The following is a 119,940-nucleotide window of genomic DNA, read 5'->3' as shown; positions in this document are numbered from 1 at the left end:
GCTCGCAAACCTGCTGCACTTCAGTCAGGAAAAACAGGTAAGAATTTCATTCTGCGTTCCTTTTGCTAAGTTGACTTTATCACAGTTTCAGGAGACGTTTGTATTTTAATTAAGCATTTGATTTTTCCACTTTAAAAATCATTGCAGTTAAAATGGATTAAAAAAGAAAAAAAAAACATACAAAAGTGGAGATACCTGTAAAGTATATTGTGCTAATGGAGACCATGCAGAGCCAAAAGACACCAGTCTAACAAGCGGTCACCATTTTTTTGTTGTTTCCCTACAGTCATGGGGAGGCAGATCTGCCTGAATTGCATAAAACTGGTTGGTTAATTCCTCAGGATAACTTGGTTTTTGCAGCAGGGAACCAACCGTGTCTTATACCTGTGGCTCTTTGAGAGATGGTTTGTCCTGTGGTCTGGTAAACACTCCTGGAATGTGGTGCTGCTGCTTCCAGCGAGGCTCGTCCATGCTGTGCTGGGTAGGTGCTGTGTGTTCTCTATTGCACCATCTCTGGCTGTAAATGAACTTACTTTGGAGGAGGTGGTTGATGCCTGGTTTTGTCTGAGTGGCTGGACTCAAAGTGTTACGTACTCAATGGGCTGCCTGAACTTTTATGGGAACCTTGTGAAGTTGTTAAAGAAGGGGCTTTGTTAATTTTTGGCTGGGGGGTCTGTGATTATGACATGCTCTAGTTTGACAGTAAAGCCAAGCCAGACCTGTAAAAGCCTTTTTCAGGGGCACCACTCTGCTTCAGAAAATATTCTGTTTCTCTAGAAAACATTAATGTATTCAGTTAAACAAAAACAAAAAAAACCCTCTGCAGATAATTTTCCAGATAGGCAAAACTTAACAACCTTGCACGTAACTGCTGCTTTTGCAAGCTCCATTTTGAAAATACAGATTCATTGTCCCTTCTTCCTTCTTGAAGGTAACAAAATGTCTCTTGCCAGGTTTGCTTAAAAATGAAGTCAATATGCCTCCATCGCTGCTTTAGAAACCAAGCCACAAAGCCTGGGAATTAAAGATGTGCAAGGCAGGTGCTGCTTTGCTTTTGACTAAAGGCTTCTTACTGTTTTGGAAGAATTTTAGGAAAAGAAGTTTAGGGAAAATATTGAATACTTCAGGAACAAAGCTGCTGGGTAGGGAAAGTTGTCATGGGTTTGAATGTGATACTCTGATTGCAGACTGGTGCAGCCCAACAGTGGTGCCAAATTGCAGTTGGTGCCAAATTCTGGCGTTGGTTGCAGTGACGGAATAGTCACAACTCGGGTATTCATCCCAAACTCTCAGTGGCTCTCTGCTGGATTGTTCTAAAGTATCCCAAACCAGTCTTGCACATTTCAGGCTTGGGGGATTATGTTTTATTTCACCTGAAATTACTACTCTCTACATTTGAGCCGTCAGTTAAATCTAATGAGTTTGCAAGACAGAAGCTCCTTTTGGCAGTACCTCGTGTGCTGGGGAGTGCCTGGTGTGACTGCCCACAGTCAGATCCACGTGGAGGAGCCCCCTGAGCCCCCAGGGATGGGGAGCATGACACAAACACACTTTCCAGGTGGGTGATGGGAGTAAGCAGGGTCTGAGAAAACTTTGTAGAGAAGAACTTGTGCTTTATGAGAGCTGGTGAATCCTTCCCTCTAATTAAGTTTATGTGCCTTGCTTTGCTTCATGGTGAGATCTGTGGTGGTGGAGAGCCTTGGGTGACTTTTATCACCACAGATCCTGAAACCTCATGGCTTGGTTGCTGTTCTAGATAACTGACTTTACATTTCCCCCAACCTCCATTTGTCTCAAAACTGATTGTTCATAAACCAGACATCCTTTTATCTTTGTTGAGGCTGGGCATCCTCGCTGGCTGTGTTTGTGTGCTCCCACCTGGGCAGGATCCACTGTGAGGATCATCCATGGCAGCACAGCAATAGCAGGGAGTTATGCTGAATATGGCTACACTATTGCAGTGTTCTGGGTGAGACTGGAATCATCTGTGCACCAAGGAGGGAAATACAGATGTTTTCATGAGCTATAAAAACCACCAAGTGTGTGGAATTCCCACGTGGTGGTGCTTGGCTTTAAAAATGAAAGCGAGTTTATTGCAGCAATGAATGCAGAGTGTGTAAATATTTCCCAGTAGTTTTCAAAGCTGTTCCTTAAAACTGGAAGTGAAAGAGAACCACTTTGCTCTTTTTCCAGCTCGCAAATTCTACTGGCGTCACATTTCTTCTAGAAAGGAAACTGTTTTGAAAGAAATTCTCTGCCCTGACAAATGAGGGACCTCTTCCACATCCAGAGGAATAACTTACTGTCTCCCAGATACTAAGTTTGTCTTGTCTGGGTTTTTCTAGCTTCTGCAGAAGTTCAGATTGTTAAAAGGTCGTGTTCTTTTTCAGCTATCACATTTTTCCACCTGCCTTTGCCAGTCGCAGGCCAAGGCCTCTCCTGTGGGTCACTGCCCTGTGACAGACACACACACAAGTGTGTGACCATGCTGTGTGTGATACACCTGTCATGCCACTTTCTTATGGGAAGAGGTCAACACTTGTGCTGTGCCCTTAGGATTCAGAAATCCCAGCACCCTCAAACAGGGGCTCCTCTCGTGGTCTTGGTCACTTCTCAGAGCATCTGCTCCTCTGTCTCTGATTTTGGGGCAGACAATCTGAAGTACTCCTTTCGAAACTGTGCAGATTTAAGAGTGGTGACAATTTGTGAAGAACTACAGCCAGCTGCTATTTTGATTCATAATATATTCAGTATTCAGGTGTGAGAAGAGTAAGGTGATAGTGAGGAACATCAAGAGAAAGATGTGTTAGTGTAGTTATTTACATTAATTACTGTGTTTAAGACATTGGGATTAACTTCTGCTGGTAGTGGTTATCTTTCCAGGTGGGTCCTATGAAAGACAACCAGTTCCCTGAACCTGCTAGCCACTCCTCTTTGATAGAGCCCAGGACACCATTTGTCTTCTGGGCTACAAGTGCCCATGGGTGGCTCAAGGCCAGCCTCTGATCCAGCAGCTCTCTCTCCCCGGTCCTTCTCTGCAGTGCTGCTCTCAGTGAGCTCTTCCCCCAGCCTGTGCTGCTGGGATTGCCCAGGCCAGGAGCAGCCCCAGCCCTTGGTCTTGTTAAACTGCCTGAGATTCCCGTGGTCCCTCTTCTCAAGCTGGTCCAGGTCCCTCTGGATGCTCTCCTGTCCTTCAGATTGTCACCTGCATCACTCAGCTTGGTGTCATCTGCAACATGCTGGGGGGGCACTTGATCACCACCTTTGCCATTATTGTCACTGTGCCCTCGTTACCTTCTTCTCAAAAGCCATGAAAAAGGGTCAGATAAAATATAAATGGTACTTTCAATATTATTTTGTAATAAATAGCAATTAAACAGCCTAATTTTCTCTCTGGTCTCCTCCTCCCTACTCAAGGGGGTGCACAGCACAATGCAGTTCATTAGCTCAGAGGTGATTCTCAGGAATGTGCCAACATAAACATTCTACCAAGCAGTACATTCAGTTTGCCACCATTTCAAATATCAGAAATGAAAAGTCTGCAGCAGATTAAGCCCCTTCATGTGCTGTATGGAGAGATATAATCTAGAGGAAGGCCCTAAATGTCATACCCTCACTGAAATTGCTTTTTTTCTTTTTCCTTGTTTTTATTTTTTTTAGGGTAAGGCTGCCAGATGTGCTGCCCTAATTCTGAAAGGTGCACTGGTAGCACTGAATCTGTATGATTTGGTTTTGCTCATCAGCTTTGACAGGAGAAGATGCTGGTCAAATCTGAAACTCCTTCCAAACAAATTTCTCAGTCTTCAGATCACATCTATTCCCACACTGCAATAGTTCAGGATTTCTGACAAGTTAATCCCAAAACACTTTTCTAAGATTTCAGACATTCCCTACAAAGAACAACAGTATTATTTGAGCACTGAAACAGTGCCCTGTTCCTCCCAGGAGGAGAAATGGGAGGAGAAGGCAAGATTTCCAGCTCTGTGGCCATGGGAGCAGTTCACTGCATCCCTCAGTTGTATCATCCCTGACAGATTTTGAAAGTAAAACCAGTATTAATGAGTCTCAATCTACATTGGTGTCATGCATGGGCCTCTCCAATTTGTTCTTTTGTCTCTCACTTTCCAATATTCAGAGTTTTTTAATTGCTGTGGTGTCATTCCACAGCTGTTGAATCACTGAATTTAACAAAGAAAACTTCCTTTCAAAGGTAGCATCCATGCCATGAACCACAAGAAGGGTACTCAGATTTGTTTTGGTTTTCTTTTCATCTGATAAAAAGATATTGATAGTTTTACCTGCCCTGTTAGCAGGATGTTTGTGAGCGTAGATAATATGATAGATAATATGATAGATAATATACAAATACAAAATAATCCACTTTAGTGGTAGCTTGGAGCTGGTCCCAGAGGGGCTGATCACTTGCATACACGGAATTGACCACCTCAGAGCTGAGCAGGCATTGTCCAAAGCCTGTGAAACACTGACAGCCCTGGGGCATCCACCACCTCCAAACAAAGCCTGGTCAAGGTTTTGACCACCCTTTCAGTAAAAAAAAAAAAAAAAAAAAAAAAAAGCCTCCTAATACCCAGTCTAAATCTCCCCTAGTGCAGTTCTGAACCATTTCCACTGACATGTCAGTGTCCACAGTGAGCTAAGAACTATCAGTAAAAGGACCTAAGAACTATCAGTAAAAGATTTCTTGAACTGGAAAGGGCTTGCAGCTATCCAGAGATTTACCTGGACAAGGTAATTTAAGGGAATTGAAGCCCTAGAGATGAACTCGTACAATCTGCTCTGCAGCATCCCCAGCTTCTGAAGATGTCTAAAACTAATCAGCATTTCTACTTGTGCCCAAACACTCGATCCTGCATCCAAATAAGCTAGAATGGCCTGGAAAAACTGGTAAATGGTGGTGTGAGTGTCTAGAGAAACCTGATCATTGCAATGTTTGTGTAACAGCCTGAAAGTCAGGGAAAGGAGGATACAGGAACTGCGCTTCTTAACTTCTTGTTCAGTTCTGACTGCACAGAAACCAACTTTTTGCTTTCTGGGAAGTGACTTCTCCTGCTTATAATGTGTATATTGTTTGTGTTCTCAGCATTAACCTGTGAGCCATGCCAGGCCTCTGCTAAGGCAGTTACCAATTCTTGCTTGTAACACCAAGGCTGCCACTCGGCCAAAGCTTTCCATTCCAAATCCTGGAGAAACCACACAACACAAGGGTAGATTTCTGGAATATGACAAAGTGCACCTTGATCATGTCATGGAATGAATTTAGATTCAGAGACAGGCATTGCATCTGCAGGTACGGGGCTCTCGGGGTGATTCTTGTCTTTCTAGGGGCTTAGTGGTCAGTTTTACTGAGTTCCATGAAGATCCACATGCACAGCCCCCGTGCTGAGCAAACCTGCTGATATCATCAGTCCTTTGCTAGAGGCAGTAAAATTGCCAAGAACAAACATGCTGATCACCCTTCTCTGGAGGTCAGCCCTGCTGCTGTGCCGCTTGTTAAAGCTGAGGTAAGCCGTAAGCCAAAGGAATGCCTGGAAAGCTTTTCTTTCCCTCTCTCCCAAGCAGACTCATCAAACAGTTCCATTAATCCTGAGCTGGGATAATGAAGTACAAAACAAGGGAAGGAAGCTATTTTTGAGCAGTTCAGCAGCTGACCTTCAAGAGGACAGCACTGAAGCCAGCACATTCCCTCAATACCCTCTGCCAGCAGCAGAGCGTCGCTGCTGCCCCCCTGGAAGGGGTGAACCACGGGAACAAACACTGCCCTGGCCCAGTGTCCCTCACCAGGAGCTGAGCCCAAACCTGTCACACCCTGGTGTGACCCCAGCCCTGCCAGAAAACTCCATCACTGCTTTGCTGACCAGTCCCAGGCACCAAAGTGAACACTGAACAATCTTCATCCCAGCGCAAGCTATTGGGCAGCTGCTGGAGGAAAGCACTGGGAACAAGTCATAGCTCTTGGTTCAAAACACCTACATCAACTTCCAGGTGCTGTTAGAAAAATCCACTTTAATGGATGCCAATATAATGTGAATTAAACTTTATAGAATTACGGAATCATGGAATATCCTGAGTTGGAGGGGGCCCACAGGGGTCATCCAAGTCCAATTCCTGATGATTTGCACATGTTAACTGGTTAAAGAAAAGGTTCAGTATACTGCAAGCCTTGAAAATAAAGGAAAGCAACCTTTCCTACATCCAAACTAGAAACAAACAAATGACCATTATTAATGTGCTGAGGAAGAAGAAAACGTGACTCTCTCTGTGGACAGATAAAACATGCCTAGCTGGTCATTGCCATTTTTCATGAAATTAAAATAGGTAAATGGAATTAATAAATACAGAAGAGCAAAGTAAAAGATGTTTGCCTTCAGTCCATTCAAATTGAATCATACCCCCACCATGGACATGCATTAACTCAGCCAAAAACAGCTGTGAAAATGCTGGGACTGAGCCTGTGTAGAGCAGCCCCAACTGAACCAATACTTCATTAGTGCATGAGGTTGTGCTCACAAGGAATCCTGTCTTCAGCATCAAGCCTGCAATGGCGTTTTCCACACTGAAACAGAACCTCCTGCAAAAAAAATTGATTTCATTAAAATTCTTAGGGTAAGGTACAAGGAGAAGATTTCAAAACCAAGCTACAAAGGAAAATAAAAAATCTGCCTCCCTCCAAAACTTCTGCAAGAATCCAGTTTGTCACAGGTGTGCCCTCTGTGTTACTGCCCCAATTAGAGCCTTGGGGTAAATAAAACAACAATCTCGTGGGTTTTAATAGTATTTTGTCTCATGTTACCTGAAGATATCCGAATTTAGGATATTCATGTAATTCTGCCTGAAAAAAATTAGAACACAAGCAAAACTTTTACTGAGAGCTGCCTAGTGCTGGTTTGGATGTGTGACAACTCCTAAGATGCTTTACAGGAACGTTTATGAGAATGCAAGGAGCTCAGTGGCCAGCAGTCAGCGTTCCCTGCGCATTCCTGGAGTATCTGAACTGCAGCACTCACAGAGATTACAACACACAGTAAAAGGGTATTAGCCTGGAACAGGCTGGTCTATTTATTTATAGAAGCCAATTTTATTTAGCAGGAAAATATGGAATAAATCAATCAGCTCTAATATTAATGCAAGTTCTGATTTTCAGCACTAAAGCACCTTTTCAATAACGGAAATTCAGGGAAGAGTATTAATGGAAAAAAGTCTCCTTGGTTCATGTGCTCAGTTCTCTTTTCAATATTTTTGTCCACATCTTCTGCAGATTTCAGTGCTTCCTTTTCATTCTATTTGTTACTTGTTTTGACAGCTTGGACTGTGTACATTAAGAAAGGCAGCAAAATTTGGTGCCAAAACAGAGAGGTTACTTTACCTTGTAAACACAATGACAAGACATTGAGAGCAAGGCTGAATGTCATCAATGTACATAGCAAATACCTACAAGTCCATTGATTCCCCCTTTCATCCTGACAGGAATAATTACTGCTTAAAGCTCTCTACCTGAGGACCAATAATCTTTAGGAAAAAAAAATCAACAGAAATAATCACATCTTTCAAAATTGAAAAGAAATTAAACTCTACAACCTTTTCCCCACTTTGTCTGGCAAAACCTGTCAATAATAGAAGAGGAAGCAATAGTCTGATTAAAAGAGCAAAAGAAGCATTTTTTTCACACAGAGAAAAAATCTTCAGAGCAGCTTCCATGTAAATCACAGACAGTAGACACTGGAAGAATATGAAAGATGCAGGGGTTGAGTTTCAGGTTCACTGTAACTCTCTTTTACTGCAGCTCACAGAATTATTAAAGCAGACTCTCATCACGAAGCCCTTGTCAAATAATCCCTATCTGCAGGGAAAGTTTGAAATTATTTTTTTCAAAGAAAGCCTGAATACCATCTCCATTAACTGGGGCACCAAAACCTGAAATAAAAACAACTGAATAAATTATAGACACCATGTTATTTTTAACATCCCCATCATCTTTTACCTGCAAAAAAAAAAGAACCAAATTGGCAAGAGTTTTGGGACATTGGGGTTTCAATTCTTTCCTTTTTTCTGATCTTCACAGCTCCCCAAAATAACACAGAATGAGTTTAACCAGTTTAGTCTTGCTTTACTCACAGGGTCCAGGTGGAGCTGGAGCCTCCCCAGATGCAGCCAAGCAGAGCTGGGGGGTCTGACCCACTGTGGTGCTGCCCAGCCCTGCACAGCTCATTCCCCTGAATCTCATTCAGAGCCAGCTTTTCCAGGGAATTTGTTGTGAACTGTCATGCTGTCAATTCATCATTCCCAAACAATTCCTGTTTTTTACCCCAATGCAATCATTTGGTCTCTGCTGAGGGAAAAGGATTATCTGGAGCAGTTTGCCATTATCTTGGTAGGCTATTAGAGGAAAAACTGAAATGAAGTTGTAAAGCATAACGAGATAGAAAGCTTAACTTGGAGATTTCCTTGTTCTTTATGTCCTACTGTGTGTTTAATATTCAAAGAAAATGTTTTCTTCCTCATGAAGAAATAGAAGGGGAAAAAAAAGGCTTAGAAAAAATACTCATAAAGCAGAGAGGGCACTGAAATGAGATACTGAAAAAGGAATAGAGTTATTGGTTTTTTTCCAAGCACTTAAGTTTAAACTGTAATTAAACAGAAGGCTGGCTGGCAAGCCAATAAAGAGAAGTTGTAAAATAAATATTGCACAACAGGCATTTTGGCTACTGCTGCTACAACAGGGCTGCACATTGTCCTTTGGCAGGAGGATCCATGTGGGAAACCCAGGAGTGAACAATCCAAGCCCTGAAAACCCCCACATAAACGCAGAGCTTGTCAAGTTCCTCAGGGGAGGGGGAAAACTTTAACCATCGGGACAGTATTTGTTTTCTTTTACAGAGCCTCTGGTTAGTGCAGAGTTTATTTATACAAAGTCCAACACGTAAATGCCATGGGTTTTACACAAAATTGTAATAAAGAGGGTCACAAACCTGCCATGGTGCAATGCTGGGTAATGATTAACTGGAAAGCCAAAGTAAATTAATAAATTATTTGTTAGGCTAGGAAAATAATCCTCTTTTCAAGCAGAAAGGATGATGTATGAGCCCTCACAGACAGCAACAGAAACATCAGGCTGTCTGACAGCCGGGACTGTTCTCCTGCACATACTACAAGGAGCTAATGGTTTTCCAAAAATAAATGTTCACTGTGATCTTGAGTGACAAATATGTAGCTTTTGAGGGTGATAAAACTCCTCAGCTTTTCAGGGCTCTTCTCTTTGATTCAGTAATGACCTGCTTGTGCCTTTCAAAGGATAAAGATAGTGTAAAAATCAATACTGAGATACAGAAATTTTTGGTACCTTTCCCATTATTGATTCAAATCTTTTCAGAATTTAAGGCAATGAAACATTTATTCCTTTTTCAAGCTTCTTTTTTTTTTTTTCCCCTGAAAAATTCTTACTCCAGTTTTGCCATCCTGTCCTTACATTTACTGGCTTCACTTTGCTCCAGGCCCTCTGTGTTTCAAAGAGCCAGTGATGTGAGATACACACTGAGATTTCCCCTCCTTCTATTTGATCTATTTTTACCAGGTCTCCTGTAAAGGACTTAAGAGGCTGCTGTACCAGATCTGCATATTCACTGCTCTCATTCATCAGGGAACTCAGAGCTCCTGCCCCTCCTGGGGAGAAGGACTAAGCATGCAAATTGTTCAAAGCTGATTTTTTATTCTGGAAACACACACCTACTTCTTTCTCACTGAAGATGATGACAAAGTTAAAAAAACAGTTCAAATCCTTTTCTGAATGAAGACATTTCCCTGATCAGAGCTATTACATCCAGCACTTTGTCCTGGGTATTTTTTTTTTTTCATTTGCTGATCCTTAAAGAAAAAATGCACTGTCAGGGAAAATTAAAACCCTTTCCTGTCCTTCAGCTAAAAGATGAGAATAGCACAAGATGAAACATAACAAAAGAAATAACTAGATATCTTTTGATTTACAGATATTTATCTTAAATAATTATTAAATTATAAATAAGATAAACTCTTCCTTTATAGTCTTTTTAATGAGGTTTTTAAGCTATCAAATGGCATCAATAGTTTTGTTTAGTTGCAAAATCAAATTTCAACTAGAGATGCAGTAGCAGATAGCAACAAACAGATGCCTTTGCTTTAAACTCCAGCTTCATTCCACAGAAAGGATGCATCAGTGTTTCAGTGCTGGAGGAAAGGAGTTTACAAATTGCCAGGAAATCTTTGATGTACCTTGCAGAATTCCAAGTCATGGAATCATGGAGTGGTTTAGGTTGGAAGGGGCCTTAAAGGTCCTCCACTTCCAGCTCCCCTGCCCTGGCAGAGATGCCAGTCAGTATCCCGGGTTGCTCAGGGCTCCATCCAGCCTGGCCTTGGACACTTCCAGGGATGTGGCACCCACAGCTTCTCTGGGAAACCTGTGCCAGTGCCTCACCACCCTGACAGTGAACAATTTCTTCCTAACACCTGCTCTAAACCTGCCTTTTTTCACTTTAAAGCCCCTTTGTCTTGTTGTTGTGTCCCCATATAAAAAGTTCCTCCCCCTCCTTTTCATAGGCCCATTTAAGATACTGGGATGCCACTCTGAAGTCCCCCTGACCCTTGTCTTCTCCAGGCTGAAACCCTAATAACTTTATTCCTCTTAAAACCAAAGCAAAACTCTTCCTGAGTCGCATTTACTAAGAACACAACAAGAAAAAAATGTCCCCGAGCAAGTTAATAAAAGAATATGACTATTGTAACTATTGCCCAGTAAGTGCAGCATCTGTAGCACTGCTTGGGGCCCGTGCCTGGGCAGCAGCAGGGTGAATCCTGTGTGCACCATGGTGGTGGGAGGTCAGGCCAGGCAGGAAGGGTGACTGGGGTGAGGGATTGACAGCCGCTTCTTCTTCCTTTCAGGCACCAGAGCATCATCATCATCCTCCCGCCGCAGCAAAGGTGGAATGGGGAGCACACCCACCCTCACCAGGGACACCCCCGGCCTGCTGAAGCCTGTAGGGTCACCGGTGATGCCAGGCAGGGGGAAATGCCACCAGGGCCACCAAGTGCCACCAGGGCCAGCCCTGCTCAGCAGCTCCCCAGCCTCACCAGCCAGCGGTGACCCCAGGGCTGCCACGCAGCCAAGTCTTGCTCCAGGGGTGACTGCACAGGATTTTCTGGGAACAGAGCTACTAAAGCCTCCAGTGGATTCATCTCATCACCTCCACTCTCTGCACTTCATCGACTGTCCCGTGTGCCAGTACAACGTCTGCTGGCTCCCAAAGGTGGGGCATTCCCAGCAGCTGCCCGGGCACCCCCGGCCCCCCAGGCTGCAAGCAGGGTGTCAGAGAAGGGAAAGGGGCAAACCCTGCGCCAGGGCAGCGCTTCTTTGTCTTCACAACTTGATTCAGCCGTGACAGCTCCCAGGCCAAGGGGCTGATCCCTGCCAAGGGCCCCAGTGGGAGCTGTAACCACCGAGGCCATCGGGGATCCCCAGAATATCCCGTGACTCACGGGATTACATCGTTCCGCTGTGAAATTCCCTGCCCTGGGGGAGATACTGAACCTTCCTGCCAGAATCTGACCATGTATAATCTGGGCACTCTGGGGACTTGGAACAGCCACCACTGCACAGATCCAGAGGAGGACCAGACCTTCCACAAGAGCACCACTGCTTTTGACAAGACTGCAACCGTTGCAGCCACCACCCTGACCACCATTCCTCCCGCTGGTTCACTTTCAAGCCAGAGGGAAAAGGAAAAAAAACAGCAACAGGTACCACACAATCCATCACAGAGCCAGCACAGCCTAGGCTGGGAGCAGTCACCCCTGTTCTGAGGGGGAAAGGCCAGGCCAGAGCAGCCTGCACAGGCACTGAGGAGGAGGAGGAAGGGGACATAGCCCCTCATGGAAGGGGGGCAGAGTTTGGAGCTGCTGTGTGTCCAGCACCCACTGTAATGAATGAACGAGGCCAGATTTTGAGAAAAATGAAAAAGGCTCTCGTTTATTTAAAAACAAGCCAAAAGGAACAGAGGATCCAAGATAAGCCTGAACCCCTCACAACAGCTCAAAAATAGCAGTGTGCTACAAACACGCTGGGTTCTCTCCCTCACGAACTGACCCCAAAGCTCACAAACCAGAAAGAACCACGCCCAACTGAAAACCCCCCATTTTATAACACCCCCTTGGTCCAGGGTTGGTGGGTTTTGGATCCACGCACTGATTGATCGAATCTCCGTGCTCTGATTAATCCTTAGCGAGGTTCATTCTGGGCCAATCATTCCTTCAGGGTGTCGAATATTGGTTGGTGCCCTGCTCCAATCACTCCTCACTTCGTTTATCCCTTATCTCCACCAAGTCCTGGACGCCCTCCCCCTCCACAACAAGCAACTCTCCATTCTTCCCCAAAACTATTAGGACCAAACTTATAACACCCACCATGGCAAACCCACGGTGAAGCACACACAGAGCATCCACGGCACAGCCCACAGGACCTGGTGGAGATCAGCCACACCTACAGGCCCAGGTTCTGGAAGGAGGAGTGCCTTGGCCTCACGGCCGAGCTGTGCTGGACAAGGCTGTGGAGCTGAGGCACGTGGGGGGTGTCTGTGGAGGGAACATTAAACCCACACCCTTCCTGCGCCCGATGCCGAAGGTGCTGCAGATCCAGCCCAAGAAGGGCATCATTGTGGAGTCCATGAAGAATGAAGACTTCAAGTACATCCAAATGCTTGGAGAGCTGCACATGAGGCCAACAGGCACTGCCATCAATGGCTACAGGAACCTGGAACCACTGAACAATCACTGTCAGAAAATAAAATGTCAGAACAGAATGGGCAGTGTGAGCTGATGCACACAGATGAATTTATGGACGAGGTGCTCCATGAGGAAGGTGTATGTGATGTCATCCTGCCTCAGCTGCAGAAATGGCATGTTCTGGAAGGAGCTGAGCAGCTCCAGCCTCATGGTAGTGCTCTGGAAGGGGACAGGGATTGTCCCTGTGGGGCTCAATAAAGAAGGATGTGGTACACACATTATGGAGCAAAAAAGAAAAGGATCAATCCTGGTTTTTTTTCACCCATCTCTTTTTATAGGCTTTTTAAAGAGCATCCCCTGTCTATCCCCAGTTGGTCAGTAACAAGTTGTTATCCTGTATTGATTGGTCACTGAACCCCCGGGGTGTACATGCAAGAAAAGTTGTTTGTGAGAGATAGAAAAATGCAAAGTATCTAATGGTGCAAAAACAGTTTATACAGGTGGCTAGTGTTTATCACAGTCCTAGAGCTCTTTCTCAGGGAAAGCACATTGTTTTTCACTGCAGCAGAGCTCTGTTCTCTTCAAGAGCTGTCAGCTTTCTCATGGCTACAGTTTGTGTGCCTCTGGCTGCTGTTCCACCACCACAATGGATGATGCAGAATCTAGTGAGGAGGAGGAAGATGAAAAGCTGGAATGACTCCCATCTTCAGACCACTGCAGGAGAGGGTAGGGAGACATGGACAAACCCGGCAGATCTGCAGTGGTGCAGGGCAGGTGGAGCTGGAGCAGCTCTGCAGGAAGGCTCAGCTGCTCCCCAGAGAGCAGAGCCCCTCGCTGTGCTGGCAGAGGCATCGCAGCAGAAGCCTGAGATGGCACCAAAGCAGACCCCAGAGAGGCAGCACAGGCCAAGATCTGAATCTCCAGCACATCATCGTAGTCACAGACACGTTCCACTGTGACATTCCCTGCCCAGGGCAGGTACTGAACCTTCCTGCCTGAATCTGAGCATGTATAACCTGGGTGCTTTTGGGCACCTGGAACAGCCACCCCTGAGCGGATCCAGAGGAGGACCAAACTTCCACAGGTGGACCAGTCCTTCCACAGGAGCACTGCTTTCACCAACTGTTTAACTGGCCTGCGACCACCACCCTCACCCTCCTCAGCAGGGTGCAGGCTGTACTCTGACTTTGTGGTTTAAGCCAGCTTTTCTGCATCATTGCATTTATTGTAACTCCATTATATTGTAACACTGCCCTGAAATCTCTGTCCAGGTTTTTGCGTGGGTTCCGTTTCTCCCGCTGGTTTAGTTTCGAACCAGCACGTTTAGTTATGGGAAGGAGAAAAAAGATGTTCTTGGGCACTGCCAAACTGCTCCAACTACTGAAGAAAAGAAGGAGAAAACATCCTGTCTTGATCCCAATTCATAGTGCTGGGATGAACATTAGATTTGCTCATGGCCCAGTCAAAACCCAGGCATGTGCCCACATCCCCAAAACTTCCTCACTTATCCCCACTTTCTCTAGTGAAGCTGCAGTGCTTGAAACATGAGCAAAGAAGTTATTCAGATGTAAATTGGGTTACTCGTGAACAAAGAAGACCTGAGCAAACCCCAAAGACATTTAGGGACCCGATCAACAGCCCACTATAAAATATTTACCCCAAAGGAGTTACATAAACATCACTTGGGTGATTTTAAATGACTATCCAGGGCTTGGAATAGAAAGTTTCTTAGCAAAAGTTTTCTCTAACCAGCAGTTAAATTCTGGGGTTTTAGCTGCATTTGGGGTATTTTAGACAAACTTTGCTCATCAGCCCCATCAGGAGCAGCAGGAAGAGAATGAGGGTTATTTTGAAACCAAAATGATCATGCAAGGAAAAGCACACTGCCTCAAAACTTAATCTGGAGCTGATGGCTCATCACAGTTGGTAGGTAATAGATCTGTGACAGAATATAAATAATACAAGTCCCACTATGCAGTCTGGAAAGCACAATAATTGCCAGGAGTTTGTGTATTCATCCACCTACTCACATTTTGATTTCAGAATAAATTGCAAACTTCTTGCATTCTAATAAGGAACTGCTGTATTCACTTTCCTGTGCCCCCACCAGAAAAGAAAAATCAAACTACAATTTTCCATTGACTCATCATGTTACAGATCAAATCCTAAAAAGCAGAAAATACCATTTAATTTTAAAAGAAAGTCAAAAATAAAAATCCCCTATTTGACATATTACAACTGTATGAAGCCCTATAACTGTAAGATTTTCTTTCAGCACTTCACAAAGGGAGGCAATGGAAAAATAATAAACTTCGAGTAGAATAATCCTGACGTGCTCACACTACATCATAAAGAAAAGTTACATAAAGAGAAGATAATCCCTTGGTACCCAGCAGACCTTCTATCTGAGAGTTATCTTCCAAAGCCCACTTAGAGGACATAAACATGCTGCCAAGTCCAACAACACAAGCACTACATGATTCAAAAAATATATTTCCCTTCTCCTTGAAGCTTGAAAAGAGGTGAAAAGGAGAAACTATACAATACAAACATATGCACATAACCATACTTGCAACTGATACCTTTAATCCACAACTCTAAGCGCTGAGAAACCAGCATTAAAATAATTAAACTTAACAAGGGTAATCCCCTTAAGTGGAAAAGTGACCCCTAGGGAAGGAGAAAGTAGAAGAGCAAAACCTCGGTGGCTGAGAAAGCAGCTGTAGTCCCCTGGAGGAAGGGAATAAACCCTTTATCCTGCCTGTGTTCCTCGGGATATGCACCTGCCTCGTTTGGTAAATGCTCCATCCCTGGGGCGCTGGTGAGATCGCATGACTTTCCTCGGCAGTTAAAGGCTGGCAGGAACAGAAGAGCTGATGGCAGTGACAGACAGCCACCCATCCCCGAGGGATGAGCCATTTATTAATGGAGAGCTTTACCTTCCACCGCAGAACCACAGCTGTATCACCGAGACCTCCTGGGGGACAGCTGCAAATAATGACATACCACAGGCTGCAACTCATTTATCCATCACCCAGGAGTGCCACCAGGGCTTTTCCTAATGCCTGAAACAAAGGGCAGCAGGGTCTCCCATGGCCACAGGAATGAGCACTAATCAGGAGAAAATCATGTACGAGATGGAGGAGTTTGGAAGGGAACAGGGACGTTCATCTTTAATATTACACTGTACAGTAATGGCCAGGTAACACTGGATCCTGGCCATAGGGGGAACAAAGAGACACAGGCTGACAATTCTTCTGTTTTGTGACCTTTTCCAGACACATCCTTAATGATGGCATTTTGTCTCCGACTGGAGCTAACCCTGCAAAATCTGGTCTTCAGCTATTGCACTACCCCAAAGAAATTCCTCTTTACTTGACAACAATTCCTTTCTGGGGAGAGCAACAAGCAGCAGCTGCTGCAAAAGGCAGAGCCCTTCCCTTCTTATTTCTCAGAAACCATCAAAATTTCTTTATCTGCCAAGACAAACAGACAAAGTAGTAGAGAGAAAGACTAGGCCACATAAAAAAAAATATTTCTATTTGCCTTTCTTCCTGCCAATGGATCACAGAAAGGAAGATGAACAGATTTGGGATAAGAGGAGGAAAACGACCCCTTGGATGTGCAGCACACAGCCTGCCTTCTGCTGCAGCTGGGGCTTTGGGGCAGGGCAAGGGGAGAACAAGGGCTCTCTAGAGCAGAATGCACAGGGGCTACAGCCACCACTGTGGAGTCATTGATGGAAGGAGAGGAAACATGATAAAACCTGTCCTTTTGATATCAAAGTTACAGCTCCACTTTGGAGGGGTCAGGAGTGAGGGGGTTTGAGCACACGAGATGCAGAAGAGCTTCTCTCCCATTTTTTGTGAGGTGGTTCAGACTACAGAAGAAACATAACCCAGAGGAAAAGCAAATCTGTTGAACATTATGCACCAGTGCCTTGCTTGACAAGATATAGAAGGCAACCTCCAAAAATCCAGCTTCATTCTGCCAGAAAGCTGCAATTGGGAGTCAGTTAAGTGAGAACAGGGAAAATAAAGCTATGGCTCTGACAAGGAGGCAGAAGGGAGGAGGAAGTGAAATGGAAGTGCTGAAAGCACCACCTCCACTTTCAAGCCATTAATGACACCCAGCTGTTTTTCACCACTGAGAATATTACTTTCCTCTCTCTGAAAGTTAAGCTAATGCCTTCTATTAAACAGCAAAGAATTTGAAGTGACTAATACCCACTCCTGTGCAGAGAGGTTTTGGCATAGTGTTTTCATCCTTCTTCCTACTCTATCAGCAAAGCAGCAGAGAAAGCCATATTGAGTAGCTTTACACAATTAATGCAATTTGTGCCCTGGCATTTTCATTAAAATCCTTTTGCCAAGATTTAATTATAAAAGTTGGTGGTTTCCTTTTACGCACTGAAATAAATTTTAATTAAAACTTTTGTAGCGCTTTCAGTCCACTTCCTCCACACAATTTATTTGATAAATTTGATAAACCTGAGCAATTGCAGTACTCTGGATTTTTAAATTTGCTTTATTTTTGTCAAAGACCCTGGCAGGTTTCTAAACATCAGCTGGGCAAAGCTGACATGATGTGAATGGCTGAGTGGAAGCTGCCTGTGGCTGCCAGCCTGGCTAAGGACCTGGTCTTTGATCAGACTACACCTCTCTGTGTAGGTCCTTCTGTTTGAGAGTGAGCAAAAGAACCCTGGTGTGACCCCAGGTGAATTATTCAGTCCTATTGCAAGCCCAGAGTCTTGCTGCCTTTGAAGGTCCAAAATCATTCCTCAGAGATCCTGAAATCCTCCCAGAGCAGCAGCTTGTGGTGCACATTGGGCACGGGTTTAGGGCCAGCAGCTGACCCCACTGCTGTCAGGCTCATTTTGAGTCATTTAAACCGAGTGTGCCCAGAGGAGAGGAATGGAATGGAATGGAATGGAATGGAATGGAATGGAATGGAGGAAGGTGAGTGGATGGGATCCAGGGTGATGCCAGCCTGTTGCCCGACAGATCCAGCCACAGGGTACCGACACAAAGCCAGAGGTGTTTGCCCACCCACTGATGATGGTGTTAAACACTCCTCCATACTCATCCAAATAACCTACACAGGGATAAACTGTAAGGTCATCACACATCCTCTGCCAAAAAAGATGGCCCAGATTTCACTGGCAGCAAGAATCTGCTTGGGTATGTGATGCACGGGGGTAAGAGAGCAAGACTTAGTGTGCTGCCTGCACATGGCTGGCTTTATGAATAAACAAAGGACTTCTGTTCACCAAACTGCCAAGTGAGCTCCCTTAATTATAAGTGAATTGAGCTTTCTTGAGAAATTAACACAGTCAACAAGTGTCTTTTCTTAAATTATAAACAGATGGTACTTTTCAGCAAAGGCAAAATGTGATTAAGAAAGCTCCTCTGTTCAGAAAATACAATTTGTGCTTTAAACTTTTCATCAATCAAAGCCTTCAGATTCAAAGCAGAACTTACCATAAACATGTGGACATGTTTTGTTTTGTTTTGTTTTGTTTATATTGCAGTTTATAAATTGCACAGCTCTTTACTATTTCAAGTCACTTGTGTCATTAACTGAATGTTAACCCAGGTGGCACTAGCAAATTATGAAAATGTCAAAGAAGCAAAATGAATATAGGCTTGTTGAAAATGAACATAATAAGATAATAAATATCTATGCTAATGACTTCTGTGTAGGAAATATGCATTGCTAAATGATAAGCCCCACACACGGGGCCAGGAATGTAGTTATCTGACTGATCAAACAGTATTTTCATATTTAAGTCAGGACCACATTTCCTTAACATCTGCTCTGGTAAGAAAATGACAGTGGTGACAAATCTAGTTTTTGTTCTTTGGAAAATTTCCTCCATGTGGGATGCTACTCAAGCTGAATGTAAGGACCAAGGGGACTGAGGAATTGATTGATCTTACCTGTGCAAACACCCAAAATGAAGGGATTCTGTCACTGGGAGCTTTTGTAAACTCTCATCATTAATTATTTTCTTGCACGATTTCTAAGTTTGTCTTCACTGAAGAAAGATTAGTTTTGAATAGATTATTTGTTCTTATTTGTTTAAATTAGAAGCATTACGTGACTCGTCCTGAAAAATCAGCTGTTGAAATTGCTCTGATAACAGCCTGGTTTAGTTCAGGCCCAACATGCCGAGGGCAGCTCTGCAACAGCCTTTCTAAATGCAGAGAGACAAGACAGCAGTGGAGCAGTTTTGTGGTGCTGCTACAGAGGTTTTAGATCAGTGCCCACCCAATGCCCACAAAGCCAGTGAGAGCACAGCAGAGCCATCCTGTGAGGGGTGTGCAGGCACCAGGACAGCAACCCAGCCAAGCATCCTTGTGGCCATGGGCAGCACAGCTCTGCTGGCCGGGGGCTGCTGTGTGGGCCTGAGTGCAGCACTGAGCCTGGCAAAGAGAGGGAGTGCTTGAGTTTTTACAGTGCAGTGCATCAAACACTTTTTTTTTCACTCCCCAGTGCTGTTTTCCAGAAGCAGTACTCTACTCTTGACATGATGTAAGCCAGACCTGTCAAAAAACCCTTAAGATACTACCCTGAACCCCAGCAAACACTCAACTCTGCTTTGGCAGAACTCTCCTTTAGCTCATCCCTCTTTCTATCGGGCTGGAGCTATAAGGGTGTCCAGCAGAGAAGGGATACATGATAGAGGTGGAAAGAGAAGCACATGGTCTGAAAATGTGCTTGGAAACTAGGATGGTACCTAGCATCTGTGTGTGATTCCATATGCCCTAAGATTGCCACGCATTATGTCAATAGAGCAGCAGGGTGAGGGGACAGATGGAGAAACCCCAGCTCCTTGCTCCTGCTCTGAAACAGAAATGCTTTTACTGACACCGAGTCCAGACAGACCGATGGAGCAGATAAGCAAACCCAAAATAACAAACCAATAACTGCTAGCAGCCTTCTGAACATGTCTGTGTTGTTTACAGTGCCAGGAGAGAACAAGAGACAGGTACCTTGGAGGTGTGTCTGCAAAGGTCGTGGCTCAGTGCCATTTCAGTCCCACGCCTTACACTCTTCAAAACCTCTAACTTCAAAATAAAAGAGAAGCAAGAGATCCATGGATCTCACTTATATCCATGTTCTTCATTATGCAACATCAGTCATTTCAAAGTCCAGGCAGTGTCCAAAATGAAATACACCTTGAGAGAAAGTAATTACTAATTATACTTCAATGGCCATGGACTACTAGGTCTGCGTGTAACCTTGGTGCTGCAACTTCCTGACTTTTAGGTGGACATTCATAATATGAACAATCTTAAGGGAACAGGAATTACCACACCATTTATTTTTTAAAAATTTTATTATGAAAGACCTCAGAGTCTTTCCTCATAAGTGTTTAGTAGCACACGTTTGGTGCAAACTCGTCTGGCAGTGCTGATGTACAGTGTGTAAGCGAGCTGCCCGCATGCTGATGTTATCTTTGTTTCTATTGTAAGGCAGTACAGCTGTGACTCATGTTTCTGCATAAATATTTAAATCATGATTTCGACATTTTCATTTTGACAACGCTGTGCCAAATGCTGCTGTGATAGTTTCAACAGATTTTGAAAAGCAAGTGGGAATAACTGATTGGCTTTCTTTAATGAAGCTGTAATGAACTCCTCTAACAATTTCAGATATACCAAGGATATTCTGTAAACCAGTGTCATCCTGCTGTAATGACCTTTAACAATCCTGTTGCTTGTTATATTGATCCACTATTGTGTTACACTGTGTTCTGCACTGCTAAAATTCAGATATGTTTTTTTCTACCTTTCCTAAGTGCTTACCTCACCCACTGAATAATAAAACCCTACCTGCATATTCCAATGTACAGCGTAGCTCATCTGCACATCAGCTGTGACTCAGTATTTCACATCTCATGAATAAGCAAATCACCTATTTCAAGATTAGCAAATAAAATCTTTCAGCACAATTATGTTTCATTCAATTTAATCATTAATTATATTCACAAGAATTGGGCTTAGCATTGCTGAACATTGCTTAACATTTTGAAGTTTGACAAACCCTGCCTTGTGTGCAGCTCTTTTTGGTGTGATATCAGAAGTTAAACAAGAAATCTGGTAAGAGTCAAAGTAATGATGGCATGGTCCAAAATGTGTCGCTGGGCATGGCAGCTCCTGACTTGAGCTGGAAATTCATCAGTGAGCTGAAATCCAAAGCAAGACAAGGTGCCATTTGTTTTCTTCAAGGTTCATTTATTAGAGTCACAGGATAGAGGCACTTGAAGTGGTCTGCACTTTTTAGAGGACTAGAGTCCACATAAAAATACCTTGTGTTGGTGGTACATACCTATTTCCTGGTGGAGAGACTTAAAAATACATGTCTTGAAGTTTAGCTGAGAACATTATAGTGATCATCCTGTATTTTGATTCACAGTGACATGATTCTTGCATGTTCCAGATTCCCCCCTTTTCTTCTTTCTCCTTTAAAAAACCCCAAAAATGGAAAATATCTGATGCCTCCAGTGTTTCCACTGTGACATCTCTAAAAGCATTTTATTTTGTTAAAGCACTTTCTTCTGCTGAAGAGTCAGTTCTTCAGAATTGTACAACTGAAGAATCAATTGTCCTTGAGAAATCAGGCTTGACAAGCTGCAATGGTACATTCATTTCCCAAAAATGCTGTCCACAGAAGACGTGGAGTTAGAGTCTAGTTATAAGCTGATAGAGTTTGAAGCAGTTTACATAGTTTTTCAAGTAACCTTCCTTCATATTGGAGCAGCACCCAACTTTAGTGTTTGTGGAAGAATTGATTTTAATACTGAAATGTCAGGTAGGGAAGGATATTAATATTTGTGTTATGTATCCTCTCAACTGACTCCTGGTGTTGCAGAGTGGGAAGTAATAACAAAGGGATTTCTGTGCTCATAAAAGCTAAAGGCAAAGAGTTAATGCATCTGTACTAAACAATAAGCTCTGTGGCAATTTTTTTAGCAGTGGCTCCACCTGCAAGACAACCTATGCAAGAAGGAGGGATAGGACTGAAAGCTTAGCAAAAATAAGTAGCTGGAGTGATATACCCCCCACTCCTGCAGGTGTTTGTGGAGCAGCCAAGGAACTGTGGGGGCTGTTGAGCACGCTAACTCAGCCTCTTGCCAAAACAAACAGAACACAACTGCAACTGGCTGAAGTGGTGGGAGGGAAAATGCTTGCTCTAGATAGTGACAACTGATGGCCAGTGCCACCCTGTCTGTTTTCTAGTTGCACAAGAGCTAGGGAGTGTGTCAGGAGATCAGGAAGCTACAGCTGCTGGAGCCTCAGTTCTCAGCATGCTCCTGAAGAACTGAAAAGGAACCGTGTGCGAGATACCTCCAACTGGAGTGGGTGTACTTTGAAGGAAAGTCAGAGAAGGAACTCCTAGACCAGCAGCTCATAGATCTGAAGGAAAAAAACACTACAGAAAAAAAATTAATTACTCCCATACTGATGTCTTTCTGTTACAAAAACTTAATGAACCCATACTTTTAGGTTTTGCTAACTGCAATTTAACTGTCATGTCTTTGGAAACACATTATCCCATTGCCTTCTAGGCTCCTTTGAACCACCTGGTGGTGTAATTCCTCATGAAAAATAGGGTGTTAGATTAAAGCAATCAGAAATCTGAAAAAGAGTAATTTTACTTAAATTCCCACTGCAACTGCTTAAGAGAATGTCTCTCAGGAGTAAACCAAGCAAGATAACCAGCCCACACAGTCGGGCTGGCTCTTCCAAAGCAAATATGTACACAGGGTAGCCCAGCAAGACTGCCAGCTGAAGAATGTTGAAATACAGCAGTGGGTGACAGCTGGTTCATACAATCTGAACTGGTTTTGTCCAAATAAACCAGCACGGACTTTCCCCTAGCCTTTGTTCTGAGCTGGCTCAAGGCTTCAGCCTGTGCTGGGGCTGAGCCAGGGCTGATCTAACCAGCCCCACAGACAGACCAAGGCAGGAGGGCACCTCTGTCTGGGCCAACCCTCTGCTCAGAGCAGGGTCAGTGAGAGCAGGGCCGTGTCCCATCGGGTTTTGAATTTATCTGGCATGAGATCCTATCTTGCTGAGCAACCTGCTCCCCTGTGTGACCACTCTCAGAGTAAAACATCGTTTTGTTTTGTTTGAATGAGATTTCCTGTGCTCACTTGAGTCCTTTGTCTCTTGTTCTGTCACTGGGCACCACTGAGAAGGGTCTGGCTTTTAGTCCTTGCGTCAGGAATTTATATCCGAGCTCTCTCCAAGTTGAGTATGCCCAGGCATCTCAACTTCTCACCCATGACAAATGCTCTAACACCTCATCCATCTTTGTGGCCTGTCACAGGTCTCCCTCTGTTATGTCTGTGTCTCTCTAATCCTGGCAATCCCAGTGAAGAGTGCAGCACTCCAGGTATCACAGAATCATGCAGTGCTTTAGGCTGGAAGGGGTCTTAAAGATGATGTAGTTCCAGCTGCTCTGGCATGGCAGGGACAACTAGACCAGGTTGCTCAAAGCCCCATCCAACCTGGCATTGAACATTTCCGAGCTTCTGTGAACACATCCACAGCTTCTGTGGGCAACAGGGCTGAGTGCAGGATCCCCTCCCCTGACTGCTGCTCTGCCTGACCCAGCCCGGGGTGCTGTTTGCCTTCTTTGTCCAGTTGCTGGAAACAAGGCTTCCACTCGGTGTCCACCAGGAGCCCCCCGGACCTGTCCTGCAGAGCTGCTTCCCAGCAGGCAGGTCCCTGGCCTGTCCCAGTGCAGGCTTTGCCCCTCCTGGGGTGGGACTTGGCACTTGCCCTTGCAGAGCTCCCGTGAGCCCACTTCTCCAGCCTGCAGAGATCCCTCAGGACAAATCATTCCAGGAGCAATGCTCCTGTGCCACTTCTCAGCTTTAAAGGGCTGCCAGTCATTTGCCCATCTTCATCCCCACGACTGAAGTACTGCTTCCATAAATTCCAGTAATTTCTATATAATATATATAGTAATTATAAAAACATACATGTACACACAGCACTCATACTGGGCCCAGCTAGAGCTGATAATGGCACAGCATTCCAATAGCTGATACAGATCTGGGGCTCTTTAGATGGAAAGATTAGAGCTTGGATGCTGACGTGGATATTAAGAAGCTTGCTTACACTGCACAGAGTTCCAGTAACAGACATTATTTAGCTTTCACTGAAAAAAATATTTGTAGGCTTCTGAAACTAATTAAATTAATAAAATTCCAATCTCATAATATTCCAGCTTGATGAGTCATGAAATATGAGTACACTCTTGTGTGAGCAGCTAAGGGCAAGGGTGCAATTCTGTGTGAAAGGAAGACACTGGAGTCTCATGGGCAGAGGGAGAAGCCTGATATTGAGTTTGTGTGCTGATGTGAAACTTAGATGCATTTTTGTTTCCAGGATGTGTGTCGGTGTGTGTGTTTTGTTTCTGACACACACAACTGATTTCCATAAAGTAGACTAAGGATTTGTAAAGGCTACAGATGAAGGCCATGTCCTTGGATAATCATGGAGCACTGGATATGTAGGAGGGAGCTGGAAGCCACAAAGTGACAGAGTAAGAATCCAGCAGGTGCACTCCTTAAATGTACCCATCAGATATACCCCATGGTCCTTTTGTTGAACAACAGAAGCACCTTCTGCTCCCAGCTACCACCCCGAGCAATGTTTGCTATGTCCTGAACATTTCTCCCCACAGCTCACAAAGGCTTTTGAATCTGTAGCAATTGCCAATCAGACTATGGTGTAAGACCAAAACCTGTTTGGTGTATTGGGCCCTGCCCACCTTTGCATCAAACCTGTACTATGACCATGTTCCTTCCTATCATTTTACTTGTGTTTTCCTGCTTTTTCCTGAACATGGAGGGACTTGAGGAAATGCAATTTCTAATCCAGTCCTTGAGTCCTTGCATCACTGAAGCAGAATGCAGAACTGCATGTATATCACCTGTACATCTGAGCTACTTAAAGCATGTCTCAGAGTGGCTGCTTTACTGCTGCATATCAATCTGTGTATACTCATGCCTCATGTAAATATATTAGTGACAATGTGTCTGAAAGATGATGTGCAAGAATAAACTGACACCTTCCATCAATTAATTTATGGTACTTTAATACCAAGTTAATGCATTTCTCAATTAAGAATTTATAAACTGGTAATTCATAAAAAAAAAAAAATCACAGCTTCAGAAAAAGCTAACTTTAACAGTTTGTCCCCTCCCCGCCAACAAGCAGTTTACAGTATATTTCAACTATGTTGGTAGAAAGTTAACAGTGATGTGAAACTCTTAAAAAACATTTGCAACAGCAATTGAAAATAAAATAATGATTCTTACTCGGTGAAAAATTAATAGGAATTGTGTTTCCCAGTAAAAGATAAGTCAGAAAAGCAGCAAAAATTCCCTCTCCTACTTGTTAGGTACAAGCTTTCCCCCTGCCACATTTATCATGGGCAAAGGCAACACTTCAGCATTATTCGTTCCCAGGTCCAGCACTTCAGTGGTTTTGGCAAGACTCAGAGGTCACATTCAGAAGTCCAGAGTTTGAGGTGTGTGCTGCCCCTGCTCCCTGTGCTCCACTCCTCTTCCTTGGGGTACAGTGGGATCAGAAACAGCTCAGAGTAAAGGTAAGGAGTATGAGATTTTTTCTATGGGATCATGTTCTTTTTTTCACTCTTCACCTCTCCAATACAAACTGGAAACACCAGAAATTTTGGCTGTCACACTTCACATGTGAGTATTTACAGGAGAGACAGGATTTGAATGATGCTGTTATATTTTCACTTGTATACAAAATCCCTTCTCTCTGCTGAAGTTATACATGCAACCACAGGACAAAAAATGTTCCTTCTCTATCTTCTAAGTCACATTTTCAAAAGTCATTGCACTTGACAATAAAAAGGCAATTAATATGCATTTGATATTAAATATATTGTACAGACCTGAACTTCTGTGCAATTCATTGCTTCAGACATATAACATCCTTTTAAAAACTAAGCCTCTAATCAAAGAAAAATTTTGTTAAAGACAAAAATCTTTAAGAACAAATGCACACAAAAAACCTCTCCCTTTAACTCCTAGTGCATTTAAACACATCTTTGAAATTCTCTGTGTTGTTCCCACATTCAACCTTGGTGCCATTCCATACTGGTCTAACATCACTACACAAGAACACCTTCTCCTCGACCTAACCAATAAGGCTGGCATTTGGGATGCTGTTGGTACAAGCAGGAAAGCTGAAGATAAGATTATTACCTCACTCCTTTCATGTGGAAAACAAAAGATTTCAAAGTGGATGCGATTCAGCTGTCACCGTTGTCACTAAATTCCAGTGGCCCATTTCAGGTGCCAGTACTTACTCTACCGAGCCAGGGTTTTGGATTGTCCCAGCATATTTTGCAACATCTTGCAGTCAAAACTACAGACATGGAAACTGAAAGGGAGATTTTGGTCCCTGAGATATACTAAATGAAATCAAGAACTAAGCACTGATATTTCGTTTGGAGTGGACCCTCTTTAATGAAAACTAAGTTAGCTTCAACTTTCTAAAGTTTAGCAAATAGTCACTTAAGCAGGATGACAGGATATACGCAGTATTGGTCAAGAAAAGTGCACTGAACAGAGCAGTTTGAAAAGTTATCAGTTGCTGAGTTATCAAGCAGCTGTCCTGTCAATATCATGCCGCATCAAACTTGTCTTTCCAAGCTAGCACAAAACCACAGGATGAAACATGGCCTTAACCAAAACACCATTTTCTCTCATCTCTTTAAAGGTACAGCTACAGGATTTGGTGTCATAAGTACTTATGATGGGCCAAGTGACTCCATGTGCCAGAACCAAACCCAGCTTTTTAACCTTGCAACTGAATGTTTCAGCAATACTCTGTGGGGCACAGCAGCCAAACTCCTCATTGCCAAACCAGAGGCAATGTGTGCTATGGTAATCCATCTTGGGCTAGCGTTTAAAAGGTTTGTACCATGGAAGGTGTTTCACACCAGTGGCAACTACAATAAAACATCTTTGGCAACCATTGGCATATGAAAAGTAATTCACAGCAGCTGGAAGAATTGTAAGATGTTTATAAAGTTCCGTAGTGCATCATTAACATTCTGAAGTGTGTTGCATGAAGTACCAAATTCCTGAAAAGGACAGCTAAACATCTGCCATCATTACCTCAGAGACTGCAGGTTTTTTTCACACCACTTTTTCAGAACAAAGCTAGGGCTTGTGAAATTTCAGAGGATGATGTGAGATCGTCCACACAAAGGCTTCCAGTGCATTTGGAGCTGATTGGGGTAAGGGAACAGAGTAACGAAGGGCTGAAGACTGAATTTTCAGCGCACCACTGGGAAGTTATGCAGGGACTGGTGACAGATGGATTTGTGAACACATTGAACCACAAAAGTAGCATAATCACGTTGGTGATGGAATCTCTTCAGACAACAAAACAAACCGAAACAAAAAAATCAGCTGCATCCAGTGAGTCCACTAAGTAGCCTCATTTACCTTAAATAAAAAATGTGTGCATTAGGAATACAGAACTTATTGTAAAACATTAGTAACACTCTATAACACAGCTGAGCTATAAGAGGAATTCAGTAAAATCAACTTTTGTTTTCAACTACTGCAATTATAAATTAGATATGTCTTGTGACACCAGATAAGCCAGCTCTTAAGTGTGTGGGATGTGCACTGTAGGGGGAGCAGAGACCACACTACTAAGATGGGTAAATTTTTAACAAGTAGAAGGAATGAAAGAAGGTAATTTAAGTTTATTTTCTTCTACATATGAGTTCAACTTCCAGAAATATGGAAAATATTATTACAAGTATCTTGCAGAACTGCAAAGTGATCCCTTTATATAAATTACTATGCAATTTGGCAGTAACAATCAGAACAAAAGAAACTAAAAAGGAAAACCAGAATCTTACAAAAAAAAAAAAAACCAAAAACCCACGGGGTATTTAAGCAGGGCCAATATAGTTTTGCTGATCAGCACTGATGTCTTATTTTGTGAGAATAAAATCAAGTAACTTTATACTCCAGATGCCACATAAGACCCCATTTATAGCCAATCCCAACTATACCTCACTTGAGAGATGCCAATTTAAGCCCATAAAGGCATTTATTTAAATTTGAGTCTTATTAAGTATAGGATCATTTTCAGTTAACTCCTACCCATACCATAGAAAAAAAACAACAAAACTACAAAAAAACAAACCAAACCAAAAAACCAAAACCAAAAAACTACAGCTATGGAATATATTGAAATCTCTCTGATGTCCACTTCCAAAATGAGTGTGAAAAACTTTAAAAAATCTTAGCATAAGGATCCAGGTGTTATATGCACCTTGCTTCAATAGTGAAAAATACCATCCATTTCTCTCCAGGAGAGAAGAATGAAGATCATAAAACAAGGTACAAGTAACTGGCCTGATTTTGATGAAATGATGAAATGATATAATTAATAGGGTATTGTTCGGTCATCAGGTGCCACATAAAAAGGCAGCTTAGCAGTTCTGTAAACGGGGTTTTGTATGCTAGTGTTCTCCATTCTGGCACAGCAGATTTTTCCTTCACATTTCAGTAGCTGTGACATCATGGCCCTGCCCCAGAGAGACATCAGCACTGTCACCATACGAGACTTACTGCTGCTTCAGCACATGAAGGATGAGTTCAATCCTCCCTAAATCCAATCCTCAAACCTACTACTCTGATGTCTGCATTGGAGTTACAGTGTTTCAGTAAAATATAAAATGGAACAAATTAATGAAATGGAGTTTCTGCACTGAATTAGAAGGAAAGCCTGGTCAGCAAGTTCCAGCTTTTAAAAACAAAGGAATATTTACCAGAGCAAGTGTCTAAGGAGGAAGCAGCCGTGCTCCAATTGACAATGCAAATTCTGTATCTCATGTTCTACACTAACGACAGCTGGGCAAAACTACAACCTGCATGTAACATCACTGCTGCTGTTCCTTTTGAGACCTCACCATTTTTAAAACAAAGAACAGGAAACTTCTCCTCTTCCCAAGCTTGTAAATAGTGAAGCAATATATTCATATATAAAGTAATTATACTGGTATGTATTACAACTATATACACATAGTAACAGTAACCATATCAATAATTACTGTTATCTGAAAACAAGGTCAAAAATGGGTTCTAAAGGTCGCAGTGAGTTGAGATGAATATGTTTGTCTTGGGGGTCAGAAAGGCACTGACAAGCTTAAAGAAGGGAGAAAAAGAAATCTTTTCTTATGAGTTCCAGCAGTGCAAGTTTACTATGCAGGTTACTGATTAGTTGTTTTTAAAAAGCAATCCCAGAATTTAAGTTGCTCATTTATCATTGATTTTCCATATTATTTTAAGTACCCTCTGTGTGGTGAAGCACCTGACCTGGAATTTATATTCATTTACTTTGTTCAGCTTGTTAAAAATTTACCCACTTATTCACAGCTGGTTTTATTTTATTCTTCATAATATAGATATTTCTCACTCACAGATACATTCCAGAGTTAGTAAATAACTGAAAATCCATTTGTTCGTTTTGATTTTTGCCTAGCACCTGTTTAGCTTGATTTTAGTTCTCCTACAAGCTGCAACCATGTCTTCCATGCAAGGAAAATTACAGTTGAATAGTTAATTCAGGCTGAATGAATAGAAACAAAATACAAACACATCACCACAGGAGCATGCTAGAGTCCTCAACTGTCTGTTTAATTAACACCTCCTTGCCTATCCCTCCAAAACCAAAACAAAAAAAGAAAACTAAACAACCCCCAAACAGCTTACTAAGCAGCAACAATGCCTATACTGTAAAATAGTTTCTCTGCAATGAAATTCTGTGATAAAAGAATAAATGACATGATCAAACAAACTTCCTTTTCTTACTGTAAGAATATCTTAATGAAATGTCTTACTTCTGGCATAAGTAACTGTCATCTACATTAAGAGTTTTCTTTTAAAATAAATTGTATATTAACAGGTTGAAGATGCATCTTCATTGCATATGCACACAGTCCCTTCCCAGTTTTGCAGTTAAGACTTTTAGGGTCTCTTCTTTTTGGACTAAATTAATTCACTTATCCATCAAGAGCAAAGTACAAGAAGAATGTTTTATAGATTTAGCAGATGAAGATTTCTAACAATACTATAGTTTCAAGGGGTCCAGAAAAATCAAATGGGTGCATGAAGCCTTTCAGGGACAGAAGAAATAGTTTTCACTTAATTTAAACAAGGTCCTCAAAATAATTAAAAGCAGTGCAAGAAGAAATACAGGATAAAGGATGGAACCTTATTCTATCTGCCATGCACACTGTAAAGCAGGCAATATGTAACTCTGCTAGGCTGCTCCAACCTGTATCCCTTTTATAAACTCTGTGCAATCTGCACAGACAGACAAAGGAGAGTCCAGGTTTCATGTGCATCCAACAGCTACAAATTACATGGCACATGAGGATGGATTTGAGATGGCATTCCGTTGGTTCCCTTAGGCTCATTATGCCGGATTCACACCCTCAAACGTTTGTGTGCATGAACAACAAAAAGCATCAGTCATTTTTGCTAGAAACAGACAGATGGAATAAAAAAAAAAACCCAAAACTTAAAATAGTGCAGATAGTTTTTAAAGTGATCTAATTCAAATAATAACTAACCTGAGAGGAACTTTGCTCCAATTAACATTAGCATGCTACTCATAATAAAAATACTGAAAGGCAGACTAGAGAAGATACTACTGTCACCTGATGGCATCCAGGGAATGGTGTTTCCAGTCAAGCAAATCAAAAGAGAAATATATATATATAAATTGCAATATATGTGTTAAATATATATGAAAAGCAAAAAGTAACAAATGTAGTGACATTTACAGAAGAACTAAAAAAACATTATGCATTAACCCCATAATAATTCAAAACAGGTTCTCTCTGTAAGAGTTCAAGTCCAAATTCCACTGTCTAGGCTGAGCCCATTTCTAGTATTCTCCAATCCCAACCTACCCCTAAAGTATCAAAGAACTAAGGAAAATAACATTTTCCCCCAGGTGTTATACCAGAAAATCACTAAAGTAAGTTTTGATAGACATATCTCTTCACATAAACTGAAGAAAACATCTAGATTTATTTACTGCAAGGCAGAACTTTTTATCGTAGTAAGATAAGCATCAGGTTAGATGTACAGGTACTAAATCATAAAGGTCAATACTGAAGGGAATCATATTGCTCATGTTAATTCACCTGTTCCCCTTCCCAATAGCCTTGGCAGAATTGCTTGTAAACCACAGCGTTAAATAAAATATTTCTGCCAACATATAGGATGGCAAAAGGGAAATTTGAGCTTTCAGGAAGAAAGTGGCCACTTGCAGCTTGATGGCTCCAACTGTGGATTTTGGATTGTGGGGGGAGTTTAAATTTTGAGGATTCTTTACTTAGTATTTTTCATTTTAATAGTTTTTCCAATAAAAGGGAAATTAAATATATTTGATAAAGCCCATAAATGATGTGTTATATTATTACTCAGGACTAAAAACATATCCCAAAATAGTACTAAAATAAACATACAAATTCTAGATCACAGGAAGACTGCAGGGTTAATTTAATTCAAACATGACAGATGAGAAAGCCCTCTACTACAGAAGAAAATTCTTGTTCAGTCCCTCAAAAGTTTATTCATATTTTCTGTACGTAAACAATAGGTCTGTGTAATTATTTATGATAACTCCTTGCTCTTACCCTCTATGGGTCAAATAGATTTTAATATGGATATCAATCCCTCCTTCCTACAGCAAATAATGAAGGCAGATACAGCAAGCAAAACCACAGGATGGAACTTTTCTCCTTTGCAGCATGAGGTTATGGTATAAGAAGGTTTACAAAGTGCCTGTGCTCTAAGCATTGTGCTGTATCTCATCTTGCCAGTGAGATTTTTTTCTTTTGCAAACCAGTGCCATTCTGCAAAACCTGCAGCTATTCAGGAGGAAGACCCAGCTACCTATTTTTCTGCTTTGTTTCCACAGTGGATTTAAGGAATGACCTTTAAATCACTATAATAGTGCAGAGATGGTATGAACAGAAGAGGTCAACAAAAGCAAGATGAGCTCCCTAGGTTAACTGGCTAATTAATAACACTTGACCTGCATTAACTTTTGGTTTACCATTTGAAGGACCACCAGATGTCTCCCATCCCATGGACTTCATCACAGCTTTCTTCCACCTGGCATAGCGATATTCACTTTCTGCAATGAAGAAATCAGAAAACAAAAAAGCTTCTCAATGCATAGGAATGCAACCACCAATATGTAAGAACCAGATACAGCAATATGAGTTTTTCACTCTTTTGCACAGAATCATTTGTTTGCACAGAGAAAGTAGTACAAAATCCTTTTTTGAATACAAAAAACTCCACCCCAAACCCCAGAGTTATGCATAGTAGGAAGAAATAAAAGAAATTTTCCTCATGTTCACCAATAAGAAGATTTACAAGCAGGACAAAATTAAGCAATTGATATTTATGTAGAACCCCTTCAAATGCTGTCTTGAAGTAGGGATTTTAGAAGTAATTTTAATCAAAGTGGTAAGACAAAATTAGGTACCAAAAATTTAGAAATAATTGAAAAGACAAAAAAAGCATTTATCTTGCACAGGGATTAATTATGTCAAGTGCACACTTTCTCATCAGTTCTTAAGTGCTTGTACAGATGGAAAGATAGCCAGCTAAAAAGCAATAATTAATGTAGGCTTTTTAAAGCCAAAAGAAGAGTACCCCAAACCAGTCCTGTCAATATCTGTAAAAAAAAAAAAAGTTTGCAACTCAGATAACACAAAAAGGTTTTACCCTCTGGGTTTATCTGTGGTTCAAATCGTTCACATGTCACTGCTGTCAAATCTCCAGGATTCAGACTCCAAACTTCAACACCTTCTGCAGCTCCTGCTGCCATAGCAGCTCCTAAAGCTGTTGTTTCAGTCATTGATGGCTTTACTGAAGCAAAACACAGAGAAGGCCATAATGATTTTGAATGGAAGTCACCTTGATGACATCAGAACTAAAGATTGACTGATCTATCAAGATACAACAACAAAGCAAGCTACCCAGTTTGCTCTCAACAGCCACTACAAACCAATGTTTTCAGCATTAAAAAGAAAGCAGGAGCTGTAAATTCATCTTACCTACTGGAATACAGAGAATGTCTGATTGGAGTTGCATGAGGATTTTGTTATTGGTCATTCCTCCATCGACTTGTAACTGACTTAGTGGAATCCCACAGTCCTTGTTCATAGCATCTAGAATCTTAAATAAGAGCAATACATGTTACAATTCAATTGCACAGAAATGCTCTGATACCCTCTGAGTGTAAAACACTGATACTACAGCATTTGCTGAAGAGGGTTAAGTAGATCAATCCTCTCTCCTATTAAAAGGCAAAACAGGCACAATGACAACACAGTTCTGTTTAACACGCAGCACGTGCATTCTCTTCATTACAGAAATCCTAGTGTAGGACACCTTTCTCCTCAGGTGCTCTGGATGTATCCTATGAGCTGCTTATGTGGCCTGAGAGGAATTTTAAGAAAAGTTGATGAGAACATTTATCAAAGCTAACACAAAAAGCAGCAATAATAAATGGAGTCCTTCAGTTATCATCCTTTGTCCATACTTTCTCTAATTTGATGGATTCAAGAATTGAAGAATTTAAACATTTGAACAGGCAATCTGGAAGACTCTTCAATAACAACTGAAGAATGTTGAAATGTTTTGAAAGAGCAGCCTCTTCAAATATTTTCAACTGGTTGTTGAAAACAGAGAATTTAATATTCAACAAGACAGAGACCAAAAATAAACTGTGAGTGTAATTTTTAATAAAATGATGTTTCCTTCATTTGGGCACAGTTTCCAGTTGAAAAACATTGAAGTGTTTGCACGGGATAATTAACCAAGATGGAGTATTTAATTCACTGATACCTCTCAGTATGCTTTTAGAGGCTTTCTTAAAAACATAAGACTTGCCTCAAACCTAAGTTACAGGTACTACCATGGCATTACCCCACAAGCACCAATAAATACAGAATAGTGGTTTTTGTAGGGTTTTGTAAAAGCAGTCAGTTAAATGTCTCATTTACATTTTATAAGGCTAGTGCACAGGTTAGGCATTAACAAGTACAGTATGGTTTTCTCTCTGTAATCTTTTAGTGTATTCAAATAAATAAAAGAGGTGTGTTTTTCTCAGCTGTAAATGACAAAGCAACACAGACCACAAAAAAAGACTAAAACTACAGTGCATTCTGCCCTGTTTTGTAGCTCCCAAAGTACCCAGTAATACAATATTTATCAGGAATAGTCAACATGCTACCTAAAAAAGAACAAAAAAAAATTGCAGGTCTTGCAAGATAGTGAAAACTACATTGAGATGAATTATCTGGGAGATTCTCCCAGTTTCCAGAAAGTAAGCCAGCCAGGTCCCTTACCAGAAAAATCTTTAAAGGAACTAAAGGGACTGCCCAGGGTAAATAAAGGTTAAAAATTACAAGGTAGGAAGAGTAAGGGCAGTTTTCATTGTGGCAGCATTTTCCTATGGGCCTGCACTGTTCAATGCACTGGAAATAAATTGCAAACCAGGAATCTTGCACAAAGTTTGCTGGCAGTACTATACTAGTTCTTATTTCTTTCACATACATTAATTTCACATTTATCTAAGGTGATGGTATCTGCCTTTTTTACCATTCAGAACTTCAGCACCATTGGAGGCTCTGGGTTTGTTTACCACTGTGGAAGAGCATGTTGGATCAGCATGCACTCAGCAGAGATTAAAATAATAAAAAGAATGCTAGAAGCCAGGAAGGGATGAAGGAACAAAACAAATCATGGTCATGCTGCTGCTATCTCTATTGTACAGAGGTGGGATGAACAGCAAGGATCCCAGTATGCGGATTTTGCCTCATGACAGCATTGAACAGCTCCTAGAACTGAAAAATTGCTTATTTTTCCAAAATTCCTTCTGGAAGAAAAAATGTAACAAGTGTCATCTATCTGCATAAGGAAGAAGCTTTTGGATGACAAGATACCCAGAAGGAGTGAATGTCACAAACAGGCAAGAACTCCATTGAAAGTGACCTCCAATGAAAGGTCTTCCTGAAGACTTCCGTTTTCACTGGAATTGAAAGAACTTTGTTTTTGACAAGGCAGAACTAATGATGTATCTTTAGAAAAACATTAATGTATTTTACCTCTGTCAGTAGGATTTAATCTGTTCATTTAAGAGTGTCCAGTGCCTGATCAGGCACTCCTGTCATTGTGATAAAATCAGAGTGACTAAAGTACAGGGAAGTGTTAGGTCTGTTCAAACAGTGAACTTCACCCTCACTCAGTCTGACAGCTTTATTCCCCTCTCTCCTGCTTCCAGCCACATGCCCTGCCTTGCATTCTGACATTTGCTGAATGCCTCTGTGAGGCAGCTGAGGTCATTAATCCAGCAGAAAAATAGCCCAGCAAAAAAAAGGGATAATTTTCTGCTGGAACATTCACTGAGCTGTCACATGAGAGGGAATGGATGGGAGGATGGACAAGGAAAGAGGAGCAGACAACAAATCAGTTCAGTTGCCTGTAACTTTACCCTGACTTCTAGTGAAAGAATTAGGAAATTAGAATGCTACTTCCAATTTCCTTCACAGCCTTCTGAGGACTCAGAGGCTGTCAGCACAGCTTCAAAAGCAGAAGCCTGGGTGAAATCTCTGTCAGTCTTTTTCAATAAGTACTTCATTCTATATCACTACAGAAACAGCACACTGCTTCCCTCATCTTACATGGTTTGAGCAGGATGCTATTTTAAAAATCAGTAGGTTTAAATAACAGCAGTTTAATTCATATAATCAAATTAAGGCTTGAGTGTTATCCTGCAAGGTCGAGGGATTTAATTTCCTCCTGTACTTGCACAGAACCCAGGGACTGCAAACACAGGGAGGAGTAGACTGTGATATAAAGATTCAATGCTCATACTGTTATCACCCTCTTTGATTTGGCTGGGGGATTCATTTCCTCTGTAAGAATTTTGGTTGGCTACTACTGAATGCCAGCTGAGGCACTGAAGGATGGAACAGGTAGGAAGTGAAGCCAGCTTTCTCTTGGTATGTTTGCTACTATCTTGCCTTAACTCCTTTTTGTTCTTGTGCACCAAAAGTGACATAAGCCATCTCCATCACAGCACACCATAAAGAGTAGTTTCCTACACCAATGAAACTTTGTAGTTATGTCACTGGCCCTGCCACTCTAAACATTCTATGTTCTGCTCCTCAAAATATTCACAAAATATGTTCACCTTATTTTACATGCTGGTAAAAAGCAGCATTACCACTCCAAAAAAATGTACCACTCAATTTTACCTAAGTCCACAGGAGCAATTTTTCAACTTCAGCAACAAGATAAGAATAGCATCCAAGTACAATATAAAGCATATGACTAATCTTCATTAAATCTTTTAAATCTCCTCTTTTCCTGAAGAGCTACAGCTCCTGTTATCACACTAATTTACAATGAATTTAGGACCCAGTTTGCCTTTACCTCTCGTGTTTGAAAGCAGACTGCTTCTAGTGCAGCGAAGGCGATGTGGTTTTTATTTGTAAACTGAGTAAGGCCACAGATGATACTGTTGAAGAGAGAAAAAACCCAGTTAGGACACTCTTCTTTATCAGACATAATCCTATAATTCACACCTAGGTCCTCTTCAAATCTCATTCAGTTCTATTGTATGAAGACTACTTTTTTAATATTAAAAAGCTTGTTTTTTTAAAATCTAAACTCATTTTCCTGACAAGGTGCTTTCAAGGGTCCAATCAATACAGTTGTCATAAGTCATCCGTACACACACACAAACACAAATTCTAGTCCATCTTTAAGGAAAAAAAAAAAGGCTTGATTGAGGTTGATTTCTCTTTAAAAAATAATAGAAATTATCACTAAAATCTTACTGAATTCTGTAATATTTTCAGTTCTTCAGGAAAAGCCTATATGTGTCATTACTATTCTCTAAATGTTTGAAATTGTTTTCAGATCTAGTCTGATAATTAGTTGCTCCTGAACCTCCAAAGAGATTTTTGGGTATGGGAATTATGCTATATCTAACCATGAGTAAACTGAATTGTGCCAATATGCTCTGAACAGCAGAGCAAATAACCATCTTTTATTCTATTTCAACAGCTCAGGAGCAGCACAGTACTACAAGAAATACTGCTGGATACATGCAAGTTCAAAGATATTAAAGGACATTTTTTATTGTTACCCTTCCAAAGATCAGTTTTTAACCATTAAAAGTTAAGTATTCTGATATGAAAAACTGCAAAACCACCCAATTCAGAGATTTTTCTTTTTCTTTAAAGAAAAAGATACATACAAGAAGCATCTGAATTCTAAAGATGCAACTACTTGAAACCTTGGGAACAAGCTAGCCTTTAAGACTTCTTTTCCCACTGTAGGAAAGTTATTTTTTAATTATATTTGTTATGCTTCCATGACTGCTATGGCATGTTGTGATTCCAACAACAGTAAGCAAGCTCACAGCAGCAGAAAAGACAAATGAAAACCTATTGTTTGAACTATTACCAGATGGTGAAAGCTGAACTACAAGGAAATGGGCTGTAAAAAAAAGGAGTAGAAAAGAATTTTCAATAGACTGGAAAGAAAGCAGTATACAAGGGGAAGGAGGCAAAGTGGGAAGGAATTACATGGCTTGAAACTGAACTCAAAAACACTAATCAGCACAAAATTCTCCCTTAACTACTTTCGTTGCCTGACAGTTCACAGGAACGCAGACCTCTTCTTTTACTGTAGTGAGATAAAAACCCTTTCAAAACCAGAAATTGTTTTCCCTGCCCTGCTGCCCCACACTTGTTTTATTTTTGCTGGCTTTTTTTTTGTATAGCAGTTGATGTTTTGAACAGGTTAAATGTAGAACAGAAACACAGTAGCTCATGAAAATACCACAGACAATGATGTATCCATACACATCAAGGCAACGAAAGGAAAATTGTACATACCTGGAAGGAATATTTGTAAAATTATTAAATCCCCCTGCAAGTGCAGTGTTCAGTGAGATGAACACTTACCCCCTTGCACTGGGTTCCCAGTATGGTGCATACAGTCCTGAAAATGCTGGCACAAAGTAGCAGCCATAGGAAGTTCCCACATCTGCAGCCAGTTTTTCTAATGCACACACAAAACACTTACTTAGCTTTTCACAACTATACCAACACTTAAATAAAGCACTTAAAAGTGTTATTATTTAATTAAGAAAAATACTCAGGATATCTTGGGTAGCTACAAATTTAATCCAAGCATGTATACAACTAGAAAATACAACTAATGCTGGCACTCTGCTCCTTGTTAACAATTTTCCTTTTGCAGCAATATGAACAGAAGGTGGAGCACAAGGAGTTGTGGGAAATGCAAAATGAAAAATCAAAACTGAAACCCAAAACTGTGTACTCAATAGTCTGACCTAGATTTTGTCAGGTTTTCAAATGTTATCTATCATGTGGATAAAGAATGCAACCTTCAAAGCAGTCCAAAAGGTCACACTTTACTTGCATTTAAGCCAAGGCAAGCAAGTGAAACTGGATCAAGACCAAAGGGAGTTAAGAACTAAATTCCCATTAATTTCAAATGGATTTAGAGCTCCAAATTGTCAGCTTATGTATTTAAGCACAAGGCCAGCTAGGAGGAAATCTGAAGTTTCTTGATATGAGAATAATAACTGTGGATATATTAACTCCTCAATACCAAAATATTTGTAATTAAAAAAATATATTAAGACATTTAGAATGACAAAATAGATAATTGCTGATTAACAGTTCTTTCCTATAACAAGAAAGGAGCATTTTCCTTCTACTTTTGCAAATTCCTTCTGTTTGCATTGATCAGAGAAACATAGCAGCATAGGAAAGAAGTAGTAAAACATCTTCAAGAAGTCTTTCTAAAATGATTCTTTCACACAGACTCCGCTTAAATAAAGGAGTGAAGGCAGAAGGATAGACAAGTTCAGTGAAACAGGAAGAGATGATGAATCCCTCCATGACTTTAACAACACTGACAAAAATTAAAGGTCCTGAAACTCAAACCTCCCAAAGGTCTTGACAAATTTGTGAAGAGGTACTGTAGTCTCAACAAATGGCTAATTTATGTGATTTAGTTTATGGCTAATTTAGTTTATATTCTTCTGTATGATCTTCAAAGCTTTCTTTCAGAAAAACAGACTGATGCGCTAAGTTTTTGCTGAATCTTTGAAGTTTTATATTAAATTTTAATTTTAATTTTTCCCACATTTGAATAAGATATCAATTTATTAAAAATATGTAATTAATTTATTTTCAATCCTAAATCTCATTAAATCAGTCACTTTCAAATTTTTGCCTTTGCATGCCTCTGACATTTTTTATTTTCCAAATTTTGATATGTTCCTAGCTTTTATGTTACAATCCAGTTTGTTTCAGTTCATCTGAATGGGAAAACATCAGCTACACAAATGCTAAAGGATTACTGCATCCTCAGCTGAAACAGATTACCCTCCTCCACATCTCCTTAAGAGGCAACTTTGCAAACTGAGATCCCTAACTCAATGGATATGAAGCCTACTACATAAATATTAGATACACTTGCAGGGCCTCAGGTTCTCATGTTTATGACAAGAATGTGTAAGTTTAGGATCACATATATGCCGGTTTCTGTAATACAGACTTAAATACTCTTGGCTCTGGAAACTTCCATACTGTATAAAACCAGGAGATACTCTGTAAGTACAGTATCTTCCTGAATATCTGCTTACCAGGGAAACTACCAAAAAGTACAGATTACAACACAACAAAGCTGACAAAGCCTTTCCAAGACTCTGTTGACACGCTCTATGAAATATATGTACCAACAACAGTGAGCTCATAGATGCAAAGTAAATTTTTGTTGTGAATAAACACAGCACAATATATGGACCTTCCAGCTTTCCTTTACCTACATATTTTGAGGTTTCATTCACTGGTAGAGACATCATAACATTAGAAAACTTAAAAAACAGTACAGCTCCATACTCACCAACTTCCTGTGAACTCTTAGCAATACCCAGATTGTCCCTCAGCCAGCGAACAACAGCCCCAGCGATTGCAACAGATCCCTGAAGGAAACAAAATCACTCCTTTAGGAGACAGCAACCGTAGCTTTGTGCTGCTTTTCAAAAGCCTGGGGAGGAGAGCTCGCTGTGGCCTCCACCTGCAGGCTTACAGTCACAGCTCACAACCAAACCGCAAAGTCTCCTGGCATCTGGAAACTGCCATGTAAAAAGGGCAGCCTGATACACAGACCCGGGTAGAAAAGGTGCATGTTGTGTGCTTTTTTCCATAAGGGGAAGTTACAGAGACATTTCCTAAGTAGTCTTCTTGTCTTTCTAATTTATGTCTTCTGAATGTACAGTTATGAGGTTCAGGAGCCTCAGACTTCTTTTCCTGACACATTACTATTTTTACGTTTTGATTTAAAAAAAAAACAAGACTAATTATGTCTAGTCTAAATACATACACTCAGAAAGACAGAAAATTCAGGCACTTGTGCACTTGTGCATTTGCCAGCAAAATTGTTCTGTTGCCTCAGCAAATGGCCCTGAAGGGCTTCATCACATCACAGATGGATGGCATGGCTCCCATCTAACCCCAAAGCCAAGTCCAGTAGATTAAGTTTCAAGTAAAACAGTAGCAGCACTATATTTTCATTCCAAGCCACTGCTGGAAGGGGCAGGGGTGTTTTCTAAGCAGCTGGCTAGTACAAGATACCAGCTTGATTAAAGTAAAAGGCTGATTCCACGTTTTCTGTCTCTCTGCAGTGTCTCAACTAGCAGACTGTAGATGATTCTAGAATGGATATAGGACAAAGCACACTTAAGAGCTTCTGTTGAAGCCATGTTTTCAGACAATATCATTAAAGACTTGGAGGTGAAGAAGAAGCAAAGTGCAGGTGTTTCAGCATGCAGGAATTCAAATCACTCCCAAGACAGTTTCAGTTCTTGCTTTGAGAACACGGGTTAAAAATAAAACAAACCCCTCACACACCCACACAAAATAAAAATCCCAGAGTTTGTCAGGTCATGGCAAATGTAAGATTCACTTTCCTCAGGGAAGGAAAAGGAAATAAATGCAGCCTCCCACATTCTAATAAAGTGCCATAAGCCACAAACTGCTCTCGCAGTGAAGAAAATCCTGTGTTGTCTTTCACATGGAAAACACAGTCTGTCTACAAAAACTCAAAATCAGCATTCAGTGTATGTGATTTGAGAATAATTACTATAGTACAATAATTAGCACATTAATCAGCACAGATGGAAGAATAACAATTTTGTTGTTCTAAACAAAGCTTTGGTGCCAAATAGGTGCTCAGTTGATCTGTGTTTCAGAAGCAGAGCTTTAGAATAATGAACTCCAAAGTTTAAGCATAAATACAATTTTCTATGTAATTTGGATGCCCTTACACTTGTTTGGAGAACTGAGAAACTAAATTCTGTAAGTAGGCACCTATATGAAAGAGGTAAAAAAGCTAAATTATTAGAGGATTTTTCTCAGAAATTTGATTCACATTTTTAGAAGTTAGAAGTAAAATCCATTAGAACAAAATAAAAAAAAGCTGTAACTTTATTATGAGGTAATAACTGAAAGATTACTACTTTCTCTCCCATTTTTTAAACCTTACTTAGTATTACAAAATTTATGTTTTTTTATTTATAGTATTTATTAAAGATTTGAGAGACTGACTAACAGAAATAATGTTGTAGCCATCTAGCTCTGAAAGTATAAATGATTCAATGAAGAAATATTTTTTGTAAGATTTCATTATATAGATTGGAGACAGGAATAACCAAAACCACACAGAAGCCTTCAGGCACACAAGCATAACACAGAGCTAGTTTCATTTCTGCACAGCTGAAGACACCATAGAAATACCAGATAACAGAAGTAAATAAGAACATGTATCATTAAAAAAAGAAGAAAGTACTGAACTTACCTCTAGTGCATAAAAAGCAGGTTTGTCTTTGCCCATTTTGTAAGCTATTGTGGTTATAAGGCCATGCTCAGAAAACACAGACTAAATGGGGAAAGGGGAAAAAAAAGGTAAAGCATGAACAGATGCAGAAAATACTTAAATAAAAACATTCAAATTAAAATAAACAAGAAACCAAACCTTCAAATGAAACATGCAAAGTTTAAACAAAGTAAATTATCAGTAACTCTAAATAAACACCTAAGATAGAACACTCAGATTACTCAGATTACTTTGTTCCCACAAGCTGCTGCAGATCTTTCCATCTTCCTTATGGAAAAGAACTGGGGGTCTTTAGGGGGAGAGGTAAATGAGAAGGAAGCAACAGTTTTGTGCTATTTATTCGACTCCAGCTACAAAGAAATGATGACAGAAAATGAAGAGAAGAAATAAAACAGCCAAGACAAGGAAAAAGGCACATGGTTGAACAACATAACACTTAATCCTGTCTGGGTGACAACAAGAAACATATACAAGGGAAGAGCAAGAAACTTGTTAAGTTCTGTTTGGAAACTTAAGGAGGTAGGAAATGGAGTCTTACAGAAACACCTTGAAAAAAATGACTACTTTTATTCTTTCAGATTTCAGTACGTGCTTTTCCTTTTGTCTGGCAATATAATTGTTGTTAGTAAGTCTAAGAATGGCTAACATACAGTTGTGTTTCAGAACTTAAATACATTGTGAAAAACAAAAAAGCAAACAATTCAAAAATGCAACTGACCTTCTGACCTGTGTTGCACAGCAAGAAACAACCTGTTCCGTACCTAGCATGAAAGCAAAGCAAAGTTAAAACCAGAATGTTTAAAGAATAACCTGTTACTGCAATCCATGAGTCCCCTGTGAAGAGTCAGGACACCACTTTTTGACCCTTGAAGGTCTTCCTACCATTAACTGATGACAAAACTATCCTCAGAAAGTTGATTTGAATGCAGCCTGAAGCTGAAAAATCTAGTCACATGTCTTTCTCTCTCTCTCTCTCTATATTCTGTCTAACACTTGATCAAGGAGAGATATGGCTGAAAACTAAGTGTAAATTCCTCTTTGGTGGCAGTGTTTACCTACTTCAATTTAAGCTGATTATGAGATCAACTTTATAAAATAAATATTTCACAATATTAAAAGGGAAATTTTAAGAAACTTTGTTCCTGTCACAAAGAGGGTTTTCTTTAGACATATCCCATTCAAAAATTCCTAAAAATGGCATGTTTCCCATCTGAAGACCAAATCATATATGGGTGTGCATACACACTCAGACAAGAACACAGTTTGATATAAGGAGTACGAAACACTACAAACCCCTCCAACTTACTCTAAGAAATTATTCTCGAGAAAAATATTGCTTACCTTTTTAAACCCCTCAAAACTAATACCTGAGATAGCCTTCAGTTATATTTGGAAAAAGAAATAGTAAAGCAATAACAGAAATGAATTAAAACAAGATAGACTAATATGTAATCATACCTGTGAAACTCCCATACTTGAGTGTGTATGTGCCTACATGCTTAGTTAAGCACCTGGTTGTAAATGGAACAGTAAGTCATTTCAGCAGACAGCTTCTCCTCCAGGGATTTTTTTGATTATACCAGTTGCCTGATTTAACTGACCAGCTATTTTAAACAAAGGACACTAAGAGGCTGAGAAACAGGAAAAAGCAAACGTAAAATTCTCTACTCTGAGCTAGACATAAAAGCAAAACTAAGCACTGCAATTGAAATGGACAGCAAAGCTGTTCAAGTTGTTCAAGTCAATGCAATCTAACTCACTGAACTGTATTTGCTTAACCTTAGGTCACCATTTAAATGACACTGCAACTGTTTTAATCTGTGTTTAGAAAAATGTTAAAATGAAAACCCCACTGTCACATAGAGATTTTCCTCACAGTGACTGTGCTCCAAAATATACCTCACAAGCCATGTAACTTTAATATCTTTATTACTTTATATAAGAGTCAAGACATGGTTTACTTTGTGGGTCAACACACTCAAAAGGTAGATCTGTAATTACATGTCAATTATAAAAGAGTTTGGCAGTTGCTTGAAAGAGAACATAATGCTAAATTCAAAACAGAGCAGGGTGTTTATCTCATTACTTTCCTAATAACTTACGTGTTTTTTGCTTGTCCATCTTGAAAGCACATTTGCCCAACAAGAGCAGCATGCTGGTCACCCAAGCACTGCAAGTGAGAGATTTTTTCCTTTAGCAAATGTCCTCACATGAATTACATATTTGTCTATAATGTATTAGTAGCACACGGACAATTGAAAACAAGGAAAAACTTACAGAGAAAAGCTATGCTTTTTATTACTCTTCCCTCTGTAAGAATTGCAAATGAAATGTGTTGTGCTACTTATAGTGAGCAATTTATACAAATAGAAACTAAAATTTACTATCTTTACATGTTATTAGAAAAAGCTGAGAATTTGCCCAGCATTTCTGGATTATGCATTTAATTCTTTTATATATTTGAAGCAGAACTTGCTTCCATTTTGTAATGTTACTTATTTACTTAGAGATACCAAGTTTCCAACAAAAGTTCTCATTTGTATTTCCACAGTCAGACCTTAATAAAAATGGATCAAGCCAAATAGTGATTCATCTACAAAAGTCTACTTCCCGTTTAATCTGAAGTAAAAACCAAAAAACTTAATTCATAGCAGGATTCACTCATCCTTAAAGCTTCTTCCTGTGAAGCTATGTTCATGCAGTTCCAGGTTGTCACGCCAAAATCTACGTTGAGGCAGGACTTACCCCAGAAATTGGTACACCTGTCAAAGCTCCAGATTCCTGTTTTGCAAAAAGAGAAAGAAAAACTCAGTTAGCTCTCCATGACTAGAATTGAAGGCAATGAAAAAGAAGCTAAACGTCTAATGCTCAAAGGAAAACAAAGAAAGGTCATGAAAGCAACATGGCTCAGTTCAGGCGTACACTTTGTTTCAGCTTAAGGCAGCTCATGTCTAAACCACTAAGAAATGGAGAGCAGGAAGTTTTACAAATATACTTTATGTGACCTCAAAAGTTCCTAGCATAAATTTTCTTGAAATAATACTATCTAGAAAACCCAGTTCAGTGTAATCTGTGCAGTAAATGCCAAGTGTAAAATGCAAAAGTGCGAAATGGTAAAGTGATCAGGAAAAAAACATGGCTGTGGTGACATCCTAAGCAAAGGCAGATGCCTGATGTTAAGATACAGCATTTTAAGTCTCAAGTAGGCTTTCTTCCAAACACTACCAGAGTTTTTCAGTTATGTTCCTGTTACAGAATTATAAAATAATTTAAAATTGAAAAAGACCTCTTAGATTATCATGTCCAACTGTTAACCTAGCACTGCCAAGTCTATCGCTAATCCATGTCCATAAGTGTCACATCTATACATCTTTTAAGTACTTCCAGGGACGGTGACTCCACTACTTCTCTTGGCAGCCTGTTCCAATATTTGACAAGCTGTGAAGGTTCTTGTTTTATCACTTGTTACCTGGGAGAAGAGACTGACCCCCACCTGGCTACAACCTCCTGTCAGGCAGTTATAGAGTGGTAAGCTCCCCTTCTGAGCCTCCTTTTCTCCAGGCCAAACACCCCCAGCTCCCTCAGCTGCTCCTCATCAGACCTGTGCTCCAGACCCTTCCCCAGCTCTGCTGCCCTTCTCTGGACTCACTCCAGCCCCTCAATGCCTTTCCTGTAGTGAGAGGCCCAAAACTGGACACAGGATTTGAGCTGTGGCCTCACCAGTGCTGAGTACAGGGGACAATCCCTGCCCTGGTCCTGCTGTCACACTATTGCTGGTCCAGGCCAGGTGCCATTGGCCTCCCTGGATCATGTCCAGCTGCTGTTGACCAACATCTCCAGCTCCTTTTCCTCCAGGCACCTTTCCAGCCACTCTTCCCCCAGCCTGTAGCTCTGCCTGGGGTTGTTGTGACCCAGGGGCAGGACCTGGCATTTGTTGAACCTCACAGGATTGGTCTCAGCCCACTGCTCCAGCCTGTCCAGATCCCTCTGCAGAACCTTCCTGCCCTCCCAGCAGATCAATATTTCAGCCCAACTCAGTGTCATGTGCAAACTTAGTGAGGGTATCCTGAAAATTTTATTTAATTATTTAACTACTTCCTGACAATTTCTACTTGTTTCTTGAAATTGGTTTTTTGTGCAATTGTGAAAATGAATTTTCAGTAAAGCCATGCAAGTGTATTTCCAATCTGAATTAATTCACATTTTAATTACCTGCATTTAAGGTAACTGTGTTTATAAATGCACTAAAAAGCTCTACATGAATCTGATGTTTAGCTACCATAGAATTAATATTTTTAGAGAGAATGGACAGTTTTTGTCATTTAAAAAATGCTATAGCTAACATTTATTAGCCAGTAGCTGTATTTTTTAGCTCACTATAAAAATAAATATTCAACAGTGTGGAAATTAGGACAAACACATACATTGAGATCACATTTTAGAAATAATTTTGGCATGAACTCTGATTTTTTTATCTCAGATTTGGAAACACACAGCAAATTTATTGGCCTAGGAGTGCACTTTTTCTAATCCTTAAATAATGAAAATGCACAGCATCTGAGCAGAATGAGTAAGATATAGGTGGTCAGCCTAATGGAAGCCTCTACTCACCCGGCTAGGACAGATTTTCTACAGCCAGCAAAAGGAAGAAAAAGAAAAAAAAAATGGAAAGGGGAAGAGAAACAGAAGTTCACATTTAAAGTGATGAGCAATTCTGTTCTGGTGGTCAGGCAGTATCTTTTTCCATTTACCTTGCTCATTCATCTTAATACAACTCACTCTTATCCAACCTGCACATAAATAAACGTCAGCAATGACTTCTAGTGGCATTTCCATTAACACATTAGCAAAAATATTTCAGGGAAGTTAAGAGTTCTATTTAAAAAAATCCATCTTGTAACTTGTCTTCGCTACAAAATACATGTATTCTTATTTACAATAGCTCAAATTAATAGGAAAAAGAATGCAAAATCCCAACATCCAGTTTATCCAATCTTGAAGTTCATTAATTAGATGCCACTGTGTCAGAAGAATTGGTGCTGCATTAAAGTAATCAGATACTCAACTTCCTATGATATTATATAACAGTAGGTAACAACAGCTTACTAATCATAAACCAAACCATACTGGTCAAGAAAAAGCCATTAACCCTAAACTGTGGAATCTGTCAAATCCAAATGGATACAGTCATATTTTTACAAGATGAATTTCACACAAATATTGGGAAACATACCATCAGGCCATAAATCTCAGAGGAGCTTCGTACGTTTGGAAGTATTTCCATAGGAATTTCAAAGAACCTAAATACAACAAAAAATAATAAAAAATAATGCATATTATACAGTCAGTGCTAAATCAGAAAGCATTTTGCATTTATTTTCTTAAATAAGTTTAAGCATAAAGAAAAAAAAACTATGAAAGGAACTTTTGTTTCTAGGTTTTAATCTATATGTTTTTCCATCTATAATCTATATGTTACAGTGGACACTGAATTTTGGAGGCAAACAGCATATATTTCAATCTTTGAGGACCTATCCAACTCTTATACATAGAAATTCATGCCTCTTCTACCAATATCTTAATAATACACTTGTTAGTAAATTCAAATCTCAAATAGACACACTATCATTCCAGCTGTACAAATTTGATTAAGTAATAAAGACACAATTAAATCACAATATTCTGAGTAGGAAGGGACCCACAAGGATTGGCCCATACAGGGATTGAAACCACAACCTGGGCACAATTAGCATCATGCTCTAATCAACTCAGCTGAATTGTTTCCATGAACCAGGCCTCCACCTACAGAAAGATTCTGCTACTTTTATTTTATCCAGACCATTGTAAACTGGACATCTGGAGAACAATGAATCTTAGTTATTAATGTCAACAGCAAATAGAACAGTACCAGCTGATCTTAGTTTAGATAAGAGATTCTTACCTTGAAACGAGTTAGAAACTATTTAAATGATAGTATTACTGAAAAACTGAGCTTACTTGCAGAGGTCAGGATCCCATTCCAAGGAATGAATATTGAACAACATAGTTCTACTGGCATTGGTGACATCTGTACAGTGAATGCCTCCATTCTTTCCACCTGTCAAACTCTGAACAAAAAAATCACAGCATTTGTCAAGGAGAAGTAATGGCTTACTTCAACAAATTACAAAAAAAAAATCAAAAAGTTTTCACCTTGGGATTAGGAACTCTGGTATTTCTGCAACAACTAAACAGGCAGACCTAATACACCTCTGTAAAGTCCAAGATTTTTCTGAAAGTGTAAGCAAAGTTTTACAGCAAACTATAACGGTAAACTACACATAAGAATCAAGAAAAAAATATAATGGTACAGGGACAGTAAAAGTTCATCTTGCAAGGAACCTCACTGGAATTTCTTTAGTAGCTTTTATTGACATCATTGTGGCATAAGTAAGCAAAGAGCACCACATGCACGGAGCTTTACATGATATGGAAATTCACTGCAAGAAGAGTGATAATAAACTCACAAATACATACCCATATAAGCCATGAATCAATAGTCCCAAACATAGCTCTTCCATCCTCAACTGCTTGCTTAATCTCTTCCACATTATCCAAAAGCCACCGAAGTTTCACTGCACTGAAATAAGTGCTAAGTGGAAGACCGGTCTTAAACTGTAAAATTCAAAGAAATAATTTAAACACCATGCAAGTATCTTTTCATAAATACTGCAGTTATATGTAAAAATTGTGATAGTAAGGGAAAAAGAAAATACACAAAAGAGAAAAATTCCATGAACTTCTGTAATCATTTAAGTAAGTACTAAGTATACAACACACAAGTCTGAAAACATCGAAATCAAATGACCAGTGCAATAATAGATAAAGATCAAAGCTGATCTAAAGGCAGTTCAAAGATCATCTACGTGGAAAAAGTTGTTTGCAGAAGGCCTGTCTTATCTAGGATATCTCCATATGACTAGACAATAAGTAACAACAACAAAAATGGGCAGGACAACACAGGAAAGATGAAAATTGCATTCCACTAGAACTTGAAAATGAAGTAAGTTTATACACTTTTTGACATCCGTTTCCTGCCTGTAGGAAAACACATAATATAAAAAATAGATAATATTTATTCTATTAGTAAAGGACAACATTATTCAAACAACTGTGACACTTTTTTACAAATTTGTTATATATATGCTCACAAAAAAGATTATGTATTTGTTCTATATATGCTCACAAAAAAAGAATGAACTTGCTCTTTATGAATGATCTTCCTTGTTCTCAGATTGGATGCAATTAATTTCAACATTAAGGCACGAAAATGGATAATACATTTCATACCAATAAATTATTTCCCTTTTGTTTTTTCTACTTGATCTTAGTTTTTGTGTGTAATGTTTATTTTATATTGGCTAGATAGCACAGGATTAGGTCTCACTTCCATAGTGAGAAATTAAATAAGTCTTAAACATTTTTTTAAGGAAATTTATAAATTTCTAGTCTCAGATTGGTGTCTTGTGCTCATTTTTTATTATTTGACAAGCTCAGAAGGGACTAGAAACTACAAGTGACTATGTTAAGGAGAATTTTAAACACATATGTCCAAAACATTATACATTGTGGCAGGTACCATTTAAATGTTCTGGAATGTCTCCTACCTTGGAAAAAGTTTTGTTTTTTCCAGGAATTCTTTTAAGAAGATGTTCAACTGTTGACTGGGTTCTCAGGTCAAGCCACACTAAAATCATGAATAAAATTAATTGATCATGTGATTTAATACACAAAAAGTGACACGTTCAGCCTGCTTCTATGAAACTACAGCTCTTGCTAGTGAATTCCTGTCTATTTTTATCTTTTCACGTAGTTGAAAGAATATTGTATTGCCATTGTATTTTAAAGGCACTGTTGTAAGAATTAAAATGGTTAGATAAATTAATTTGATTTAGAAGAACAAATGATTTGGGAAAGAAGCAGGATTTTCCACAAGTAGGATATTTACTTTATCAGAATATAAGCAAGTGACTAATGCTACTTTGCAGCAGATGGCTGTGATTAAACTAAAAGCTTAAAACAAATAGGTTGATTATTTACTATTTCTATGTAAACTTTCCACTAAAAGACTATGTTGTAGTTATCAAGGTATAGCTGGGTTTAAGATAAAGCTGTTAACTACATTTATTTGACTATAGAAGAGTCCTGGTTTTACAGTCATACTGTGTCAAACTATATCTGGCACTTGACCTAAAAAAACAATTCTAGACAATTACCATTTTTCAGCTGACAATATCTGAAAAGCTAAGGTAAGTTAAAAATAAAACGCTGAGTATTAATAAGTATTCATTAAATCATCAATAATTAAACCTACTTAACATGACTTTCCTTAAAGTTGAATCACCAGCATCCTGAAAATTTCAAAGGAAGTGATTGGGTGCAAGTCAGAGCATTTTGTGCCAGGAACCCCTCAGGAACACAGTGGGGTTTTTTGAGAACCAATCAAGTGATTTATTAAGTAACAGTTTTTATGGAATGGCTTTTTTAAACTGCACCGGTATGCAAACACACATCTTACAACACAGATACCAAAAAAACCAAGAAATTGCTAGGCTAGGCCACAACCAGATTTGTACAGGAAACTACAAAAGCATTTTTTCCACAACATGATCATATTATGATATTACATATTCAGAAAGCATAGTTACCAATAGCATTATAAAGAGGTTCTCCAGTTGTCTTGTCCCAAACCACTGTTGTTTCTCTCTGATTGGTGACTCCAATGGCTTCAGGACAAAACAGAAAGTATCCTTTTCAGAAGGTTTGTTTTCCCCTTTTGGGGGGGTGAGGGAGGGAACGGAGAGGTGGAGAGGAGGGAGGAACAGGTAAGGAGAAGAGGAAAGTAAATGGGAAATAAAAAGCTTCCAATTTTTTCAAGGTATAATCTAGAAATATTACTTCTAAGAACTCATCTTTGCTGATTAACCTATATGCTCTAAACCTCTCTCTTTTTCAGCCACAAACTGAGACAGCAACAACACTGAAAGGGGAAAACACCTTTGCTAAATTAAAGTCTTAAACTTAATTTCAGAATTTCTTCATCACTTGTCTTTGTGATTTTACAAGATTAGGTTAAGTGTACTTTGTGGATTCTGCATTGCCAACACACACACTTATTTTCTCATTATTCCTCCCCAAAAAACTGCTTTCAAATACAATTTAACATTTTGTTTGAGGCTGGCACATGCTGTCACCTTTCTATTTATTAACTTAAAAACTATGGTGTTTGAATTGCCCAACCAGAGCATGTTCAAGCCCTCTACCCATAAGTACCTCTTATGTTAGCGATGTCTATGTTCAGTTCTTTCATTTTCTCACAGGTCCTTTCCACACATTCATAGACAGAGTTTAATATTTCCTTTGGATCTTGCTCCACCCATCTTTAACAAACAGTAAAAACCAGTTAATAAAAATGTACATAAAAATAAAAAATACTACTACTCTGAAAAACAAGCTGAGCATTTTAATACTAAGATAGCTACAAAACATGTTTTATGTATCTACAAAGAGTTTTGTTTTGTTTTGCTCTATACAGAGGGCATTGGCAGCAAATGGTAAGTCAGTTAGGAACAAACAAACAAACAAAACCTCAGAAAACAAAGGAAGATATTTCTACGACCAAACTGAAGACTGTGATTCAAATGTAAAAATTACCTGCTTTATTACCTTAAATGAGATGTTAAGTCTCATTTAAACCTTAGTTTTAAAATTCAACATTTAGACGTTAAATATGTAAATGAGTGCAAACACCAAGTACTTTTAGTTTCCGTAACTCAGGCACGTTCAGGACACCCAGTGGGAGCTATTTTATGCCATTTTTCTGGCCAGTCTTTTATAGCAGTTGCTGTGCTACTATGAATTATTAATCAGCTTCAATTTTGATGACTCATAGATAAAAAAATTCATAAGCTCTACCAAACTCTACACAAATGAAAAAAATAAATAAAAAATAATCATACCCTTCTTTAGGGAATTCTTGCTTTATCTCCACTTGATGGTGACTCAAGAGCTCTGCTGTTACTGCATTAAAAACCTGCAAATAAATTACAAAATTGAATTTTCTACAAACACAGAAGTTTAAACAATGGTAATTAACATTTATTCTTTTAATCAAATGCAGTGCTGTGACAACAGATAGTAATTTTCTATCATCAACCCCAATATCTATATAACAAGAATTCAGATATATACACTTTTAAAATTAAGGTAGGCAAAGATTATTTTGGCAAACTTTGCTGTCACTCTGCCAATTTTAACTGCTTTTTTCTTTCCTTAATGGGTTGGAAAAGACCCAGATTTTTTCTTGTGGCGGTTATAGAATATATAGGTTAAACTCCTGATGCATATTAGAATATTACTCAGTAAAATGCCCACTGTTGTTGATAATAGCATTTCTTTAGTTCTTGCTGTGCCACTCTATTGCCAGAGTTATCTGTGTGTTTTATTAGGTTAGCACACTTTTAGGAAAAGTGAAAATCTGTGATAAAACATAGAAGGGATCAAACTAAGGAACAAGAAAGTACCTAGGCAAACCCCGTTTTGTTTCAAAGCAAACTACAAGTACAGAGCTCATTAACAATCTGACAAGAAAAGAATGTCACTGCAGCAACACAACCCAACAAAAAAGAGAAGAACATGCAGAAAAGTAACTGAAATTTGGATACTCTACAATAAAAACCAGCAGAGTAGAGAATCACGAGGACTCTATCAATGGGTGCTCTTAAGGAATCACAAGTTAGAGGTTCTGCCCTGTAGTAGAATGGAGAATGCACAACAACCCTCATTAACCAGCAGGGGCCTGTTCCCAAAAGGAATCTCTGCTGGGGCAAGCCGAGGGACACCCGGTGAAACACTCAACTGAAGGGTACAGGGAGTGAGCCAGAGTGCCTGGCTGGGCACCGGTGGCAGTCCTGGGGGAAGGGCTCTTTCTCCCCAGCACCACGCAGAATCTTTTGTGTGAAGAACATTCTGGGACCTAGAAAGTAAAATCTAGCAGCAGGTTCAGGTGAACTGCAGAACATGTCAGTAGGACACCATCCTACCTTTTCATGGCAAGCAGAGCTGAGCCAGATTTAGAAACCACTTGCATGCTAAAGAAACAAAATTCAGTTATATCCATCCACCCTCTAGGATACAACTGAATCTTCTCTCTACTTGTTAATGCTCTCTTCTTATTCCACAAATTTTAGGAGCTTCTCTTAAAGTTTCTAATCCATAAACTCCTGGTATCACCTACGCAGTACAATTTACTCTGCAACTATTAGAGCAACTCTGACAAAAAGGAGACGAAGTTCTCATTCTCCAGTTTCTCCGGAACCTTAAAGAGTATCTTTAGAGTGAAACTTTGAAGTTTAGAAACATTTGATTTATATATTAGAACTGCAGAATAATTCAAGCTGCAAGGGACCTTGAGAGATCTCTAGTACACCTCCTGCTCAAAGCAGGATCAGCAAGGAGATCAGATCAGGTTGCTCAAGAACTTTTCTAAGCAAGTCTTGAAAACCTCCAAGGATGAAAACAGCACAAACTCTGGAAAACACTGGAAGCTCCATTGCCCAGAAAAGAAGTCTTAAAAAGGTACATGATCATTCTTTTCTGCTATCAGCTCAAAAGATTACACAGAAAGAGCACCACTGAATTATTTGTACTTTATTTACTTATCTGTGTTTCATTTACCAGCTCAGGCTTGACAGGAATCTATCCTATTAAAGAGAAAGCTCTGTCAGTACTACACATTTGGAAGCAACTTGCATAATGAGATATGGATCTCAAAATGCTACACAACATACTTAATGGAGAGGTTGTTTTGCGTGTATGCAGTAAGATTTCTTTACTTAAAATTGCCTTTCTGCCAAAAGCATATTCAAATTTACTAGGTTTTTCGAATAAAGACAGAGAGATAGAAGACTTTTTATTTAACCTTGTCCTAGTTTAGGGCAAATTTGGGAGAAAATCTGCAAAAGGAGGCCCCTCCAGAAAGCAAACCCACACAGCCCCTCCCTCCAACCGGTTCGGGAAGGATTCCTCGGAGAGAAGTGGAAAGAACCTGTTTATTTAACAGGCAAAGCACCCCCCAGCACACAGAATGAACAATACCAGATGATAACACTCCTTCACCACTCTGAAAAGGATGACAAATTCAGAAAGTCTCTCTTGGGGGGTGGTTGCTCTGTTGTCAGTCCCTCCGGCGCTGGAGATGGCTGCTACAAGCCACGAGGTGCAAGCTCTCGGTGTTTCCAGGTCCCAGTCCAGAGCAGGTTCGAGTAGTTCCAAAAAGGGGAGGGAAAGAAAAAAAGGGAAAAAAAAAGAAAAAAAGAAAAAAAGGAAAAAAACAGTCCAGGAAAAAAAAAAAAAAAAATTGGACTGCTTAGCTAAACTAGCTAATGAGCAGAAGCAGAAGCAAAAGCAAGAGCAAAGCAGGAGCAAAGCAGAAGCCAGAGCAAGAGCAAAGCAAAAAGCCCAGCAAAAAGCAAAAGCCGCACTATAAACTCCCTGTCTCTGTGTCCCGCCAGCCGTGGGGGAGCGGGCAGATAACAAAACCCAAAACAAAACATTCACTCTTCAGAGCCAGTCTTGAAGGCACAGAACATAATATCCAGCATAAACAGAACACACAAATGGGGATACAAGCATCATAACGTCACCCTAGGACATTCCACCCCTTATCCCCATATCATCAACATACCACACATCATGCATTTTATTCAAGTAAAACTTTCATCCATTACCCCCAAAAATTACAAGCTATACCCATCATGCCCTCATCGCATCCCCACACCGGACCACTGAATCCAGGCCCCATACCACAGAGCTGCAGGATTCCCCACTTTCATTTTACTCACTCAAAACTCCATCTTTCACTTGCTCAAACCTTCAACACCTACCCATTTCCTTCTCCATCTTTCACTTGCTTAGACCTTTCACACTTACACATTTCTTTCTATCTCATGTCTGTATGGTTTAATGTACAGACAATGGCAGTAACATCCAACAAACAGTAATATTTGCATATCATTCTCACCCCACAATCAGATCTCCCTGAGGTACACATCGTGTTGTTCCATCTCTCTGCATTATCCACCATGTGCAACCTGGTCCCTGAGCGAAGACAACCCCACGAATGGGTTTGTCTGTACTTGAGGCAGGATTGATCCACACGGTCTTCCCTAACAAACCCCTGACATGTACCACCGGGACTTTATCTCCATCTGTTATATTCAGGGACTCAGATTGGGCAGGACCTGCTCGGTTGGTGGAACCTCGGGTGTTAACTAACCAGGTGGCCTTTGCTAAATGCTGCTCCCAATTTTTGAAAGATCCCCCACCCAAGGCTTTCAACTGGGTTTTTAACAGTCCATTGTACCTCTCCACTTTGCCTGCAGCTGGTGCATGGTAGGGGATATGGTACACCCACTCAATGCCATGTTCTCTGGCCCAGGTGTTGACAAGGCTGTTCTTGAAATGAGTCCCGTTGTCTGACTCAATCCTCTCAGGGGTACCATGCCTCCAAAGGACCTGCTTTTCAAGGCCCAGGATGGTGTTACGGGCTGTAGCATGAGACACAGGGTAGGTTTCCAACCATCCTGTAGTGGCTTCTACCATGGTCAGCACGTAGCGCTTGCCTTGGCGTGTCTGGGGCAGTGTGATGTAGTCAATCTGCCAGGTCTCTCCATACTTATACTTGGACCACCGCCCACCATACCACAGGGGCTTCACTCGCTTGGCCTGTTTGATGGCAGCACACGTCTCACAGTCATGGATGACCTGTGAAATACTGTCCATGGATAAATCCACCCCTCGGTCTCGTGCCCACTTATAGGTGGCATCTCTACCCTGATGACCTGAGGCATCATGGGCCCATCGAGCTAGGAATAACTCTCCCTTATGTTCCCAATCTAGATCTATCTTGGACACTCCTATCTTTGAAGCCTGGTCTACCTGCTCATTGTTTTGGTGCTCCTCATTCGCTCTGCTCTTGGGGACATGGGCATCCACATGGCGGACCTTCACAGGTAGCCTCCCTACCCTGGTAGCGATGTCTTTCCACTCTTCAGCAGCCCAAATTGGTTTCCCTCTACGCTGCCAATTAGTCTTTTTCCACCTTTCCAGCCAACCCCACAGAGCATTGGCTACCATCCATGAGTCAGTGTAGAGGTAGAGCTTTGGCCACTTCTCTCTTTCAGCAATGTCCAGGGCCAGCTGTATAGCTTTGAGTTCTGCAAATTGGCTCGATCCACCTTCTCCTTCGATAGCTTGTGCAACCTGTCGTGTGGGGCTCCATACGGCTGCTTTCCACTTCCGATTCATTCCAACGATGCGACAGGACCCATCAGTGAAAAGAGCATAGCGTGTTTCCTCTGGGGGCAGTTGGTTATATGGTGGAGCTTCTTCAGCCCGTGTCACTGGTTCTTGTTCTTCGTCTGTGACACCAAAACTTTCACCTTCGGGCCAATTTGTAATTACCTCCAAAATCCCAGGGCGATTCAGCTTACCTATACGGGCGCGCTGTGTGATAAGAGCAATCCACTTGCTCCATGTAGCACTGGTGGCATGGTGGGTGGAAGGAACCTTCCCTTTGAACATCCATCCCAGCACCGGTAGTCGGGGTGCCAGGAGGAGTTGTGCTTCTATACCAATCACTTCTGAGGCAGCTTGGACTCCTTCATAGGCAGCCAAGATCTCTTTCTCTATTGGAGTGTAGTTAGATTCAGACCCTCTGTAGCTTCGACTCCAAAATCCCAGTGGTCGACCCCGAGTCTCCCCAGGCACCTTCTGCCAAAGACTCCAAGACAGACCATGGTTCCCGGCTGCAGAGTAGAGCATGTTTCTCACCTCTGGTCCTGTCCTGACCGGGCCAAGGGCTACTGCATGAGCAATCTCCTGCTTGATCTGGACAAAGGCTTGTTGCTGCTCAGGGCCCCAGTGGAAATTGTTCTTCTTCCGGGTGACCAGGTAAAGAGGGCTCACAATCTGACTGTACTCGGGAACGTGCATTCTCCAAAAGCCTATGGCACCTAAGAAAGCTTGTGCCTCCTTCTTATTGGTCGGTGGAGACATAGCTGTGATCTTGTTGATAACATCCATAGGAATCTGACGCCGACCATCTTGCCACTTTACTCCTAGGAACTGAATCTCACGAGCTGGTCCCTTTACTTTGCTCTTTTTGATGGCAAAACCAGCTCCCAGGAGGATTCGGATAATTTTCTCTCCTTTCTCAAACACTTCTGCAGCTGTGTTCCCCCATACAATGATGTCATCAATATATTGTAGATGTTCTGGAGCCTCACCCTTTTCTAGTGCAGTCTGGATCAGTCCATGGCAGATAGTAGGACTGTGCTTCCACCCCTGGGGCAGTCGGTTCCAGGTGTACTGCACTCCCCTCCACGTGAAGGCAAACTGAGGCCTGCATTCTGCTGCCAGAGGAATGGAGAAAAATGCATTGGCAATATCGATAGTGGCATACCACTTCGCTGCCTTGGACTCCAGCTCGTACTGGAGCTCTAATATGTCTGGCACGGCAGCACTCAGTGGTGGAGTCACTTCATTCAATGCACGGTAGTCCACCGTCAATCTCCATTCTCCTTCAGATTTACGCACAGGCCAAATAGGGCTATTAAAGGGTGAGTGGGTCTTGCTGACCACCCCTTGGCTCTCCAGCTCTCGGATCATCTTATGGATGGGAATCACAGCATCTCGAGTGGTTCTATACTGTCGACGATGCACTATGGAGGTGGCAATTGGTACCTGTTGCTCTTCTCCCTTTAGAAGTCCTACTGCACATGGATTCTCGGACAGTCCAGGCAAGGTGTTCAATTGCTGGACACCCTCTGTCGCTACAGCTGCTATCCCAAATGCCCACTTGAGTCCTTTTGGGTCTTTGAAATACCCACTTCGGAGATAATCTATGCCCAAAATACATGGGGCCTCTGGGCCAGTCACAATAGGGTGTTTCTTCCACTCATTTCCCGTCAGGCTCACATCAGCTTCCACCAAAGTGAAATCCTGTGATCCCCCTGTCACACCAGCAATAGAAACGGATTCTGTCCCCACATATCTTGATGGGATCAATGTGCACTGGGCACCAGTGTCAACCAAAGCCTTATACTCCTGTGGTTCAGATGTGCCAGGCCAACGAATCCACACAGTCCAGAAAACACGATTTTCCCTAGCCTCTACCTGGCTAGAGGCAGGGCCCCTCTAAGCCTGGCTGTCCTTCTTTCCTTGGACGTATGTCTTGGAAGTTCCTTCAAGGGGATCGGACATGTCATCATCATCATATCTGGCAGTTCGGCTATGGGCAACTGGAGCTGCTTTCCTTCTGGTGGGACTTCCTCTCTGAGCCCTGTCTTCCTTCAATTCACGCACCCGTTGGGCCAGAGCAGCAGTAGATCTTCCATCCCATCTCCTCATGTTTTCCCCGCAATCCCGCAGGAAGAACCACAGCTCAGTTCGTGGGGTGTATCTTCTCTCTCCATCTGGGGAACGTCTGTGTTGGGTACCAGAACCTCTGATCTGCACTGCCGAGATTTGGAGAAGGTCTTCTTTAATCTCATCTCTGAGCTTCTTATGATTCTCCTCTATCTTGTCCTCCAACTTCTGTAGACGTGTCTCCACCGCTGCGATTCTGGCGTGTGTTGGGCCATGTACAGCATCTGCATATGCTCGCAGCTTCCTGGCCATATCAAGCACGGTCTCATCCCTGTCATCCCGCTTCATTATGGCCAAAGCAGAAGCATATTCATGTGGCCCAAGTCGTACGAGTTTTCGCCACATCACAGATGTGCATGGTACCAAGTCTGGATTCCTAGTTGTTATGTCATCTGAGAAGATAATCTCTGCCACTGCCATTTCTCTCAGGCGTTGGATCCCTTGTTCTATAGTCTTCCACTGGGTTTGTTGCATATAGAGATCATCTGCACACAGGTACCTTTGTGCAACACTATCCAAGACCCGTGCCCAGAGGCTGTGAGGGTCAGCCCCCCTCATCATTCCTTGGTCGATGACGGGATCATGTGACAGGGATCCCAAATGCCTCGCCTCAGTGCCATCCAGAATTGTAGCCTCACCTGCAGCATCCCAAAGACGGACTAGCCAGCTAATTATGGATTCATCAGATCGTCGGGTGTAATCCTTCCTTAGGCCACGGAGGTCCTTCAGGGAAAAGGACTCAATATTGGCTTCCGACCTTGCGCCTGTTGCTCTGACTCCTGATTTTATGTCAGGAGGTGTTGAAGGTCCTTCTCCTGCATCATCATCATCATCCACTGGTCGATTGGTCTTGTCTGTGCACTTTCCACTTCTAGTGCTAGTAGCAACAGCCATTGGTTGAGGCTTATTGTCTGGTTTAGCTGCTGGCTTCGAGCCTGGGGTGTTGGCTGCAGCCTGGGTGACTGGGATAGCTGTTGATTTATCTCCCTGCCCCCCTGCCTCTGACTGCTGCCCTACAGTATCTAGCAGCGTGCGATAAGCATATGCCAGGGCCCAGCACACTGCAATGATCTTTTTCTCTTTAGGGTCATCCTGGTACTTCTCTCTCAGGTATTTCCCCACCTCAGCTGGGTCCTGAATGTGTTGATGGGGAAAGTCCCACACTATAGGGTCAGAGAATTCCTTCAGGATTTGGCCCATGTCCTCCCATTTCCCACCCCACTCAGGATTTTCCATGCCTGGGTCTACTCCTGGGTCAGGGGTTTCATCACCCCGTCTAGAAATCTCAGCCCTCATTCTAGAAAAGCTGCAGACCATATAGAGAAAGCTTACCAAATTAAATACCAGAAAGATGGTCTCTTTAACATTCAGAGGAAACTGAACATTCTTCAATAATGATGTAACAGATTCAGAGGAGAAGAAGGAAAGCAAAGGCTGAAAAGCCTCATTCTCTGCTCCTCCTTTAACAAACTGGATGCATAACCATAGCCATGAACCATTCATACCTGGAACAGACCCCAGCATGTTTATAAACTTCTTACAAATCATTGCCACCAAGCCCAGCAGGATAGCTATTCTAGTCACAGCCCCTCTGCTATAAAAACTACGTATTAGGGACAATACCAAAGCTATTTCTGGATAAGAAAATAAACCTAGGGACCATAGAGGTATTAAGATCTCAAAAAACCCTAGGGACCAGAAATGCATGCAAGCCCTCACCCCAAGAGACATTATGAATTCAAAAAACATGGCTATTAACTACTATATAACAACACAGAGTAATGGCAACCAAAATGCACTCAAAACAGGGTTTTTCCACTCTCTCACACTGCCCCACACGTTGGGCGCCAAATTTTGTCCTAGTTTAGGGCAAATTTGGGAGAAAATCTGCAAAAGGAGGCCCCTCCAGAAAGCAAACCCACACAGCCCCTCCCTCCAACCGGTTCGGGAAGGATTCCTCGGAGAGAAGTGGAAAGAACCTGTTTATTTAACAGGCAAAGCACCCCCCAGCACACAGAATGAACAATACCAGATGATAACACTCCTTCACCACTCTGAAAAGGATGACAAATTCAGAAAGTCTCTCTTGGGGGGTGGTTGCTCTGTTGTCAGTCCCTCCGGCGCTGGAGATGGCTGCTACAAGCCACGAGGTGCAAGCTCTCGGTGTTTCCAGGTCCCAGTCCAGAGCAGGTTCGAGTAGTTCCAAAAAGGGGAGGGAAAGAAAAAAAGGGAAAAAAAAAGAAAAAAAGAAAAAAAGGAAAAAAACAGTCCAGGAAAAAAAAAAAAAAAAAATTGGACTGCTTAGCTAAACTAGCTAATGAGCAGAAGCAGAAGCAAAAGCAAGAGCAAAGCAGGAGCAAAGCAGAAGCCAGAGCAAGAGCAAAGCAAAAAGCCCAGCAAAAAGCAAAAGCCGCACTATAAACTCCCTGTCTCTGTGTCCCGCCAGCCGTGGGGGAGCGGGCAGATAACAAAACCCAAAACAAAACATTCACTCTTCAGAGCCAGTCTTGAAGGCACAGAACATAATATCCAGCATAAACAGAACACACAAATGGGGATACAAGCATCATAACGTCACCCTAGGACAAACCTGTATGTTAATATGTTATGTCTCTGACATACGAGCAATGTTAAATATCATGTGGTAATCATCCACCACTAATCATTCAGTATTTCTTGAAACAAAAGGATTCCTACTGGTAGCAGGAAGCACAGATTCAATTAGACAAAGTCATCCAGTGAACGTGGAGTGTGTGGCTTGCAGACACAGCAATAAACGGTGACAGGAATACATTTTCAATGGAAGCAATAACCCTATGAATGCATAGATTTTTTTCATATCCATAGAGAAGAACTAGGCAAACACTTTGCTAATCCATCACAAACAAACCTGCAAGCTTCTGACATTCTCAACAAAAGCAACAGACACTCCCTATTATTCCGGGCAAGGGATTAAGAAGTTTCACTGGGAGCAATCCCTGTTTGAGGCCAGCTTGGACAGGGCCCTGCACACCCTGGTCCAGTGGAAGCTGTTCCTGCCCATGGTGGGGGGGTGGAACCAGGTAATCTTTAAGGTCCCTTCTGACCCAAATTATTCTATGATTCTATGACTTCTACACTGATAGACAGAATTCTGATATGTGGAAAGATGAATGAGTCACTAAATTTAAACCTACAAAATGATAAGTAACATAGGGAATAAATAGAATATATGGGACCTCAACACCTTCCTTTCCCACTCCCTCCAAAAAAACCACTACTGTTGTAAAAAAAATTCCCTATACAGTCCCTGTTTGACAGTGGAGAGATAGAAAAATAAGTGACATTAAGTACAAATAAGTTAGATAAGTCAATACATCCCTGTCAAAACAGGTTGAAGTGTATTTCTGCAATTTGTTAGGACTAGAGGCTTTCAATTCTTTCATATTCATTAAGAACTGATTCCAGTTTATGCTACTGATGTCTCAGTTGTGTGTGAGGGAAAGCCAAAGTCAGTTGTGCCCTAATTTTATCAGTAGTAGTAATGAAGATTGTCTAGGCTATTTGGACTTGTACAGCTGTCTTGGACAGAAATGAAAGTGAAAGCCACCGGACATGTACTGAATTCTCCAGTGAGAGAGTAAAGAAAAGGAATAAATAACATCCTCCCTGTACTCCCAACTGAGAATCACAGCTTGAGCCTTGAGTCTCAGGACGGCAGAGAAGAAAGGCCTACATAGGTGTCCTGCATGTGAAAAAGCAGAGAGGCACAGGGGCTGATCACTTCATTCAAGATTTTTATAGGGTCTTTAATATAATACATCACATCACATAAAGGGGTACAGTTACATATGATTGTGTATTACATTTATGTTTTGTTATCTTAGTGGAAAAGAATTCATATCAATGAGTTGTAACAATTGTCAAGGAATGAACAGAAACATGAGGCTTGTGGAAGTGATGGAAGAAGCTGCACAGCTGAAAAGACAATAATGAAAACAGATTTTAGAAGTAACTGTTCACATCTCTCAAGCTTTGTCATGTAACTCTGTCTGCAGAAGAGCTATTTCTGTTATTCTATGCTGTATCTTCACGAGTTTCTGTCAGGCAGGAACAGCCATGGCTCCACAGGCAAACAAGCTCAGAGCCGGAGTTCTGAAATTGCAGTGAAATCAACCCAGCTGGGGCAAGGATAAGAGGCAAACAATAACTCCCTCTCTAGTATTTAACTAGGAGTAGCACAGTCAGAATTTATGAATAACTGCAAGTTTAACAATTCTCCTAGAAATTACCTTTCTTGGAAGGCTTGTGATGAACAGATCTCCCTCACCATCTAGGAGGTGCTTACAATTATGGGATTTAAAAGTACACTGTATTTTAAGTGATAAGAGCTAGGGGGGAAACTGCATTTACAGTATTTTTAACCCTTCTTGCTAGTTATACAATCAAGTTTTTCCCAAAAGGTCATGTTACTTCAGAAGAGGGGTAAAATTAATTCCCCTCTGAAGGAAAGCTCAATGGGTAAGAATGTCTTCCTTACCTAAAATCAATTTTTGTTTATTAAAAAGAATGCTTGCAGTGTGATATAGCTTTATTTGATTGTTTCTTCTGGAGACAAAGTAAAGGAAAAAAATAAATATTTCACAGAGGTGGAAAAAAAATGTTCTGTGTCTGACTGACAAACGTATAACTTAAAGTACTGTGTACACACTTCACTGTGTCTTTCAATTCTTGCTGTTCCTGGATGAAATGACAGAAACACTATCCAGCAAATGCCTTTCAAGAGATCAAACAATGGTTCAGCTGGCCATTAGCTCCTGATCCTAAGACTTTTCACAAAAGAAGTTATAGTGTATTTTTATGATTCTTGAATAATACAAGTTGGAACACAAAAGATAGAAGTATTTGATGAAAATATTCAATGAAACATCATGGCCAGAATCCAGTCATCTGGGTACACTTATTTAGCCTATCCAATTTATGTTCCTGCTTGACATTTTTAATAAAATGAGCCCTAAACAATTGTCTCGTGAGCACTGTGCTCTCCCTGGTTCAACCCAACTTAACAGAAAAGTTACAATCTCAAAAATAATTGCAGTTCATTTCGTACAAGTAGTTAATAAAGGTAAAGATCCAAAATAGGGTTTGTGGAGGATAAAGCTACAGCATAAAACTGCCACTGTATGTGTGCTGTGCGAGAGGCAAGGCTAAAGGAGTGACAGTAACAGAAATGCACCTGGGTTCTGGTGCTTCTTTAGCCTCTATGCTCATAAAGCCTCCTCATTCACAAGCAGGAGCAACAGAACTTGTGTCTGCACATAGGATAATTTACTCTGAATCTCAGGAGGCCGCCTAGCCTAACTCACTGCTCAGGTAAGCCTGAATTTAAAACCAGGCTGTTCAAGGCCTTTTTCAGTCAGGCACTGAGTATCTGCAAAAAATGGAAATTTCACACACCTTCTCAGCCCCTGATCCAGAACCCTTATAGTGAAACATTGTTTCTTTACATCTATTGAATGATCCACTTGCTGCAGCTCATGTTCACTGCCCACTGTCTTCTCCTGTGCATGTCTGGGAAAAGGCTGGTTCTGTGTTCTCCCCAAACTGTGTTCAGATAGCTGAGGACACCCTTAAGCCTCTCTTGTGAAGAAAGAGCCCCAGATCTCCCAACCCTCCTTGCATGGCCTTGTGCTGCAGCACAGCGATTCCTCTGGCTGGATTAAATTCAGTTCTTCCAACTCTCATCCTCTGCAGGGTCCAACATCTTACCCACTGCTGCAGATGCTGCTTCCTAAGCGCTACACAGATGGCAACAATCACTTTCTGAACTTTTCTTAATGTGCACCACCACAAGGTTGCATTGCTCACATATACCAAACTTGATGTCCAGCAGGAGCGTGTCTTTTTTCACTAAGCAGCTTCTCAGCATTCTGTCTTGAGTGCTAAACTTTAACTGTATGAATATTCTGGCGGGCCCCTTCTCTGACTGGAATTTCAGTCAACTGGTCATCCCCATGTGAGAGAAGATCCCAACCCATCCCCATGGCTGTCCATGAAAATACTGTGGGGTGTCAGCCCTCGCTGCTGACTGTTATGGACACCACTGGTTAATCTGCCACCTGTAATTGCAAGTTTACCCTCTGGACTGCTGACACTACTCTTTGGACCAGACAGGTTTTCACCCAGGAGAACTCGTTAACCTGCTCAAAATCATATGTTTTCCACTTAAAAAGTCAGATAACAGTTGCACTGAACTACTGAATGCACAAGTGCAAAGTAAGCAGCAGGCTGATTTTGACTTGTGACTTGGTGAAGACAAAAACTGTTGGAAACACTACATTTAAAAAAAAAAGTAGAGACATCACCAAGAAATGTAACAAAAACAACTAAAAGCAAAAGACCAACAGAGCCAAGGAAATAATTTAGACACAGACAACAAAATATCCTGAATTAAAATATTTCAAGACAAAATCTCTGTTCCAACCGCAGCAATCCCTTTCCAGCAGAGAATTCTCCAGATATAGGTGGTGTCATCTGAATGACTGAGATGAGTTGTAGCAGATCTCTGCACATTTTACCCACTTCTCTCCCTCTCCCCTGTGCTCTGATTTAACTCAATGATCATGAACCTTATTTGCTCAAGCCCATGTAACTTTATTATCATAATGACATGATCACACTGCCAAGTTTAAGAAAATGCTGTATGTTGACATGAATTGAGAGACACTGAAATGGATACAAGAATTTAAAAGTGGCAGACACAATATACTTCTTGAAAAAATTGAAGCATGAATCCTCTTGTAGGCAAGCAAAATCTCCCCAACTGCATAAAAGCCATTGATGAATGTGTGCAGTGTAAGAAATTCCTCCTAAGAGGAACTTGTAAAAACACTTGCAAAAAAAGCTTAAATTTTACTTCTGTTAGTGCTATCCTTTTAGGATAAGAAAAAAAGTTAAACTTGGCATTTATATAAAAGTAGATAGAATTTATCTTAACGCATTTGCAGGGACCTTCTTCAAGTTTGTTCCCAAAAAGGACTCCTGACAGACATCCAAGACAGCCCACCGGTGTCATTTGTCAGTTTGGAGTTTCTCTCCACCCCCAGAACTGTGTTTTCTCATTTGATAATCACATGAAGGTCGTGATATTGAGTAATAATGGTAACATAGGTCAAGAAGATATTCTAGTCTCCTGCTTCATGAAGGAACATTTCACTTCCACATGGGGAAAGCATTAAGCATTAAAAAAAGGAAAACAGAAAGCAGCAAGGGCAAACCAAAACCCAAAACATTCATCTTCCCAATTCATGCTTTGCACATCTGACAACGTTTTACATCTCGTAAATATCTCTATTTCACTTCCGTGGAGGAAATTGTCACAGAGCTTTAATTAAGTCAAACTACCGTGACTTAACTGACTAGGGGACAGTACATTTGTAGAGATTTGCAAGCCAGAAGTATCTATAGTGAGTTTCACACATAACAACATTAATTACAGCCTATTGCATAATATAGAAATACCTAGATCCTTCAACTAGAGGGTCAAATACACGATTAATATATTAATTGTCCTACCCTTCTTATCTTCCTCTAGTGTTTAAACAAATCAGTGTTTCACAAGGCGTGCAGGTTCAGCCACCTGAATACCTACAGTGCACAAGATGCACTGACATTAGGGCTGGAGCTGCAGCAGTCACTCCGGCAGGCCCCGGGCAGGTTTTAGCGGGGAACACCGCGGAGTCACCGCATTGCTTCAACAGCGGCTAATCACAGTCACCGAACTCGCACGGATCTATTTCCCCAGCGCCTCTGGACCTTGTCCATCGGATTCCGTTCGGGGCGAGATACCCGACAGACTGAAAGCCTGACAGATTGCAAACGCAGCCCGCTCGGAGCAGCGGGATCCCGCAGTCCCCGGGAGCAGCGGCGAGAGCCGCCGGTGTCGGGCTCGCCCCGGGGCCGCTCCCCGCGGGACGGGCGCTGCCCCCGCGCCGCGGCGGGAACGCGACGGACGGGCAGCGGCGGATGCGGCAGCCCCGGGCCGAGCGGCGCCGCTTCTCCGGGAGACAGGAGGCTGCAGCCGGGCAGCGCAGCCCGGCCCCGCGGGCCCGCTCCCCTGCCCTTCCCCAAGGGCACGGCCGAGGCCCCCGCCGGGACGGAGGGGAGCGAAGGCGCGGCTCCCTTCAGGCCGCGGGGGCGCCGCCTGCCCCCGGTGCCGCCCCGACCGCCGCGCTGTGCTCACCAGGAAGCGGGTGGAGCTGGTGCCCTGATCGATGGCTCCCACCAGCGGCCCCAGCGGCGCGGCCATGGGGCCCCCTCAGCGCCCGCCGCGCTCCCGTAACGGCCGCGCCGGCGCCGCGCGGGCAGCTCGCGGCCGGCGGCGCGTGGCTGCCGGGGTGAAGCCGGCGCGGGGGGGGGCGGGGCGGGGGGCGCTGCCTCGCGCGTTGTCAGCCCGCAGCCAATCAGCGCCCGGGGCGCGGCGGGGGCGGAGAGCCGGGGGCGGGGCCCGGCTGGCGGAGGGGCGCGAGAGGGGCGCGTCACGTGACGAGAGGCGCGCGGCACGCCCCCCGCGTTGCCCCGCCCCAGGGCCCCTGAGGCGGCGCGCGCGGGCGGGCGGGCAGCGGCGGGAGGGGCGGCGGGAGAGCCCCGGGCTGCCGAGGGCAGCGGCGGGAGGGGCGGCGGGAGAGCCCCGGGGCTGCCGAGGGCAGCCGCGGCGGGGGAGCCCCGGGCTGCCGAGGGCAGCGGCGGCGGGAGAACCCCGGGCTGCCGAGGGCAGCGGCGGCGGGAGAGCCCCCGGGGCTGCCGAGGGCAGCGGCGGGAGGGGCGGCGGGAGAGCCCCCGGGGCTGCCGAGGGCAGCGGCGGCGGGGGAGCCCCGGGCTGCCGGGGGCAGCGGCGGCGGGGGAGCCCCGGGCTGCCGAGGGCAGCGGCGGCGGGGGAGCCGCGGGGCTGCCGAGGGCAGCGGCGGGAGGGGCGGCGGGAGAGCCCCCGGGGCTGCCGAGGGCAGCGGCGGCGGGGGAGCCGCGGGGCTGCCGAGGGCAGCGGCCGCCGGAGAGCCCCGGGCTGCTGAGGGCAGCGGGAACCCTTCGCGGGTCACTCGTGCCTTGAGGCGGCGTTCTTCGGAGCGAAACGTGTCTCGCTCGTTGTCGGGGAGAGGGAAAAGGAACCCCGCGCTGTCTGAGGCGGGACCCCGCTGGGCAGGTGCCGAGCCTGGGTAGCCCTGGGAATCTTTTGTTCAGAGCGAATGCTGCCGAGGAGCTGTGCGAGGCTCATGGATGATCGAGATATGTTCTACGTGTTTATGAAACGCCGCCGAAGCGGCTTCTTTTATCTTTTAAAGCTTCACCCTGCATCATGCAGAGATATTCATTGGCTTAAAAAAAAAATGGAATCTCGGTCCTCCTTCCTTACTGGTTATTAGTAACTTGTGGTTCCAGAAGAACCGCTGATGTTGTAAGAGCCGGGACGGAATTGCAAAAGCCAGCAATGCAGACTGAAGGGCCTGAAAAGTTACCAGTGACCCGCGGTGCCAGTAAACCGGCCCCACAGACACCATTAAAAAGATTTGCCTTTGCCATTAATTCACGTTACTAGTAGTTGTCCAAACTTGGGGTATTTTGCTGCAATTGCTCGGTGATAAGCAAAATTGGATTGCTGCCGCTTGGGAAAGCTTTGTGAGATCTCTTACCCAGCTCTTAATTTTTTTTTTTTGTTTGTTATTGCTTCAGCTGGCATGGAGGAGCCTTGGATGGGGCGTGAACAGCACTTACTGCTCATGTGTAATAGCAGGCGATTTCATTGCGGCCCTTATCCACAACGTCTGAAATGAGACAAATGCAGTCTTGTGGTGAGATTCACATCCACATTTTCAAGACTGACAGTAAAGTAGCACGTGGGCCACTTGCCAAATATTATCAAAGATTTTCTATTATTCTCAAATCTTATCGCCAAGACCGTTTTTTGTTTTGTTTTTTTTTTTCTTGGAACCTAGCTATAGCTTAGAGATCATCTTGCTCAAGAGGATGCTGCAACCCTTAGAGAAAGATCCACAGGGTTTGTCCTAGAAGGTCATAATGATCCCTCCTGGCTTTGCCAGAGATCCCCCATGTACTTCCCCCACTTCTCACAGGGAGCTTCTATTCTAAAGCCACTGCCAAGAACTGCAGTTCATAATTCAGGAAAACTTATCCAAGGCTACAGCTTCTCCATGTGGATTATGAATTCAAGGAATTAATCCCATGGGATCTTAGTTAAATCTGAATTAATTGGTTTAATTGCCAGGAAAAGTGTGGGGTTTGTGTTGTTTCTTTTTCCTCTTTTTAAAGCTGCAGTATTGCGTTCTGAGTGTATTTTAGCTTGAGATAGGATGTGACGATTTTCAGCAAAGGTTGAGGTCTCTGTAGCTCCAAGAAGGGAGGAAGCAATATCATGACAGACGTTTATGCAAAACATGAAATACCACTGTACTGTTAAGGATTACTGAGTTACAGAAATTCTCTGGCAGGTGCCATTTCCTTAGGTGTTCTTCAGCAGTGCCTGTGAATGTTTACAGACCAGGAACAGGAGGGGTGACAGCAATAACCTGTGATATTTCCTTAACCCTCAACAGACATGCAACAGGCAGAAGGGGGAAATAATTTAGTCCAAAACCACAACATTTTGACTCAGGGACAATAGTTTCTTCTCCCTAGCTCATTCAGCAGCGTGCTCTCACTTCCTTCACATTCCTATTCACTGTTTGACTGGAACATTTTTTCCTTGTAGTATTTATTATGCAATGCTATTTGCAGAGTAGGGCTGGAGGGTGCGATCCCAGGGAAGCCTGCAGGGGAAGGAAGGGTGGAGCTCTGGCCGTACCTTTATGGTGTGAGGCCAGAGGCTCAGCTGAGACACTCCTAAAGGAATTAGCCTCCTTTAAAGGAAGGAGTGTGGATATCCGTGTGCACTGATTTCTTCTGCTTCTGGCTCAGATCTCACTGAGGCAAGTCTGCACAATGCAGATCAAGTTGTTTGCTGTTCTGTTCTCCTGCTGAAGAACTTGCAAAATGAAAAAAAAAAGAAAATAAAGCTCAAGTGCTAGTTGAGAGCCTTGTATATATTATTCCTGACAGAAGGAGAGATTTTGGAATTTAGATATACTTGCTATAACAATTTCTAACCTGGTAGAAATAATGGAGGTTCTCATTGATTTTGGAGGACTTAATTATAAGAAAGTTGAATTCAGTTCCTCAAAATATAACATAAAGTTGCTGATTATTGTCAACTGCCCACACAATGCAGATTCCGGTAAATGCTGCTCTTTTTCCACATGCAGCTTTTTGACCTCTTGTTCTGTAAACTGAACTCAAATGGAAGGTTTTTCTATTTTTGAATACAGCCCCACTGCTTTTTTTAGAATATATTTTAAGGTAGTGGACACATTGGAAGACATTAATTAAGCACATAAATATTTGCGGTGCATTTTTCAGAGCCAACATAATTTAGTTCCTAAAGAACTAGTTTCAACGGGACATAAACCAAATTGTTTGCTTTTGGTTTGGGCTTTTTTAGTTTCAGTTTGATTTTTGTCTTTAATCTCAGCAGAGTTAAGTTGGCAATTACATTCTGCTCTTCTTGGCGGATTCTTCTTTCCTGACCTCGCGCTAAGGACAAAATGTGACTGTGTCAGGCTCCTCCAAGCATGTGATACAGTGTGAATTAAAGAGTGGATGCCAGACGTCCATGTCTTTCCCTTCTGCCTCTTAGTGACAGAGAGGGCTCGGCCGTCAAATCCTGCACTTCCTTACAGATGTGGGATGCTTGGGCTGCCCCGGGAGGGGCAGAAGGCACGTATTTGGAGCTAGGCTGGAACAGGTGGAGTTGTAAAGCGTCCAGGGCACCAGGGTGGCGAGTCACGCTGCCCCTTGCACCCTTTTGCCTACTGGGAAGATGAGTGGTATGTGCGAGGCTGCCTGTGCCTGCACAAGTGGATAAACTCCGTTGCTCTGGCGCAGGGAGCCAGCACAAACAGATTGTGACCTTGGCTGCCAGTGCCCTCGCATTTCCATAGGTCATCTGCAGCACCCTTTGCGTGCTGGAAACCTTCTGGAGATCCCGAGGAGGGCAGGATTGCAGACCTGTGCAAACCATTCTGTGTTCTGTCTCCTACGTTTATTTTGGCACATGCCAAACAGTACCCTGTCACCATTTGGCAAGAACCATTTTATTGTGAAGCCATGACTGCAGTGATGCAATGAATGTTTCACAGGATGTGTTTTACTTCTGACCTGGTATTAGACAATAGTTTTCCCTGAATGACATTTTATATTTAGAATCACTCTCACAGTGTTCAAACCCCCAGTAATCATTGTTGTAGTTGCTGTCATTCTGGTGGACAATAAAATAAATAAATAATAAAAATAAATTCACGTTTTGAAGACAGCTGAGTCCTTTGAAAAGCAGTTATTAAGCCAGTAAGTCTTTACAAGAGTCATGGAATCACACAATGGCTTAGGTTGGAAGGGATGTCAAAGATCATCTAGTTATAATTCCCCTGCCAATGACCAGGGACACGTTTCACTAGACCAGGTTGCTCAAAGCCCTATTATTCAAATCAAAATGGGGAAATCAGAAAAAGCACCCTACAAGAATTTTGTATAGATAAAAATAAGTGATTTTGGGAATGAAAATGAATGATTCAGAGAATTAAATACTCATTAGTGGTATAGTAGCTACTCCATGCTTCAAAATCCTTAACTGAGACACCTGGTCTTCTAGCTTCCATAAAAAATTATGGCAACTCACTGCAAAATTTGCTCCTGAAACTATACACTGCATTGAAAGGACACGTTAAATATGAGTTAGCTTTCTACTGCTTTCATAACAACTGTATTTTGCTAAGGTTTTTTTTTTAATCAAATGAGCTAATCTAATTAGTGCTCCATAAGATGATGATAGGGCCAATTCTCATAGGCTCGTTCTGTACTTTAGCCTTAAGTTAGCAGAGGCAAGGCAACTGCTGGTCATAAAGGACATCTTTTCACATCTTTTTTTTTTTTTTTTTTGCACTGCACAGTGGATATTTCCAAAAATAGGCTTTTGTGAAATTGCTGCTTACAATAATAGGATTGTATATTGCTCTAAATACTGATATTTGATAGTTTTGCCTCTACATCCTAGTTGGAAGTTGAAAATTTACTGGTATACACTCCAGACTCTGGTTTTCATACGTGGTGAAGATATTAAAACCAAGAAGCAGCAGTGGAACTACATGAAGACCCTGAGACTGGTGCTACAATGGGTTTAAATTCTGTTAATCCTGCACAAACCTGAGCTCTTGCATCATGCAGAAGAACTAAAGCAAAGAAATAAAATATAAAGTTTCAGGTGGGAGATGCCATATCTCTATTGGGAGTACAGAAGGACAGTTTTTATTAAAGTATACTGTCAAATATATATTCTGCTAAGGAAAATACATACTTAGTAAATAAAATATAACCAGTCGTTTTGGTTTTCTGTTTCAGTTTGGTGATGGCACACTGAATTACTGTGCAACACCCTCAGATAGGAATTGAGAATTCAGTACCAATTATTATAAAGCAATCTAGTCATCTACTCTAGCTAATGAGATGCCCTCAGGAACTGTACATTTGTCTATGAACATCAAAGGGTTTTTATGTATTTTCTGTATGAAACCTCTTGTGAAAATGTGATGCCTGTGGCATCGTTTTACAGATATGGAGGTGGGCCTAGAGCAGCTAAATTGCAGGCCAATGGTCACGTAGGAAGTGCTTAGCAGAGCAGAGGTAAAGCACAGCTTTCTCCGAGGTCCAAAGGCATTGCTTTCCTTGGCCACTGCCTTTCTCAGGAATCAGTAACTGCATTCCTGTTGCCCTCAGAGAGGTCAGGACTGAAGAAGCTGGTAATAACTGGCAGAGGCAGGATTCCAGAGGGTAAGGAGATCGAGCCTCACACAGATTCTAAAGGATGATGTTTTTACCACTACCATCCTGATCCTGGCCATGCAGTTTCTGCTTGTTGTGCAAGGGGTCTGGTTTTCACTGGATCCTTTCTTGAGTCCTCTGAGCTCATTAATATGGCAGAAAACATACCCAGACAAAATAAAAGTGGCTTGTTCTCTGCCAAGAAGCTGAATTGACTCACTTGCTGTAATGAGTGCCAGAGCTGGTGGAAAAGCAGAGCTTACCACAGCAAGGAGCATGGGAAAGGTTAAGAATAAGTCGGAGATGATGTGGAGGAGACTGGGGACAGCATGAAATATTCAGCAGCTGCAACCTCTTGGATTGCCTCAGCTGCTGACAGACCTTCAGCCTCCATATCATCAAATCAAATGTAAGCCATCTATGAGGAAATTCTGGAGATGTTAATGGCTGCATTATTGTCATGAAGACTAGACTGCACTGTCTGTTTTTGAGAATAACTTTAGTACATTGATCTTTTCAATTTTACATCACAAAACAAGTGTATCTCTCATATAGCTGACGAGAGAGCTCAGCTACACTGAGGTCTTCTGGAGATTCTTTATGCTCCACTTATACCAGAAGGCAAAATGGTGTTAGTTACCTGCAGGTGGAGTTCTGGGGGACTCACAGGTAATGTACAGACAGCTGCTGAGTGTTTGCTTGGCCCTGGGAAGAGAAAACCTAGGGGACATCTCACTGCTGCCTATAGCTTTACCTAGTGGGAGAGTATAGAGGAGATGGATCTCCTGGAATATCAGTGAGCATCTTGTTGTATGTAAATCACCCTCTTTCTCTATGCTTTTGTTATCGTTCATTTTCTTATCTCATTGCTGTTCCCAGTAAATCTTAACCTGTAATCTCTGCCTTTTGTCTCTCTTGCTGGAGTAGGGGAGGGGAGTGTCTTGTGGTTTTCTTTACAGTGGGAATACTAAATTGAGGAATAGTATTCCTAACCCATGACAGCTGGAAAATACACCTCATCAAGAATACTGAAATGAACACCAGCCTTGCTGAGCTTCATAAAAGATTCCTTGCTGTGTCTTATTGAGAATTGAACTGCCTTTGAAAAGAATCTGAGAGATATTGTGTATATTTCTTTACGTGGTTGCCAAAGCAGAACCTGAAAGCTGTGCTTGGAGAAAGAAAGTAACAGCCATACTCTAGAGAAGAAACTCTCAGATGTAATCCACTAAAATAAACTCCCAGCAAAGCACAGAGAGGAAGATAACCAAGCTATCAATGAACCTGCCCAAGAGAAAAAGGCTCTTTAGTGGTGGAGGATAACTGAGTTTGTGAGCTAAACTCAAAAGTATCCTGGGGAAAGTATGAGCAAACCGTGACATATCTGGTAGGTATCATTAAGGCAAAAGCCCTGTCACCCAAAGAGAAAGTGGATATGTGGACTGATCTTCGAAGACTGAATTTGACATTTTGACGATTTATTGTTTGCTTTCTGAGCATCGGCTGAGACCACATACTTTAAACAATATTTAGGAAAGCTGATCTAAGAATGCACTTTCCTGGTGCACTGGTGGAGGAGCATGATGCACAAAAAGAAGATGCTTTTCTGAAACAGTGAGCAGTTCAGCTCTTCTTGCTCCAGTCCTGGAAGGTGAGGATGTACTGCTGACCATACTGTCCTGATCCAGCACAGACACCAGGCCTGTGTCAGTCCTGCAAACCCGGGGTAATGCTGGGCTTAACACCTGCCTCTGTCAGACCCAGCTGGTTTGCAGCCAAACCTGCTGGGCAGGATGCTGGAGCAGAGGTGAAGATAAGGTGTCTTTCCCTGGGATGACCCTAAGGTAACACTTCAGTGGGAGTATTGCAGGCAAGCTGAGTGGTCAGGTTTGCATTCTGGACTCCAAAGCACACACTTGTGCAGCAGGAGGTATTTCTTACAGGCTTATATTTGCAGATGGCTCCACCTTTGCCGTCACTTATGGATATTTCAATAGGTCATTGTGGAGTTCTATACATGGTCAAATTATGTTGAATTTATACATTGTCTGCATGGTTTCCCAATAGCAGGTGCCAGTTTTTTCTTTAATGTACCTAAAAACATAGTTTCTGTCACCCTGGTTTTTTAAGACTTTGCTAAGCCTTCTGATGTTTGCATTTTTTGTAACAAACTTTTTTACACGCAATTCTGTAAATAACTTATGTTTGCATTCTTTCATGGAGGAGGAGAGAATTGATGGACTCTTGGTCTGTCCAGTGTCATTGGAGAGGTGGCACTGTCACCCTCCAATCCACTGTCACTTTTGGAAAATATAAATGTTAGAGTCAGAAAATAAAAGTCCCTCTTTTTTGTTCAGCTGGAGAGCAGCAGTGTCCGTGTCGTCTTTTCGTGTCGTATTGCGACAAGTTTCCATCCCAGGTTTCCTGAGGTGAGTTCCTGATAACTGCGGCACAGGGCCTTTGACATTTCAATCTACCTCTCGGTGGTTTGTTAACAGAATGTGTGTCAATCTTCGTATTGCAGCTCCTTGTTATCAGCTTCTAATTGCAGTAATGCTCTTGGCCCATTATCAGAAGAGCTTACTCATAGCATTTGGTTCTTTCCAGGTTAGAGTGCTCTTCTGCAGGGACAGAAGCTTCTTAGGGGCAGAGCTAGAGCTGGGGTGGAAACTGTTCCAGCTGCCTTATTTCTGAGTCATCCCTGTGAGTACATTAACTTCTAGAAGCTGCATTGATTCTTCCATGCAGTTTAATAAGATTCTAATGAATACAAAGGAATGATTGTCCATATATACTCCTTACTGAGGATATGAGGACAAAATATAATAGGGGCATAGATAAAATCATAAGGCTGCACATTCAGGTAAAGAATGTCAGTGTAGCACTGGTAAAATTCATCTATTTATTGCAGAAGTAGAAAAATTACCTTTGTAACAACATAAGTTTCCTGTTATTCCAAGATAAATTTATATCTAGCTGTTCATTCTGTATGAAATTTTATTTTTGGTATAATAATACAAAAGAAATTAAATTACAAACTTTAGCCTCTTTTATACATTTGTTCCTACAGAAAGTCAGCCTGAGGCAACACCCTGCTCAGTGTTTCATATGCTATGTATGTAGTTCATTCTTTCTGTTCTATGGAGAAATAATTATCTAGCTAACGAGCCAGCCGCTGCACAGTGAGTGCACCACAGCTAAATGCTTCAAAAAGACTTTAGGAAAATTCTTGCTCCCCCTGCAGTCAAAGGAAGCTTTTGCAGTGAATTTAAGAAGGCAAGGAGATGTGCCTGTCTCCTGTGGATGCCCTAAAATGGGCTTGATGTGTGTTTGCTTTGCTTTAGCACTGCTTACTTAAGAAAGAAACAAGATTAAAATTTTAACATAAACATTAGTTTCTTTCTGTTATCTTTGCTTACTTTCTTTTTTTTTGCTGTACTTTTATAATCAACGTGAAAATAGTGAGTGAACAGAAAAGACCTACATCCATGCTGTATTTTCTACAGACTTCTCAGATGATGGAGCCTGCAAGTCTGCTAAAACAAAAGAGAACTGAAGGCATTAGAAATCTTGGAGGCTTATGAAACATAGGGAAATACATTTCTATTTATTCACAATAAATGCATGATGTGAACTTTGAAAATAAATGGTATGTACACTAAATAATTACAGTTAATGCACATATAGATATATACATAGGTATAGATATAATACATGATTGAATAAATGTCTTTATATATATATATGTAATAAAAACAGAGATAAAGTTTTGTATAATGTAATAATTCCAGATATTACATTAAAATATCATTATACGTCAAATAGCATAAAGTAGTAAGTGGCTTTTCTAATACTCCAGTACTTCAATTATTTTCATAAAATAATTTAGGTTGGGAGCAAACTTAGAAAGTCCACCCACCACCCTCTTCTGAGGTTGAAAACACCATCTGTTTTTTGCCTAGACATTCAGTTAAACTATGCCTTAAGTTATCAGATGACACAACATCCAAAGAAAAGGGTTTTTTTTTTCCATAATCTTCTCCAAAAAGACTGATTCCTATTTTCTTTTTGCCTCTTCCTCTTTAAAATTTTGTAATAATTAGAAGCCTGATATAAACCACAGAGCTCTTCCGTGGCTGAAATGCTGTTTTCCTTATACACAGCAGCAGAAGGTTTAACTTCTTTGTAATTTTGACAGCTGAGATGGTGTATGTAAAACAAGTGGTCCCAGCTAACAAAGCACATTTCTCCTGGGAGCTTTGTGGGCAGGAGAGGGAGGATTTAAGAATGGCACACTATCTTTTTGCTGTGTGGAAAGCCCTCATCAGGTAAACTTTAAACAATCAGCCTCCCAAGGGAATCTGATACACAATCACTCACTACGGAAGAGGCTGTTGTGCAAGAAAGGTGAGAAGATGCTTTCCTTGAATGTGGTGTGGCCTTTCCACACATAGAGCAGCAGGTGAGTGGCTGCTCACAACTTTTCCCACAGTTGCTCTGCCCCTCAGTTGTTGGTTCAAGTTCCCAGGCTGTCTTGTTTCTAGGGAATTTCACCGGCTGTGAAAAGTTCATTCTGCACTTTCACGAGCAATGCTCAGTTAATTTACCTCAGAAGACAAAGAACGAGGAACTGGGCTGTGTTCTGCCATAGAAGCAGTTCAAAGGTGGAGTGTCCATTTCTTACCAAATCTTATAAATTAAGTCTTATCTCTTAATTCAAATCTTAACAGGCTCAAATGCTCCTTCTGACCTTTGTGCCTTTAAACATGCACAATGTCACCTGTAGCAGGCCTGTCCAATAATATTCTGTGGTTTTGGGCCTGAGGGCTAGAGAATTAGGGAATAAAAAAAAAGAAAACGAAAAGTAAAAGGATGATTCTTTCCAGTCTTCGGGTAAAACAAGTTCTCAATTCTCAAGTGGTTTCATAAGAATATATTTTTTAAAGGACAGGACAAAGCTCCTTCTCTCCTGCTCCACAAAGTTCCACTGTTCCTCATGTCAGGTTGATGTTTATTGCACTGAGAAACATTCCACCATGTAAGAGGTATGTCCTAATCATAAGTAATTGAATTAAACACTTAAAACAGCAAAAGGTGTTTGTTTCTCCTCTCCTCCCCTCCCCTGCCCTCCACAGCTGCCAGGGCTGTGAGTCAAGGTGGTTTGTCCTTTTCCCTGGGCTGCTCCAAGAACCCGCAGAGTTCATGAAGTATCCACCCATTGCTGTGCAGAGCTGCTCAGACCTGCTCAGTTCATCCCAGAGCTCACCTTGCTTGGCAGCAAAGCCAACAACTGAATGGCTAAAATTGCCTCCTCTGTCCTCTCCTTAACCACAACTGGAAGGCAGCAAGGCAGTGACCAAGCAGCTTTAGCTTGTGCTTCCCACTGAAGGTACAGCTGGGTCTGCAGAGAAGCTGTGGGATGTAACTGGGGAGATGTGCAGATGTGGTATCCAGAGTCCAGTCTTCTCTTTAGAATGACTTCAGTGATTCAAACACTTCAGTAAAATAAAAAGCCCAACCCTTCAGGATAGTCAGTAATTTGCCCTTTTTTCCTCTCCAGTCTGTGGGTGCTAAGCAGCCTGCTTTGACAGCAAGCAGCCTTAATCCTGAATTTTGCCAACGCATAATAATCAGAATAACAGTTCAAAGTACTGTTCTAGTGAAAGGCTAGATACAAATTTCCATGGGAATTGATTGCATCATGTATCACACATGGGTGAGTCAAGGATATTGTGAAATATTTCCCATTTACTGGTAATAGTAAATCCATAGCAAAATGTGAATTATGCTCTGTAAGTGCTCCTTATCATGGTATCTGGTATGTATAATTATTTTATGGACCTCTTCTATTATTTTACTTTGCCCTGTCTGACTTAGCACGAATGGCTCTTGAGTTTGATGACAATACAGATATCTGATAGGTCACTATAATTCTTAGGCTACAATTTCTGTGTTGTAAATAATGATGTTTGTGCAGCTTGATGTAGAGTGAGGTTAAAAAAAAAAAAGAAGAAGAAGTCACACAAATCCCAAACATCTCTAATTTCTGATGATTTATCTCATACTTCCCTTTACCTGTAGCTTTACCAAATCATTAAAGATGCCAACTCCCTAAGACGAAATAAAAGATAAACAATACAATGAAAAAGAAAAAAGGAAATAACCAATTTCGAAATTACAGTTTCACATTTTTTCAACATTTCTGTAATGCCCAGAAAGATGCAAACATTCCTTAATTCTGATTTAGGAGTAATCCACATTGTCCTGATCTAGAAGTTTCCTGCCTCTTACTGGTTCTCAGAAACTTCTCTGCTCTTTTGGGATTCTTGATGCCAGCATTCATACCTTTCGGTACGGAAATGCAATTATTTGGCCTGTGGCCACAGTCTTTGGTGTTTTGCTTAGTGGTTACTGAAATCACTTGAATTTTTTCACCTTTTGTGTAATCAAGTCCAAGAGATTGTCTTGTTTCCCTGGAAGTATAATGGAAACCCATGCTTGCTATTAAGTGATTTTACCAGTTGAGAAAATTAGTCATGTAATATTTATAGATCTCATTTAGGAAACAGAGGATTTTGGCAGTGTTGCCAATACAACCCAAATTCTCAGATACCAAATGTTGCTTTGAGGAAAAAAACTTGTTTTACCTTTACTTTCCATTTTCTTCCTTTGTGGTCATTCTGCTACCTCTTTGTCTGGTTTTCTATCCAGCTTTTGTCTGTTGTGTCATTGTGCTTACTGTCACACATATTTGTGTATCTCATTGTATTGTAGTCACACATCAAGACTCTTTTATGCTGCAGTAGCAGCAAACATTTGCAGGGAAATATTTATTGACTGTTGTACCAAATGCTGTATTTTCTGCCTCCTTCCTATTCAGGATCACAGTCCAGCTGAGGCAGGAAGGCACCTGTGAAGATCATCTGGTCCAGATTTCTGCCCAAAGACGAGTCTGTGAGAGCAGGTTGCTCAGGATGGTGTCCATGAGGTTTTGAGTATCCAAGGCTGGAGCAGAGTGGAAGGATCAGCTCTCTTAAACTGTGGACAATGCTCTGCCTAATACAGCACAAGATAATATTGGCCTTCTTTCTACAGTGACACATTGCTGGCTCATAATTTAAATGCTCTTATTTCTAAATCTTTGTATTGTTTCTGTTGCAGTCTTCCTGAATATCTATATATATATATATCCCATAAATCCTCTAAATACCACACCAAATATACACTTTTCATTAACTCCCTGAGTTCCACATTAAAGTAAATATGTTTGTCTTCTTCAGAAACCACACTGTCAATTTTTCTGAAACTGTTTTCCTCTTATTCATGTAACTAAATAATCCTTCCCTACCAGTCTTCCTTGCAAAATCTCACTTGCAGCCTCCATCTGAAAAAGCTTCCCTGGTTCTCCATGCCTGTCTGATTGCTCAATTTCATGTTTTTCTGTCCTTTTCCTGTAACTATCTCTTTCAAAGAATCAACTCAGTGACCCTTTGCTTTCAATCTTCTTTTCAGAAAGTTTTCCATTAAAATATTCCTCCCTCTCACTTCCTTTGGCAGGTCTTATGCCCCTGGATAATGCTCAACAGCAGCAAACTGTGCTGAACATCATTTCTTAGCAGATGGAACTAGTGATTTGTCCACACTTGATCCAGACCCTCACATTTTCTGCTTTTCCTGTTTTTCTTTACTCATGGCATGGTTGCCCGGGATTACCTAACTCAAAAAAAACCCCTGTGGGCAGTGCTGGCTTCTGGTTTGCATGGACCAAAGTGCAGGAGGGTTTTCTGTCATTATTTTGTTAAAAGTAATAAACAGATCAATTGCTTATTCTGTTGCTACTTTCTGACAAAATTTTCAAATGAATATTACTGACACAGAATTTAGAATAACTGTAAAAGTTGACTGATGGGAAGATGAAAGAGTAAGAGAGTGAGGAATGGAGAAATCAGAGCCAAATTAAGAGCCAGTACATGAGGGGAAAAAAAACTCATGAAAATCCCCAAAAACCCCCAAAACCCCAATTATAATGGATTGGCTGTACCTAGAAATTACAGACATGTGCCAATGCACCTAAAGAAACCAGACTGCTGTCACACTTCTTGGATTTCTGCTTTTTTTTCTTTTTTCTTTTTTTTTTTTTTTTTTTTTTTTTTGTGGTGTTTTGATACACTAACAAAAAAATTGCCTTAAAAATTCCCTTCTTAATAGCCTGATTGTCTTCAATTTTATTGTTACACAGATGTGTAGTAAAACAAAACCTAAAAAAGAAAGCCCTTATCTACTGCTCAGTCCTGTTTTATAGATAACAGCTCTTTGCTCTTTGCTGATTTTAAAGCCTGACCACTAGTGTGTAGATGTCACTGAACCAAGAAGTACATTATCAGCTGGATGCATGATTTATTTTTAACAAAGACCCAATGCAAGCACTGGAATTAGGATATGTATCATATGACAGGATTTTGCACAGGTCGGCAGTCCTTCAGGCAATCTTTATTGTTCTTGGAAATGACATTTGAAACCTTTATAATATAATTAACCAGTTCTTCCTTAGGAATATCCTGCTTTATCCTAGAGGGCATGTGTAGCCTCGGTGGGAATCTGGCAGAAAGCCAGGAAGAACACTGCAAATACTGTAGTGCACTTGTCCTGCAGAGATGAATAGTCTTCCTTGTCCTCAAGGTGCAGCCAGGTGAAAGAACAAGCTCCTCCTCTCATCAGCTGGGATTTGCTGAGGCTTAGAGTTTATTAGATCCAGAGACCTGCTGAGAAGGGAATCATGAGCTCACCCAGAGGCAAGAAAGCAGAAAAAGATTCTTGTGAAAAGAAAGTCAAGCTCTGTCAAAATTGGTAAAAAGACTTCAGCTCTGCTGCCCTCTCCCTAGGATGGTGTGGGCTGCTGGAATCTCTGCATGTGTGAAAGACACTGCATGTGTAAAAAGACTCCTTCAATAAAAGGTGGAGGCAGCAAAAATATTTCCTTCCCAACCTACAGGTTAGTTCTATCAGTAGTCCAATGGTTTCCAAAGGTTTAACACTTTTTTTTTATATAGGTAGGATGCTATTAGTTTCTACTTAATTGAGCATATGTGAGTAATCATTTCAGACTTGTGAAGCCAGGAATGCAGTGTAACATCCCTGTGGGTTTCCTATGGTAGGAAGTGATCTGACATAGTCAGGAACTCAAGCCCTTTTTTATTCTGCAGGAGATGCCTTGGGCTCAGGGATTTGGGGTAGCTGTTTTATTTGTGTGATACCTGAAACACTAATTTTCATCATTTCTATTTGCTATGCTGAAATTCACATAAATCATTTCAGCAATGTAAAATAAAGATAATAAAATTTTTATTTTACATTGCTGAAATGATTTATGTGAATTTAGAGCATTTAAAGAAGTTTTCAATGTATGAAAACCATTAAATAAATCTAAAACTGAGATAAACCACGAAACCTTCAGTGTATAAGGATATATTTTGAAAATTTAAATACTTACAGAGGAATGATACATCTTGAGCAAAAATCACCCTTCTCCCCCCAAAAATGTAATTGCTAAACTTCCTGTCTAAAAATCGACTTTTGAAGGAATGATGAGGCTTACCATAACAGAAATTCTGTGAAAGGATCAGAACTAATGTGTGCATCCTGGGAAGCTTAAACAATGACCTCAGAAGACTGTCTAACAAGATCTGGAAGGTGCAAACGTGAGAGTTATAGGTGCTGATAAGGCTTTTTGCTGAGCTGGGTGGTGAGCTGGGGAGCAATATGCCTCATTGCTTGAGGAGTGGTTGTGGTTTGCCCTCTCCACAGTGTGCTGGGTGTCAGGTTCCTCTCTGCTGCTGCCTGAAGTGCATCAGACCCTGGGGTATTTCAGTCAGCAGCACAGAGCCAGCCATGCACAGTATCTGTGGTGTGCATCAGGATTTCAGTAACTATGCTCCATGTATCTGCACACTGTAGACCACCTTTTATGCACGTTGGTATTTGAGGGTGTTAAAAAGTAGGTGGCATTTAGATGTAGATATTCTTGGTTGGTTTAAAACCATCCACTTCTAAGTCCTCATGGTACTAGTTAGGAGACCAAAAAAAAAAAAAAAAGATAAGAGAATAAAACAATGAGAAGTTTTTGGCTTCTGGCCAGACACAGACAATGGAAAGAGAGCAGCTCGCCCAGCCTGCTGCCTTCTGATGCCTTACAGGATGATTCACGCTCTGCAGGGTTTAAAGGCTTATGTGCCCATGTGTGGCTAGGCATGGAAACCTCAGGACAGTCTCTGCCATCAGTGGGATCGCTTGTACAATAATGTACTTTGTTCAGGATACATCAGTGACCATTTGTGACCATTAAAACAAAAGGATATGGGCAGAACAGTTTGATTACTAAAGGTAAATAAGGGGTTACGAATGAAGGGACATTGAGACTGAAGGGAAAGATTTCTGAACTGTGGCAAGATCAATCTCCCAGTTAGTGTAAATTAGTGTGAGAAGAAAAGAACATGAACTGAAAAGACTTCACTAATTGGCTACTTGTTACTACAAAAGACCAGTGCTGGGAGCATAATGGAGATCAGCTTCAATATGCTATATCCAGTACTGTTATCTCTTCTCAAAGAAAACTCCCCTTGGCCTTGGAGATTTTATCAGAGGGTGCAATGTTCTTGCTTATAATTTTCTCATATCAAAGGCCTTGCTTTTGTTTCCTTAATTTGTACATAGATTGAACCTGTAGCAATGTCTGCATGTAACTAAATATTTATGTGATCCACAGAAGACAAAAGGAATTTAACACAGGAATAAATCATACATTTAATGGACTAGAAGGAGCATGAAAAGCAGCAAATGTTCCCTATTATTACCCTATTTGTACTTGAATTACAAATGCCTCTGTAGTTAAAGAAAAGATTTAGTGCTCACTGTTTTTGTGATGAAACAATTGCTTCATTTTGAAGTATCATACTCTGGGTGCAGGCCTTGATGGATAGAACTACATGTAGGTGCTGTGCTCCTTGAGTACCCGAGTTAAGGCTCTGGGCCCCAAAGACAGCCAGACTTCTCATTGCTTCATGGGCAATCACTAGCCACGGACAGCTGGGAACAGCAAACATGGGTGGGCACCAAGACTCCTTCACCTTTTCTAGAATGGGAAGGCTCTCTATGTATCCATGGTCTTTTTTTCCTCCTTGGAAATGCATGGCCAAGAGAACGATGTCACAACCACTTTTTTTCCACACAGCAAGTAAAGGGCTGCAGTAATTCATCCAGGAGACTCCCTTTGGCCTGAGGTATCTCAAAACCAGACTTGCCTGGCACTCATTTGTAAGGTGGGAATCCTCACATTTTACCTAGAAAATTCTACTGATGTATTTTCTACTACCACAATGAAGGAAGAGGAAAAATAACTGTGTATGATGAAGGTTCTTCCCTGTTTTAAGACTGCTGATTTACTCAAATAATTGATTATACTGGTGCAAGGAATGCATTGAAAACTGGGTTCTCAGTTCAAATCAACCTAAACTTCCACATACACTGGAAAGCTTGAAATATATCTGATTTTGCTGCTGTAAGGGATATAAATAATTCATTATTGTTTTTATGAGTGAGTACTGGATAACATGCTTATCTCCTTCCCATAAAATCTTTCCTTCCAAAGATCAAAAGGTTTGAAAATGTCTCCTTTGTCCTATTGCACAAATAGGACCTACTTATAAGCTAGGTCATAATCTTAAGGTGGTGTCTTTAACCTTTTAAATTTCAAAATTTGTGGGTAAAGGTACAGACATACCAAATAAGAATAGAACTAAACCAGTTTGATAACCAGAGAGAGCTTACTGTGTGCATACCTGCCTGAGTATATGTACAGGCAAATTGATTTATTTTATGCACTTATTCCTACTGTTAAATTTAACAAAAAGCTATGGAATATTGTCTTATCAAAAGATCCCAATTTATAATTTCTAGAATATAAACATTTCACCTGGAAATGACAGGCAGCTGCCTTTGCACTCTGACCAAACAGGCCCAGCCTAAGCAGAGGCCATCCAAAGCAGAGTGAGGGCAAAAAACTGGCACATTTGTCTTGAAGATAAACTCTTGAACTGAAATAAAAAACTAAGGATCAGAACTACTTAGGATCAAAATTAAAGCAATTTCCTCAAGGAAATTCCTTATGAGTAGAATAATGTGATAGAGAAGGAAACATGGTAATTTACTTGAAATGTTTTTCTTTTTTTTTTTTTTCTTTGGGCGGGAGAGGGGGGAGTGGATAGGGATACACAGTCTTGGTATATTGGGTTTGCTGTAGTGAATTACACTGATAAAAATAATTTGGCATGGGTTTGCTGTAGTGAATTACACTGATAAAAATAATTTGGCATGGCCTCACCATCTGAGCTACATTTACAGATGAAGAGACTGACTGAAAGATTCCCTAAGGTGCTGAAGCTTTCTTCTCTCTCACATCTGTTTCACTGGGCATGGGAGGCACAGCCCACGTGGGGATCTCTGCAAAAGGGGTCAGGTGCTGGGTGTGCTGTACCCAGCTCATTCAGATCTGGATCTGGCCCTCAGAGTGCTGCACTCAGAGCAGTTTATAAGCAACATGGCAAAAATTCATACAGGACAGTGCTTGAAAACTCTTCCAAGATCAAGAGTGAATGTGGAATAAGTGGGTGTCCTGACAGCCTAGACTGTCAGGATGTTAATGTGCAATTTCAGTGACAAGAAATTACAGTTTTATATCTCACTTCCGTAGGTACACAAAGCTACTGTGCAGAAATGCAGACAATGTTTGAGTTCTTCTAGAAAACTGAAAACATTCCACTGGCATGACAAAAGAGGTCACTCATTTTATGCAAATCTGTGTGCCTGAAGATAAGTCTTAAATCCATACTTAGATAAATCTATGATCGTAGATTGATTTTACAGTGCTTCTGGATAGCTGTGCTATTCTGGCAGTAGAAGCACTTTAAAATATCTGTCCGTTTGTATCTTCCTGGTTTTGCATGGATTTAGATTATTAAAAAAAATATTTTGAAAATTCTCTGAGGATCTTTACAGAAATGCTTTTTTATACTACCAAAGTTTCTTCCCAATAGTCTAACTAGAAATAATGAGCTTTGGTGAATATGGAGCTCTCTAGATCTACAGAAGAGGTAAAACCCCACAGAGATTTATTTCTTGCTTTCCTCGATGCATTTCATCCAGGTAAGGAAACATGGAAAAAAAGCGTAGTGCCAGTATAAATGTGACAAGGCCTGAGATTGGTCCATAGTACAAATGAGAGATCAGAGAAAAAATTACAATAATGTTAATATTAATATTAATGTTAAGCATAAAAGAGTTGGTCTGTTACGACAGTAGCTTTGTTTCCACAGCATCTTGGTTTGAAAAGACAGGTGTCTGCTAAGGAAGGCAGGAGCCTCCCCTGAACTGGAAGCTGCAAACCCCCTCCCTCTGAATTGTTATAAATTTGAAATTAAGGGGAGCTCTCAGGCAAAGACATAGGAGCAGGAATAACAGTTCTTTATTATGGAAGAAAATTAAAAAATAATAATAAACAATGCAGTGATACAAAACAACACTGACAGAGTTTAGAATACAACCTGACACCCTGTTGGTCAGAGTGTTGGTAGCAGTCCGATTGGAATGGTGGCTGCAGTCCTCCTGGAGAGGCAGGTGTGGTTCTGCTGGAGCAGGGATCCTGTAGAAGGGTGTACTCTTCCTCTGAAGATCCAGTGGAAAAGACAGCTCTTCTGGGAAACCAGTGGAAAGGCTGTTCCCAAAATCTCAGATTATATCCAGTCAGGAATGCTTGGTTCCTCCCTCGGGGCAGAGCATCTCACAACGGGATAATGTAATTTTTATCAGCCATGCAGTGACATTCAACAGCCCATTAATAGAAGTTATCTCCCCAGAGGGAGGATTGGTTTGTGGAAGAGATAAAGAAAACTGCCCAATTAACAGAAGATAACTGCCACACCCCTAACAGATGGCAAATAAAATACATATTGCCTTGCAATCTAGGACGCGCAGGGAGAACTTTTACGGCAAAGATATCTGATGAGACTTGCATTAAACTGCCAGTGTTGTCCAGTTTTTGTGCTGTTTAGATGCTGTTGATCCCAGCATGGCATATGACTGGGTGCAATATCACTTGTTAAACTGCTGTATGAATCAGCTACAAATGTGTAAGTGAACACAGAATGACACTTGTACCTTTTTCATGCCTATGCCTAAGAAGATTTTGGAAGAAGTCTTTGATATTAGCCCAAATCATATGTTGCATCCTAGTGAATATTTAGGAAAATGACATTAACAGAAGTATTGTTTCTGGCTGGCAGAGTTGGAGGCTTCTGAGAAAAACACATGGTACTGAATGAGGAAGCTAGAATTCACTGAGAATTAAAATATCTCTCTAATATATTTCTCTTATTATTGCAATGTATGGATGTATAATGATGCATTTTAAAGAAAATTCTGTCTATCCTATTGGGATCAATTCACAGTCCAGTTATGTGTTTCAAACAGTATTTTCTCCTGCCCTTAAAGAATACTTCAACACCAATCTCAAAGCCATATTCACTGTTCTCACACCTCAGACTTGGTGGATGAATTCCTGCTTGCCCCAGGTATTTTCATCCACTGCCCCTCCCAAGAAAAACTTCCTGGGTATGGTACTGAGTGCTAAAACAGACAAGGCCTAAACTTTCAGGTCTTTCTTTTGTCCTGACAAGTGTTGTCAAGTTTGCCAAAGCAAAACCTGAGAAAGCAGCTGTACTGTGCTGCTTGGTGGAAAATTATAGGTACAAGGGTCTGCAGACAACAAAGCAGGCCTGCTGTGCAATGCATTTCTGCTTTGGCATCTCACTCTTCCAACCTCTTTGGTCTGACAGTCTTGAGCTGTCAAGATATCTCACCATGTCAGCTGAAAGGAGAGTAATGGCTGGAATGGGGCTCACTGTGAGCTGCCAACAGATGAACAGTTTCTCTAAGATTGTTCCGAGCGTTTGACTCACCAGGGCTTTTTCTTCTTACAACAGTCCATCTGCCTGGACTGAGAGTGTTGCAATCAGCTATTTTAACAGTACACAGTTTCACAATGAAGTTTCATTTGGACATAAAAGAGGAAGCAAGTTCAGCGTGTTGCAGTTCAGTCAGTTATAAAACCCCCTCATCTCCCTAAGGGACTTTCTTTCTATACTTCTGTGCTATAGAGGATTAGAAGTAAAACAGATGTTATCTTAGAAGTGTAATTAAAAAGGAAATAAAAACAGAACGTTGCATTTTGGGGTAGGACAGACTCAAAAGGAAGCTTCAAACTAGTTAGAAGACATCAATTTTTCTGTACCTGGTCAGCTGCTGTATCTTTGGAGGTAAGAACTAAAATATACTGCACGTTATATAGATGTATGAAAATGTTACTTGCTAGTCAAAGTGGCTTGGTTCTGTTTGTGTGGCAGCACAGATGATAGCTGGTCGAATGAGAATGCACTTTTTCTGTTTTGAATGCACATGTGTTTGCAGAGTCTCAGCTTCTGCCCACAGACCCTTTCTGCTGCCTTAAGAAGTGATGAGAACATTTCTAAGGTGCCATCTTCACAACCATGACCAACTGTGGTTGCAAGGAGACTTCAAAATGAAAAACTTTTTCCTATGATACTTCTAAAGACTTTCATAAAGTCAGACTAAACAGGTTTTTCAGAATATTTCTAAAGTGAGCCTTACTAGCTGTGTTCCTTTTATCATAATTAAGATATTGTTATTAAAATTTCTGTGCATGTTACTGTACTAAGTAATGTCCTCCAAGTGGAGTACTCTATTTGTAGATTATAAATAAAAATAGGCACCAAAATATATTAATATGGCCATCATATTTTAAAAAAAAGTTAATAAGAAAGATGAGACTTCTCTGAGAACATGATGATGTTAAAAATTATAAACAAAGAAACACATTTTTCCAATTCTCAGTGAATTTCCTGGTTTGCTGCAAATTCACAGCTCGACAAGGGTGTACATGAACATCATGCTTCCTCTCCCCTCTTTTTTATGGTTACAACAAACGTGACTAAGATTTCAATGCCTTTTTGTGGACCATTTCCTTCATTCCTTCTGGGAAACACCTTCAGCCTTTTCCGTCTTTCTTGTTTTACCATTTATTCTTTCCTTTTCTAGAAAGTGTATTCTCTTCTGTAAGAGTTCATGTGGATTTTATTGTCTCTTTACTTCAAATGCTTAGATTCAAAGTGTTGCAGTACACGTAGTTCAGTCAGAACAGCTAACAACTCATTAAAATTAACACAGACATCCAGAGACATGAAATGATTTCCACCCCAGGAAGAAAATGATAAAAGCACAGGGTAGAAATATTATGTAGTCAAGTCTTCCTTATGAATGTGGAGCCCGATTCTTTCCTGCCTCAGATTTCATGCTGTGGGGATGTGATGTAAAATGCTATCCAACCAGATTGATGGAGTCCTAAACCAGCTTTGTATAGACACAGATGATGAAGAAAAGTATGGAAAATGATGAACCAGGTTTGGTCTGTATGATGTTTCAAGGAACTTGAGCTGGATGGAAAACAAACTTGGGTGGAAAACTTTGAGAGCTCAAGAAGCTATATTTACCACCTCAGTTTTCATAGTATTTTTATGGAAGTATGTCCCTCCTAACTCAACTTAGAGATACAGCAGCACTCAAAAATATACTGAGAACTTATTTGTTTCTAAATTAAAGAAGCTGAATGCTCCTGAAACTGATTGCCATCCATTTCGCATGATCAAAATTGGTAGGCATTTGTATAACAAGAGCATTCAACAGTATAGTAGACTTCTTGGGGAAGATGTCTCCTCTCTTGCTTTCTTTAGCCTGTCCTTCCAGCAGATTCCCTCATACTCCTGATATACAAGATTATTATTCTTTCAAACCTCCTTGTTCTCCTTGAACTGGCCCACGCTCCCCCATGGCTGAGGTACTCCAGCTTTTCTGCATCTCTTTAACTGCTGATGTGTGAATAAAGAAGATGAACAGGGCTTATGTTTTCTCCTTTGGGAAGAAGAAAAGATCAGAGTCAAGAGAGACATGGGGAGGGGACAAGAGTGGTTTGGCTCACAGTGGCTGCTTGAAGAGCCTCTTGGTGCTTCTCCTGGGCCCAGATCTTCCAGAGCAGCAGCAGCAGGGAGAGCAAGTGACAAATGTAGTGGGCAGCATTTGGATGCTTGTGCAAAACCACCCTCTGGCTATTCATATTCTCCTCTGCTGTGGGCAAAGTGAGCCACTCCTACATCAAACAGCAGCCAGTGCTATTGCAGAATTATAGTCAGAGAGAAGCATAAATTGGAAAGGACCTCGAAATATCATCTGGTCCAACGTTTCATGGGAGAGGAAGCCTAGATGAGATTAGGTAGAACCTTGTCCAATCCCACCTTGAAAACATCTAGTGAGGGGACTCCACCATGTCTCTGGTGAGGTTATTCCAGTAGTTGATTGTTCTCACTGTAAAAAATTTCCTTCTCTTCCCCCTTATCCCTGGGAGCATTGGGGACATGGTTTAGCAGTGAACATGGTGGTGCTGGGTTAATGGTTGGACTTAATGATCTTAAAGGCCTTTTCCAACCTATGTGATTCTGTGATTCTATTCCAATGTGACTTGTGCTCATTGCCACTTGTCTTCTCCATGGGGCTGCTTGTGAAGAGAGAGCCTCTGTCTTCTTTGCAGCTGCAGACACTGGAATACTTTGATGAGCTGTCCCCTTCCCCACGTCTTCTTTTCTCCAGGGAGAAGAGTCCTAACTCCTTCAAACTCTCTTCACAAAGCAGCTTTTCCAGCCCTTTGATCATCTTCTTGGCCCTCCACTGGGCTGTCTCTAGTCTGTCCACATCTTGTTTGAATTTTTTGGGACCAGAACTGGATACTCCAGGGGCAACCTGACAAATGCTGAGTGGGAAGATCCTGTCTCTATCTCAGGCAGCTGTGCCCCCGTGGGTGCAGCCCAGGATCTGATTCTCCTCATTGCTGCAGCCCTGCTCTGCTGGCTCAGGGTCCCCTTGTTGTACACCAGGGCCCCCAGGTCCCTCTCAGCAAGGCTCTCCAGGCACACAGATCCTGTGCTGGGCTCCTTGGTTGTGTCATCCAGCGCAGGAGCTGCCACTTGCTTTTGTTATCCTGATGCTGTTCCTGCTGGCCCACCTTCCAGCCTGTGCAGGTCCCCCTGTAAAATGTGTCCATCTCACCACACAATTTGGTGTCATTAGCATTACCTTTACCCAAGCCAAATGAGGTTCAGACACCAAAGATCTGTAGGTTTCAGGCATTAAGGAGAGGCTCTACTTACCCCTGTGCACAGCTCATTTTACTGCACTCTTCACTGTCCTGGTTTCCCCACACTGGCTGGGCTGAGGCTTCCTGGGAGCTGTTCCACACTAGCCCCAGGGGAAGGTGAGATATGGGTCCTGCAATGCTTGTAAGCTTGCTCTACAGACTATCCTGCTTGCCAGGGCTCTTGCATGTGTGTCTGGCAATCTGAGGTGGATCCCACACTTCACTGAGGGGATCTGTCCGTATCTTCACAAACTGGAAAAATGTCTCTTAAAATAGGGGAAAAATACTACCGACAGATCCATAGGATTTGAGTTCCCTCAAGACAGGGAGACTGTCATCTGGGATCCCATCCAGTAAATCAGCTAGAACTCTGTGATAAGAGTCGAGCTCCAGTCCCCAGCAGCACAACTGTAATGCTATTCAGAGCCCTGGTCAGGGATCTGAAAGCCAGACATATCCAACACAAGCTTGTCTCTTCTGAGTTTCCATCCTCTCCTTTTGCAATGCAGAAGAATGCTCCTTTCCCCACTGAGCTGTGATCCCAGTGGGCACGATGTTCTTTCCATTCTCTCTAGCAACTTTTCGTCCTGCTGAGGTTTTTGAACAGGACACAATTTATCCTATCTCTGTGCACGCTTCTCAGGCTTTCCGTAACTGTTTTGCTTTTCCTGAGCCAAGAACTCCCATTCTGTTTTCCTGCTCTCAGACTGTAATTTGAGTTCTTTATGCAAACATTGGCACTGTCTACAAGCATTACAACCTAGCAAATTTGCTGCCACACACTGGAAATACCCCTGGATTCTCCATATGACCTTAAACATTCATCCTGCCTTCAGGCTTTTCTTCTGCTGAAGAACTGAACAAAAACCTTGAGCAAGACATAGGAGTTTTTAAGATAATCTGACTGTAATAAAGACTGTATCAGATAGAAAAGACAGTGCAAACCAGGCTGTCTTCTCCCTCTATCTACACTAGGCTTAGACAGAGTGTAGTCAGTGCCCATTGCCAGGGCAGTAGCAACACAAGGAAAATTCTTTTTGTTCACCTTACACGCAAAATGTGTCAGATCAGAATTGTAAAAGGGACTGGTTTTCCTTGTGCAACAAAAAGTTACGCAATTATTTCCAGGCAGATGCAAGTGAAATCTGGATTTAAGGAGCATGAAACCCAAATATTGAAAGACATCAGATATAATCTCTGTGCCCTTGGAATCCTGGTGTGTGTGTGCCTGTGGCATGGAGAAGGGATTAAGAGAAGAGGCACGAGAAAGCAGAATTAATGAATACTGCAATCCTTATCAGATTTAAAATGCAAAAATTAAAGGTGGCACAGTTGTATGACAGTTGGAATGATGGGATAATAACTCGTCAGAGGTATATCTTACATTAAGTACTAGGACAGGAAACACCAGAGATACATGCACCTCCCTTCTGCGTTCATGCTCTCAGCACTCCTATCAAAACTTCTCTCAGATTTCCTTGCAGAGCTGGGAAGAGCCAGATTAGTGTGGCAGCCTTTGCCAGCTTCAGAGGGCAATCTTGTAACTCATTCAGCAGAACACCCACAACTCTGAGCACAATGAGACCCTAATATTTTTGAATTTGCCAATTCTTTTGTTTCCGCTCCTGTCTCAGTGTGCTCCAACACTTCTAAAATAAGCACAGCAGAATGCAGTGCAAAGAAATGAAACCAACAGTTTCATTTCCTTCAATGTAGCACCTTATGGCAGAAGCAACTCACATCTGGGGAGCAGGAAAGACCACAGTGTCACATGCTGCCTGAACACAACCGCCTTTGCCTGTGTTGGTCGAGCAGTGCACAGGCTGTATGTTACATTTCCACTCATTTCTCCAAATCCGCCTTAAAAATAACAAATGAAAAAAATACAAATGAATGCATAACAGTTCCAGATTCCAGCTAGCCACAGTTAGTGGTGACTTTGACTTTGAATAAAGACGTCTGGGCCATGGATGGTGGAGGGAAGGGAACAGCCTCGGCAAAAGGGGGGAACAGAAGCAGAAGAGAGAGTAGATAACCTGAGCAGCTCGAACATCGGGCTAAGATTTCTATGGGGGCACCTTAATTACAGCTAAAAGCCAAAGCAAGACAACAGCAGCATACCACAAGAACTGCCAAGCCCCAAACATGATTTTCCCCCTTCTGTGTAAATAGGTCACTTCTAATTAGATGTTACTGCCTGTGGGAAATCTCACACAACTGGCAGCAACAGAGAGAATCCAGGGTCACCAAAGCAAGTGTTTGGACACATCTAAATTCCCATTAATCTTTCTGCCTGAGGGAAGGTTATTTTCTCTTCACCTTTCTCTTCAACCTTCTTCATGGTGTGGAAGTGATCCCCTCCCCCCAAGGAAAGTCTTTTCTCACATTATCTCCTCCCTAACATTTATGCAAAGTCTATCTCCATGCTTAGACAGGATTTAGCCAACAATTATTAGTGCAGCATTTTGCGTTAGCAACTGTGACACATGAAAAGTTTACTAAGAAATGAGAGTCCCTTCACTCTTGGAAAAGACTATTTGTAGTATATAAAGAAAAAAATATTTTAATATTTTAAATTTTAATTTATTTTTACTTTAAATCTACTTTCTCTTTGCTGGACCTGACAATTTCTTTGGAACATATTTTCCATTGATTGTATCCTTGACATCTTTTGAAAAAAAAGAGACAGAGGTGGATTTAAAACATTTTTTTTTGGTAGTGGAGCTGCCAAAGCTTGGGCAGAACATTTACTGATGTGCAGCATGTGTGTCCTTGCTGGTAAATCCTGTCTTTAATTACTAACATTTCTGTGCAGCTTTTGGGTCTGAGCTGCCTGCTCAGAGAGTGGAGAGAGTTAGTGACTGCTGGAACCCAACTGTGCCTTTGCAGAAATGCAATGAAAACTGATTCCAGAGCTGTGGTATGGCTAATCCTACAGTGGAAGAGTGAGCTGGAGTACTTCTGAAATGTGCACTTTCCCATGCATTGCACTGAAATCTGTCTCCTCAAAAGTGCACTGCAGATATCTGTGTCTAGGATCTAGTTTAAGATCCTTTTATAGCAACTGGAGAGTGATAAGCAAATCTAGGACACAATTCATTTCATTTTGATTTAGGTGTCTAAACCAGGCCAGATAAATCATGCCTCCAAAATGTTTTGCTTTTTTCACTGATATTTTCATGTATAAAAGGCAGAGACAATTAATTCCATCCTGATTGCAATGCAGAAGTGCAAAGTGCAAATTTAATGGTCTGAGATTTTTTAATGAAAAAGGAACCACACCTACAGTTGTTGATTAGTCTGGAACAGGAGGGGTGATACTCTCAATATGAATCTCAAAGCATCATAGTTCAGAGGCAGCTGACAAACCACACACAACAAAAGTTGCTTCAAATCATATGAGGGAAAGGGGGAAACACCTGGCTTCTTGAAAGCATATGAAAAAAAGGGGGAAATCTCTGGCTTCTTAATCAACTCCAGGGCAAAACTAGATGCATTTTAGTGTAAGCTATTACAGCAGCCTTTCCACAACAAAAGACTTCTTGTCCCTCTCTCCACAACTCACTTCCATTGGATGCATTGGATGTGCCACACGTTGTGTTATGCAAGATACGCTTTGGTGAGATTCAGCACAACAGGGACACTAGCTGGTCACTGCACTCACTGACTGCCCTGTAAGGCAGAGACACTCCTGTTCACCTCCAAACTGGAGACATCTCTGTGCAGCTAGTAACAGACTGGCGAGTGCAATCGCAGCTCAGGGAGTTTAAAATTAACTTTTTGTAATTAACTTCTTCTTATCATTTTTGTGTCTGCTGGTGGTTCCTTTCCCTTGGACAAGGATGCTGTCGGAAGGTTACCTTCACAGAATCACCTACCTTTGGGAAGACCTGAACCCTGCGCTCTACGAGAGTTTGCCTGATGAAGGGGTGTATGAAATGAGGTCCATTAATTATTCTTCCACAGGCGAAGCACAAGCAAAAAGCCTCCTTCAGAGATGCAGATCCGCTGGCAAGTGCATTTCCTCAGTCTGCTCTAGAGGTAGCAAGCACAGCAGAAGGCAGAAGGATAATCTCCCGCAACCTGCGCAGCACCCAACACCCACAGGGCAGCCGCCTCCAGCTACGCGCGCCTGTGAGGAGCTGACAAAAAAAGTCACCTACCTGGTTCCACCTTCCTGCAAGAGCATTTGCAAGAACTACAACGATTTGCATATAGCTGGGGACTACGTGGTGCCAATTAGCTCGGTCACCACAGATTTTGCCTGTGACAGCGGCATCGGCCCCTTCTTGGAGTCCTCAGAGATCCCTCCCGCCATGGAGTCGGTGAAGGCTCCCCCAGTGAGTGACCCCGTCCGCAGGCCGGGCCAGGGCCACTCCTCGTGCTGGCGTTTGGCCAGCCTGGGGCCCCACCAGCAGCCCCTCTCCGACTCCGCCCTGAACGACTACCTGGAGCAGAAGCTGGTGGAACTGTACAAGCAGTACATCATGGACAGCACGGTGAACAGGGCGTCCCCCACCCAGATCCTGGCCTCAGAGCTGATCATGACCAACGTGGATCAAATCAGCATGCAGATATCACGGGAGAGGAACATGGAGACTGTCAAGGCCAAAGACATTGTCATTAGCCGCTTCTTACAAATAGCCAGTGGGAAGATTTCCTCAGAAATGAGCACGCCTACTCTGCATATTTCCCAATATAGTCACATTAATGCTTAGTGCTTGAATGTTAGAAAGCGTTTATGTTCTTCAAAGTCAGTTTTTGGTTTAAGATACTTTCTGCTTAATAAAAATGCATTTACCATCCTCCACTTAAATAAAACCTTTCAGTACATATTAAATAAGTAAAACTACCTGTACTCCTGTGCTGTGCAGCTCCTATTGTGGACCAGTAAGTTACTTTTTTTTCTTTTAGGTTTTTTTAACGAACCTCAGACATTAAAAAAGTTTCACAGAAAAAATTACTTAAAGCATATGAAACTCTCCCAGGTGCTCAGGTGTTCACTTTCTGCCCCACATACTTGATGTATCATTCCAAATTTCCTGTCTCTGGCATCTGCCATCCTACCTCTGGGCCTGCGCTAGCACAGGCTTACACTCATGTGAAAACCAGCAAGCACAGTGCTGGCACAGCTACAGGAATAAAGAATTTAGGATGCCATCCAGTTCACCTCCCTGCCCTTAAGGGCTTTACCTCAGGACATCCCTCACAGATGGTTTTACAATTTGTTCTTAAAGATATGAAGGGATAGACAGTTAACAGCTCTTTCTATGCTAACCCTAATTATTTAATTAGTGTCTTCCTGTTCAAGAGTTACCATCCCTTTTTGTGGAGCACAAGCCCTGTTTCCAGAGACAGCATCCTCCGGAGTGTGTGTGTAAACCCCTGTGCTTTGCACTGACTTGATCCCCCACAATGAGCACTGGGAACCTGTGACCACAGACAGACATCACCTTGGCCAGGGGCTTATTTACACACCTGACACCATGGAGAGGTCGTGTGGGGACACCAGTAGTAAAAAAGGGAGAAGAGGAAGGAAAATTTACCTTTGTTATAAGAATTGCACGTTAAAGGAAAAGGGCTACTCCAAAGCCCACTGGATTAATGTGAACAGTGCCCCGGAATGCAGAAGAAAAGCTGAAATGGAGCATTTGACACCGTGACTGAACGCTTCTTTTGTTAGGATTGTTGTATCAAGTTTATTTGAACTTGATGCATTTCCAATACAAGGTCCTATTTTGTAAAATTTCAGCAAGTCTTAACGAAGAAGAAAAAAAACAATAACCAGAGCTGCCTAATGGCAAGGGTTGGTACCTATTCTGAGTGTTCATAACGTATACTGACAATGCCAATCCATCATTGGTTGAAGTTCTGAGTATCAGTATAATATAAATAGTAATTTATTCTAAATATTCATAAAATTATTTCATGTTATTGTTTCCACAGTGCTGTTTTGGCCTTTGTGTGCTTTCCCCCCTGATTTATTTATTTATGTTTTTTATTTAAGGAAGGTTTTTATGTATATTTCAAAACAAATGTAAGGTGATAAACATGTCAGTTTATTCTGTTGCTGCTGTTTTTCCAGAGATTACTGGGATAGCCCAGCATATTTTCCTGCATGTGCATGTATTAAAAAAAAAGTTGCCATGAGAACCTGTGATGCTCAAATCCAAAGGGTATACCTCTGTTGCCATAACAGCCTACCCAAATACTATTATTCAGCAATTCAAGACAGATAATTTCTGTCATGCAATATTTCTAGACTGTGATCAAATGCTATTTACAAATATTTTTAAAAAGGGCTATTTTTAGGGGAAAATAACAATCATGGTAATGCATAGGCACACATACATTCTGCATGCAACATCCATTACCAACAAGCTGGAAAAATGACTTCCAGAGGAGAGCAAAAGCAGGAAATGTAACAGCTTTTATATCCTACAGATACAGATTCAGGCTTTTCAAAACGTGAGGCTTTTGTTCATGCCTATTGACATTCACATCACTGAGCTTCAGTTGTAAAAGATGTAGTGGAAAGCAACTTGCAGAGTTGAATGCGTAAATCAATACCCTCGCTGAAAGATCTGACTCCTTCATCAGAGGACACAATCGATTCTTGAGCTCAGCCCTCCCCTCTCCACAGACCTCATCCTGCACAAACAGAGCAGCATTTTATCGCCTCCTACTCAGAAATCCCAGTCTCCATTTCCCCCCCAGACACCTGGGCAGCACCTGGTCACCATGTCCTCTTTCTCAGAAGCGGAGCACCAAAGAGGGAGGACAGCTGGAGAACAGGGGCCAAGAGCTCTGCCCAAACCCGGGAGGAAACCTCCCACAGCTGCTGTGTCAGGGGCTGCAGCCAGAGCCAGAGCCAGGGGCAGCGCTCAGAGAACAGCAGGGGAGAAGAACAACAACCCCTAAATGTACTCATGGTACATGTACTTCATGCCTATGCAAGGCATGTTTGATATTTATCAATCCACTACAAACCACTCCATTCTCAGGCAGCTTTCTTCTGAGCAAATCACTTACTGCAGTCATGCTGACTTTCAAGGATGGATCTTATTTCCTGTTGTCAGGCTGGCACTACTAACTTTATTTTATTTTATAAAATGGTCATAATCATTGCAGAAGCTGATTTATTCTGGAAAGACAGCATCAGCCACTTCTTCCCCACATACACTTATTTTCTTTTCTCTACCTAAATATAAATGCCCATTTCACTTTGAGCCCTGTGGTGTGCCTGTTTCTCACATGAATTACATACCAGCCACGTGCCATTGTCTGAAGCAGCTCTTGGATTTCAGACAGTTTCTACATAAACAACTATTTCTTCTTTTCCACTATACTCAGATGAAAGTGCATTTGTATCTCTGTCCTTCTCCCATTTAAACCTAATCTTGCTCTGCACAGGTGCCTCTCTAGGTGTGCCTGCTTCCTGCTGAAAGCACTAGGATAGCAATTAGGCTGCTATTACCATGACTCAGGTTGTTATCTAAAGCGATTATCGTTTTCTCTCTCCTTCTCTCTCTCTCCCCCACCTCCTCTTCTGCCTCAGGGTCAAGCATTTAAAGAGAGAGATCCCAATTTTTTAGTAGCTCTCTTAAATAACTAATTTTTAGTCAGGGGCACATAATTTCTTGACATGATCTTGTCAAAATGCTGATAGGAACCCCCGTGTCTGGGGAATGTGTGTTGGGGAGGAGAGTTTGAATTCTGCCCTCACAATACATCCTAACAGTATGGCTATTTTAATATAACATAATTTAAGAAGGCAAAGAAAATTGTGATGAATATTTCAGTAACTCTTTGGGTGACATTTTGACCAACCATCAAGAAACTGTGCTCAGAAGGCTAGTTTATAGCCCCCTTTAGCACACTCCAGCAGCTTCCTTAGGCATTTTTGCAGAACATATTGCTCATTGCTGACAACATGATTATAGCAGCTAGGAATTTTATTGTTTATAGATGTTGTGGCTGTGCCTCCAAGAGTCTGAGCTCATCACTGTGGCAGATGAACATTACCTGTGGACTCCAGGAAGGCTGGATCTGTAGTGTGACAAGAAAAACCCTTGGCAGAGGAAGAAAAGAGAGGGAAAAGGAGTTTGCCAATTTTGTTGGAAACTGTAGGTCCTGCCTTTGATTTTAACCCCTTTGCTGGCTCTGATTTCTTGTCTCTACCAAGAAACACTGGAGGGAAGAAAAATGGCTATTACGTGAAGACTAGGCTTTGTGTTGCATGTGAAAGGGAGCATTTCATGCTCTGGTTGCAAGGTTCAGATGAAGGCAAAAAGCCAAGCATCTAAAACTGAAATAAATGAAGTTTTACAGTGCTGACTCCAGCCAGGCATATTGCTGGTATTTCACCTTGGGGAAGCTGGGACCTCCCAGCACCCCAAGGTTCATATCATTCCCCTTCTACTGTCCTTTCAAAGATTGAAGCAGTGGGGATCTATTTAGGAATATTCCCTGATCTTCTTCCTACCACAGGGTTCTCTCTGACACAGGACCTGCTGGGATGTAACCAGCTGCCAGTATAAATGGCTTGGGCAGGAGAGGGTAAAAGGGACTGCAGGCTTTGTTACCTTGATTATCAGAATTGCTGTAACATATCTTGCTGGTATGGACAGTAGGGGCTGGGAGATGTCCCTTGTTCTCCCAGATTCAGGAGGGATAATGATCAATTTATGGAGATCAATCACCACGTTGCAGTGACATCTCACTGCATTCTTTACACCAATACTGACATATGGAAGGACTGCTCCCTTTTTGGTATCTGGTGAAGTTACTAACTTGCCACACACCTCATTAAATTCAACCTGTGTGTCTTGGACAGCTGGTGTGTGTCTGCTTGGCACCTCTCTGCTCGCAGCAACCCCCTCTCTGACAGACTCACGCAGTGGCTGTGGACAATGCTCAGAAGGGACATGAATTCCTCCACCTGCATTAATTACATAGAGCGTGAGCATGACAGCAGCTTAAATCCATGTATTGGCATCCAAATTGACAGGGCTGGTCTCTAGCTGGTGGAGCCATGCCAGCTAACATGGACTGAGACCTGCTCACCAATCTGTGCTGTGCTGGGTAAAACCATCACCGTTTTGGAAGAGCATTTGCAGTTTAGAAATACGTAGCAGAATATGACTAACATGTAAAGGAACAGAAGTTTAGGTCAAACCAGAATTATTCTGTGCACTGCAGTGTTACTTCTGCTTCTGCTGCACTGGGAAGAGCTGGTTTGCTGCCTCTCAGGCATCTCTGCTGACAGGATTAGGATGGCTTTTCGGAACATTGGGCAGGTTTTCTAAGGGCTGAAGGGAGCAATGCTCCCGAGGCTCATTCTCAGACCTTCTTACATCTCTTTCAGGATAAATGTTGAATGAACTACCTTGCTCGAAGTGGAAATCCCCTCTAGGAGTATTAGCAGTGCCTCATTTTGTTAACGTCTGGTTGCTATGAACTCTGTGCTGCTGTCCTTCGCAATGCTACGCTCCTGCTTTAGCTTTCCACAAGGCTGGTCACTGAAGGTCCTGCATTTCTGCCATGTCAAAACCTCCAGGACTGCCCCAGCATTTCCCTCCATCCTCCTGCCACACAACCCTACGTTTGGTGGTTTTGCAAGCTGTGCTGCTGTGCTCTCTAACCTCCCTTGCCCCTATAATCCCCCCTCAGAAGACGATCCTGGCTCCCCTGATCACCAGAACAACCAGTCTGATGGCAGAGTCAGATACTGAACACCTGCAGGGAACCACTGGCAAAGGGAGATGGAGAGACAAAGGCTGGTGATGGTGATGGTCTGATGATGGCCTGAGTTCCTGTGGGAGAAGCGAGGGACTCCTGTGAAGGTGGAGGAAGCCCTTGGAGAGCTGAGTTTGTGAAACATGCTGGGAGATGGTGGGCAGCTGAGGAAAGAGGTTTCACAATCTTCCCAGTGAAGACAAGCCCGAGGGATGGCAGCATTTCCAGCCACTCCCTGCACGGAAGGAGTGCCTCTGTACTTTAAAGACTGCAATCTCCCCAGCTCCACCCATGGCATCGCTCAAGCATAAAGACTTGTGAGATCCCACTTGGGGTTTTGTTCCTTCCCTCTGCGGCCACACCTGGGCAGGATACACCAGGGGCCTCTGGCCACAGCAGTGCCCCCCAGCTCTGCTGGACAGACGAGTTCCAGCTGCACTCCTGCTCCTGGGGGTGACACTGGGGCCCGGGGGCTGCAGCAGCTGCTGATGCTGCTGCTGGAGCAGTGGCACTCCACAACCCTCCTCCAGACCCCGCCCTGGCTGCCTCAGCTCTGACCTATTTTCCTGCTTTACTGAACCTTGCTTGCTAAACGCAAAGCGGGATAGGAAACCTTTCTTAAGAACAGGCAATGGGAATGGGAAAGACAGGAATTACAGAGTCAGGCCATGCAGTGGCTTTTTTTACAAATTAATTTTTCTGTAGCCAGAGCTAGACTATAAGAATAAAATCATAGCTGACAGAGCTGACTTCAGGATTTTCATTGATGCAATTTCTAATGTTCATATTTACACACAGGCTCCCTTGCCTGAAAAAGGATCCTGTTTGGAGGGAAGAGATGGAACAGGATAGAAACCAACCAGTAATAATTTGATCAGTACCATTTTAACACAGGTGATATATTCCTATGCATTTCTACATTGAAATCATATCGAAAGAAAAAAAGAGAGATCTTAACAAAGGTAGGGTCACCAATTTTAAGAAAGAGAGGTTAGAGGTTTTCAGCTGCAGCACTTTTAAACCAATAAATCTCAAGGTTTAGGTGGCCTATTTAGCAAAAGCTGGCCAAAGTGTCACTTCAGAAGCCCAGTGCTTGACTAAAGTACATTCAAAGCCATAAAAGTATGCATCTCAAATTGCTATTAAGACATTCAATTTTATATAAAGCTTCAAGGTTCATTATAGACAGATGTGACATTTGGATTGGGTGCAATGGTCGAAAGAAATTTATTAGTAGAAAAAAGAACTAGTTAATTATTTTTAATTCACAGAGCTAATTTTTGCTTCAAATTATGTTCTTCAAACCCATAGCATCAAATATATGATTTTTAACTCCAATCAGGCTGCCAGCTCTTCGTATACAATTTGCTGTATCATCTTATCTGAGCAACTCTGAGCACTGAATTTAATTTCCTTTCCTCTGGTCTTGCTATTTTCTTCTTCTGTTACTTTGTCCTTTGAATGCATCCCTTCTGTCCAGGTGACTTTGGCATAAGGGTGGCACAGGGACATTACACAACTGAATCAATGGTGATGTACAGATGAGATCTAAGGTAGCTTTCTTCCCCTTCATCCGACTTTTAGTTCAGGCCTTGACCAGCTAAACTTAGATAAGAAGCTAGAGGTTCAGTCATTGGAAAAGCTATTAAAATGAATTGTTTACAACAGCATAAGCTTTTTAAAACAAAAAGTTTCTTATTTCTATTAGCCTACCACCTATTGCAAAAAAAAAAAAAAAAAAAAATTAATAAAAAAATCCAGACTGAACAAAGAGTCCAGAGCCCTCCTGTGGAAAACAGAAGGGTGTCTAATAGAATCACGTTCATTAAACCAATCTGAAATTATTAAAATGATAGATTCATCCCTTTGTAAAATAATATATTGCCTTTCAGTCAGGAACATGATTATTTACTAATTATCATATTTCTAAGGTACTTGTGAAATGATCAATTAATCTGATGTCAGCTGTCATTGCAGGCACTATAAAGGTTATTGAACCATTGAGGCATAGAAATATGCAATTGAAGATCAAAGGCAGTAGTAAGAAGATAAACCAGTTTGAGATTGCATTTTGTTTGCATTTTGTTTTGTTGTCATGCACTGTGAAATGAAGTTCACCAGTGATTTGTTTCCTTATTCTGCTCACGTGAACAAAAGCATATGTGAAAATACCATTAATTTTATTTTTATCTAAAATCTCTGATCCTTGACTGTTAGATGTGATTATTTTAAAAAACAGTAAAGCAAAAGAAGAGGAAAAAAGTACAATCTTTCAAATACAAATTCAAAAAAACCATTTAAAAGCCAAGTTTTGTTATAGGCAAGTTGTATCATCTTGGCTCCAATTAAATAGCACTTTTCTTTGCAAGTCATGACCTCAATGGACTAAGTCATTAAATAAAGTGTTAGTCAGTTTAAGTGAGGTACCAGATGCAAACCTTTAATACAAAGAAGGAAAATTTATCCAAAATATATGAACAGTAACTTCAGTGATGTGACTAGGAGAGAAGCTTTCTGTGAGATGCACCAAGTTAGATTGATGTTTTCACAATGAGACATTCCAATCTCATAATCTTGGAGGTAGTGTGTTTCCATGCATGATTGTTATTGCTATTATTGTTTATTTATTTGTCTTGCTTTTGATAGACAGAATAAGGAAAGGCTGTAAGGAGATATAACACTTCATTTTTACTCATGTTTGATGATATGAAGGCAGGATAGCTGTGGGAACCCAGGACATCCCTCTGGGTGCCCTGGATGGCCAGAGCCGCTGGCAGGGGGCTCTGAGACCCTGGCAGCAGCCAAAGACACACGTGGGGTTTGATCTTAGCCCGTGGAGCAAATTACCACCTCTGTATGAAGAATTACAAGCCACACACACAAGTTTAGGTGTTGTAGTAGAAGTAGTCACAAAGTGAAAGGAAGGATTTTTGAGTGCTGTACAGGGGGGGTTTAAGCCTTGTACGCAGGGGTCCAAGTTTTGTACATGGGGGTCAGGGGTTCTAAGATGGAGGGATTTGGGTGTGCCCTGTCCTCTTTCTTTCTCCTTCCCAGCCTCCATGTCTTTGGTGATGTTGGCACTCACAGATTGGTTTAGAGTAGAAAGTCACCATTCAATATAGATAGCAGGCATTGGGGAAAAGTATAAACATGTAACACGGAATGTGTGATATAAAAGATGGCAGCAGCCCCTGGGAGGGCAGTGTGCCTTTGTCTGACCTGCTGAACGGGCCACAGCAGCTCAGGAGAAGAATCTTTTAGATAACCAATAATAAACTACCTTGAGACCAGACAACAGAGGACTGCTGAGTCTTTCCTTGAAGGCACGGGTTGGAGCAGAGACTTTTCCATCTTTTGGGGTCACCCCAATCCGGGGCTGGAAACCCGACAGATAGCAGTGGAGGAATTAAGAGAGAAGAATGATGTTCTCCAAACAAGGAAATAGTAAAACAATTTTTTGTGCAAGGGTGGGGAAGGCAGGACTGAATTAGTCAAGGATGTTGTAGTGCTTGAGAATGCAGAAGCTGAGAACTTGGACAAGAGCCATCTGTGCCTGTTGATGGACACAGCAACAGATTTGTATTTGGCATGCAGAATAAACTTAAGGTAAAAGGACAGATGAGGACATAGTTATTGTGAAACCAAATAGAATTAAAGGTTTTTTTTTTAAATTGTTGTTTAGGCAGAATAGAATAAAACGTCTTTGTACTCTGAAGGTAAAGATAAAAAAAGAATTCAGGAGAAATGCAAAAGAAATTATACTGGGGACGTGAAGATATGGAGACAATCAGAGGAGATTAAATTTAAGAAGGAGGGCAAAATCGTCCAAGAAAAATAAGGGCATGAAAAGATAAAGTGTAATGGAATCAAAAGGTTAAAATGTAATTTTAATTTGGCATGCTCAACAGTTCTTTTATCAAGAAAAATAAAGGAGGGGGAAATAGGAAAAAGTGTGATGTCAGGTTAAAGATGTGAAAGGATTCAGAGCTGTGGTCAACAGAGTTGCAAAAGTCATCTGTCTAGGAAGACTTAGGAGTCATGGCTGAAACAGAGAAAAATCAACAATTATGCTCATAGGAAAAAGGAAAAGGAATAGAAAGGAGATATCTTAAGATGAAAAAATGTCATTGAACTGCAAGGACTGAGTGGTCATATAAAAGTTTGCAGTACTGTTGGCTAGGGACAAGTGGGAAAGAAGCAGAGGAAATTACAAGATTGGTAAGACACAAACAGTGTCTGATCTCACAAAAGAGATCAGAAGAGGCCAGTGTTTGGTGCAAACAGCCCTGGAGAGCTGGCTGGGGCTGCCCCGTGTGTGGTGAAATGTACAGCACCGGGCTTGTGCCAACACCTCCCACAGGAACTGGAGGTTGAGACTGGATAAGAAAAAATGTGTAAGTAGAATGAAATTGGGGAAAAAGACTCATGGGTTCAGATCACAGGTATTCGGAGGTATGAGGAGAGAAAACCTTAAAAAAATTGCATTTAGATGAGAAGTAAGAGAGCAAAGAAAGAGAGAACAGAAGTGATGAATAACAGAGAAACCTGAGACTCGCAGGAAGTGCTTTGATCCAGGATGCACAATGACAATTTGCAAGGAAAGGCAGTTACTTGAGTGCTGGAATAAATCAGCCAAGACTCCATTTTCTTCATGCAGAAAGCCAATTCTTCATTCACAAAGCTCATATTTATTGGAAATATTAGAAGGCACTGTGTTAAACCTAATTGGTCAGCAATGCAGTGAAACTCAACTCATTGGTCAGAAAGGGCTCCTGTATATGTCTATCAAATTTTCTGTCTAGATACGTTTACATTTTTCCTTTGTGGATTCCCATGGGACAAATCTTATTGTTTACACAGGTCCATTTGTTTTTCATCCTCAGGACAGATTGTTGTGTTAAACAACTCCTCATTCTCAAAACAGCTTCACAAGGGAACCTGGAAGTTTCTTGTTAGCTGCACTTTGAAGAATGGACTCTGACCAGCTCGGTGTGAGTTGTCAGCTGAAATTCAGGCTGTGCCCACTGATTTACCACATCAATGGAGTCAGGGAGCATTGATTTCTCATCCTAATTGGAGGCTTTCCATAAGTTAGAAGGACATCAGATCACTCAGAAAAATTCTGGATTGGATTAGGCAAGTTTAGGTGATCTGAAACATCTCCGGGCCACACAAGCTTTTTGTGCAGCATCTTTCCTAGAAATAAACAAATTAAGAGTCAAAATTTATAGGTTGGATGCAGAGTTTAGGTTTACTTTTCCCCCTGATCCTTCCATGCAAAGTAAAGTAATTCCCCTAGCAGTGTCTGAGCTGTGCCAGGAGCAGATGCTTCCCCTTGGGGCTCTCCAGCTTCAACAGCACCTTTAACTAGGTGAGCCCACTCATCACTCTCAGTGATACAGGCATGCAAGGCTGGGATAAATGAAAGTGGTTAAGTTATCTGGTGTCTGGGGGTCACAAAACTGTCCTAAGCACTGATCTCTTCTCTCTGGTGACCTGTTTCAGTATTTTAACCTCTTCTGCTTCCTTTTCATTGCATTCGGTATCACTGCAGAGTAAACCTTCACCTACTCCACCTGTGAGTAAAAAAATTCCTGAATTTGCATCAAAAAGCTAGCTTTGAGTCAAGTGTTAATTCAGTGTGCAACTGTTGCAATGGTGGATGTATCATTGCACACAAGACAAAGTGACTGAGTTCTGACTGAGCTAAACAACCATTAAAAAGCATGCAAAAGCAAACCAGACAAAAGTTATTTATCTTTTCCTTTTTATGAATGACTGAAGAACCACTGAGCGTTTAGTCAGCGGAAGATTTAAGTTTGAGCAAAGAAAAAGGAGAAGAGTTTTCATCAGAGTGTTTATAACAGTTTGGTTTTATCCAGTTTTGGGGGATTTCTTTACTTAATCTTTTCGCTTTTGGGCCTGGGGAACACATTGGACAAAGGGTATTAATATTAGGAAGAAGCAGAGTTTTTTGTCTGCTTTTCAGAAATGAAAAAAATATATTTAAAGGATTTTAGCATTACTACATGCAACAGCCACAACTGAGTTTAAGAACCAAATGACTAATTCTGAGGAAATATGTAAATAATCTTCCTCACATTAACAGTCTGATTCAATATGGTGGTAATATTTAGGGTAGTGAAATTATATCTCAATGCATAGCTAAAAATGTATGAGTGCATGATTCAAACAATTTGGTTTTAAATCCTTTTTGTAAGGTTTAGGCCATAATGCATTTAGGAGCATGTTAGCAAAACTGACATGTGCAGTGGTAATGTTAGTCCAGAGCCCCTGTAATTGAAACACATTGCACAACAGGGTTTTAAAAGAGGAATATTTTTTTGGCTTAGACATGTCCTGATTGTAAGATCCAACTCAGAGCAATTTCCTTCTGGAGCTTTAATCTCACATCACAGTTTTAAAACAAGTCTCTTGTCCTCCCCAAAAGCTGTGTGAATTTAACATCCCTTTCTCTTATGCACAAGATCATAAAGTGGAGTAGTGGGCATGCTGCTATGATTTATTTATCAACTAAAGTGCAAGTTTGACTAGGGCTAAGAAATAAAAGTTTGGAAATGTGCAGTGAAATGAACATAGGGCTGGAGCCATGGGAACATGTCTTAGCCTCTGGTGTGGTCATTCAAGGATTGCAGCCAGCTGATTGAAAAAAGTAATTTTTTTTTAATAGGAAAAAATTATGAAGGAGAGTTTGAAACTGGATGTGATCATACTCAGAATTTTCTTATCTCTTGGAGTCTGCTGAGAGTCTGAAACAACTGCTCTGAGCAAGGAAGCCAAGTATAAGCCATTTTCAAAAGTTTTTGATGTGAAGAACAGAAAAGGAGAGGAAGAAAACGTCCAGCAGAATTGCTCTGCTGCTGTTCCAAAGCCAGGGAATCCAGCCCTGCTTCAGAGCTGCAGATGCTCTGTGGGAGCTCAGATGGCGCCTCCCTCAGCTGCCCTGGTCCACGTTTAAATGTCTTCGTCCTTGTACCCATTTCGTTTCCCCCCAGCAGGGGCTGAGTGGGTCACGGTGGCTCGGATTTCACACCAGCAGAGGCATTTGGAGCAGCAGGGGCTCAGTGGGTCCCGGTGGCTCGGATTTCAGCACCAGCAGAGGCATTTGGAGCAGCACGGGCTCAGTGGGTCCCGGTGGCTCGGATTTCACACCAGCAGAGGCATTTGGAGCAGCACGGGCTCAGTGGGTCACTGTGGCTCGGATTTCAGCACCAGCAGAGGCATTTGGAGCAGCACGGGCTCAGTGTGTCACTGTGGCTCGGATTTCACACCAGCAGAGGCATTTGGAGCAGCAGGGGCTCAGTGGGTCACTGTGGCTCGGATTCCAGCACCAGCAGAGGCATTTGGAGCAGCACGGGCTCAGTGGGTCACTGTGGCTCGGATTTCACACCAGCAGAGGCATTTGGAGCAGCAGGGGCTCAGTGGGTCACTGTGGCTCGGATTTCACACCAGCAGAGGCATTTGGAGCAGCACGGGCTCAGTGGGTCACGGTGGCTCGGATTTCACACCAGCAGAGGCATTTGGAGCAGCAGGGGCTCAGTGGGTCACTGTGGCTCGGATTTCACACCAGCAGAGGCATTTGGAGCAGCAGGGGCTCAGTGGGTCACTGTGGCTCGGATTTCACACCAGCAGAGGCATTTGGAGCAGCACGGGCTCAGTGGCTGGGCTGCAGTGGCAGGCGAGGTGTGAACAGGGATGACTTGGTTGAATGCAAGGCTGGGGAAATGGAGGCAAGAAAAAAGGTGCTCGTTATGTTTTGGACAATATCTCTGCTCCACTTCAAGATGGGAAAACTGAGCCTGTGCCATCTGATTACCTGCCAGATACTAGCTCAACCCTGGATAATTTTTCAGGAGCCTTTCCTGTGGCTGTATTTTGAGGGGAGGAATTCTAGCAGCTCTTAATTCTAGTTCAAATATTAGTGCCAGGCAGCCCGTGGTGAGGAAAGATCTCACTATTTCTTTGCCAGGGTTCCACAGTGGCAGGGGCTGTGGCCAGTGAATTGCAAGAGGCTGGTGAAAGGTGCATCATCACCCTGACATGCAGTGCACGTGTGGCTTATGTTAAAATGCCATCGATTCTCAAAGCAGTCTTAGCTGGCAGACAGATTTTGGAGGCTTTCTGAGGGGTTGACACACAGTCTTACTGATGCCTGAAGCTTTCAGCCTCCAGGTATTTCCAAAATCAGACCTCCCTGAACCCCTGGTTAATGTAGCAATGCTACCCTGAGGATTGAAGTGGCTGCAAATCAGAAGATTGGTACCCCAAGGAAGCAAAAATTCAGAAGAAACAGAGGCATTTGGATACTTTCCAGAAACAGGAAATAAAAATATTTTTAAGGGATTTTAGAAGATTTAGGATTTCATTATCTACTTTTCTGTTGAAGGTGGTAAAACATTAAAAATGCCACAGGTGTAGTCCACAACAGGGCCAAAGGAGGTTAAATCAATCTTCAAACTCACACTAAGGATGGTTAATTTTTATTTGTGAGCTGTGAAAGTGACAGTCTTTATTAATTCCTTGAACTTTACAAACAGAAGGTGAGAACAAGGGAAGAAAGGAAGACTCATTTGTTGTATTTCTTTTTTTCTGATGCAAAAATTAATGTTCATCACCTCACTTTAATGAGTCACTGAGACAAAAGCATCTCATTTGCTCTGCACATCAGGACACAGTTATTCTATCATCTCCATCACACCCTAACAAGGAGTAAAAATCATATCCCCTTTTTTGGAGTTGTCTGGATATTTTACTGTGCATAAGCATAATAACTGTTATTTTCTGTCATTTTCCAGCATTTTCATGTTCTTAAAAATAGGCAATTGAGCTCCCTCATCCCTGCTGAAAGTGCAAGCCCAGAAATAGTCCCTGGAGTCAGTGACTGATAGAAACTGAGTGAACACAGAACATGTAAGAGGATGCTACACGAGGGCAGTAAAACATGTATACAATGGTCACAGAAAAACTCTCTCATCTATGAGCTTTGTAGCACTGCGGGGTGCAAGAAATATTCCAGCATCAGGGTGAGCTGGGATTCAGGTGGGTGAGAGGCATAAATAAATGAGTGAGAAGAGAACTGGCTGTCATGACCTTGCCCTTGGCTCTTCTGCAGCTGCAGGAGAGCTGGCAAAGCCCAGGTTTGACTGAGGTCTGGGTTACTCTCTACCTGCAGAACAAGTTTACAGGGACTGAAAATGGGAAGTGTGAATTATCACCTCCTTGCCCCGCTGACCAGCAGTACCACCCCCATCAGACAAGAGCTCTCCTGGCAGCACTTCATGCCAGCCCCACGTGGATGAGGAGGAGCAGGATGCCCCGGGTCAGGCTGTGGTGTGTGAAAGGTGGGAGATGCAGTTGAGCACGTTCCAACTGCACTGCAGCGGTGAGGCAGCACCAGGGTGGGAGTTCTGGTTTAATTTTTGGTTCAATGTGTGATAGAGAGGCTCTGGGATTTTTTGGGTGTGCACTGCCTACAGCAGCAATCGCTCAATGCACCTTTAGATCTTGCAGTAATTGGTGAGCACAGGCTCCTTTACAAGAGAAGTGATTTCTACATTTTATCTAAGTGCACTATTAGTCATCTGCCATTGCTGATATATTTGACTTATTTGTTGTCTAATGTTTGAGGTGAATACTATTTAAGATTTACTGTGTAATTTCCACTATGCCAATGTAAAACATATAGTTTGTTGCCATCAGCTTGGAAAAAAAAATTACCTCTTGATGCAAAAAGGGTGTCAAGATCTGAAACTCCTCAGTGACAAATGACAGAGGCACCAAATATACCTCGTTCCTGTATATCACTTCTTTGATGATGATGTGCTTTTTATATAACAATGTGGGTTTCTTTCCTGTCCCCAGAATACCCTTGGAACTGAGTAGTGCTGTCCCAGCAATGTTACTATGCTGACAAAAAGATTTTAATTTTTAGACAGTTATAAAATATATGAATGCAGGCATAATGTTTGAGTTGTATAATGTAATACCAGGAATAGCTCACCAGTCATCTTAATCAGGTCATAATTCACTCAAAATCTCCATAATTTGCAGTACACCTTGTCTAAATGGAGGTCAGGGAAGGTAAGATACTGGTAAGGTCAGTAATCAGTGCTGATACTTGGTAGATAGGAAAACAATTGTGAACTGTATAAAGTTTGAAATGTTTTTCTTGTGAGGCTGCAACAATCTTGGGCTCTTTTTCAGTTTGTAGGAATTCTCGTCCACTTACAGTCATGAATGCTTTCTGATTGGAACAGATCCACAGATTAAAGGAAGAGCTGCCTTCAAATCATTAACTTTCCAGTCTTTTGGAGCTAATAGGGTTGATATAAAATCACCATTATCAAACCTTCTAAAATCTGATAAGAACTCTAAAATGACATTGCACCACATCTGTTCCATTCAGCTACGCCCATTTAAAATAATTACAACAGAAAATCCTCATTGCTGAGAAAACTCTGGACAGCTGGAGTCTTCCCTTTAACCTACATGAAACTAACAGGCATCACATCTTTCTTGTTAGCAATTCTGCTCAACATTTCTCCTGCCAGCCAGTGCAATCTAAATCACTTGGTTGCCTGAAGTAAGGTCAGGGACATTTAAAAGATGAACAATTACTCTGAGTGTTTTTTAACAACATGAATATATTAGGTAAGTGAAAAAAATTATTATTCACCACAAGCATAGTTACAGAACTTTCTTGGAAATTTGCTATATTCCTGAATAACAAGAGTCTAAATTATTCCCATCATTAGAAGGATGCTTTCAAACATTGTAAACATCAAGAAAACTTTTAGATTAAAGATCTAAGCAAAAACTTGTAGCTGAAAACTTAGCTCATCAATAATTCAAAGTAGTTCTGGGAAATGTAATCTATTTCTTGGCAAAGCTTTATCTTAACCTGTGGCTGTGTGGGTTTTGATTGCTCTTCTGTGCCACAAGGTGTCATTGTTTTACCATTATCAGTTTTAAAAATCCACGCCGCAGGAAAATCTGCAAAAAATTTCCTTCGCCTGGCATTTTAAGAACTTGGAAAGAGACACAGATAATTATCTAGGTTTTAGTTGCTTGAGAAATGTAGAAAATAGCAACCTGTCAAAGACTAAATGAGAAGGATCTCTTTGACACCTACTAATGTACCAACCAGCAGGCCTTCAAGGTCTTCAAGCTTGTTGGTTTTTCCCTTCCTAATACGGAAGGATTTTGCGTCCCGTTTGATCCCCTTCCCTCAGCAGGAGGTAAGGAACTCTAGCTGTGTTTGGAAGGCTGGGAGGATTGGGAGGATGGCCGTGCCATTCGGGCAAAGCCAGGTTTCTGCGTCCCCAGGCAAAGGGCAGGGTCCCTCCTGCTGCAGCCCCTGCTGTGGGGGGATAGAATAGAGATGGTATAGAAAGTAATCTTACCCCTAAAGGAGTTGCAGCTGGGCCAATAATCAAAAATGAGGAGAAGGCCCAACTTCAACAGGCCATGGCTGTAACTAATGAGAACCACTAGAAGTGGGTTGGCTTGTTAAGAGGACACACACTGAAGCAGGAAGGGAACTGGAGTTAGTCAGTTCCCTGGTGAGAGAGGAAGGATGTGCTCAGAGGAGCTGCTCACCAGAAAACACTGAATAGGTACGAAACTTTTGTAAGAAAGAGATAATAGTATAAAATTCCTGTTAAATATAAGCATATATGACAACACCCTGCCTGCTCCTTGCCCTGGGAAGGCTGCCCCACTGCTTGCTAGATCGTGGACTGATTTGGGTTGGAAGGGACTTTAAGGGGCATCTAGTCCAACCCCTCTGCCATGAGCTGGTCACCTTCCACCAGGCCAGGCTGCTCACAGCCCCACCAAACAGCCTCCAATGTTTCCAGGGGTGGAGCTTCTATTATTCTATTACCCTCTGGGGTGACCTGTTCCAGTGCCTCGTTACCCTCACCTTGAAATAATTATTCCCAACATCTCATCCGAACCTCTTTGCATTTAAAGCCATGGCCCCTTGTCCTTGTAAAGTTCCTCTTTGTCTCTCTTGTAGCTGTTTTTAGGGTACTGAAAGGGGCTCTAAGGTCTCTCAGGAGCCTTGTCCTCTCCAGGCTGCACAGCCCCAGCTCCCAGCCTGTGCAGCTGTGCTGGTACTGCCAAAGCAGAGCCCTGTGTGACACTGAGCCTGTCACACAGACAGCAGGCAGGACTGCCAAGGAGAAATTCCACTGTTAAGCACATCCAGGGAGAGAATGGACTCGAGCATTGGTGCTAGTAAACCCCAGGAACACTTATGCATTCAGGAGATTTTCCAGATAGATGCCTAGTTGCCAAAACATGGCTGAATTTCGCAGGGAAAGCCTGGGGGAAAGCAGGTATCCATCGCTTTTACAGGGCTTGCCCGGGGTACTGCTGGGAGTTGGCTGCTCAGTCAGGATCTCTCTGTTCTGAATGGGAACCAGCAGGGAGCTGCTCAGCCCCTGAGCTGTTTGCTCTGTGCTCAGGGCAGCCAGAAACACTGTCTCCAAAGAGGTCATGATGCAAAAACCTTGAGAAAAGATTGGTGGTGAGAGAGAGGCAAAAGGAGGGAGTCAGATGGGCTGGCTCACAAGTACAGCAGGAGAGCTCCAACATCCAGCTGCAAGACTGGAAGAAGTGCCGGGAAAGAGGATGTAACAGGAGAGTTGTAAAGGAATGTTGTGCACTGAATGAGGAGCTATTACATGGAATTTTTTGCCCAGGTACTTATGACCTTGGGGAGGACATTTGAGGTTCCCACCATGGGATGGTTTAATAGGAAAGGTTGATGGGTCAATAGGGACCTGTTGGTGTATTACACAGGCATTCAATGTTGAGACAAAGACTGTGAGTTAAGAAGTCCAGATACAGCCATCTTGTGTGTATCCCTAAGTTATAAATCTAGCAACACGTTGCTTAAATAAAATAAAATAAATTTATATACCCAGATATCCTAGGCATTAAATCATATCACTGTGAACTGAAAATGGAGGTTTAAGGTAGTGAGTAGGTATTTCATTTTGTAATTGGTCTTGGAAATCTCAGTGGACCTTCCAAAACTTCAAAACCATTGGGAATGTTTCTTCATCCTGGAATGAAGATTACTGACAGAATGGCATGTGAAAAGTTTCCAGGAAATTGCTGTCTAAATCATTACCTTCTCTGTGCACAAAGAGTGACACTCTGAAGAGTGTTGAAGTGTGGAAAAGAGGGAGTTTATCCACAGGAGTTTGCTGGATGTCAGAAAGACATTAGGCTGTGTAATTGCCTCAGTCAGTTTGCTGTAGGGAGAGGAAATTATGGCTCTGTTGCATCAACTTTTCTTCTGAATTATAGCACTGGTTGGTTAGAGATACATTTTTTGAGCAGCCAGATAGCTGTCATTCTGTATTGATACCAAAAGAGTAGTAAAAAAGCACAGACATTATTCTCTCTGGGCCTTCTGCTTTTCTTTTCTTACCAATGAATGTACCAAACACATCTTTTTGTCTTTGATTTAACTCACAAAACAAGTCCCACTTTTTGTGCAGTATCTCTTACAGAAGTTCCTGCAGGTGTTGGCAGCAGAGGTGAGCAGCGTGGCATCCTCTGCCCTGTGTGCTGTTCTCTCACCTCACCCTGCTTCCAGCTCACACTGCTGCACATCTCCCCTGGTAGCTTTCTCTGTGTTTACCTTTTTCTCCCTGCTTTTATTTCTGCTTTCATCAGGCTTCCCTAGCAAACATCTGCATTCTTTTAAGCATCTAAACTGAAAATCAGTCTTCACAGAACGAGTGTTAAATCCTGTGCTGTCACTCAGAGCATGACTTGTGTCACTGGGACAGAAGGTCTTTATGATCTTTATAGGGAACACCTTTAGGACCTTTATGCACTGTATAAAATCTTTCCCCAGGCTGCCAAGGGTACTTATCACCTTTGCTAATAATTCCACAAATGTCACCGTGTTAATGATCTCTTTCCAGCTCAAACTGTAAGCCATGGATGTCTGTTTCTCTTGAGAGAGATAACTTGTGGATAAACTGCACCTCAAACCAAATGGAAAATAATAAATACTAATAACATTTCTGACGGAAAAGGCTTTCCACAGAAGGGCTCAAAATGTCATGTAACAGTTACAAAGATAATGTTTCATCCATCATAAAAAACTCCCATCAAACCAGGAGCTTTTACTGTGCACTTTATTTGTTGGTCCTAGGAAGAGGTGAGGCTTCAGCCTTCTCTTTTCCCTCCTTGTGTGCCAGTGCAGGTGCAGCAGTGGAGGCTCTGGTCACCACTTGCAGCTGTGGCTGTGATGGCATTTGGGGATTTCTGGAGCTGGACCCCAATCTGCTGCTGGCCAAAGGTCTCAGCGTGGCCCTTCTTCCTCTGCTGCCCTGGGAGAAACAGCTCAAGGGCCCCAGTGCTGCTTCAGCCTCACTGAAAACATGTCTCTGGCCTCCAGAGCAGCAAGGCAAAGAAATGCCCTGATTCCTTTATTGGGCTTGACAAGAAAATTTTCATAAAAGCTTTTTGCTTTTGCTGGATTTTCAGCAGCTGATCAGGAGCTGCCTATGAAGGCACAGCTTGGGCCTTGGACACCTTCCAGGCAGGGGGTTACCATGAACCCCCTTTGTGTGTCCTGCTTGGTGCACCGTGGGGTATGTGTGGAATCACTGAGAACACTCAAGCTGTCATGAATCAAAGAAAAAGACAAAAATCAAAGTATTTGTCTTTTCAGAGTCCTTCCAGGCTAAACAGATTATCCCCCTGCGACTCCCTAGTAAAAACACTCAGTGCTTGGTCAGGTATTGCTCCTGAAATAGATATTCATGCAGAATAACCACTGACCATAGCAAAGGAGCCACAGTGGCATGATGACAGAAGTGTCAGCCAGAGTGCCCAATTCTGGCACTCCCTTTGTCACATCATGCCAAACAGTAGAATGGAGCTGTGTGGATGCTGAATGCAGAAGCAGGTAAAATCAAAATTATCTTCAGCATGGGGAAGAGAGAATCAGTGAGATTAGAGGGGACCTTCCTTATAGCCAAGTTTTACACTCACCAGGTTAACCTGCATTTCCAGCTCCAAACCAGACTGTAGTGATTAAGTGGACAGGTGAGACAAGGGTATGAATTTCCTCTGTGGAAAAATTAAGAGAAAGATGATGTGATCCCATAGAACATCTAGTCTCAGTATTAACAGGTACTGAAGACTGTGTAAGAAACAGGTTTCTAGTGACCAAATTATTTTCTATTCTTTCCCACTCTCATTATGTTAATCAAGGATACGGGTGCTCATCTACCAATTAATGTTCAAAGGCACTTCTTTCCTATTTTTGCCTTTGAAATTCTTCCCTCATGGTACCGAACACATTTCCAGCAGTCTGTCATATTCAGCATTTATCACATACCCATAATCCCTATTTCTCCAGCTTCTGTGCTGAAAAACATTAGCCCTATATTTCAGAAAAATTAATAACCACAGGGACACATTTCAGCTTAGCAGAAGCTCAGGATTGTCTTGGTTTCCCACAGCAACCATAGGAATGCTGGAAGAAAATAGGTCAAATGAAAACATTATTCCATGACAAAATCAGAGGCAGAGTTATCATAGTGTCATTTCTGAAAGCTTGTTGCACTATTGTTAAAATGATGTGCATTACACACCAATTCCTCTAAATTATTCTCATTTAAAAAAGGAAAAGATTATCCTGTAGGAATGTTTGACCTATTTTGATAGAGACCAAAATTAATGGGTCAAAGAAAAGCAACACTTTCACCTTTGTGTGGCATTCTAGTGATACATTTTCTAGAAACTTATGAATAGAACTAATTCTGTGTTTCCTGTTTGGGATATTGTTATAATGATTATAAATTTGACAGCTACAACAATCTATAGTGCAGATAACAACAAAATAATTATCTTAGATCGACAAGAATCTAATTTTGGCTGCCTTTCTTTTACAGTTGCATTGGTTAGTAACGTGTGAATACATCACAATTTGGTTCTGCTTTTTGTGCTGCTATTTGTTATTTCATGCCAGAAGCATTTGGGAGAGTCTGTGATACTCCAGAGTATTACTGTGTACAACACAGAGAGCAGAGAAGACTGTAAGATGGTTCTGATCCTTCCACAAAGACAATCTGTTCTTCACAAAGGATGAACGAAACATGCTAGCAAATGAGGTGAATCTCTGAGAAAGTATGAAGCAATACAAACAGGGTTTAAATAGATCACATACTTGCATAGAAAGTAAAGTAGGATTGAATTTATAAACACATTTAGTTAATAAATAGAGAGAAAATCCCAAATTTTCAATCAAGTGGATCAAGTCTGAGAAAATATATGCATTTAACATCATCACCTTATTTTGAGTAGGAATTGATTGCAGTGAGGAAAGTAAATGTTCCTCTTGATAAGCAGACAAATTGAATTTCAGAGCATAAATGCCATCTTTATAAGCTCAGGAGAGCACACCATTTCTCTGAATATGATATATTGCTTGGTTTTCCTCAAAACACTTTCTACGGGAGAACAGATTTCTGTGCTTGCTGGACTGAGTAGTGTGAAATGTTGATGAATGGTAGGGGTTTTGGGTGGTTGGTTGGGGCTTTTTGCTTTTTTTTTTTTCTTTTTTCCCCCCACCTGGAAGGCAACATAGCACCCAAGTTTTCTATTTCTGGTTCCATGCATTGTGGAACCAAGCTAAAGGTTACCTCTTTCTTCTGCTGGTTCTGTTCCAAATCCCTGCACAATGAAATGCAGCATTGAAATGTTTAATTTGTTCATTTTGGTTTGGCTAAATGATATCTCCACCCTTATACTTTTCTGTCCCCTGATCACAAACGCTAATTTCTCTCTACAGACTTATTCCTCTTCCCCTTTCACCAGGTCCTGGCTTAAAACCTATTTCCCACCAGGGAGCAGTCTGGACTGAGTGGTCTTCTCTTGTGGCACTGATCAGCTTGTGCCACCAGACGTGTCCCCCTCCATCCCTGGGACCTGCTCAGCCTCCATCCCAGCTCCACAGAAGCCCTGAGCGCAGGTGAGTGGAACCTCTTGCTTCTCCCAGACTCTCACCTGGATTGTTATGCCCTTTATCACAAACAGGAGTCTTCGTGCTGATCTGTGCCTTTCATGAATTTGAGATTGTTCTCCATGCATAATTTTATACAAAGAGCATGGTATTCTGCTTTTACAAATAAACAGGAAGGAAATTAAGCATTAGATAGCAGCTGTTGAGCTTACTGTCAGCTATTTTGGAGCAAGCTGTGACTAAATCTATGTAACAAAGGGAACTTGCATAAAAGAATTTACTTTATTCTTCGTTATAATGCAAATCTCTGTGTCCTGTTACTCCAGCTACAGTATTTTATACCAAAATAGCTGATGATGCAAACCAGATTTCACTACTGCTGAGACCTTGGTCTCTGACATTTCCTCATTCATTTGGGGAAAAAGCCCACAATTTCCTTCCAAATAACTCCCCTAAAAGCTTTCAGGAGATAAGCATTTTCCCCCTGCTTTATTCTAATGTAAACTTGAACCCATAAAGTTTCATCAAAAGAGCGTAAATCTTTCCCCTCCAGAAGTTATCTGCCATGTTTCTTCTTATCCTTTGGATGACTGCAGTAATTTTTATGCTGTGCTGTCGGGAGTGTAATGTTAAGTGCTTCATTAATGATGATTTGTGCCATTGAAAAGTTTAAAATGGGCAGATCATGGCAAGGACCCGACATTATTTATTTTCACTCTTTGTATTAAACTCTGCAAAGAACATTTTAAGAGCAGTTTTGCTTCCACTTGGGGATGCCATAAGCAGTATTTCATATGCCATTGCCTCAGAGACAGCATTAACCAGGACAACAGTAATAATGGCTGCACACATTGCTAATAAATATTTGCATTTATTTGTAATGAAAGGGATACATTTCACTGTGTGAAAGGAAGGAGATAAGTAAAGATGCTTGTCTGAATTTGGAATAAATGATAATTACAGAAATTTTCTGCTTGAAGGGTTAAGAAGTAATAATTGTATCCCAAGGACCCAGGCCCTGCAGAGTGTGATACAGCAGAGCAGCTGAGAGCAAATCCAAACTGGGAGCAGGGAATCACCCTAGGGAACAGGCTGGGGCTCCCGGGTTTCTCTTCAAGTGAAAACAAGGGGATCTCACTTTAATTGGAGGTGGGGAGGGATAGGAAGGAGCAGGAGGAAGGAGGGGATGCCTCAACACTCGGATGTGTTGATGGATTTAGGTCCTGACCTGGCTCTTGTCTGGGACCTGGTCCTGAGCCTGGGATCCTGTCCAGCTTGTTGCTTGCCTGGAGAGTGAGCCAGGGGGCAGAACTTGTGCTAAAATCCAGGTGGGATAAAATAGTCACAGCACAAATTAATACAGGAAAACTGAAAGATCATTTTAACATTTCACTGTCTATTTTTTCCAATCCCCACACTATATTAGAATACAAGAGGAAACAGAGGCTCATTTGCTGAGCAAAAATTCCTTTTTTGCTAAGACCAGCACAGGGTGGCATAATATGGTTTCTTTGCTTAGCTGCAATTTTTGCAACAAGTCAAAAAAACATTAGTTTAAAACAAATTAAAGGAAGTGTAAGTTTTTGTCTATTTGATATATAAATAGGCATTTTAATACGGCTAAAATTTCACATGACCTCATTTAAACACAGGTAAAACCAAATGGTAGGTAATTTCATTTGTGTGTTTTGGCTCATTAGGACTGTATTTCTCCAGGGAGACTGAAGCTTAAGCATCTACATTAGGAAACTGAAGAGAATTACTTCGGAACAATCTAAGCCCTTCTCTGTGGACTCCAAGGTGGCTTTCGGAAACAAATAATGAGAATAAGCTCAATTTCACAGTGAAAAAAAAGGTTAAAAATACAGCATCCCAAAAATCACTTTTAGGAGCTCTAGTAAATAAGTTTGTAGGAAAGGGAAGGTCAAACATGGTATTAAAGGGCTCTGAATTAAGTACCCTGGAGAAATTAAATTGTTGATAAAGACTCCTAGATCCCCTTTACAATTAATGCTTCTTGGAACCTCGAAGAGGCCAGATTGCCTGTGCAATGTAAAATGTCACTGGAAAAATATTCATTTAATCAACATGGATTAAAATATATGAATCTTTGCCTGGTTCAACTCAGATGCAATAATTTTCCAGCACACATCTGTAGCAGTCAGATATCAGCCTGGATGAGCTGTGCTTAATAGTTCAATCATTTTTTGGTATTCTTGTATGGGAAAAATCCAGAAATTAGTTTTATAAAGTGAAATTTTTTCAGGAGTTACAATTCCCACAATAGAAATGAAAACACATATTAGATGTTAGGGGCCCTCACCAGTTTCAGTGACCAGACTGCTGCTTATTTTAATATGTCTGGGAAAAAAAAAAAAAACAACCAAAAAACACACAAATGGGTTTATGACACAGGAATTATTTAGTACAGATTGTCTTTAATTTTACACTTGATCAACAAGCATAATTTAATTTGGTGGTAGAGAAAGAGAGAGAACAAGGAGGTGCTTATCATGTGGGGAGGAAGGGACCTGATGAGGAGAGGAGCCACCAGAATGGGAAAGGAAGGAGGGAAGTCTAGCTGGAAGAGCACGTCAGTGCTGGTGCCTGCTGGGATCCCTCCCATCTACCACACTTCTCCTGAGAAGAAACAGATTAACTTTTCACTCTCTCTGCAGGATG

At 41.7% G+C, this 119,940-nt stretch overlaps 2 protein-coding genes across 5 annotated transcripts; one reads left to right on the top strand and one right to left on the bottom strand.

The window, feature by feature from the left end:
• Positions 1–6,533: 6,533 nt before the first annotated feature.
• On the bottom strand, positions 6,534–66,677 carry GK (glycerol kinase). 4 transcript variants are annotated; one of them, XM_038156289.1, is made up of 21 exons: positions 66,513–66,677; positions 51,823–51,896; positions 51,137–51,243; positions 50,512–50,589; positions 49,471–49,550; positions 48,341–48,478; positions 47,822–47,931; positions 47,058–47,124; positions 46,436–46,453; positions 44,570–44,605; positions 43,927–43,994; positions 42,543–42,585; positions 41,786–41,866; positions 39,833–39,911; positions 37,858–37,954; positions 36,317–36,401; positions 32,932–33,052; positions 32,600–32,743; positions 31,920–32,000; positions 30,424–30,510; positions 24,862–27,274 (listed from the first exon to the last, which is right to left on the bottom strand). In XM_038156289.1, the coding sequence occupies exons 1-21, from the start codon at positions 66,576–66,578 to the stop codon at positions 27,267–27,269; spliced, it is 1,668 nt and encodes a 555-aa protein (XP_038012217.1). In that variant the 5' UTR covers positions 66,579–66,677; the 3' UTR covers positions 24,862–27,266. The 4 variants fall into 4 exon arrangements, with proteins under 4 accessions (XP_038012237.1, XP_038012217.1, XP_038012246.1 ...); XM_038156309.1 differs by lacking the exons at positions 24,862–27,274; positions 30,424–30,510 and adding an exon at positions 6,534–6,589; XM_038156318.1 differs by lacking the exon at positions 30,424–30,510.
• Positions 66,678–87,368: 20,691 nt separating this feature from the next.
• TASL (TLR adaptor interacting with endolysosomal SLC15A4) lies at positions 87,369–96,452 on the top strand. The gene is made up of 2 exons (XM_038158831.1): positions 87,369–87,555; positions 94,342–96,452. Exon 2 carries the CDS (start codon positions 94,343–94,345, stop codon positions 95,216–95,218), a length of 876 nt encoding a protein of 291 aa, XP_038014759.1. The 5' UTR covers positions 87,369–87,555; position 94,342; the 3' UTR covers positions 95,219–96,452.
• Positions 96,453–119,940: the final 23,488 nt, after the last annotated feature.

Source organism: Motacilla alba, chromosome 1 (assembly GCF_015832195.1).
Source record: "Motacilla alba alba isolate MOTALB_02 chromosome 1, Motacilla_alba_V1.0_pri, whole genome shotgun sequence".
Taxonomy (NCBI): domain Eukaryota; kingdom Metazoa; phylum Chordata; class Aves; order Passeriformes; family Motacillidae; genus Motacilla; species Motacilla alba.
This window is presented reverse-complemented; position numbering and strand designations above follow the sequence as displayed.

Excerpts from the sequence above, each read along its gene's own strand:
- TASL (XM_038158831.1), top strand. The coding sequence starts at position 94,343 with ATGCTGTCGGAAGGTTACCTTCACAGAATCACCTACCTTTGGGAAGAC.
- GK (XM_038156289.1), bottom strand. The coding sequence starts at position 66,578 with ATGGCCGCGCCGCTGGGGCCGCTGGTGGGAGCCATCGATCAGGGCACC. Across the intron at positions 43,995-44,569 it reads CAGGTGTACCAATTTCTGGG|TGCTTGGGTGACCAGCATGC; the intron begins GTAAGTCCTGCC and ends TCTCACTTGCAG. Across the intron at positions 41,867-42,542 it reads TGTGCAACACAGGTCAGAAG|TCTGTGTTTTCTGAGCATGG; the intron begins GTCAGTTGCATT and ends TTCCCCATTTAG.